This window comes from Achroia grisella, unplaced genomic scaffold (assembly GCF_030625045.1).
Source record: "Achroia grisella isolate CSIRO2021 unplaced genomic scaffold, CSIRO_AGI_Agris_v1 utg918, whole genome shotgun sequence".
Taxonomy (NCBI): Eukaryota; Metazoa; Arthropoda; class Insecta; order Lepidoptera; family Pyralidae; genus Achroia; species Achroia grisella.
The window spans coordinates 3,006,676-3,111,464 of record NW_026713067.1 but is presented as its reverse complement, the minus strand read 5'-3'; the positions used below and the strand labels follow the sequence as shown (position 1 = coordinate 3,111,464).

General features: G+C 34.7%; 4 protein-coding genes across 4 annotated transcripts; 1 reads left to right on the top strand and 3 right to left on the bottom strand.

Annotated features, from left to right (window-relative positions):
• Positions 1 to 776: 776 nt before the first annotated feature.
• On the bottom strand, positions 777 to 18,145 carry LOC131853953 (apoptosis-inducing factor 1, mitochondrial-like). The gene is made up of 16 exons (XM_059205042.1): positions 17,896 to 18,145; positions 16,695 to 16,906; positions 13,607 to 13,750; positions 12,774 to 12,834; positions 12,196 to 12,332; positions 11,248 to 11,375; positions 10,462 to 10,649; positions 9,791 to 9,976; positions 8,776 to 8,928; positions 7,844 to 7,926; positions 6,824 to 6,949; positions 5,837 to 6,013; positions 4,459 to 4,583; positions 2,691 to 2,814; positions 1,629 to 1,753; positions 777 to 913 (listed from the first exon to the last, which is right to left on the bottom strand). Exons 1-16 carry the CDS (start codon positions 17,996 to 17,998, stop codon positions 898 to 900), a joined length of 2,088 nt encoding a protein of 695 aa, XP_059061025.1. The 5' UTR covers positions 17,999 to 18,145; the 3' UTR covers positions 777 to 897.
• A 5,237-nt stretch (positions 18,146 to 23,382) lies between these two features.
• Positions 23,383 to 32,346, bottom strand: LOC131853962 (E3 ubiquitin ligase Rnf121). Its single transcript, XM_059205061.1, has 8 exons — positions 32,204 to 32,346; positions 32,085 to 32,119; positions 31,328 to 31,469; positions 29,495 to 29,649; positions 27,743 to 27,971; positions 26,146 to 26,248; positions 25,026 to 25,158; positions 23,383 to 24,284 (listed from the first exon to the last, which is right to left on the bottom strand). Exons 1-8 carry the CDS (start codon positions 32,234 to 32,236, stop codon positions 24,164 to 24,166), a joined length of 951 nt encoding a protein of 316 aa, XP_059061044.1. The 5' UTR covers positions 32,237 to 32,346; the 3' UTR covers positions 23,383 to 24,163.
• Positions 32,347 to 32,462: 116 nt separating this feature from the next.
• LOC131853999 (protein cramped) lies at positions 32,463 to 76,709 on the top strand. The gene is made up of 20 exons (XM_059205119.1): positions 32,463 to 32,641; positions 33,570 to 33,676; positions 57,193 to 57,388; positions 57,778 to 58,065; positions 61,280 to 61,483; positions 62,370 to 62,548; positions 63,027 to 63,195; positions 64,159 to 64,326; positions 64,769 to 65,172; positions 65,741 to 65,941; positions 66,227 to 66,497; positions 66,910 to 67,048; positions 67,479 to 67,620; positions 68,203 to 68,304; positions 68,572 to 68,698; positions 69,034 to 69,118; positions 69,526 to 69,644; positions 74,135 to 74,281; positions 75,506 to 75,648; positions 76,250 to 76,709. The coding sequence occupies exons 1-20, from the start codon at positions 32,629 to 32,631 to the stop codon at positions 76,364 to 76,366; spliced, it is 3,321 nt and encodes a 1,106-aa protein (XP_059061102.1). The 5' UTR covers positions 32,463 to 32,628; the 3' UTR covers positions 76,367 to 76,709.
• LOC131854000 (lipase 1-like) lies at positions 35,199 to 49,087 on the bottom strand. The gene is made up of 8 exons (XM_059205120.1): positions 48,977 to 49,087; positions 41,181 to 41,397; positions 40,196 to 40,307; positions 39,630 to 39,870; positions 38,905 to 39,063; positions 38,096 to 38,177; positions 36,232 to 36,350; positions 35,199 to 35,378 (listed from the first exon to the last, which is right to left on the bottom strand). Exons 1-8 carry the CDS (start codon positions 49,064 to 49,066, stop codon positions 35,199 to 35,201), a joined length of 1,200 nt encoding a protein of 399 aa, XP_059061103.1. The 5' UTR covers positions 49,067 to 49,087.
• Positions 76,710 to 104,789: the final 28,080 nt, after the last annotated feature.

Below are 104,789 nucleotides of genomic sequence, written 5' to 3'. Positions count from 1 at the left end.
CACCTAATCAACTTAATGCTACAGCAGTGAGGTGATACCTATTATGCTACAAACTTAATGTTTAGTTCTGTTAGTAAATAACAGTAAAAATGTCTAGTAATTCTTTGTGAACAATGTACCAGCACTGTTGAATTTGTACAAACCAGTAAACAAAAGTAACAAAATATCAGACTTGAGACATCAAAAGACCCTAACAGGCCAACCGACATGACATGTAGAGCCTCGTATGACGACGTATTCCTACATACATTAGCCCACTACTTAAGTACAGCTATGCCCTAAACACTTTCTTTCTATTCTTTAGCAAAATTCCACTCCTAAGCTCTTATACCCATTTACACTTTTTCCCCGATTTGTACAAAACATGATTTGTTATCCAAAATAATAGCTATGTACGATTGAAAGTCACTTAACCTCAATAATATTCTCATTTCCTCATTAACCTTTTGGAGTCTTTAAAAGAGGAATTGTAAGATAGTTGTTCAATTGTAAGGCAGAAAATATTTTTAACAATAAGTGTGAAACTTCGACCTCACGAATAACACAATAATTAACTAAATGAAAAGAAACTAAGAAAACAAATACCTATATGTAAAATAAAATGAAGAGTAAGGGATTTTTTTGGCCTGTCAGTAAAAATTTTCAAGCCCAACATAAATACGTCAGTTTAGTGACAGTTATCTGTCAGTCACTCTTTCAAGACCGTCGAGAAAATGGTATAAATAAAACGCAGTGATTATTTGCTTAATAAAAATGAAACACAATTATCTTTCACGGTTTTTATCTGTTATTTAAACAAATGTTTGGTCTGAATCAATTTTATACATGAACCTGCTTATGATATTATCAAACTCTCCAAGTTATCTTGAAATTTTCATATTTTATTGTATTGACACATCAAAAGACTTTCCAACTGTGAACCAAATTCAAAATTCCAGTTAATATTCACGAAACTTTTAAATTTCAGATATATAACATAATAATAAAGGAATTATGTAATTTAAAATTGAATAAGGTTGTGTAAACTAGACTTACGGAGAAAGTCCAGTATACACTGCAAGATATACCTATTAAAAAAATAAGATATTCAATAAACTCCTCACTTAAGAGCCTATTACATTATGTTCTCATTTTCACTTAGTCATGTTATTATATATATAGTGTGTTTACAGTGTTTCAACGGCCATGATCACGGGTAAAGTGAAGGGCAGCCGGGTAGAAGGTAAATAAATCTTTTATGGGCAGACATATTCATCTACCTTCACACGTCTTCGTCTGTTGCTAATATTGGAACTTGCCCGATATTCTCTGCAAGCTATACTCGCAATATCTTCACGTCTTAATACACTTTGTGATCGACTAATTATACTTATAAATAATTACCGCGTCAAACTTAAAACTGATATTACATGTACATCAATTATTGGTTTCAGTCACCATCATCAGCTTTTTCCTTATCCTATTTACTTAGGGTCGGCGTAATATGTTATTCTCATCCATTCATCCATGTTCGCAGTCATCTCGTTTTTTTACTCCCTTTCTTTCCATATCATCTTTCCCACAGGCCATTCATATCGATTATTATATTTAGTAAACTTCAGATTATATAGGTATATAATATAACTAACTTCTTAATGCAAGGCCCTGGATCTCTGAGCTCCTCTTCAGTCAAGTAGACGCATTGTGTTTCAGGGAATCCAAGCAGTTCGGATAATAAATTTATATCTTTATAGGTTGGTTTCGCACGCAGTAACTGTAAGTATATGTATAGTATTATTTCGTTTCATAATTGTACAACATCATCATCATCATCATCTCAGCCCGGAAGACGTCCACTGCTGAACAAAGGCCTCCTAAAGATCTCCACGACGATCGGTCCTGCTCTTCTCGCATTGTACAACAAACAACCTAAAATTAAAAACCTTAAAAAGTATAATAACTAAAATATATTATTAAAAGAAGTAAGTCCCTTTAGGCAATTAGGCAAGGTTCCGAAGATAGCTGGCAGCGGGGAACGCTGGCAATATCTTTGAATGACTAGACTAATTCTTTGTCCGAGGTAGCTGCCAGCTCTTCGGTCTTCTGTGATGTCGACTAATCTTTTTGTTATTTCCTTAAAAAGTCTTATAGAGCTAGGACTCCACGGACCAAGGATCTCGAAATTATATAGGTAGGTAACCAGTTGGTACCAAATATTTTCTACGTGGCAGACCCACGTGTCAGCTATTTCTGCCGTAAAATTTACTTTACTTCTTGTACTGTACTTACGTGTTTCAGTTTGAAAAGTGAGATGTAGCAGTAATATAATTCAACAGTCATTATAGCAATTATTGATGGTGGTCCAGCGGTTAAACATAGATTTATTTCATACTAGCTGTACCCGCGACTTCGGCCGCGTGGAATTTAACTTTATTTTTCTAAAATAAAAGTAGCCTAAGTTACTCCTTATTACATCAGCTACCTGCCAGTAAAAGTCCCCGTCCCGTGGCCGTGGTCCAGCCATTTCAGAGATTAGCCGGAACAAACAGACAGACAGACAAAAATTGAAAAAAATGTTATTTTGGTGTATGTACCGTATTTATATTCATATGCAAGTTAGTAATGTGGACTAAAAGCACGATTGTTAGTAATGTGTCGGCGTTTCAATTTTATTTACCATTATCGTTAGGTATATAATAAAAAATATAAACCTCAGTGGCTACTTCTTTGCGATCCTCAATCGGTGGCATATTCCAAAACACGAATCCCACGACCGTCTCATCACGCAAATAGAAGATCAGACCTCGTTTGTATCTGTTCTGATACTCCTCACTCCTGTAAACATATAATCCATACTTCACCATTATTACATAGTATAAAACAAAGTCGCTGTCTGTCCGTCCCTATGTCTGCTTACATCTTTAAAACTACGCAACGGATTTTGAGGCGGTTTTAATAGATAGAGTGATTCAAGATGAAGGTTTATAAACTAAAAATAGGAAAAGGAAAAATTATATAATTTTTCGGACATATTTATTAATTTATTATTAGTACCCAGGAATTAAAAATAAAGGAAAATAAATAAGTACAGCAGTATTTAAGTTTTATTCGATATAATCAATTCAAATCTATAGTTTACGAATATACATTAGGTCGGTAATTACGTAGAACCTTACTCCTACACTTTTCTTTGGTACCATGACTTCAGGTGAGGCCCATAGCGGTTTCACACTCTTCTATCACTCCTTCTTTTAACATCTTTTCTATTTTTGCTGCCATTATTTCCCTGTTCAATGTAAACCTATAGCCGGCGGCACGCCAATGTGCGGATGATTATCTGTTAATATACGGTGCCCTTCATAAGGTGTGGAGGCTTCTCCTACATTACAGTTATACAGAGAATCATCCGTTAGCACATTACAGTTATGAATCGAACCACCGTTGTCATGAAGGTGCAACATTGAACTCTTAACTAATCTTAATATTTCGGCGGATGATGCGGATGGCTATGTGCAAACGACAGACATGGCTGCTCAAATTTTAGCGGCAAAATATTGTAGATGCATATTTCCATGTAGCAGGTTCAGAAGTCAACATTCATATCTATTACCACAATAAAATCAGTACCACCGTATCAGAATTAACAGCATCCGGGAAAAATAGTAAATGCAGTGTCCGGGCCGTCCGTGACACTATGTGAATAAAAATACAATTAACTAATCAAACAGCCTTTTTATATTTCTTAAAAAAAAACGCAAATTAAATTGTTTTACAAACCCACTTAATAATATAATTAACCAACAATAAAATTAACATCGTTCTACCATAGATTACTAGAAACTAATAAATAATAGTGCAGATGGCACTCCAACCCGTGGTAGGACTGATGGAGCGGCTGAAGGCCAACTCCCTGGCCAGGCCTGATGAATACGATACTTTAGTTCGAACCTCGGCTCAAGCCCTCGTAATTTCGATCCCCGTTTGAGTTGGACGGATGGATCGCGGGGGACGATGCAAAATGTATATGTCAAGTAAAACCCGATTGGCATGAGACATTTTCAAATATACATGTACACAACTATATATATATATATATATACCTATAAATATATAAAAACACTATACTGATATAACTATTACATGTACAATAAAATATATTTTATTAACTGTATATACGTAATACATGTATAATCATATTTATTGAAGACATTAAAATAATACGAAGTACCTTAATCATATATTCCAGATACCACTGTGTGTATCGAATCGTAACAACTACAGCTGCACATTACAGGGTTTCATTTACACAGATGTAGTCGATAAACAAAAGTTTCTGTGACAACCCCATGATGGTATATTTCATTACAAAAAAAAATATCTATGTACTTGTATCAGTTATCTAGTACCCATAACACAAGCTTTAGTTAGCTCATCTTGGTTCTAGATAGCAATGTGTGAAAAAAAAATTGTATAACTAACTTCTTGTAACACGGTCTGTCACCGTCGCCAACTTCTGCTTCGTTCTTCTTTGCTGGCGTGTCGTCTTCGTTGCACTGCTTGAACAGGCCTACGGTGGGCATACACGCGCCTATCTCTCCTACCACCTACGGAAAGTAACGTAATAAAACATTTACAATAAATAAATAAACAAGTCGGTGTATCTTCATTAACGTAGGTCTCATTTCGGATACTTATAAATTCAATCTATTGCCAGATCTTTTAGTAGTTCCAACAAGAACAAGTAACTAGAAACTCTAAAAGGCTACAAATTTCACGAGAGACTCGCATGAAATTGGTAGCCTAATAAACCTGTACCCTTTTAGAGTTTCTAGTTACTTATTACAGCTAGTTTTATTATAATAACCAAAATATATAATATGATATTATTCTGTTCTATTCTATTCTATTCTATTCTACTAGCTACTCGCCCCGGCTTCGCATGGGTGTACATGTATTATATACATAAACCTTCCTCTTGAATCACTCTATTAAAAAAACCGCTTCAAAATCCTTTGCGTAGTTTTAAAGATTTAAGCATATATGGCGACGGACAGACAGCGACAGCAACTTTGTTTTATACTATGTAAATTATACACATAATGTAATGATATGCATATCGAATTGTAATGTTTAATAACACATTAAGATATTCTACAGGTAAGGAAGTTCAGGTTGTTCAAATTATCAGAAATCATAATTAAGTACAGCAGCTTGTTTCCTATTTTAATAATTAGATGGCGCTAGCAGCTATTAGGGATGCAAGTGAAGATAGCTTCAACATGGCTGTACTCAATTGTGGAAGCGTATGCACGTTTTCAAGGCCATTTGTATTGGGCGCTGCCACCCTCAAGGATATAGATTATATATATTTAAGTTTGTTATTGTCCAATATTATTAGTTTGTAATCTTGTTACTGTAAATTTTTATGTTTACTTTGTTAGTTGTGGTTTAGAACTTAACTTAAAATGCTATCGTCGTCGTCGATGTCATATTGTATTATTTTACTGATAAAGGCTATAACAGAATAGTAGAGGGTGGACTCATTGCCCTCACTGAGTTATAGACCTTTTTGTCTCATTCATTAGTTTTAAATTATATTATTGTATGGACAAGAGTTGTATTGTGTGAAAAGTAACAATCCAGACGGCACCCAATAGGTCATGTTGGCTCCACCACGTATCCCTGCCCTCACTGAGTTATAGACCGTTTTGTCTCATTCATTAGTTTTAAATTATATTATTGTATGGGCAACAGTTGTATTGTGTGAAAAGTTTTGTTTGAGACCAATAAAGATTATTATTATTATTATATCACCCCTCGCGACGCCGACTATACATTACACCAATACATTATTCACCTCCATTTCAATGGCATTCCCGAGTTGCAACCAGTAATGTGGCTCCATGTTGCACGGCACCCAATACCCGGTCATGTTGGCTCCAGCCACGTATCCCTGCTCCTCAGCGTTGGTGTAGTGCTCCAGGCGTAACCGTGTATTCTTCCATTTAGAATAAAAGCTAGCTGCATCACCGGCCTGTATGTGTGTATAATCATATTCAAAATCTTCACGATTCTCTTTAAATGTAAAGCGAAAACTGCAATTAACTAAAACCTTAAAAATATTTGAGGATGGTCTAGCGTTTTACTTCCACGCACGTTAGGTACAATCCGTTATGTGCATAAGTGTAATTATTTGTATCTGGACATCACCTATATATATTATGTATGTATTTAGTTATTATATAAGTTGTCTAGCCATAATAGAAGCTCGCTTAGTATGAGACTAGATGGCGCTGTGTACCTAAATTGAGTAAAGGTTAGAAAAATAAAATTTGATTTCAAACTGGACTTTCAGACAGAGCGGTCTCATTTGTGGTGAGATTCAGAAAACTTAGGAAATTCGTGAATTTTATGTAAGAATGAATAGACAATAAATATAATCAGATGCGGAATAATATAATACGATATTTCGGTTGAAATGATTTACATTAATAGATGAGACTGACGCAATGTATACATACATATAATACTGATCATATGTACTAAATAACGCGCGCCCTCCTGCAAGATGGACCGATGACATTATAAAGGTAGCCGGGAGTGGGTGGATGCGGAAGGTGGAAGAGCGCACATGGTGGAAGTCTTTGGGAAAGTCCTATGTCCAACAGTGGACAGACAGACTGATGGTGATGTACTAAATAACAATAGAAAATGTACAGTAGTGTAACACGGTTTGTGCAGTGCTTAATAGACAATATGCAATTTGTGTTACTGGCCTTAATTCATTGCAAATATTGTTGATACGACTTCATTGAAGTATAACTATTTCCATTGTAAGACTTACCACATATAGATGCGTTCTGGCCTCCAACTCAGTATTGACTTTAAATCCTCCATTAATGAAGTCTTGCTCTAAAAATGATGGTTCAGCCAATTCCACGCGGGGCTCCGCGCCTATTGCCACCAGTACCTAAGTAAGTTAAGTTCTAAAATTTTGTATACATATAAATAAAATAGGACTGTCTGTTTGTGATATTAAAATAACCGTTTTACACTACATGCACATGAATATAAATACGGTACATGCTTGGTGCATAACATTTTTAAAATTTTTTGTCTGTCGGTCTGTCTGTTTGTTCCGGCTAATCTCTGAAATGGCTGGACCGATTTTGACGGGACTTTTTTTAGCAGGTAGCTGATGTAATAAGGAATAACTGAGGCTACTTTTAGTTTAGAAGAATAATGTTAAATTTCAAGCGAACGAAGTCGCGGGAACCGCTAGTTGTATAAAAATTCTGCAAAAACTGCATCATCTGCCTGCTTCTTTATCACCCCATACATTTGGGGTGGAGCCTCAAAAGTCTCAAAAATATAAGTGAAAAAATGACCCAGATTAATATTAATGCAAATATAATAAATATACGTATAAGTAATTTATATGAAGGGAACACCTGGTGTCTAAGGTACACGCTATGGCTTAGTTTGGGCTCCAGATTTCCCACAAATTATATTTGTAACTAGCTGTACCCGCGACTTCGTCCGCCTGGAATTTAACTTTATTTTTCTAAAATAAAAGTAGCCTAAGTTACTCCCTATTACATCAGCTACCTGCCAAAAAAAGTCCCGTTAAAATCGGCTCAGCCGTTTCAGAGATTAGCCGGAACAAACAGAACGACAGACAGCAGACAAAAATTTTAAAAAGTGGTTTTTTGGAGTATATTCCTTATTTATATTCATATGCATGCAGTAAAAAACGGTTATTTCAATATTACAAACAGACACTCCAATTTTATTTGTATGTATAGATTTATATAAAACTGGAATCATTTAATTTGTGGAGATGAAATACAATTTATTTACTTACGTAGTCCGTGATTAGTGAGGTACCGTTCGACAGCGTCAGCTCCAGACGTCCGTCGGGCGTCTCAAACGCGTCGTATATTTGAGCTGCAAATTAATACTTTTATGGAAGTGTCAAAGATGCTGACGGCCCCTTGATGGTAAATGGTAACCGCCATCTTATATAGATGAACAGCACCACGGACATAATGTTATCATGTGACGCTCGTAAAACCTCTCATCTCACTTAGATGGCATGTCATATAAGGATTTTATTTTGTTCTTTTTTCACACGTTGGGTTATATTAACGTCTAATATATCAGAGACAATAGAGAGTTATAATAGTAAAACAAACGTTCATATCAGTACAGTAGTTTCGGAGTCTATTCAGCACTTAGAAACAATAAAATCTTCCCTCTTATAATATTAGTCTATACTAGCTGTTCCCGCGACTTCGTCCGCGTGGAATTTACTGTATTTTTCTAAAATAAAGGTAACCTAAGTTACTCCTTATTACATCAGCTACCTACCAAAAAAAGTCCCGTCAAAATCGGTCCAGCCATTTCAGAGATTAGCCGGAACAAACAGAGCGACAGAAAGACAGACAAAAATTCTAAAAAATGTTATTTTGGTATATGTACCGTATATACATTCATGTACATGTAGTAAAAAACGGTTATTTCAATATTACAAACAGACACTCCAATTTTATTTATATGTATTGATTATGGAAATGTTTCCATGTAATTTATTAATAATACAAATTTCGTTTTTGCTCAGGTATATTCGATTTAGAACCCACTGTCATACAACGTCACACTTTCTGGACACCCTTTGTCATTTAATTTCTAGGCGTGTCGTACTATCTCTACCGATGGTCGCGGGTTCTAATCCGGCGATCCCTTGCAATAATATAAAAACAATGGTAGATGTCCCATAACCAGTAATCGTCTTACTTGAATGCATCATCGTAACTCCTTCGGATTTGATTTTCTCAGCTGCCCATTCGCCAAGATACTCCGGCAGTATACTCGACAGTATGCCTTTGTCCTTGAACATGTGTACGAACTCTGTAGCCTCTTGATCATCAGGTCGTTCTACATCTTTATCTATACATAACATTATATAAATCAGAATAGAATAGCAGATAACCTTATTTGAATAAACTAGAATAACTGATTTACGATAGACTCTAACTTTAATCTTCGAACAATAATCTTCTTATATACAAAAATGAAATAACGTTTGTTAGTCACGCCAAAACTCGAGAGTGGCTGTTGGTTTTGAAATATTCGTAAAACTCCAAGTAATTTAAGTGATAAGAAAATATGAAGAAATTGCATGGAAAATAGTAACCAACAATACTTTTATTTTCTCATACAAATTGTTCGAACTGTCAAAAAACCTTCAAAAAACGGAACGAAGTTAGCAGGATCATGTGGTATATAATAATTTTAATATGTATAATGATGATATCTAGAATAGTTACATCATTCTGGATAATTATTCACAGAAGCATAATCTTTCATATAAAATTTGCATGTCTTCTGTCAGAAATCGCAATGTGCAGAACTATATGTACCTATTCCATAATCATTGTGCAAAACCACATTCTTCGCAAATAAACGTTTCGTTAAATTTTCATTAATTTTATTTCCTAACAGAAATCAAGATCCTTGGTGGCTGAAATACGTGAGACAGACAAAGTTTAAAGTCATCTGTATCTTGGTATTTACAAAGAAAAGGCAGATTTTAGATTACGTTATTTTTTTAATACGTTATTGTTTAGTCATTTTTCTGTAAATGACAAATGATTCCGGGCAACAAGGATCAATGATTGCTACCAGGAAAACAAATAAACAACAATTTACACATGAGTTTTTGTTAGTTCTCCTCTACAGAAGTAACTTAACACAGTTATAAAGAATTTAGACGTTTACAACGACGAGACATGATGTTCTGTCTACTTACTCATACGGCCGAGATGCCAAGCCAATTCACAACCCAGACAGCCTCCTCCAAGTATCACCACGTGCTTGGCATCTTTCACCTTCCGGTAAGCGATCTCCAAGTCCCTGATGGTACGAAACGTGCACACGCGGTCGCGGACTGCTTTCGGTGCCGATTTGAATATTCCAAGGGTCTTGGCTTTGGAACCTGTTAGAATAAAATAGTTTTTTTCTTTATGTAATTCTAATTGTATCTACGGCATTATCCGCTCGGTATGTCTTTCTGCCCGAAATGTCGAAATGTCAGTCAAAAATATAAGTGAATAATAAATGTCGGAAAATCATTTTTTTTTGCTGTGGGCTAAAATCAAATGAAATGTATCGATCTTATTTCTGTTAGTAAATCTCTAGGCTATTGGCTAGTTTATGCCCATATTGCTACTCAATTACAGTCGGTTACAATTTGATCACTATTAGAGAAGGTAGTAACGTTAGTCTAGGTACCGCTCTGAATATTTGTGGTCTCACACATAATTGTAGCGGAATTATAATAAAATAATATAAATGCAATAAGGTAATGAAATGAACTTCCTCATCATCATACACCTAATGCGAGAAAATGTGCTAGGCTATATCTAGCTATATCTCTTTGTTTAACATTTCTTGTCTATGCAATTATGACAGAACACTTACCAGGGGCGAGAAGACAGCGTTCATAATACATCGGTTGTTCGCCGCACATCGTCTTTATATACACCACGTGCTCGCTAGCATCCACCCGCAGCACGCACCAACCGGTTGCTATAGACAAGGCCGGGCCCACCTTTTTCCGGTAGAACTTTATCGGATCCATAAACTTGTGGCATTCGGATAAATACATGCTGTATGCAAAAAAATCCGCATTAAATATACAACATTGTTAACTAGAGGAAGTATGAAGATCATTGTTAACTAGAGGAAGTATGGAGTTCTCGCCCACCCAGAGCATCTTGTATACACTGTCTCTATACACTCACTATATCACCAATTTGGCTCACTTTACGAAATGCATTTCGGTGTGACTGGAAAGCAAAATGTACTATTTATATTTAATTCAGATACTGCGTCATACATATTTTAGCGAAGTAGACTTTATAAAAGTCGGAACTTAGTAAGACTGAAATATGTGAACTAGAACTAGGTACCCATGCAGACATGGGTACCTAGTTCACCTATTTTTGTCACTAAGCAACTTGCTTTCTAAACTATGTTTAAGTAGAGGAAATAGACCAGTGAAATAGCAGAATTGTGACATCTTAGTTTTTCAAAATGGCACCGAGTGCTGTGGACGGTCGAAGGTTCGATTCCACGCACAATCCTAAAAAAGTATTTCTATCTGTTGCCAATAACCTGAGCTTTGCTACACAGAGCACTGGCTCTGTGTGAATTGTCCACAATTATTATTGTCATGTTGTAAATGTAACAATTTTATTGACATACGTGTATCTCTTGCCCTCCTCAATATAATTCAGGTTCTTAATATCAGGTGGCTCCGGGTTCCACCACATGTGCTTGGACATTGGCGGGCGTCGATACGGCAAGACATCTTCTTTCGTTATGAAGAAGACCTGTTATGTATTGAAATTTTGTTGATAATCGTAGTAATACTTACGCTGCTTCCACCTACGATTCTGACGCCAGTATCGTGGCTATTTTTGATGGATTAACATGGAATGGTGCATACGCATGAGCTAACGGTATACACTGCCGGAACACCAGTGAAGAATGGTAGGATGAACTTGAAATCAGATCAAAACCCGTGACGTTTCATGAGGAGATAACAATGGGATCAATAGTCCTCCATCACTAAAAATCTAAAAGAATTAGACTCTTCTGTAAAACCCAAATAGACGATACAAGTAGACTATAACACCTCAGCGAAATCTCTCTTAAATGGTAGACCCCTTTTCAAATATGAAGTATGGCCAGCCCATGTAGCTAAGGGTAAGGGTAAGGTAACAGTTGAGTCTAAGAATGTGGCAGACTAAATCGTCTAGACTATATTTGGACAAGAAAACAAAATATCAACACCTGCACTGCATTCTCCTCGCAGGATGACGTATGACCTGTACTTGGTCATCAGAGGTACATTGTAATAAGTTGTTTGCGTGGATATCTCAGTCAAACCTCTTTCAACCGGCAAGGGGCTTGCTTTGTAAGCTGTGTTTCGGATGACAGTTTTGGCAGTGAAATTATAGGATAAGGAGCATGACATCTTAATCTTCTGAAATGGCAACACAAGAGTGGTTTCACATGATATCGTGATGTACGCGTAGTGCTGTTCATGTATATAAGCGACGGTTATCGCTTAACGTAAGTAAGAAAAATAGGTAATCTTTTATTTCAAATTACCCTAGCAGAGAACTGATGCTAACAACTAAACTAAACCTTAGCTGTTTTATCGTGTTCCATGATGGCTCTGTAGGCGGCCCAGCCCGCTGCACCAGCACCTACAATCAGGTATTGGACGCACGCAGGCAGATCTTTGTCATGATACGGCCGCTTGATCTTACGACGTGGTCGCCCTGCAGTTCGAAATGTTTTCCCTCAATGACATACAAAAAAATTACCAGTCCTTATTTAAATGTAAGAAAAGCAAAGCTTGCGTCGCCGTAATATAGCGACATATACCATAAACAGCACTATGACCGTCGTCAGATAACGCCCGTAATATCCCCTATCCGCTGCAATGTCAAAGGACTATGGTATCACTATGGTACTTTCATACTCTGTAATTTAATTACTATGTCTCATCCTTCAATCTCAAATACAGCTTGCAAAGCAAACTGGCTGAAGGCAGAATTATACGAGATAGAAGTATATACGCACACAACATTGTATATTGATTTCACCTAGTACCTAAATCTAATCTCGAAGTCGATTTTCTCTAAATCTTCCTTCCACTAATTTGTCAGAAAGATTTAGGATCATTCGTGTATGTTCATATTACTATTTCATGTACTCACATATTGGTACATTTTCTCCCAGTTTATCTTGTTCTTCCTTCCAAATGTATATTCTGTAAATCTGAAAAGTATTAAGACATATAGAAAGGGATAAAGAGATAAATATGCGAAAAAATAAGCATAAGGTTGTCACGTTGTGAATGTTCTGAAATAACATACGAGTTTTTTAAGAGTTGTTAGTGTCCGTCAGCTTTGAACTCTGGTGTGATATAGTTGTACCAGAAAATACCTATAAATGTCTACCGAATAGGAAACTGTATTATAAAACGTATATAAATGAAATCGAATATCTAAATATGTTAGTAGATTTTAAGGTTTTTCTTCGAGCTTTGAAAGATTTTAATTAGAGAAAAATTTGAATGAAAAAATGTATATACTTCTCTATTATTTTTCTCATACAAACTATTCCTAGCTATCAACATTTCGTTGCCGTTTAATCAAAATGTCCGATCATCTACATATTACTTTGAATGAGTATAGCACATATAAGCAAGAGCCCACGACGGCCAGACATATGTCTTATTAGTAAACGTGAAAGTTCTTGTATGTGTGTCCCCAACACAGGTAAGAACGATCCCCAAACATGAAACCTGCATCGTGATCCCTTTGACAGGTAACAGGTAACAAAGGTGTAAAAATTTTCATATCAAATTCGTTATTTTAAAAAACCCCTTTTTTTTCATATATTGTTCGTAGCAGTATTACCTATAATTTGTGCTAATACTTTAGAGACATAACATCTTCCTTTGGTGTAGCAACGTACCCGTACCGTTTACCATTAGGTCAAACCGTCAAATAGTTTTCCATTCCAATTACATAAAAAAAATACTTACCACTCCCATTGTGGTGAAGAAAGATGCCACCACCCAGACGTATATCCAGGGGAACGGCCTTGGCGGTGGAGGCGGACATGGTGGCGCATCAGGAACTATCTTCAGGGAGCACGGACCTTTCGTCTTGGCACATTCTAACATTGGCTGCGAAGGTGGTATGAGTAATGAATGTGGTATGTGTTTACTTTTACGTATGGGCGATGCACATACACTTCATTCATACATTGTTTGTATCCTTATTGACGACCTCGGTGGTCTAGCGGTCAAGCACACCGCTTTACGACCGATGGTCGCGGGTTCGATTCCTCGCACGGCACAAACATTTGTATTCATGAGTATGATTGTTTGTAACGGTCTGGGTGTTTTCTATGTATAATATGTATTTAAAAAAAATCTATGTATATGTATCAGTTATCTAGTACCCATAACACAAGCTCTAGCTAGCTTAACTTGGGTCTAGATGGCGCTGTGTGAATTGTCCTGAGATTATTATTATTATTATTATTATTATTGTAAATTGTTAATTGACCAATGTGGTTTTTGTATTCACTTTGCAATTTTTTCTTTATATTACTGTATCTACCGTGTCGTATATTGCAAATAAAAGTTTTGTCTAGCTATATATATCCTCCCCCAACTTAGTATTAATAATTATAATTCTCTCTCGACTGTTACCACAGAGATATTCTCAACTCTCAACAACATAACTTCACAAAACTCGACTTGGTGGGGGGAAGGGGATTGTTAGTAATGTGGACTGATGATCCCATTGCTAGCAATGTACCATGTCAGATCGACCTCCACGCGGTTCCCCCTGGAAACCATCGTGATACATTCCCGGTGAATTTGTCACGTTGGGCTAACTGATACTATCATCCTCCACTGGTGCCCCGCCAGCGTAAACCGTTAGCGCAGGCGGGAGCACCATTCCATTATCATCATTTTAAAAAAAACTCGACTTGGTGTGAATATTGGCTTTTAACAGTCACGCTGTTTTAGGTTGATTGAAAGAGATCTCTTTTTGAGATAAGTCCTCCTTTGTTAATAAAATTTCTAATATAAAATCGTATATATTTCAAAGTGCAATAAATACATACTTCTTTGTAGAGATTATTTTATTTTTGTGTAGCAACAAATCCGGCAGCTTTAGGATTACATTTTAATTTGGTTTGTTACTATTGGACATGCCCACGTATAGCTGAATTATATTTGGATCCAACGTGACATGGGCGAGCCTACCATTGTCTCTCCAATTCATTTAAATTATTAGGCAAGAAACAATATAACAATTAGTATTTTAATTTAACAGTATATCCAAATCGTGCAAATCGTTTTGAAACCGGTCAGTGTCCGAATATTATGAAAAAAGTATGTACCTTTACATTATGTTCTATACTATCTATATATATATATAATATCGATATTATGTTTTGGTACATCTACAGTATTTACTTTGTGGTATTTATGTAATATAAATGCGTAACATGACCACTACCTACCCTTATTTTTGAAAAAAATACTCAATTTTCCCTCTTATTTGTCATCAACGTATTCCACTACTGGTACAAACGAAAACTAAACTTATTATTAAAACATTTATTCCAGACACCAAGCGACATTATATAAAGCATTATAAAACAATTTCCATCTTTTTTATATGAAATCAGAACCCCAATCGTTATCTAAGTTGCTTTTTGCTTTTCTCTATTGCGGCCTCGTCAACCTGTTCAGAATCTTCCCTTTCAGCTTGCTCTAATAAAGCCATACGATCTAGAGGCTTCCAGGGTTCGTGGAATGCATACTTGTACTTATTTTTCCCATGGTAACCAAGTTTCGGCAAAGTCTCCTTTACAAACTCCTTAATTTTTCTTTCAGGTTTATTCTTCCAATAATCTGGATGTATGATGGGAGAATTATGGAACAGATCATGCACATCACAAGGATACTGCCTCTGATAGCCAAGCGCCGCATTCCTGAACAGCTCCCTCGTGTCTTCATTAGGTACTTCCTGTCAAAAAATGTTAATGAACAGTTTATATCGTGCCGGTGTTTTAGTGCGTTGGACGAAAATCAGTCCCTCAGGTAAGTGAATTCTTTCTACTGTAGCACTGATCCTCAGTGTAATCATAAATAATTGGTCCGATAATGGCTAGCTCCCACCATCATGTCGCTCTCACTTTTTTCTTTTTTCTTTCCTCTTTTAAAGATACCTTTGAGGATACCAAGAAAGCTCTCCTCTTTGGGCTCTTCTTTTGGAGCGTCTTCTTGCTGATAACCCTCTTGCTGGTAGCCATACCCTTGCTGTTGATTGCAACCCTCTTGTTTACCGCTCTGGCCAGTGGTGAAGACGAATCCCGTCCGCTGATGAAGAAAGTACAAGCTGGATTTCATTAGATTCTATTTTCACGACGTGGGGGCTCTGATTTCGTCAAACGCACTAATAGAATACATAAAATATATATAGTATCGCAAGGTAAAGAAATAAATGGGAAAAAAAGTATCTACATCTGTATTTGCTAAAAATTGCTTAAAAAATATCGAGTGTAGGTCATTTATACGCGAGACGATACACTCACAGCAGTTACTGGGAGTAGTGTTACTGTGACTTACGGGATACGGGAAAGCATCGTATTTTTTACCAATTGCCAAAAATTATAAATAAGGAAGTTTTTACTGTTTTTCCTGCCCAAAACTAATGAATGTAAGAAATGTATTTATAATAATAATATAAATGTCATTGCCTCATCTACATCACCTCCATAATATGCCACATTTTTACGCCATAAAGGTAGTCATCCGATACACATACATCCGTTAGTTATAGAAAAGGTAAAAATTGGCGATAATTAAGTATATAATGTACATATGTTCATATACATATATGTACATTACTTTTACAACTATAATTACCCTATATATATCTTAATATTATATGTATATAATTATTGTTTAGTTATTTATATAATATAATATTATTATCACAGTTTTCTGCCCTACAACATATTAGTCGGCTTGTAGAGAATGCCCTATAGCATCAAGCTCGCCTTCTGTCCGCGTGATGTTATTACATTAAATTGTCTTAAATTACCTTTGCATTACTGACAGGAAGAGGTGGAACTACAACGTCTGGCACTTTAATCCTGTAAGGGTCGTAGTTAGAAGGCTGAGGTTCTTTGGGACATTCATATCTCCACGCTGGAGGTGGAGAGTCAGCCTTCGGCCATGGTTCCACTTGCCTACCCTCGGTCTGAGCTATATCCTTGCAGCATGAGCCCTTATCTTGGGAGTAGTTCTTGAAACCTGCCATATGCAATTTGAAAACAGCAATTTTTTAATATTAGACATCAACAATTATGTTACTTTCGTAATAGTGACCATAATTAATTGTGATATAAAGCCAACCTCTTCTCTATCACAAATATACTAAACATGCTCAAATTTTGTGATAACTGGTCGAGCCATTGAAACGTAAACAACAGAGTTTCACGTTTATTATATTAGGCTTTAGGTATATTTTTAAACACCAGATTTGGCCAATATGGTATGGTCCCACATCATCCTTACTAATGTTATTAAGTAACGCGAAAATATCGGTCTGTCTGTTTGTTACCTTTTACGACAATACGAATTTGTCTTAAAATGGTTGCACAAAAAAAGCAGGTAAAGTAGGTGTTAACATCTAGTTAACTATGCACAAGAACAATGCCGTGTTTAAATTAATTTCTTACGTTACACCCAAAGGATCTTCATGTAGAAACTTATGTAGATTAACAATAGTATAATAATATCCCTGAACGATTCACACAGCGCCATCTATTTCCAAGCTAAGCAGAGCTTGTGTTATGAATACTACAACTGATATACACTTAGATACGTTCTTTTATAAGTACATACATAATATACATAGAAAACACCCTCATCAACAACATCATACTAGAATAAAATAGAAATAATCTTTATACAAATAAACTTAATATAAGCACTTTTGAATAGTATTTTTTTTATTTTACCACTCATTCGGAACGCAGATTCATCACAAGAAGACTGAGCAAGTAACTTGCGTGTTTCAAGCATGTTGCTCTTTCTAATAAATGTTGTTCTAAGTAACACATGAATACAACCGTACGAGGAATCGAACCTGTGACCATCGGAAGTAAAGCGGTATACTAAACCGGTATACCACCAAGGCCGTCAAGATTGTCAAGATTGCCTGTTGCTATTAAAGACTAATTGCTATAAAGTAGGTAGTAAATGAATATCTTAATAATTACTTTTTTAAAACAACTCACCCAACCCTGCTACGATTTGTCCAAAATTAGTGTTACTGATTGCAAACATGCCATGGTTCCTATGTTTCACGAGACCACAGCATCTGAATGGGTTACTTATCATTTTGTTACCTACACACAAATTGATTTAAAATACAACACGAAAATTTTTAATATAATTTCTATTTTATTGTGGATTACATTATTTTTTCATATAGGTACGGATAATTTATTCTTCATTTTGAAAGAAACAATAAAGGTATGACACACGTTTAGAATATGGAATGAAAGTCAATTTGTATTATAACGACAGCATATAAAACAGAAAAGAGGTACCTATCTATATATAAGAAACATAGAATATTAAACTTCCCGATTATTATATTATGCTACGTTTACATTCAGCCGCTGCCCTGCCACTCGCACTGCCGGAAATATTGCCGTGCGACAACTGAGCGAGAGGGCTGAATGTAAACACACGCTGCCAGTCCTTTGCCTCGCGCCTGAATAACCGACAATCGAGGGAGTGCCGGGCAGCGCGAGTGGCAGCGCCAATGGCATGGGAAGTATCGTGTTTACACTCTCGCGCTACTTCCGTGCTCACTTCCCTGCGCACTCGGGCTGAGAATAAATTGGGCTTTTAGATGGCGTATCTATTAAACTGACGAAGTAGAGAACGATGACGACCTTGTATTATGTTCTCTATTTCACTGTGTATTTTTGAATCTAAGGTGGCAAAGGGCGAGACTATAGTCCAATAAGAAATAAATCTGGCGGTAAACAGTTACAGACGCTCGAGAAGGGTTTTTAAGAAGGCAACAGCAAGGTTTAACCGTCTCAAATAACGACCGTCTCAAATAACCCCATGTTGTAGTCTTCGAGAAACATCGGCAGTTATCTTTCCACAATCTAAGTATACGCTGGTGGATGTTCCTCAGAAAGATTTCTGCATATAGGTATATGTTTTTTTATATAAAATGTACTTACGTAAATTCATTGTTCATTGAATATTCAATTGAGGTTTTATAGATGATAATAGAATGTTGCATCTGCCTGCGCTAACTGTTTACGCTGGCGGAGCTCCAGTGGACGATGATAACCTGAGCATAAGCTAACCTCATGCTCATGTTATCATCATCCACTGGAGCTGTTCATAAGTTAGGTTAGAAATGAGTTTTTTTTCTGTGGATGATTGTGGAATGGTGCACCTGCCTGCGCTAACGGTTTACGCTGGCGGGGCACCAGTGGAGGACAAGATGAGCATGAGGTCAGGTCAGTTAGCCCATTGTGGTAAATTCACGATGAATTTATTACGATGGTTTCCAGGGGGAACCACGTGGAGGACAACCTGACATGGTACATTGCTTGCAATGGGGTTAGTAGTCCACATTACTAACGATCCACTTCCCCACACAAATAGTCATACGAGCGTGTTATATGAGAAAACGCGTACTATGCATTTTAATATAACGCGGAATTCATATTTTGTTTTTCAGTTTGTTATAAGGATTACTGTATTTACATAATATATTGGTAATGTCACTCTAGAACAAGGTCCGAACTGTAAATTTCTAGTTGCAGGATTTATTTTCCTCTTTTTAATATGAAATTTGAACGCCAAGCTGATAGCTGGCGTTCAAATTTCAAAGTTCACAGCACGCGTATCACGTTATCATGTGACGCACGTCAATCATGGGATGCCATTCCGGAAGATATATTCCTGTAATTTACTACCTTATATCGCGGTATAGCTAAACATTCTTACAAAAGAAACTTCTCGGTGTCGACTACTTTTTAGTCTACCTCTGGTGTCCTCATATGAATATCGGCTTTCTCTATTTGTTTATAACTAGCTACCCGCCTAAGGCTTTGCACAGGTGTACATGTATTATCCATATAAACCTTCCTCTTAAATCACTCTATCTGTAAAAACTGTAATAAAATCCGTTGCATAGATCTGAAAGACAGCGAAAGTGATCTACAGTAGACTGTAGTAATAATAAAATAAAATAACGGTTTAATAGGCAAGTATTTAATCATTATTAACATAAATATAAAGTGAAAAATTCTTTGTATTTACAAAGTTGGCAGCAAGTAATGCCATGTTATAAAAAAATGACATTACAAAGAAAAAAATATATAAATTTATTATGTTTACAAAAGACACTTGTGCTATCCAGTGTCATTACACACGCTAAATAATAAAACGAATTAGGTAAGTAAAAGAAAACATTTGAAAAATCGACTTTAAGCTAAAGATTTAAAGGCGATTTTTCAAAACTTGTAATTTTGAATTAATACTGTTTATAATATAGCGTGTAATATATATATATAAATATATATATTGATATATCATACACCATGAAGTTATCAACATATATATACCACGAAAATAGAAAATGGAACAATCTTGTGATAAAAAAATTGTGGAAGTTTATAAAAGGTAAGACATACTTTTATAAAAATTATAAAAAAATTGAATATAGTATATTCACGACTGCAATTAACTGCAATGGGACAGACAGAGACATACACCATGTGATTACCATCATGAGCACACTTATTTTCACATTTAACCAAAGTAAACTAATTGCAATCAAGTAAGCTCTCGAGCTCGTTTGTCCGTATGCTAAAAAAAATATACGTGGACTAGGTTCTGTCGAAAATTGTATAATATACAACGATCTGCATACAAAATAACTCAATCATTGCATTAATACTTACTATTACGCCATTAGGTTATATTCCTTTTTTAGTAAATATCTTTATTCATGCAGGTATATAGGTTCTTCTGATATGTCAAATATACCGTCAGTTCGGAGTGCTTTCAAGCTAAGAATTGACAAGAAGCTCAGCTCTTATTCAAATGACAAATACAGTCGAATGACAAGCACTATATTAGGGAGCCCAAGCATATTTATTTAATTACTAGCTGTCCCGGCAAACGTTGTTTTGCCATATAAATTAATAATGCTATAAAAAAATAGGGGTTGGTTATAGAAGGGTCAACATTTAGGGTTATATGTATTTTTTAATGACATTAATAAAAAAATACAAAAACAAAATTTTGCCAAAAAATAAAAAAATAGGGGTGGACAACCCATATCAGTTAGGGATATGAAAAATAGATAGCCGATTCTCAGACCTACTGAATATGCATATAAAATTTCATAAAAATCGAACAAGCCGTTTGGGAGGAGTATAGTAGCTAACATTGTGACACGAGAATTTTATATATAAGAAGATATAACTTGAACGCACAACAACCAAGGTAAAATTACATATGGCGGATTTGTTGAGAAAAGAAAAATTGTAGGCAAAAACAATATGACATTTATGAAATCTGCTGTATATTATATAATCTTCATATTTTTTATTCCAACAAGGATACTAATGAACATTGACTAAACAAGTAATAGACCTGACATCAAGAGTATAGAACGTCATTTCATAAAATTTACTCTTAAAATTGACCATACATTGATATAAAAATAGTCATTTTTTTTAATCCCCACGAAAAAATAGGGGTGTCATAAATTTAACTAGTCCATATATCTGTACAATTGAATTTTCTATATCTAGGAGACAAAACTTATAAGAAAGAAATGGATTTTTTTTTATTATTTTTAATGCTACGTTTACATTCAGCCGCTTCTCCAGCCACTCGCGTTGCCGGAAATAATGCCGGTCGAAAACTGAGCGAGAGGGCTGAATGTAAACACACGCTGCCAGTCCTTTGACTTGCGCACGACAAACCGGCAATCGAGGAAGCGCCTGTCAGCACGACTGGCAGCGCTAATGGCATGGGAAGTATCGTGTTTATACTCTCGCGCTGCTCACAGTTGTTGCCCTTAATATTTCCGGCAGCGCGAGTGGCAGGGGAAGCGGCTGAATGTAAACGTAGCATAATATTTTACTTATTTCCCCTTCAAAGTCTGTTCATTTCTAATCTGTAACATTTGAATTAGTTCAATTAGATCCTTGAAGTACTGTACCACTATATAAAATATATCTCTACATACTTCGCACTGTACACAGCGCCATCTAGTCTCACTATAAATAAACTGAGCTTGTACTATGAGTCTATACAACTAACTTTCGATCATTGACCGAAAACGCTCTCTCACAGAAAAATAGACCATACCGCGTTGTGAACTTGTCCAACTGATAGAGACCTGGTGGATGGATGGACCTTAATCCATCAGTTGATTAGGTAACGATATTAAAAAAATTGTGATAAGTAATTAATTTAAGTTTTTGAATCGAACCCGCGACCTTCGGAAGTTAGGCAGTGTCTAAACCGCTAGACCACCGAGCCGTAAAGCAGGAGACATTTTATAAAGCTAGTTGCTTGGCGGCTGAAATAGGCGACACTAAATATTAGAGCTGTAACACGAATTTCGGAGGAGGGGATTGTTACTAATGTGAACTAAAAACCCCCTTGCTAGTACTGTACCATGCCAAACTAACCTTCACGCGGTTCTCTCTGGAAACCATCGTAATGAATTCCTGGTGAATGTCACGATATACTGACTGACCTGACCTCATTTTATCATCCTCCACTAGTGCCCCGCCAGCGTATACCGTTAGCACAAGCGGATACACCAGTCTATTATCACCCATAATGTCGAAATAATTTTACAGTGACTACAACGCGGTAGGGTCTATATTTCAGCTGAATTAACATACACACTTATAATACATAGGAAACTCCAAAACCAACACAAATTCACAAATACAGTATTACTACACAATGTATCATACATTGCGTAGTAAGTAAGCTGGGATCGAGGTGCGGGGGCATCGAGGTCGTCGCAGCGGCCGGTCGGCGATCACTCTTCAATGCCATCACGAGCGGTTTCAAGGACGCGTCGTCACTTCCTCTTATTCGATTAATTTATAAATTCGTAATACATTATATTTAAACATACAGTCCAATTTATTGAAGATCCCTTAGGGCCTTAACAACAGTATTACAATTACCAAAAGACGCACAGTATTCTCAGCTATGTACACAAGTAGAAAACATTCCACTTTATAAATACATTTATACTTATATATTATGTTCTTTGCCTATATTATAATTACATATATATTAACACGTTAAAGACCGCACGCCCACCGGTGGGTCACTCCGCAACGACAGTAAATTAACCCGTGGGCACTTTAAATTAAGAATTTAGATAGCATATTAATTGAAATAAATCTAGGGGTTAAATAATGTCCTCAAATTATTAAAAAATATCCGGTCGCTATATGAGAAATAATATTTTTCAATACGGTCGTCAACGTGTTAATGTACTCCGTTGGTTTACTCTCAATTTCTATCGAATGCTGTTTTTACCATATTTTTTCGAACACAATCAATAGTGTCGAAAATAAACCGATTTTTTTTAGATAAATAGCCTACGCTAACAATTTACGCTGGCGGGGCACCAGTATTGGATGATGTCTACTAGACTGTATGACTTTACTTCATAATTATATATAAAAAAAAAAACATTATTAACAACAGGCGAGTCCGCGAACCGTACAAATAAGCCGCCAACCCATGTAGCTCGTTTTGGACAGCTCTGTTAGGCTGGTGATATACAGTTGGTTGTGCCTCGAATGTGATAAAAGTTTGATGGAATCCAATAAGCACTAGTCTAGCCATATTGATAACCGTATGTGTATCAGCAGCCTTTTAGATCTTAACTGGCAGTAAAATAAATAATATAGTCATACTAATATATTACTAAGTAAAGTAAGGATCTGCTTTTAGATTATATAATAGCTGCTAACTTATTATATTTATGTTTCCTCTTTTTTGCCTATTATTTTTTATTAAATATTATTGTATGTTACACTAGTCATCATCTAATAAAATTATTTCAACTATTAAACAGGTACATCTTTATTATTTCTGCTTTTTCATTACTGTATAATGCAAATAAAGAATTCTACCTATCCTTTTCTTTCAAGAGATTTTCTTAATTTGGAAGAAAGTGATAACTATAACCCACTCTGAGGCACCAGCTGAATGGAGGCGTTTTTAGCTCATAGCACGATATTAGCTTCTAAGTTTTTCTATATTTTCATTCTGTATTATGCTATGCTGAATAAATGAATATTATTTTTATAATAGTTAAAATAAGTTTATAGATTTCCTTTTTATGAAAAAAGGGGCGTAAGGAATTTTAGAAAATGATCTATAGAACTTACAGTTATCACATCTCAGTCGTATGTTTGATCTACAAATCACTCGGTAACATATACAAAACACAACAATTCTCAAGTATAGCTATTCTCATTCTAGTCCGAAGAGCCAGTTGATACCTTGAGCGAGGAACAAGATGAGGGGTTGCCACGCAACCAACCATCGGATCCAGTCCAATAGCTGCCCGTACAAGATATGGGGTCGGTCCCAGCTGTTATGATGTTAAGGTGATAGAATAGAATAGAAGTAATTTTCATCAAATCAAATTAATATAAACACTTTTGAATAGTCTTTCTTTTATTCTACCACTCATTCGGAATGCAGATATATCACAAGAAGAATGATCTAGAAACGTGCGGGTTTCTCCTTAACTAATTGTTCTAAATAAATACACATTACCAAAGATTGTATAGAGAAACGTGTTTAAAATTGTTCAGTAACTAACGCCATTTAGCGTTTATTATAAAAACACAGCTAAAGTAAATAGTGCAGAATACCACTAAATAATGAACGAGCCCATAAAAATAAACTTTACCTACAACAAAATAGAACTCAAAATCGGATCAGTTTTGGGAAATATAAAGCATAACCATAGTCAAAAATATACAATCATATTGAGATTTTCTTTTGGATAAATTGTGTCTTTTTGTAATTTCAAATTGTCTGCTTTTCTCTCAATGCCAATGAAAGTATATACGGTTATTACATAAAAAAATCAATTTAAAATAATTTTGTGTCTTTCAGTTTGTTCGGGTGGACTGATTCTGATGAATTTTCCCTCGCAGATAACTAATGTTACAAGGAGTATTTACTACTATTTTTATATTAGAATTTTATTTATTTTAATAAAAAGAAGTTAAATTCCAGGACACAGTCACGGACAAGAGCTAGTTAGCAATAAAACTTACAATAAGAAATCGAAAAGAAAAATGTATGGTTTGTAAAAGGATACGGGTTAGTGAACATCCGTTTGAGATCAACTTTCTCTTTACAATACGGACACATCTGCTTCTTGCCGACGATGCACCAGCCGCGTATACAGTACTCGTGGAACACGTGACCACACGTCAATTTGTATGTATTCTCTGTAAAATATAATGTTAAAATATTATTATTCTATAACAACAGTGGGAAACATGTATACGGTTACTGTAGTCTACAAATGAATGTTCCCTTCCGATCGATCTCATCCAATTTAAACGGGAATCGAAATTACGACGGCCTGAGCCGAAGTTCGAATCCCTAGCGGTGCCCTCAGACTAAAGGTCGTATCCATCAGGCGGGTTGGCCTTCATCCGCTCTATAAGTCCTTCCGCGGTTTTGGAGTGCTATCTGCACTCGCCCCCTAACGTTCTGTGTTTATGTAAAGGCCAGCTGAAAAAACAGTGACGTATTTGATTCATTCGTCTTTTTTCGGACTACTCTAATGCTGTTGGCCGCACAGCTTCATCGAACGATAAGGGGCGAGTGCAGATGGCACTCCAAAACGCGGAAGGACTTATGGAGCAGCTGTAGTCCAACTCCCGCTTGTCAGATACGACTTATGTCTGAGGGCACCTTTCGGTACAGGCCGTCGCAATTTCCATCTCCGTTTGAATTGGACGGAGGATCGATCGGAGGCGCCAACTACGTCACGCGCGCGTTCCTACTTATTATACGCCTTTTACAATTGACAGTCTAAAAGACTTTTCTAGTAATGATCTTAGGTTGCTAATATACAGTCGGTCAGTTGTCAGGTTGCCCCGATATGACTGATGATCCGATAGGTTCCGATTGCTGTACCGGGAGGGCAGAGAGTACCAATTAATCCCAATAGTAGTCCAAAATAAGCTATTTTATTTCGTAATTACATATATAGAGAATACTCAGAGCCCCACTATACACAATCATACTTGTCACTGCAAATGTTTCTCTATCGAGAAAATTTAACTCGCGACTATTGCACGCAAAATCCCTAGATCACCGAAGCCATCATACTGACAGTAAAAAGTACGTAGACTCTGATATTTCCGAGACAGCGTCATAGGATTCCGTAATTGCAATTCTTGTTGCGTAAAAAGGACCAAAATTACCTAAAACACCTTCTTCATTAACGTCAACAAGTAATTTGTTGCCGCAGACTGCGCACACGTCGCTCTCGAGTTGCCGAGTCGGCATGCCTTCTTGAGTGTAGTACTGGAAAAACAATATATATTATTTTTTATTTTACAAATATGGGTAAATTTTATTATAACGTTATTATAGACGAGTTTTTTAGATTAGTAGTAATTTTTACTAATAGCCTCACAAGGTTCCCCCTGGAAACCATTGGAATAAGCTCCTGGTGAATTTTCCACGATGAACCTGACTTAATGCTCATCTTATCATCCTCCACTAAGGGCTAGCGTACCTAATGATAAAGCCAAATGACTGCATATAAAAGACTAAAGACATGGCTTACTTAAATATTACACGATTTTTATCACTCACCTAATTCAGCCGCCAAGCAACTTTATGTGATTTGATTGGGTGAGATAAGATAGTAAAATTAAAGGTACAGAGGAATGACGTCCGGAGGATTATGATCCTCCGAATGACAACTCACTAATGCTACAATGACGTGATGATGATGATGATGATGATGTGATATCTATGGTACTATTCATGCATAATAATAATAATAATAATCTCAGGACAATTCACACAGCGCCATCTAGTCCCAAGTTAAGCTAGCTAAAGCTTGTGTTATGGGTACTAGATAACTGATACTGAACTGAACTGAACTGAACTGAAGGACACAGATATTTTTTTCTCGTAAATACATACATATAATACATAGAAAACACCCAGACCGACACAAACAATCATACTCGTGAATACAAATGTTTGTGCCGTTCGAGGAATCGAACCCGCGACCATCGGACATAAGCGGTGTGCTAGACCGCTAGACCACCGATCAAATGCTTATTTCGTCGGTTTGATTTCCAATCCAATTTTATAAAGAAGGTAGGGATGATACATATAGAATTTATAACTGCACTTACCCCAATTGTAGCGGCCATTTTTATTTGCGAAATATTGGTACAGTAGATATAGATCAGGGATGTTATGGATATGAAATTTCGAATACGGCTTCGAATACGGCTTCGAATATTGGTTTCGGATATATGAATTATTATTATACCGGATACGGATACGGATATGAAATTATTTCGGATTATCCGTTAGTTTCGGATAATTTCGGTTACGGAAGATAATATTTTAAGGGATTTCAAAAGTAAAATACAAGTAGCTAATAAAATGGTTACATAACGAGTCTCCATTAGGCTCCGCCCCTATCCGATAATATCCGAAATCTTTATTTCGGATTCGGTTACGGTTACGGATCTCTTTAACATCCCTGATATAGATGTTATATGAAATATTATTGGTCAGCAATATTTGCCAAATGCCATGCCCATACATGCATATTATGTGAAAGTACATCATTACATAGTATAAAAGAAAGTCGCTGTCGCTGTCTGTTCCTAAGTATGCTTAAATCTTTAAAACTACGCGTTTTTTAATAGATAGAGTGATTCAAGAGGAAGGTTTATATATATATATATAATACATGTATACCCAAGCGAAGCCGGGGCGAGTAGCTAGTGATACCTATAGAATTTATAATCATTTATAATTGGCACTTACCCCAATCGTAGCGGCCATTTTGTCTGTACAATACTCGGCAACATCCCGGCCTAATACACCAAAGTACAACCCGTAGAAAAGCAACATGAGAGCTACGTCCATCCACTGTTGAGGTTTGTACCCTAAGAGTATGTTCAACCCGAGGAATGTTAGCATCATGAGCACATAACCGACCACGCCGAAGAAACAGCTCGCTTTGTATATGAGGTAGAACCATTTGTATACTAATCTGAAATGGACATTTTATCTAAAATGTTTGGTCACCAAACGTAAAAAAAACATGTAATAACTAGCTGTAGCCGCGACTTCGTCCGCGTAGAACTTAACTTTATTTCCTAAAATTAAATAATTTTGTAAAATAAAAGTAGCCTAAGTTACTACATCAGCTACCTGCCAATAAAAGTCCCGTCAAAATCGGTCCGGCCATTTCAGAAATTAGCCGGAACAAACAGACAGACAAAAATTTTAAATGTAATTGTTGTAAATGTAAATGTAAAAATGTAATTGTAAGGTAAATATTTATATTCATATGCATGCAGTAAAAAAAGGTTATTTCAATATTACAAACAGACACTCCAATTTTATTTCTATGTATAGATGTATACATAATAATATCTCTGGACACAACGGAATCTAGTCACAAGGTAAGTAGAGCTTTTGTTATAAGTACTAGACAAGTGGCAAGAAATTAACTAAAAGAAATAATTAAATATTTACCGTTATTTATATTGTTAACCGGATCTTAACACTTTCTTTGGACAATCTAGTAATAATAGTAGAATAAACTGCTGGCAACTACCGACACTGACATCGTTGTTATTCCAGTAATCGTGACCACGACTAGAGCAACCAAGTCGAATCATCGAGAGAGTAAATGCATTTTCTACCATAAATTTATTCGTGGTAAGACCCGATTAATAATATAGGTAAACTAGATGTCCCGGCAAACGTTATTTTGCCATATAAATTAATAACGCTATATAAAGGGTTTATGATAGAAAGGCGAATGTATTTTTTAATAACACATAAACAATAAAAATATAAATAAAAAATTTTGCCCAAAAAACAAAACAATAATGTTAGGAGTGGACAACCCTTATCACTTAGGGGTATGAAAAATAGATAGCAGATTCTCAGACCTACTGAGTATGCATATAAAATTTCATAAAAATAAGTCATGCCGTTTCAGAGAAGTATGGTAACATTGTGACACGAGAATTTTATATATATGATAAAGAGCAATAAACATGAGTTTAAAAGGATTTATTAATTTACTTTATTAATTTTTTACTGCATTTTTAATATCATATAGCTGAATTAGTGCATCTTTATTATGTAGAGTGGTGGTTATCCTCATCACTGTAGCGTTATATATGTTGTGATGAGTTGGCGCTACATAATATATTGTTTATAGTAGTATGTAGGTAGTGAGTATACAGGTAAAATGATTGTACTATTTATTGTACATTATTGAGTTTATTGGTAGTTGCCACATGGTTTATTAATAACGCGTACAGTCGACGCGGAGTCGGGACGTAGACTGATTTTATACTTAACTTAAATCTATGTTAGTGTCAATAGAAATATTACAAGTGTAGGGATAATTATTATATTCAGTTTTTTAGACTTCTGGATCTTTATAACCTAAAACAACAACCTAACCTAAGTATATATTTATAACCTAAGTCTAAGTATATATTTATAACCCATGTCTACAACATAAGAGAGCTAGTATGAAGAGAAACAACTGACCTTGGTGTCGTAACGGACATTGGTCTATGTGTCGATTTCCTAATAACAAGAGCAGTGAGAAGTGTAAATATAGACCATATGATAATAAACCTCCACCAGTGATTTCTGGCGCTCAGAACCACTGGTATTGACCACATTGCCATCATTGTGAAGAACTGGAAAAGAAAACGATTATTTATTTTTAGCTGACCCTGACATTTATCATTATATTTCACACAATGTACACAAGATCTCTTTAAATTATAGTATATTATTCTGATGTGTGAGCTATATTACTGTTAAGTTTAATCAAAATCAGTTCAGTAGTTTTTGCGTGAAAGAGTAATAAACATCCATCAATCCTCGTGAATATATGTATTCACGTTATTGAGTTTATAATAATAATATAGTAAGAAAAAAATAGAGATAGATAGAGTTTTTAGAAATCAATAAGTGTTTTGAATTGAAATTACTGAGCTTGTAACATAAACGCTGCCGTTTGTTTATTTCATGCTATACATCCTCAGCTAAATTTAGACTTCTATAGGGAATTTTTCATGATTCATATAAATAACAGGTCATAATGGTTTTTCTTATTACTGTTATAGGTCTACGATTTATTTTATATAGACTACGTGAGCAAGAAAGTATAACATTAACTTTTACGTTTAAAAAAATAGAATATCTTTCTCAGAAGCATTGCCTTGGCATGGCCCCGTATAAAAATTTGTTTGGGGAAGTATTAAGATTTCTCACAAAAGAAAAACAAATGTATAATATCAAAAGAAATATTTATTCAACATAAATGATCTGTCACTTTTCCCTAATTTGTTTACGAACAATTCAAATTAAATATACTATCTCCTTTTCTATACTATCTCATTTTTTATATTTACAACTTGTTTAGTAAATCATTTATAGATGATAAGTTTAGTTTTTCTAAAGTTTCTGTCTCTATAGACAAGCCCTATGAAGTAAATTACTTAAACGGGGAAATCCCGCAACCCGACATAACCGATGTAGGGTGTTGCCAACTTTTGAACTATGCGGGGAAAAAAGAAATTGCTTTTTTTTATTTTTAACAATTGTGAAATAAATACGCCAATAGCTATGCCCCTGATCTATCTATCGGTATATTTGCCTATCTTGGTGGATTAGCCGTCTAGCACACTGGTTTTACATATGTTATGTAGTTGTCAGTTCAATTCTCGCACATAATGATAAAGTTAATAACCACTCGGACAAAGTGGCGAGTATTAAGTAGTGTATGTATATGTATAATATGTATTAGTGAATAGGTTATGCTCATGAAATGTATGTTCATCTATACGTGTATATTAAATATAGCCCTTTTTTTTCATTGGGTTGTTTGGGCTGTTGTCAGATGTTTGTAGCACCTGTAGTACTGCAACCTACATAGATCTATTGTGCTCGCCCTTTTTCAAGGTTCGCTACCTAGACCCGTCAGGGACAAGAATTGAAGATATTCTTAGGAGCGATGGTTTTTATCTCCTCGGGAAAGAGTGTAAACTTTCCAAAGCAGATATTTCGTTTATGCATGAGTGGGCTACAACCACATAGAATGTGTAGCGGCATTTCCTCTTCAGTTTGGCAGACTCTGCAGATTGCATAAGCCTAGTTATAGCCAGCCATATGCTTGTTTAATGCTTGTTTTAAATATAGCCCTTTCTAAATTCTCTTTCCATGTAAATATTCTCTACCATGTCATCCATAAGAGACTTCTGAACCTTTTATAATACTTTTTGATGTACTTTTTTATTCTGCTTGTTATATGTGCAATAAAGAGGTATTTTTACTATATAATTTAATATAAGGGAGCAGTAAAATACTCACAGCATAAGACCTATAATGCCTCTTCTTCCATTCCACAACAATGACTTGAGCGAGGATGACTGTCGCAATCAGTATCAGTACCATTGTGGTGTGCATAGACTCATGGCCACGATGCATCTCGTGTAATCTCTGGTGGTCATACCTGAACACAGACATATTCTTTATCATCATTACATAGCATAAAACAAAATCACTCTCACTGCTTGTTTGCCCTATGTATGCTTAAATCTTTAAAACTATGCAACAGATTTTAATTCGTTTTTTTTTTAATAGATAGAGTAATTCAAGAGGAAAGTTTATATATACAATAATACATGTACACCTGTGCGAAGCCATGGCCAGTAGCTAGTATAGTATAAAACTAAGTAGCTGTCTGTTTGCTTATATCTTTTAAATTACGCAGTGCAGTTTTCAGCAATAGATAGAGTAATTCAAGAGTGGTTTATATATATAATACAGGCTGATAAATTTAAAGATTTGTAATGTTATAAGATATTGGGGGACTTTACCTTACTTCCAACTTGAGATATTATTATCATTTATCAACTGACCCAATATAATATATACAATTAGCACAGTGGCTAATTAACATAGAGATATACAGAGACACTTACTGTTCTGTTACTGTTTGATTTTTTTAGTACTGACACTATTTGTGAGAGGCATATATATTTAACCTAATAAAAATAAATTGTTTTAGATTGATAAGAAGTAATACGAATTTTTATGTATGTTTACACTCCGACCGGAATCTTACCTTAATTTCTCTTCTGATGTCATTTCTTCATACGTCTATGGAAAAACAATAATAATTTATTAAACAAATAATTCAGTAATACAACCTTATCAATAAGATACTTCAGGATAATAATTTACCTTATTAGGATCAACGGGGCGATGAAGATCCATATTTATTGTAACAAAGTTAAATTATCTACTAATTATTAACTATATTTACATTAATTACAACAAATTGTTTTATTAAATTAATAAAAGAAATGTACAACAATCTGCGAGAGTATATAACTATACCCAGAATTTCAGAAATTTGATTTCGTGCCTGCTCTGTACTTCTGTCATTTTTCAACAATGTTTCTTTCAAATGTCAAATTCAGGTGATTTATTTGTCAAACGAAGTGTTTATCTTATGATTTCAGTTTATGAAGTAATTATGTTTATAATGCAATTCTTTGAATTAATTTCAACTTATCTATAATTCTAAAAGTACAAAAACGATTAAAAATATATCAGCATTCTAATAACTACAATCAGTTTTCCCGTCATCGTTTTGAAATACTGCTATGCCTAATAGAGGTAACTCATGCTTGAGTTATAATTTTTATTTTTAATGATCATCATCATCTGCTTCTTCCTTATCCTATTTATTTGTGATCGGCGTATTATGTTTTTCTCTTCCATTCATCCCTGTTCGCAGTCATCTCGTTATTTACTTCCTTTCTTACCATATCATCTTTCACACTGTCCATCCATCTCTTTTTCGGCCTTCTTTTGTATTTAATGATCTGAGGACTATTAATAATCATTTAATTCGTTTGAATGTTTAGTTAACTGCCTTTATTGCCTTGGTAGGAATCGTAGTATTCAATTATTTTCTTGATTATTTTGTTTTATAAATAACTTTGTAGTACATACAAAGTACATACATACATATTTATACTAGATGGGTGGTTTACTAATATTGAACAAAATAACTGGTCTATTCAATATTGATAATTGTTAACAGAATTATGTTGACTTCCATAGTAGTACCATGTTTTTTTCGCTTTCTTATACTATAGATACAGACAACTCTACTTTCTCTATTTGTAATGTGACATTTCATTACTCAATTTATTATTGCTTACTAGCTGTTCTAGGACTTTGCACAAACTTTCATCCCCTATTTCACCCCCCTTCCAGATTCATTTTTATGATAAAAGGACTCCACCTTCACATCATAAAAATGAATCTGGAAGAATCTGGTCCATTATCATGGTGCAATCTTTATGTCAAATTTACTTAAGTTCTGCCATTTAGTTGTGTAAAGGTGACAAACCAACAGACAGAGAGCTTTACATTATTAATATTAGTTAGGATAAAATTATCACCTTATATTGTTCTATAATATATAACAAAAAGCTGTCTCTCATCAAATATAAAATGTGATATGGTATCTTGATGAGAATAAAGAAACAACACAGTACCAGAAAATGCAAGATTTAATATATTTTTTATTTTTTAGAAGCAAATCGCTCACAAGGACCTGAAATAAAACAGCCAGTGGTAGTTGCACAGAGTAATGTTGCTGCTAAGAATCCTGGGGCTCCAACTAAGGCTGGTGGTGGAAAGGTAAGACAAATACATTTATTTATATTTAGAAAGAAAGAAAGAAATTGTAATATATTGGCATATCAATATATAGTTCCAATTTGGAAAAAATAGAAGAAAGAAAAAATGTTACTGCTTATATCCACCAGTTTAACGGTGGAATGACAAATTTATCACAACACAATAATGCTTATTAACCATTGCATGCAATTGATTGAAATAATTCGACTACCACACAGCAGATGTCCATATTGATAATGTACAAAACATCAGCTCAATATCTCAGTTGATGTAGTTCATTTCTGAAGCAAAGAAATGTATTAAAATAAATGTATGAAATATTGGCTTTATACTTACTAACAAAACAATTGAATGTTTAGATTGATATACTAGCGTCTCTGAGATAGAGACTGCAGGTGTTAGGAGTTGTCCATGCCCTTCCACAGACTTCTCTGATAGTCTGTGGTTTAATTTTTTTTATTTATTTATACTCTTTATTGCAACAGATACAGAAAATAATTAAAATGATGATACAAAAGGTGGTCTTATTGAGGTCCTCTTCCAGACTACTTTTGGTTAGAGAACTGTTATATATATAATATTTTTAACATTGTATGTTGTTATAAGTAAGGTTACAATTTGGGATGCTGCTAAATTATCTGCATTAGTTATATGGTAATACATTTTGAGATTGTGGTAATGACATGTCTGGGTGGCATTAAAAATTTAAAAATATATTTTCTTCATTGCTACATGAAGAAAATATTTTTATTTCTTTATGTAGGCAAGTCTTTGTTAGGTAAGGCAGTTAATTAACCTCTTATAGTATTTACAAAGCAATCAGTGACCAAAGTGTATGTATTAATGGCTATGTTTAAGTCTAAATTATACTAAAATATATGTATTTCCACTTAGTTACTTTTAGGACTGATATTTTGTATGAGAATAAATTGATAACATCACTGACACAAACTTTCATTATTATCATAATGTATACATCTAGTTTAATATATACATCATTATAAATATATTAGTATAACATATGGTAAGAAAACCTTGGTGTTATACAATATATGTTTAGTTTGATTCGTAATTTATTTCCATTAATATATACATATATGTATATAATATGTATTCATCTATCATATATACATCTAGTCTAATGTATACATGATGACCTGTAGAAGGAAATGTAGAGAGTCTTAGAATTATATATATATATATATATAATATACAATATGGATGACTATGTGCACCATTGCATAAAAAGGGCCTAATAGGTACCTTTTTTTATGGATAATAATGAAATGTTGCACCCATGGGGATGATAAGATAAACATGAGGTCTGATCAGTTAGCCCATCGTGATAAATTCATGAAGAATTTATAACAATGGTTTTCAGGAAACCAAATGGCGGTCAACCTTACATGGTACATTGCTAGCAATAAGATTATCAATCCACATTACTAACAATCCCGTTTCCCCCAATAAGTACCTATTACATTAACGAAATTTAATTGATTTAATAAAAAAACGATGATAACTAATCAGTTCCATATTTATTATATAACTTCTGTACATATTTAGTTAATGGCCTATTTAATATATTACCAACATTCTTAGCTACTACAAAGTCTAAATGATTGAATGGCCATTTTCCTGATGGTTCCACGGACTCTAGGACTCCCATGTTTTTCAGTTCAGCAGCGAGCCTCATTACTTGCTGTAAGCAGAAATATGTAATTTCGTTATAGGTTTATGGGATTCAGTTACCTAGAAATAATAATTGCATTTAATAATGGCTAGTAAGACAAATCCAATATTGTCTACTAAGCTCTACTGTGTCTAAACTGTGTCACCCCACCTTACATTTTCCTATTGTCATTTAGTATATAAGATCAATATTTTTATGTACATATCGTCAGTCCATTATCATCTGTAATGTACATCGTCTCGACCAACAACATCATATTCATTTAGGTACCTGGAACAGTGCTGACCCCGAACTTTTTTTTAATATCTTAGGAAACTTCACATAGCGCCATCTAGTCCCAAGCTAAGCAGGGCTTGTGATATGGGAACAAAACAACTTATACTTTGATATATTATTTTTTTAAATACATACATGATATACTTAGAAAATACCCAGACCAATACAATCATACTAATGAATCCAAATGTTGATGCCATCGGATGTAATGCAGTGTACTAAACCGTTAGATAGCCGCGGCTGTCCGTTTTTATATATGGTTCTATATTATACATGGTGTATATTATACAGGGTATAAAAAGTAGAATATTCAAGAAACTGCACCATTTTTAATAAGAAATTAGAATGAATTACATATTATACTTATAGGTACAATTTGTATGTTGGTTTTAAAAAAATGTTGTAGATTTTTAATTTTACTTTGGATTTTTTTTCAGTTCACGAATATGGTCATTGGTCTTCCTTCCCTTTACAAGGTTTTCTTTTATAGACTTTTTATCGAGCATTTTGCTCTATTGTTTAATTTTGTTATGTTCTCGATGGTGATTGATGATGAATGGTTATGCACCGATTACATTATACTTACTGATTTTTCAGTTAACTGATCACTTTCTCCATAAAATAAAGACACAGGAGTAGCGACATTTGACAAGTTGTAAGATTTAACTGCTCCCCATAAACCGTCCTCCCATGATGTGAACACACCTGAAAAAATACGAAATCGCATAATTGATCTTACCTATCTATATACATAAAAATGAACTACTGTTAGTTAGTCTCGTGAAAACTCGAGAACGGCTGAACCGATTTGGCTAATTTTTGTCTTGAAATATTCGTGGAAGTCTAGGGAAGTTTTAAATGGTGATAAAATATGCCACTGTCGCGTTTGTTAATACTAAAAAAAAAAACAAATACGGCAAGTTGAGTTTATTGTAAAAAACATGTATTCATAGTTATTAAAAATAAAAGAATAGTAGTTTAAAACCAGGGTTGGGTAAGCCCAAAACATACAAGAAACATCGTCCGTTTCAGTTCTAGAAAAAACCCCACTCTCCTCGGTATTCTCGGTCTCCTCGGGTACTCCAGCAATCCTCTTTAGCAAGTCTAACTCTAGTAACTACTATTCTTATTACAATATTAATATGCACTTGAATAACTTCACATTCAAGTGCATATTAATATTGCTTATCTTTATATATATTGTATTAGTATCTGTATTTTGGACATTATATTTTTATGTTTAGTTTTAATTATTTATGACATTTTATTAAATTATTATTTGCACATTTCCACTCACTCAACACTTGCTATACCACGCTCTATTGGATTGACTGGAGTTGACTTGAGTACTTGGGGTCAACTAATTATTATATATATTTTATCGAATTAGCTATTATTTTGCGAAAGTCCATTTCATTACTTAATGGATTTGTATTATTTAACTCCGCTACTATTAGCATGTCTGTGACCACAAACATTCAGTTCGGAAATCTGACCATCGCTACCGGAAGCCTTAAGACCTTCCCCACTAGTGGTCAAACTTCGACAGTTATCGTAGCTGCACCCACATTGCGACGTGTTCCGTCTCTAAACGGCTATGAATAGATTTTGGATATAGTTTGGAAGCCTGTGTTGAATGTTCGGCGAACGTTCGTAGTATGGTTGTTGAACAGTTATCACTAGAGACTGGATTATATGCAACATAAAAAGCTTGTTATATGCATGAATAATGCTTGAAATATCCACGAAAATTGGCAGAATATGCAAACTTGAATGATAAATTTTAGGAATCCCAAAAAAAAATAGAGAATTTTTTTTATTTCAAAATCTGCATAAAATTAGTAAATTATTTTTTGATAGGCGATAATAGATACAGTAACATTATATGATATTAAAATTATTTAAAATTTGAACATGTAACAATTTATATGCGTAATAGGTAGAACGACTTTGTAGTAGGCGAGAACGTCGTACTGTCTCTTTCATTTTATTATCGTAACTGTCAAAACAAAAGACGCGCGCGGCTACTGACTGCGTTCCGAAATGTAGTCAAAAGTCACAATTATTACTCAATAGCGCTTATATTTTGTGACTGTTATTATATTAAATTTGGTCGCATTTCGGAACGCAAGGTGAGTGAAAAATATTGTAAATGTACCGATAATATGCATCATAACTAGATCGTAGGTAAAATATGCTATTACCTCTGACAATGGCTAAAATATGCGAATATGCAAATGCATATAATCCGGTCTATAGTTATCACTAAGGCTTTCAAACTATGTCTAAACTCTACTCATTGCCGTAACAGTTTTTCTTATAGCGATTATGACGATTAGGGCTTAAAGATAAAACTTACGAGAAAATGTTACATTGTTTGGTTTAAAATATAAGTTACTTAAAATATCTGTACGGCTTAATAATATACTGAATATATATTAAAGGTATACCTGTTATAGCAATCTTTCCAAAATGTTCTAATTGTCTCCATGATGCTGGCTGGAACCTCCTAAGAAAGATTGGCATGAGCTCCTGCATGTGACAAAGAAAATTGTTATTGTACCAAGGTATATAATATAACTGTAGCGAGATCACTATACAACTATTCAATGAAAGCAGTTTTAATTTACGTGTATATTTCCCAATAGGACTCAGGGAAATTAAAAGTTACTTTAGAGCTATCAAAAGAATACAATATTTATATAAATGGACATGCTGCCAGCAACATCCTTTACAATATCTTCTTCGTAGATACCTCAGTGTCATGTATTTAGGACGCCAAGAAGCTTGCTTTGTGAGTTGCGTTTCGGATGAAGTCTGGAGGCATAGTCTAATAAAATGGCAACGCATGAGTAGTGCCTTTTAAAGAAGACTATATTAAGATTCTTAAGGGTCGGCAACGCGCACGTGAGACCCCTGGAGTAACAAACGTCCATAGGCTTTTTCATCTAGCAATAATCTCACTTCGTATTAATTTGTATTGTATTGTATTATACGATATTGCCTCTGCGCAAAGTTAGGCGTCCATTGACTACGGTAACAATTTACCAACACAAGGGCAGTATGCTTGGTTAGTATATAAAAAGTACATCACAAATGTTATGTGCGTCTGTTCTTGTATATAGTCGACGATTACTACTTTCAATCAGGCGTGCCGTCAGCTTATTTGTCATTCCAATTACATAGAAGGAGCATTCCCTACCAATTCCTTTTATAGCCAGCACGGCGAAATACTAGTGAATGTATATTTATATCTTACCACATCAATTTGTTCATAATCTTCTCCAACTATTCCGGCTATGACCCTCATGCATATATCGTTCTCTAATTCTTTAATTCTACAGAAGCTATTCATAAAGAAGTCCAATGCGTTTGCATCGACTGTTGCCGAAAGAACACCTCTAGCACGCATCGTAGCCTGAAAAAATCACATACTTTTATAACAAATTTCTGAACCACAGTATCCACATTATATTTTTAGTTGTAAAATCTATTTTCCAAAGTAATTTTTTTTGTGATTGCACTTTCATGTGTTCAATCGTTATTCTGTTCTTCCTGGTTACCCTATTGTCCTAGTTAGTATTACCATTTTTTTATTTTATTTAAAGTAATATCTGTCGCGTTAACCGCGTCAACTAAATTGTGGAATTGACTACTTTCTCGAGAGACTAAAGCGTGAGGTTTTCAAGAAGGGTACATTAAAGTTTCTTAAGGGTTGGCAACGCGCACTTGACACTACTGGTGTTTCAGGCGTCTATATATTACAGTAACCGTTTACCGTCAGATGGGCCGTATGCTTCTTTTCACCATCGTAGTATTAAAAAAATATATATATAGTCCTCTGGAACGGCAACTCATGAGGTGTCTCGCGTGTGGTTCTCCACGGTGTCAATAACCAACGGCTACCATTTAGCATGAGATGGACCGCAAGCTAACTTCAGCTTGCGTACCGAACTAGCCCATAATATTTTCGTCAATACATACCGGTAGATTGACCGTTTTCAACAGCATGTTGGATAGAAATTTAGCATTATCCAAATAGACCGCAGGCGCTAATGCTATAAACGCAACCAGTTTTTCATTATACTCCGGTCTCTGGGACATCATGGTGAAGAATGTAGTGGTACCCATCGAGTAACCGATGTACAGGATCTTCTTCAGACCTGTTACTTCCAGGACTTTGTCGATCATAGCTGGCGCATCGAACTTTCCATGTTCCTCGAAACTGAAAAACAATATTAATAATAATAATATTTGAGTTTTAGTACAGGGATTGTTGTTTAAACATTTTCTCTGTATTTATCAATGTAAAAGTGTACAAATAAATAAAAAATATAACCATAGTCAATTCACACAGCGTCATCTAGTCTCAAGCTAAGCAGAGCTTGCGAAGCTAACTAGACCAAACCAATCCACCCAAAGGTAGTCTGGAAGAGATTGCTTAGCTATTAAGATTGCAGCTGTGGTAAGACTCCCTTCTGTATAAGTTAATGTGTATTTGCTTTTATTATTTTCTGCATTTGGTGCAATAAATAAATAAGTTCACGTACCTATAAGCCCAAAATTCTGTATTATTCCTGTGCAATGTCTGATGCGCTGTGTGCATGTTACCGCGTAGATTCCCCAGCCACACGTCGTAGCCCGCGTCCGCCAGGATGTATGCTGGAAAAAAGATTTGCCTTTTCTTTACTAAAATTACTTGAATGGTAATGATACTGTGATTGTGACGGCAGCGGTGGTATAAAATACTGCTGCTGATAGTCGTCGAGTCGGAATTTTGTATTCAAGGATATGATTGATTGTGTTGGTTTGGATGTTTTCTATGTACAATATATGTATTTAAAAAATATAGATCTATCTGTTGTCTAATACCCATAACGCAAGGGTAGCTTAGTTTTAGATTGCATTTGTTTTTTGGACACCAGTGGAACCCCGCTAGCCGTTAGCCGAGGCGGGTGCACAATTCCAATCCATAAAAATCCTTACACACATTACTTTTTGTAATATCTTCTTTCTTCTTATATATAAAATTCTCGTGTCACAATATTAGTTACCATACTACCTCCAAACGGCTTGATCGATTTTTATGAAATTTTATATGCATATTCAGTAGGTCTGCGAATCAGCTACTATCTATTCAGTAGGTCTGAGAATCGGCTACTATCTATTTTATATTTTCATACTGTTATATATGTATAGATTGATATATAGTACAACGGTGGCACCGCTACACGTCACGGCCTCACGGCCACTTGTATTTAATAAACAGTGTGCTTATAGCAGTCCTTGATTTCACTTGCCTCTCGTATACACAACACATACCTCTAAGTGATAATCCACCCCTAAATATGTTTTTTTAGTTTTTCGACATAATATTTTATTTTCATTTTGTTATTATTTAGGATTGAAAAATACATACAACCCTAAATTTTCACCCTTTTGGCATCAACCCCTATTTTTTAATAGCGATTTTAATTTATATGGCAAAACAACGTTTGCCGGGACAGCTAGTATTATTATTAAAATAGTATTTACCGAGACTTCTCTCTGGTCCCATTATGACAAAGTCTAAACTGCTGCCCAATAATCCGTGTATTATTAGAATAGCCTTCTTGCCCTTTGCATTCGGAGCGTCAGATCGTCTTGTGGCACGTCTCCCGGCTGGGATCCTATGCATCTGCAGGATGTAGCCATCAGAGGTCTTAGCTCTGTGCTTCTCATTAGGATAACCAGCAGATGTTATTAACTGAGGCTGAAAGATATAAAGTCAAAAACCGTTTATAAGTTATTGATAATTTATGACTGCAATATTTATTAAATATTCAAGTGTGACGGAGTAGTGCATTTTTACGTGGCGTAATTGGTAACAGAAAAGAGAATATCTGTTCTCTTATTTTATATAAATGTAGCTCATCTGTACCTACCCCACTACGTGGGTAGTAGTTATGTTTTAAATGTCTAGTTATGTTTTACATATGTAGTATAAAACCGCTTCGGGTTAAAACCGCTACTGTTAATTATTTCCTTTTGACAAAAATACAATAGCATATTTATTTAATCGATTTAGGTGTTATTTGGCGGAAGTCTATTAAACTATTGATGGATATATGTTATTTTGTTTAATTCAATTCAAGTAGTGAATAGCATATTTAATTAAAAATTTAAAAATATATCTTGATGGATATATATTTGTTTAATTCAATTCAAGTAGTGAATAGCATATTTAATTAAAAATCTTAAAAATGTATCCCTATTTTTGTGATCAAGTACAAGCTTATTTGAAAAGAAAAAGAGCTGTTTTTCTTGTCAGTTCTTCTTAGCTGGAAAGAACTTCGAACTGCCAGTAGAGTATATATCATAAGAGTCTGTAATAGACCTACAGGAATAAAGATATTTTGTTTGTTTTGCTTTTAAATAGCGCTACCTTATATACAGCGATGAGCTTGTACTACGGGCATTAGACAACTGATAAACATACTTAAATATACATTAAGGTTTTGAAACTTTGTTTTGACTATTTTTTATTAAATTACTGTCGACATCCAAACTTTCCGCTATTTAGTTGATTTAATTGAAATACTATATACTATGGAGGATATTAAATAAATACGTCAGCGGATGATCGACGTATAATAATATTTTAATGATCGATATATTCATCATCGTAATCATCCGTACCACTGATTGCTTTGTAACAACTATATCAACGCCTCTATGACTATATTTATACATGTTGCAACTAATTAACAGATCTATACTTCCCATTGACTTTTGAACTCTTTTACTTTAAAGCTGACACATGAAACTCGGCTATTTGTGGTAATTAATTATTAGTTACCGCTAAACATTCATTCTTAGACAATATTATCTGATTGCATTAAGAATCTGTTTAAATTTATTAATGTATTACTTTCTCGGAAATTGTAAACACATTAGCTATTACGTGAATCTCGAGCTATAATATTATTAATATAATATATTGTAAATAAATGTCAGAGAGGTTAAAGAGGAATCGTTCTATCGTGGTATGGGCATGTAATGCGTAGGAATGAAGATCATATCCTAAGGACGGTGTTACATATGAATGTGGATGGTTATAAGGGTAGAAGAAGACCGAAAAAGAGATGGACTGTGTGAAAGATGATATGGTGAGAAAGGGAGTAAATAACGGAATGACTGCGAACAGAGATGAATGGAAGAGAAAAACATATTACGCCGACCCCAAATAAATGGGATAAGGAAGAAGCAGATGATGATTTTAAATAAATAAACAATGTCTTCAAATTTGGCACGACCTTCTATTGAAATTTACATGAATGTATGGATATCAAGTTGATTGATTGAAATTATACTCACTAAACTATTTACTTCCTTACACCCAATTATAATACACTGTTGAATAATTATTCAAGGCTAAGACAGAATGGCCATAAAAACGTAAACAATGGAAGTGTACCATTCTGCGCACGTTTATCCTGATTATGTTACTGAGATGCGCACGCGCAGGGCCCAGTGCGAATTCCGATTTTAATTCATGGCTGGTTTTATTTGTATCGCTATTATTAGAGTTTTCGCTTCCTTTTATCACGTCATGAACTGACCCGGTAGTAGAATTAAGTAATCGCATATTTGATTTGATAGTATCATTATTACATAGTATAAAACAAAGTCGCTGTCCCTGTCTGTCCCTATGTATGCTTAAATCTTTAAAACTACGCAACGGATTTCGAAGCGGTTTCTTTTAATAGATAGAGTGATTCAAGAGGTAGGTTTTTATATATAATACATATACAACCGTGCGTAGCCGCGGCGAGTAGCTAGCACTATATAAAATTTATAATATATTACTTACTATTTATAAAGTGCTATTTATAGTAATACATATATGACCAATATTATAAACGTGAAAGTTTGTAAGTATGGGTCTGTCTTTCTGGGAATATCTGTTACTCTTTCACGCAAAAATTATGGATTTCAATGATGATTGAATTTTGTTATATGACATCCAAATTGTTGTATATTTTTAAATATATACGTTACTTCTTGTGTTATAAATATATGTATGCAAATCGTGTATGCATATACGACTTATAGAGAAAAAGGTAAAAGAGTAAGGAATCCTTCATTAACACTGCATGATATCAGATCGACGTCTTAACAGCTGGTGTTATGGATATACCTAAGGCAAGTTATAGAGGGAAGGGGATTGTTAGTAATGTGGACCATGACCCCATTACTAGCAATGTACCATGTCAGGTTGACCTCCACGCGGTTCCCCTGGAATCCATCGTGATAAATTTTTGGTAAATATGTCACGATGGGATAACTGACCTGACCTCATGTTCATCTTATCATCCTCCACTGGTGCCCCGCCAGCGTAAACTGTTAACGCAGGCGGGTGCACCATATCATTATCATCCATAAAAAAAGGCAATTGATAGAAATACCTAAATTTATATTTTTTGTAAATACATCTAACTAGTATTATAGTCGCGATTGTTTGTATGTATGTATGGAGTCTGTAGGGATGGATGGATGGATGTTTGTTACTCTTTCACGTAAAAACTCTGAATGGATCTTAAGGAAACTTTACAATAATATAGTGTATACATCAGAATAATACATAGGCTATAAATTTCATGCGGAAAGTGGATACTACTAGTAGATAAATTTGTTCACGGCTTCATTCGAAGATGTGGTAGGCATTGTTGACTACTATATGTGTAACTAGCTGTACCCGCGACTTCGTCCGCGTGGAATATAATAAAAAAATTAATTGGAGATTTTTTCTAAAATAAAAGCCTAAGTTACTCCTTATTAAGCTACATGTCAATAAAAGTCCCGTCAAAATCGGTCCAGCTATTTCAGAGATTAGCCGGAACAAATAAACAGACAGACAAACATTGTAAAAAATGATTTTTTAGTGTATGTATCGTATTTATATTTATATGCATGTATGCATTCAATATTACAAACAGACACTCGTATACAGGCTCGTTACAAGAGTTGACCTAACGCCATCTCGCGGATGAACTATGAATTCAGACCAAGTTTTGGTAAGTTCAACTTTATCTGTCAAATATTAAAAATAATATTCAATATTTCTGAACGATTAGAATATGGAATTAGAAAGTGGCTTTCTAAATAATCGTTCAGAATCATACTTGACATTGTTGCCCTAAAACATTAGTAATATGTTGCTAAAAATTTGCCAACGTTTTCTTGTCTTGCTTGTAAGTGTAGCGGTTAAACCAACTGCCTTACTTTATAGCGGTCACGGGTTCGATCTCCGCGTTTAGGTCACAAGTTAGTTCTCCGTATTTGTTTTTATAAGCATGTTTGTTAGTATGTCTTTGTATTCATTATATTTTAATGTCTAATGTATCAGATGTTATGCATACATAGCACAAACTCAGCTTAAATTATTGAGTTAATATGTACTCGTATATAATTATCATGATTGGTGGCAAACAAGCATAAGGCCAATCTGATGGTAAACGTAGTCTATGTAGGCCTCAAACACCAGGGGTGTCACGTGCACGTTACGACCCGATTTTTCCTATCTACGTTACTCGATATGGTATTTATAATAAGGGTCATTAAATAAATAAGGTATAGATATTTTACATACTGATTATAAATATCTCTTAGCTAAACCCTATCCATAACGGGCCTGAATGCATTTCCAATTACGCCATGGAAAGGGTATTGTTGTGTCAAGAGCAGTGTATTTTTTTATTGTCTTGGTTTGGTCCTACAAATGAACTTAATATTGCTAAAAAAACTTGTTTAAAAAAATCAGAAAAGCGTGTTTAGCGGCTAAGATGGGGCCGCTATTATTTATGATTATATGTTCATGTAGAAGCAGCATCAGGAAAGAGAGAGGTGAAGAGAAACCAGTCGTGACTATTTACATATTTATAATATAGAAGTATTTACAATTAGTATATGTACAAGAAGGCGATTCGGTCTCGAATGACAAGCTTGTTATTCTTCTTGCTCCATCGTAAGTAGATTCGCCACACGTGTAACGTAGGCAACGGTGTTTATCTTCTATTATTTTTATTCAATTAAATTTTGGTAACATTACCGCACGATGATAGTAGATTCGCCACACGTGTAACATAGATATTCATTGCCTTATCTTATGGACAAAATTTTATCGAAATTAATTCTTTAACTAGTTCTACTGTAGTAAAAAATTTCCATTAGTAACACGTTTAGTATGAACAGAGACCTGGAGATGCAGCCTTAAGTATAAAATTATAATGCCTTCGCTCATAGGCATACTATTGTAATAATTATATCATTGTGTGCGCCCGTCGTCTCGTGACAGTCACGATTGTGTCCATGTGATTAGAAATGATGATGACAATGATACGCTGCAATTACTTATCGCAGATAAATTAATCACTATAACTTCAACGCATTTTCATTTAATATACGATCTGAGATTATTGATTGACGTGGTATGGGCTTCTTAGGCGGAGGAACGAGGATCATGTCTTAAAGTATAGAATATGAACGTAGATGGCTGGAAAGAGAGAGGACGACTGAAAATAAGATGGATGGATTGTGTGAAAGATGATAGTATTAAAGAAAGGAGAGTATGCTCAGATATGATGGCCAATAGGGAGAAGAAGGTGATATACTGTGCCGACAAGTAATAGAATTAAGGCAAGGCAATGATCATGATCATCTGTGTTTATTATCTAACATTAAATTTGAACTACGGGGTATTTGGTCCCAAATATATACAACAATTTAGATGTGATGCAACAAACTTCTAATTTACTTGAGCAGTACTGAGAACAAATTTAAAAAAAAAACACTGTTTAGCTTTTTTTACATGTAATTAAACATTCATTTCATTTAATTGAATTTCATTACGCATGATAATGAAATAGCGCATCTGCCTGTGCTAACGGTTAGCGCTGGCGGGGCACCAGCGGAAGTTGAAAAGATCAACATGAGGTCACGTTAGTCAGCCCATCGTGCAAGAATTTATCACGATGGTTACCATGGGGAACCGAGTGGAGGTCGACAAGGACATGGTGCACTGCTAGCAGTAGCTCAGTCTACATTACTAACGGATTGTTAGACCTTTCACCCCAAGCTGATATAATAAAAAACGAATAGGTACTTACTAAATTATTGTTAAGTATGTGATTTATATGTATAGATGTAGATAAGTGAGTCTAAGTGGGTGGAAGGGGTTGTTAGTAATGTGGACTGTTGACCCCATTGCTAGCAATGTACCATGTCAGGTTGACCTCCACGCGGTTCCCCCTGGAAATCATCGTGATAAATTCCAGTTTAATTTACCACGATGGGCTAACTGACCTGACCTCATTCTCATCTTATAATCTTCTACTGATGCCCCGCCAGCGTAAACCGTTAGCGCAGGCGGGTGCACCATTTCATTATCATATACAAAAAAAAAAGAGTTTAAGTATTAATAAATATGAACTATATTTTGCGAACAAACTATTCTACAGTTTGGCGAGTTATATAATAATAATAATTGTAACCTATTTTTGATAAATAAAAAAAAACATTTTTCGCTCACTATCGCCTCCAATTTTGTTAGATCCGTCATACCAGGCACAAATCCGCGGAAGATTATCTCACGTACCCGCACTCATTACACTTATACACTTGTCGAAATGACGAGAAAATTATGGTCATTTCTATTATTTAGTAATGTGGCAATTATTATTATTAATTTCTCGCTTCACTGGAGTATGTCGTTATTATTTATATAGTAAATAATTACTTAAATATATAATAATAATAAGATTTCTTTATTGGAACTGAAAAATAATATTTCACAGAGTAGGATAGTGTAGCGGTAACTGCCACATCTTAATAATGTTATGAACGCGAATGTTTGTGAATATGGATGGGTGTTTGTTACTCTTTCACGCAAAAACTACTGTATTTTTATAAAACTTTACATTAATATATCTTATACATCAGAATACCACATAGGCTATAAATTTCAATTTGAGGGTGAAACCGCGGGCACTGCTAGTCTATAAATATAAATAAAATTGGAGTGTCTGTTTGTAATATTGAAGTAACCGTTTTTTACTACATGCATATGAATATAAATACGGTACATACACCAAAATAACATTTTTTACAATTTTTGTCTGTCTGTCTGTTTGTCCCGGCTAATCGCTGAAATGGCTGGACCGATTTTAACGGGACTTTTTTTGGCAGGTAGCTGATATAATAAGGAGTAACTTAGGCTACTTTTATTTTAGAATAATAAAGTTAAATTCCACGCGGACGAAGTCGCGTGCACAGCTAGTTAGTAATAATATTCCACGTCAAGTACCAAATTGTAACTACGTGTCCTCGCGATGCTTGAGATGAGAGTGGTGAAACAGAAAGTTTATATAAATTCAGTTCAAACTTAAGCGCTGCACAGATTACCTGGTAACATTAGACTGAGGAGAGTCTGTGTAGTAAGGTTCACTGATTCCGTTTATAATACAAGGAAGTGAGTTGATTTGGTTATAAATTCAATTCCCGTCAAGGTAGGGGCCGAAGACCCTTCAGGTCCTAAAAATTTTAATCTATAATATTTTAATGGAGTAATTATAAAAACTACCATTTTAGTGACTGTTAGAAATATAAAGTCAAATTCCGCGGACGAAGTCGGGCACAACTAGTTTAATATTTAGTCCACTTTATTTGAGGAACGCAACTTATTTTTCCTTCTTAATTAAGACTAGCTGTACCCGCGGCTTCGTCCGCATGGAATTTAACTTATTTTACTATTATAAAAGATTTTTTGCTAAAATAAATGTAGCCTAAATTACTCCTTATTACATCAGCTACCTGCCAATAAAAGTCCCTTCAAAATCGGTCCACCCATTTCAGAGATTAGCCGGAACAAACAGACAGACAAAAATTTTAAAAACTGTTACTTTGATCTATGTACCGTATTTACATGCATGTAGTAAAAAACGATTATTTCAATGTTACAAACAGACACTCCAATTTTATTTGTATGTATAGACTACTCCAGTGCTTAAAAAGAGCTGTATTGTCTACTTTTTTTTTTCTTTTTTTTGGCAAAAGGCTAGTGTTGTCTATGATGCCAGTGTTGTCTACTTATATACTTGGTGAAGACGTCTACACCACACATCTTTGTTATTACCGCGTTTATAAATTTAAATATCGAACACGCCAGCGATATCAATTTCAATACCAATCAAAAACGTAGTGATTACTTGCTAACTGTTCTAAATATAAATTAATGAAACCAATTTTAAAATCCTTGTTTTTCTGTGAGTACAAAATGAATTGTAGCAACTCACCACACTCATATATGCCTCCTTTTTCATCTGTGTCTCACTGTAGATAAAGCATGAGCACAACACAAAAACTGTTGGGATTATAAAGGCCATGCTTCATTCGCAAACAGCGACGTTCTGCTCCCTGACCGTGTGCAGATCGATGCGCGTTCGAAATACTCATCTCGCGAGTCCTGCGTGTGGTTTTATTTTATGCCAGTAATATTTGTCATATAACGTTAATGTACAGTCGGCTTCATAAATATATTATACTGCAATTAATAATAGACTAATATTATGCGATAATATGTCTGACTGTTTGTTACCTTTTCACGGTTATACAGCTGATTTAATTGAACTTTTATTTTGATATTAAATTAGATTATATAGATTATATCATGTCTCATAATCATATTCATGTTATCATCTATCAATTATCTCAAAAAAGGAGACAAAGTCGCGGATTAATTGTAGTTAAAGATAAATACAGATTATAAATGTTTTCAAATCAAAAGTAATTTCAAACACAAAAAAAATCTAAGTGATATATATGATGTAATTTCAGTCAGTATGATCATATACAAGGTTAATCTTCAATAATAGTTAATAATAGTTCGGTTTCATGAAGATTCTACCTGCATTTAATTTGTACTGTTTACGTTGTAACCATGTATATGATGCTGACTGTACTTTATGTGACGCATATCGTTTAGATATCGTGAATTAATTCTTACATTACAAATATATAACTATTTCTATGCATATATGTCTATCTCTTATAAACAACAAAAAAGTGGACAGACAAACAGACATTTATAGTTTTTTTACGTAACTGAATAGTAAACAAGCTTACGGCTCACCTGATGGTAAACAATAACCGTCTAGTATATACATGAACAACACCACAGATCACTTTAAATAAATTACCCTGGCCAATTAATACAACGCCATCTAGTCTCACGGTAAGCAGAGCTTGTATTATGGATACTAGACAACTGATATAAATACTTACATTAGGTTTTTTAAATACATACATGATATATATATATAAAACACCTAGATCAATACGAAGAATCATACTCATGAATAAAAATGTTGCACCATGCGAGGAATCGAACCTGCGATCATCGGAAGTAAAGCGGTATGCTAAACCGCTAGACCACCGAAGCAGTCAACATCGTCACACATTATCATGTGACATTCTAAATAAATATTATATATATAAATCTAAAATAAAAATATATATATATAATAAAATAAAAAATATGTAAAATATATCTAAATCTAAAATTGGAATGGTTAATGTTATGTCTCATTTTCAGTAATTTCACTGCCTTTTCTCGAGATAGAACTGAAATAAGTATTATTTCAGTTCTATCTCGAGAAAAGGCAAGGGGGCACGCTGAGGAAACCCGTGCTGGACAAAAAGGCCCTACTCCATGAGGACATAATTGTGTAGCAAAATGCTACACGGGTGGGACTATGTTGGAAACTATTTTTATACCTTTTTTATTATCTATGTTTTTTTATTATATTTTTTCTATATGACATAAGTCAATTTAATACAAAAATATTCTATCAACTACAACGGTGCCGTTTTACTTTTTGCTCGTGATCTTGATCTCCATCCTTCACATTTGGTCTTCGAGCCGACCTTCACAGTTTAGTCCTCTATCGCCGAAGTATTTACGAGGACAATCATGCAAACGGGATTGAAGACACAAAAATATACGCAAGCGAAGGATACTAGCGAAGTATGTTCGGAGTCTGATATGCTCGTCGCGGGTGGGTTCGGTCGGTCACCAGAAATTGACCACGTTTTAGCCGAACCCACGTTGATGCTCGCGACAAGCCACCCTGAACTTATTACGCCTATTCAGAGTCCTACGTTAAGCACCGAACGCAAGAAATATGGCTCCAGTTCTAAAGTGCATTTGTCGGGGTCGCTACAGTCATCGTCCACAGTTAGGGCACGTAGGTTGACTGCAGAGGCACAGTTAGCTCGACGGTGCATGGAACGGGAACGTGAGCAGTTTGAACGTGAGCAAGAGTTCGCCATGCAGCTGGCCCAGAAAAGGTTTGAACATGAACGTATCATTCAACAGGCTAAACAAGTAGAAGAACTTGAGATGGAAGCAAACCTAGCGGCTCAGGAATCAGAGCGCCGCTCCACTCGTTTGGTTAGTCCATCACATTCTCGTACTGCGTCCTGGATAAACGACGCACATAATACTTTTACCTGTCCACATATAGACATCAATGAGCCCGTACTGAATCCTAAACAAAAAGATAATGCTCATTTTTTACCAAGTTCAATTCCGGAGCCTAATTATGTCGATCGGAATTATGTGAGTAATTCATTTCATCATATTTCGGAACCTATCAACCGTAATATTCAGACTATATTTTCTTGTGATAATGCTAAAAAACATGAATATTTGCAATACGTTGACAACGAACCATTTTTGACATGTCAAATTACATCAAAATCGACTAATAATAATTTATTTCGGTCAACGTCAAATAATGTTCGTTTCTCTAGGCAACCTACATTGAACGATAACAAAGAGTTTTCAAATACGTTGCCTAAGAACTTAGAAAATAAAATGGATGTTTCAAAGACGGTCACATAGAATGTCACATTTTCGTTTATTCTTGTGCATGAAGACCTATGAAACATCTCTAGAAATCGTCGAAAATTCTTCAGCTGATTGCAGAATAAAAAATTTACGACGCTTTGTATTAGACAGAAGCATACCAAAATTGAGACAGTTCGATAGTGAAAGCCTGAAGTTAGCCGTGTTCCATTACCAGTTCGTGAGAGATTTCGCTGATGCTATGCACTATGACTGGAAATTTGTACCACCCGATTTACCGTTAAACATATGCCCTCATAGATACATAGAATGACATTGTTTACCCGGGCAACGATGAACTTGTGCGAGTAGCTGATGTGGCCTCAAAAGGGGCACGCTGAGGAAACCCGTGCTGGGAAAAAGGCCCTACTCCATGAGGACATAATTGTGTAGCAAAATGCTACACGGGTGGGACTATGTTGCAAACTATTTTTATACCTTTTTTATTATTTATGTTTTTTTATAATATTATATTGTTTTTATATGACATAAGTCAATTTAATACAAAAATATTCTATCAACTACAACGGTGCCGTTTTACTTTTTGCTCGTGATCTTGATCTCCATCCTTCACAATACTTATACATCTGCTTGGAGGCTGAAATAGGCGGGACTAAGGTACCCTCAGACGACTACTTAATAATCTATCTAGGTAAACATAGATGATGTTGTTAGTATAGAATTTAATCAAAGTCTATTGTTTTAGTTCTTCAACTTGTCTATTATCCTGACAAATTGAATGACATGGGGACACAATTTAGCTTAACCTGCGAGATCACTGGCAGGAAATGCCAGGATTGATACATTCAAAAGCCCTAATATCGGGCTACTCGAACAAATACTCCAATAGACTATTGCTATTGAGTAAAAACAACATATGCATGATGACTGGGGCCCTCACAGGACACTGCAAATTAAACAAGCATATGGCTTACCTAGGCCTATGCACAACAAAAATCTGCAGATTCTGCCAAACTGAAGAGGAAACGCCAGTACACATCCTATGTGATTGTAGCCCAGTCATGCATAAACGAAATATCTCCTTTGGAAAGTTTATACTCTTTCCCGAGGAGATAAAAACCATCGCTCCTAAGAATATCCTTCAATTCTTGTCCCTGACGGGTCTAGGTAGCGAACTTTGAAAAAGGGCGAGCACAATAGATCTATGTAGGTCGCAGTGCTACAGGTGATATCTGACAATAGCCCAAACAACCTAATAAAAAAATAAAAAAAACCTGCGAGTTTGTGTTTGTTGTGTGTAGGGACAATAATAGTCCTTCAATTTAGTTGTTAGTATAGAAATTGTATCAAGGTCTATTGCTTTAGTTCTTCAACTTGTCTATGGTCCTGGTAAGGTAAATAACATGTGAGATTAAACTAGCTTAGCCCACGAGTTCGTGCCCGTTATATTCGGAACAAGAACAGTTTGTAACTTTTTGTTTTATAAAACTATTGAAAACATACTATTACCACGATACATTAGTGTAAAATTAACCGAAATCGGTTTAGCCGTTTCAAAAATTGACGCACAGACTCAAACAAACAGTAAAAATCTAACAGTCGTTGTTTTAGGTATTGTTAAGTTGATAAAATCTAGGTCTCTATAGGCTACGCTAACCGTTTAATATCAGATGGGCCGTACACCCGTCGGCGCTAATGGTTTACCCTGGGAGGCGCCAGAAGAGGATGATAGAATGAACATGAGGTTGGTCAGATAACCCATCGTGACAAATTCACCAGGAAATTATCTCGATGGTTTCCATTCCACTAGGGGGTGCAGCCTTTACTCGGCAGCAACTTCCGGGGGACTGGATTTAAGCTCTATTGGGAGGAATATGCTTATCTGCTTATTTTATGTAAATTTATGGACTATATTATACCTATGTACATTATATCAGTTTATCCTAACTTAAAAAGTAGTACCATATTTGGTGATTTGAATTTTTGCGTTGCATGAATGTTTTGTTCTTTGGATTATCAATAGAGCCTGTCTAGAAATACTATATACACGCGATCGGAGTCGAGGGTATCACTAGTCCAACAAAAAGACCACTGCCACTTCAAACCTGACTATTTGGTTAACTGGATAAATGTCCCTTGAAAATCCAGTTCTAAAGGTTTTACTGTAATATAATGAGCGAATATTTTTTATTTTCTTTGTAAAGAACAAAGTGTTCAATGAGTTCACATACAAAAAGCTTCGTAAACAGGCTGTATGTATTCTCACTCCGATCGATCTACCGTCCAATTTAAACGAGAATCGAAATTACGACGGCCTGAGTCGAGGTTCGAACTCATACTAAAGTCGCATCCATCAGGCAGGAGCTGGACTACAGCCGCTCCAAAAGTCTTGCGGGTTTGCAATTCTATCAATATATAATAGTTTACAATTGAGAAATAGGCGTGTTGGCACTATCGGGGTATACTATTATCGCCACGATCAATTAGTATATCTACATATACTGATAGTACTGTTCATGTATATAGGCGTTTATTACCATTTACTATCAGGTGGTCCGACTTGTTTGCCATTACACTAAACTAATTTCTACCATCGCACCGCTCGGCATTGGTTTGGAATTCTTCCTCACTCTTGGGAACTTTATTAGCCAAGCGATAGTTCAATCCACAATATGCATATTGTGGATTGAACTAGCCTAATGGTGAGTGACCATTACAGGTTTCAGATTTTCTTCTCGTTTGTACTCATATTGTGGAATAGGCTACTTGACACTGCTGTTTGTCTAGGGTACTTCAGCATGGGGTTTTTCAAGAAGGGTATATTAATGTATTTTTAAAGGGACGGCAAACTTCACATATTTTACAGGTTTTTCAAGAAGGGTATATTATGGTTTCTTAAGAGACAGCAACGTGCACGTGATACTCTGGTATTTCAGGCGTCCTTTCATCAGACAGGCTTGATTGTCACCATGCGGTAAAAAAACAGCGGTTCCGGAAATTCTTGGATATCTATATCTTAATTATTTTACTAATTATTCTACATCCGTTAATTCATTGACCTGAGATTCACTGCGTGAACAATACATTAATACGTCAATATAATGGCGTTTTAAGTGTCCGATTCAGTAGTGTATATTAATATTAAAATGAGGATAGATTTGTTTGTTTGCATTGAATTGGCTATGGAACTACTGGACCGATTTGAAAAATTATTTTACCATTACAATTCTAGAAATACGAATCGGCTTGACAGATTTTTTTAAAATTTTATATGCATGTTGCCAGAATCGGCTACTATCTATTTTTCATACCCCTAAGCCTAAGTTATAAGGGTTGTACCCGTAAACATTATATTTTTTATTTATGATTAATTTTTTTTAATATATTTAAAAATATGTATTTTTTTTCACCCTAAATTTTTACCCTTCTAGCATCAACCCCTATTTTTTAATTTTTATTTATTTGACAAAAGAACATTTGCACGGTTCTCTAGTAGTATATATAAAATACGCTCAAATCAATCATCATGAATGTAAATGTTTATAGTTATTGTGTTAGGAATCGAACCCGCGACAATCGGAAGTAAAACAGTGTGATAAACAACTGCACCACCGAGGGTCTATTCTCATACAGAAGGAAGACGTTTGTTATTTAAATTTGCGTGACCAAGGTAGCGCAGTTCAGACGCATGTGACATACATAATTGGTAATTTAATTTACGTCCAGCAAGGAATTCGTCACATGCCAATGTCTAGGTATCTACATATATAAATATATATATGTTCATATGTAATCATGGAAATATCTGTGGAAGATCCCCAGTCTAAAACGATTTGCGTCAATTGCGTTCTAGTATGATGCACCCGTATATGCTAACAGTATACACCGATGGGGGTACTAGTGGTGGATGATAGGATGAGCATGAGAACAGGATAGTCTATTATGATCAATTCACCATTAATTAACAAAAACCAATTACAAACGCCCAGTGTGAAGCAATTTGCGTCAATTACGTTCTAGTATGATGCACCCGTCTATGCTAACAGCATACACCGACGGGTTACTAGTGGAGGATGATAGGATGAGCATGAGAACAGGATAGTCTATTATGATCAATTCACCAATAATTAACAAAAACAACCAATTGCAAACGCCCAGTGTGAAGCAATTTGCGTCAATTACGTTCTAGTATGATGCACCCGTCTATGCTAACAGCAAACACCGTTGGGGTACTAGTGGTGGATGATAGGACGAGTATAAGAACAGGATAACCCTTCGTGATCAGTTCACCAATAATTAACAAAAACAACCAATTGCAAACGCCCAGTGTGAAGCAATTTGCGTCAATTGCGTTTTAGTATGATGCACCCGCCTACGCCGACGAGGCACCAGTTGAAGATAATAAAATGAGTATAAGGTCAGGTCAGTTAGTTCATGCAAATCCAGGGGAACCGCGTGAAGGTCAACGTGACAGTCAAACAGACAGTACATTGCTAGCAATGGGGTTAGCCCACATTACTAACCACCCTCTGTACCCTAATTTATTACTATTGTTATATTGTATTCAGCAGAGCCGCTCCATTGATTCTTTCAAGAAAAGATTGCACACTATCTGCTGTTGAATTATTAGTTTAAACATTATTTTATATTATACTAGATACGCCAGCGGTTTCACCCGCGTTAAACTTCAATATAAAATATAGCCTATGTGTTATTCTGATGCGTAAGCTATATTACTGTAAAGTTTCAACAAAATCCGTTCAGTAGTTTTTGTGTGAAAGAATTACCAAGAAATAGAAAATCATTTATTCAAATAAACTTACATTGAAGCACTTTTGAATAGTCATAACATTTTTTTTTTTATCTACCGCTCATTCGGAATGCTGTCTCATCACAAGAAGAACAAGCAAGAAACTTGTGTGTTGCTCTTTAAATAATTTATTCTTACTTACAATTTAAGTTTAAGTGTGTGAATACAAACCACCGATTAGCACTAATTCAATTAAATACTCAAAAAGAAAAAAATATTGAATACATAACCAACTGGTTAAACAATTAATAAGAGGAAATCAGTCATGCCAAGATCCATCCATACTCACAAACTTTTGCGTTTATACCTAATATTATTATGATGTTTTATTATTTACGACCTCGCTGGTCTAGCGGTCTAGTACACCGCTTTACGACTGATGGTCGCGGGTTCGATTCCTCGCACGGCACAAACAATTGTATTCATGAGTATGATTGTTTGTATCGGTCTGGGTGTTTTCTATGTATAATATGTATGTATTTACAAAAAAAAAATCTATGTATATGTATCAGTTGTCTAGTACCCATAACACAAGTTTAAGCTAGGTTAACTTGGGTCTAGATGGCCTATTATTATATTATTATTATTCATCATCATCATCTGCTTCTTCCTTATCCCATTTATTTGGGGTCGGCGTAATATGTTTATTATTATAAATAATTATTATTATTATAAAAAAAATCTCGTTAATAAATAATAATAATAATAATAATAAACTTTATTCATAAATGCACGGTACAATTAAATATAGTTACAATTAAAATAATTATGATGTCAATCTATAAAAATGTATAATGATATACCACAGTACTAATTTAATAATTTTGTTACAGGCAATAACAAAAGACACACCAATGTCACCAACACCTCCCGCAGCGCCTGTCGCAGATACGGAGCGCACAGAGCTCCTCGGATCTCTAACGACGCAGCAGCAGCAAAGAACCAGCGCGAGGGTCATCAAGAAGTTAAGACTCGAGCCACCCACTGATAGGGAGAAGAAAGGGAAACGACCTGATGGGCAGACGGACGGTAAGATTTTTAGCTTTTAGATAATCTTTCTCTGCATTTATTGACTGAAATAACTTAGGACATGCCATATATGTAATAAAATTAAATTACACACACACACTAGAAGTAACTGATGGTTTGTTAAGTTAATACCTATTTTTCTTGTTTTCGGTCAATTGTAATTCCGATAATTGTAAATTGTAAGCGGAGTCTTACAATTTACAATTACTGGATACATTACACCTTTTGGAATTAGAACTGGTACCTAAAATGCAGGTTTCTACTTAATTCATGTACCAGGGAAAAATGTAAAATGTAAATATTCGATGGAAAATATATTCTTATTATTATTTATACCATAATTTATCTTATAAGGCCTCATATTACCAGTTTGCAAACATCTCTTACAGATATGACTGAATGCGAAACACCAAACAAAGTAGACGACAAAGATCCGCTAAAATTCCCAACTGCAGTGAAACAGCGGATGCCCAAAGCACTTTGGTCCACAGACGAGAAGAGCCTTTTCTTCGAAGCCTTGAACGAGTACGGGAAGGATTTCGATGCAATCACCGCATACATATGCGCCAAAATGAAAAAGAAGGGCATGTCGGAGAATCTCAAGACGAAGACTCAAGTCAGCCACTTCTATTACAGGACGTGGCATAAGCTGTCTAAACACGTACATTTTGACGAGAGTAAGTTATAGCTATATGCTAAATATATTTTTTACTTGCTGTTGCCGCGACTTCGTCCGCGTCGAATTTAACTTTATTATTCTAAAAAAAATTTTGTCTAAAATAAAATTTGCCTAAGTTACTCCTTATTACATCAGCTACCTACCAAAAAATCCCCATCAAAATCGGTCCAGCCATTTCAGAGATTAGCCGGAACAAACAGACCGACAGACAGACAGACAAAAATTGTAAAAAATGTTATTTTGGTATATGTACCGTATTTATATTCGTATGCATGTAGTAAAAAACGGTTATTTCAATATTACAAACAGACACTCCATTTTTATTTATATGTATAGATGGTGGGAAACAAGTATACGGCCCACCTGGTGTTAAACGGTTACCGTAGCCTATGGACGCCTGAAACACCAGGGCATGTGCGCGTTGCTTTACAGACCTTATATTCATACCTATGGTAAATGAATACACTTACACCACAATTATACTCCATCCACTAAACCGCTACTCTATCGAAGCCTTCAAATAAAAGAAAACCAAACTAAAAATTAAAGATAAAATAAGTAGTACATTATTTTACAATTATAGTCACCTGTTATTATCTGCTGTGGCCGCGTTTCACGCGGATGACATTATAGTTTACTAGCTGTCCTGCGCAACTTCATTTGCATCACACTTACTTGTCACCCCTCCGATCGATCCCCCGTCCAATTCAAACGGGGATCGATATTACGATGGCCTGAGCCGAGGTTCAAAACCCTAGCGGTGCCCTCAGACTAAAGTCGTATCCGTCAGGCAGGAGTTGGCCTTCAGCCGCTCCATAAGTCCTTCCGCGGGTTTGGAGTGCCATCTGCACTCGCCCCCTAACGTCCGGTGAAGCTGTAAAGGCCAGCTGCGGCCAACAGCATTAGAGTAGTCCTAAAAAAACTTACTTGACATTTACCATTATATTTAGCCCTATTTACATAATATAGTATTAAATTATAGTCTATGTATTATTCTGATATTTAAGCTATATTACTGTAGTTTCATCAACATTCGTTCAGTAGTTTATGCGTGAAAGAGTAACAAACATCCATCGATACTCACAAACTTTCGCGTTTATAATATTAGTAAGATGTGTTATTCTGATGTATGATCTATATTACCGTAATTTCATCAATAACCGTTCAGTAGCTTTTGCGTGAAAGAATAAAAAACATCCATCCATATTTTATAATTACATATAGTACATCCATGTTTAATATTATATCTGTGCTGATCATATAAATAAATCTTTTATCTATCTATATTAAGATATTATATTATATAATTATTATTAGATAACAACTTGTATAGTAATAGGAAAAGGCAACGCAATGATGATAAAAGTTGTATATGTGTAGCTAGTTAGATATACAAGTTGTATAGCTCCGGCTTCACATAGGTATACATATATTATATATATAAACCTTCCTCTTGAATCACTCGATCTATTGCTAAAACTGCATTAAAATCAGTTGCGTAATTTAAAAGATCTAATTTTATACTATGTAAACATAATAAATCGACCTTACGCTCAGCAACTGCAATACACGATTAATAATAATCACTGAACCATGGGTCATTTTAAAAATGATATTCATTAGGTAATGTATGGGTATCATTATATGAAATTTAATCTGTTATCTTGCCGTTATCAATTTAATGTAATTATTGCTTATATATGTACAATAATACTTGTACAGTAATGTTTGGTATTTCCTGTTGTATATATGCAATGAGACTGTAATTGATTGTTGAATGAACTACCTGCCGAGGTTTTGTTATGGGATTACAGCATGTGGTTTTTCAAAACGGGTATATTAGGGTTTCGTAATGATTGGCAACGCGCACGTATCACCCATGGTGTCTCAAGCGTTGATAGGTTACGATAACCATTAACCATCAGATGGGCCGTATGTTTGTTTGCCGTAGTAGTATAAAAAAATATTTCTTTAATTGAAAATAATGTTATTATGTAATATATATATTAAACCATTAAAACTGAAGGACCTTTCAATAACTGTCACTATACAAATAATAAAAACAGAATACAGATGAATATAGAAATTATATTCAAAAGTAAACGTATTCACCAGTGTTGTACTTGTTTATTCTCAGAGGATATACATATACGGCATTCCTATCTATGTACTAGATGTCCCAACAAACATAACGCTACAAAAAAATAGGGGCTGGTGATAGAAGGGTGAAAATTTTGGGTTGTATGTATTTTTTAATGACACATAATAAAATAATAGAAATAAAATTTTACCCAAAAATAAAAAAATAATGTTAGGGGTGGACAACCCTGATCACTTAAGAGTATGAAAATTAGTTAGTAGCCGATTCTCAGACTTACTGAATATGCATATAAAATTTCATAAAAATCGGTCAAGCCATTTCAGAGTATGGTAACTAACATTGTGACACGAAAATTTTATATATAAGATAAAACTTCAGAATTCAGAACTATAAGTATTCTGAATTTTTTCACATTCTAGCGCTACATAGTAAGTTTTGACTTATTTAACTTATAATATGAGTTTCAGTTCTGGATTTTTTCAAACAAATCTAACATTTTATAAATATCAAACTTTTATGTGAATAATGCAAACTGCACATTTTCAAGACGAATACAAAGTAAATCAGTAGTATTTCCATACAAAAAATATATTCGTTACACAGTAAATAATGTTAATATCTTAGGACAATTCACATAGCGCCATCTATAATAGTTCCAAGTCAAGCAGTGCTTGTGTTGTGGGTACTAGACAACTAATATACTAATAATAATCATACCCCTGGACAGTGGACACAACGCTATTTAGTCCGAACGTAAGCAGAGCTTGTGTTATGGGTACTAGATAACTGATATACATACTTAGATACATTATTTTTGTAAATACACAAATAATAAACACGCGGGGATGTATCAAAGCCAAGTTCAAGTAAGAGAACAAGCGAGCAGCACCGTGTGTAGTTTTACATATACATTTACAACACCCAGACCGATACAAACAATCATAAACTTGAATACAAATGTTTGTATCGTCCGAGGAATCGAATGTGCGATCATCGGAAGTATAGCGGTGTGTTAAGAAACACCACCGAGGCAGTCATAATAGTCAATGTTCCTGTAAACTTATAATTGTTTTCTTGGCATATGTATTCAGACTGTTGTGACGGCTTGCAGATGTGAAAAAAGTGGTGCAAGAGTTATACGCGCTGATCAACTACGGTGAACTACGAAAGAAGCTGGTATCGGTGAGCGAAAAGACATGCGCGCGTCTCGGCGAGATGGTGCGTACTGGCGGGCTCGCACTGCGCGTGCGCGGCCGCACGCTACGACTACGCACACCCATGTGTCGCGCGCTCCGACGGCTCAACCAGATCAATGGTCGGTGCAGCTTTTTTTTATAGCATACTAGCTACTCGCCTCGGCTTCGCCCGGGTGTACATGTATTATACATACAAACCTTCCTTTTGAATCACTCTATCTATTAAAAAAAACCGCATCAAAATTCGTTGCGTAGTTTTAAAGATTTAAGCATACATAGGGACGGATAGCGACAGCGACTTTATTTTATATTATGTAATGTTGATGATGGGACAAACGAACTTGATGGTAAGGGATTACCGCCGACTGAGTACCCGTAACACGAGGTTATATCATATTCCTTCTTAAAAGACCAACAATGCATTTGACTTTGACACATTGACACTATACACAAGAGCGTTGTCGCCCTTTTAGGAATGAATATTCAAACATTACAACGTAAAAATGTTTAACACGCACTTTTCTTGCTCGTTCTTTTTGTGATGAGACAGCTTTCCCAATAATTAAAACAAATAAAATGATTATTCTAAAGTACTTAAATTTAAGTTTATTAGAAAATTATTTTATAAGTAATATCTCGTAAGCTCTACTTGAAAGTTTCAATAACGTATCTGTTCGGAAATGCCGTTGCTGGAAGGTGATTCCTCAATGTGGATGGCAAATGTTAAATGGTCGTATGGTGACGTGCATGGTCCGCAGAGCGTGCGTGCGGTGCAAGACTGTACCCGCACCAATGTGGTTGCGAGTGTCTAAAAGTTTATTGAAAAACGCCATTCGTCCAGATGATCAGGATTGTGGTTGAGTGACGGACGGAAAGTGTCACGCTCATGAGTCTGTATGTGTATGAATGGGATGTTATTTGAGTGGTGAACAGACAGAACGTCTGTACCCGTGCTACGAGCTCCAAGACATGTAACTAGGTGAGAATGTTCCGTGTGGTCGGCAGAGCGAGCGTGTGGTGCGCGACTGTGTCCGCGCGTGGCGGCAGTGCTACGCGCGCGATCAGGTAGCGCGTGGGCGCGCGTGCAGGCTGCCGCACACAATCCTCGTGCTGCACTGGCCGCTCCCCCGCGCGCACGATTGCGGGCGTTGCTGCGCGCGCTCGAACTACGCTGGACGCCGCATGTATCCTTAACAACACTTTACGCAACTAGAACCACAAGCAGCATCTTATGAATTGACGACTGTAGTTCATCGCATCATTAGTCTTTATACAATGTTAGGATAACACTTTTTTTATGTAACTACAATCATAACATCACAAGCGACATGTTGTAACGAGACGCCAGTAGCTCAACGTGCATAGTGCTTTTTATGCAAGGCTCGGGTATCCCGACATGAAAAGGTAAACAGGGAGAGATATAAATATATATATTAAAATAATAAGGGAATTTCTAATCATAAGGAAATCCCTTTTGCGGCTAAACTGAAAAGAAACCATTCAAATAACCAAAAATCTCCTTCGAGAGAACCTCTCGAACATACCCAGACATACCCTAACCTACATTTCTATATTTCATTTATAAAATTATAATATTAAGTAAAGTTGGATATGACTCGCGTCAGATACATTACTATCTTTGTAATCTTAACTCGAGAACAGTCATATTACACACCTGTGAAGAATGCGGATGGAATAGACCTAAAATACCCAGAAGATATGAAAGATGATGAAGTTTGCGCAGAGTTACGGCACACGTGCGCGGATGATGACGATCGTCAGGACTTGGTAGATCATCTCAATTTGGAAACTGACAGAATGATAGTACAAGGTAACTATAGTTTACTCATGACGTGTCTGCACGATCTTTCATCCCCTATTTCACCCCTTCCAGATTCTTTTTTGAGATTGTATTAAGAGATATATTACGAGAATAAATAAAGGATACCTTTTACCTATGTTTATTCTCGTAATGTAATCTATAGATTTTCAATTGTTTTTAAAGAAACCGGAGAAATATCTAAAAATATTGAATATGGCAACACTGGCTAAAAAGTCACTCCTACTCACTAAGCTATTATGCTTAGTGATTAGGAGTGGCAACTGGTGAGGGCTATCTATTTTTAATTAATTAGTTTATTTATATTGAAGATATAATTGTATTTATCCTTATATAATCTTTATATGCGATGTATGTACATCGCATATAAAGTAACAATTTTCTATCCGGAGGGCCATCAGTTTGTTGTAATGTCTAGCATGTGGTATCTATATGGTAACCTGAAAAATATAGGATTAAAACTATTATTGGGGCATGTAATTTAATAAGTGGTCTGTGCGTTAGTGCGCCCTAATCATGGTGCACTTATCACTAATGTGTTTTTTTTTATTTTTATGGATGATAATGGAATGGTGCAATCGCCTGCGCTAACGGTTTACACTGGCATGGCACCAGTGGAGGATGATAAGATGAGCATGAGATCAGGTCAGTTAACCCATCGTGATATATTCACCAAGAATTTATCATGATGGTTTCTAGGGAGAACCGCGTGGAGGTCAACCTGACATGGTACATTGCTAGCAATGGGGTCAACAGCCCACATTACTAAGAACCCCTTCCCCACATCACTAATGTGTTAGGGTAGGTTAGGTAAATCTTCACTTAAAATTTTGTGTTTGTTTCATTTAAATCAGTTTACGAACAAGTAAGAAATTACAAGCTCAGCTACTTACAAATATTACTTTAAATTTAGTTTAGTTAAAAATGTTAGGTAAGATAGTGTAAATTTTACAGAACAAAAATTACCAAAAAAGCCAGTTTTACACTTGGGTCCCAGACCGGACGCAGAGATCCACTTGCCAGTAGTCAGTCCGAGTGTTCAGCTATCAAGCCAGAAGATTTGTTTCTCATCATACTTGGAACGGATGTGCAAGCAGCGACGCGATAAGGATGGAAATGGTGGTAAGTATAGATTTAGTTTCTTACTACTATATTTATAGTTATACTCTTTTCCAAAAAATGACTGGGACAGATTCCGTTTGCAATAAAACCCTTTTGGACTTCCTTTTATCTTCAACTTTTGTTTTTTTTTTCTATCTCCTTTGTTGTGTTGGCAATAAAGTACTATCAATAAATGTAATACACCCATATATCTGCCTAATTTCATTTTATACGTATAATTAGTAAAAATCACGGGATCTTACCACGTTTTATACCACCATGATTACGGGTAAACTGTTTACCCGTGATCATGGTGGTTGAAACTCTACCGAAATATCGGGAACTCAGCAAATAAATATAAAACGTGGTAAGATCCCGTGATTTTTACTAATTATACGTATAAATAATGACCGCGTCAAGCTTAAAACAGTACATAATTTCATTTTGTTTATAATTTAAACAGCAAAAATCAGAACATCTAAACGACAAAGGAAAGATAGTGCTACAGATAAAGAAGGGGATGTAAAGAAAATTAAAATTGAGGAGGAATCAAACAAACTCATGCATATTGATGAAACTGCTATCGACGGAATAGACCTTATGGCTAGTTATAAGAACATACAGGAGGAAGAAGAGAAGCCAAGTACAGAAGATGAGAAAGAACTCAAATCAGAGGAGACGGCAGAAGAAGAGGTGGAAGGGAGTAGAGAGTTGCCAGAAAAAGACAAATATATGTCTGAGAAAGAGAAAGATAGCTTTTCAGAGATGGAAGATGACGAGAAGTATAATAAGAGTGATACAGACAATGAGAGTGATCAGGGGAAAACTGAAAAGAGTAGGAAGGAGCAGAAATTTAAGAATTTGAAGGTGAGGTCTAATCATAGGTTTATTAACATGTTGAAGCTGATTCTTTATTTTAATTTCCTTCATATAGAAGAGAGTCAAATTTTTTCTAGTTATATTTGTGATAATCTTCGTTCGTCGTTAATGGGTTGTTAAAATTGCTAGCCCCGTTATATTGCAGGCGTGAATTCTGGTAAAAACATACTACATATTAATCAAGAATTTCATCTATCTTTGAACAAATTTCATTAAAATACGTCAAGTATACAAGCTCGTAATAAGTACTAAGTACTTATTTTAAAAATTATGTCTTTACTCCATAGGTAAGTGACGGGCTCGGTTGTCCAGCGGTTAGCACACCGCGTTACTTCCGATGGTCGCGGGTTCAATTCCTCGCACGGCATAAACATTTTGTATTCCTGAGTATGATTATTTGTATCGGTCTGGGTGTTTTATAAATATGTATTTACTGTAAAAAATATATTTATGTATTTGTATCAATTATCTAATACCCATAACGAGCTTTAGCTAACTTAACTTGAGTCAAGATGGCGTTGTGAGAATTGTCCTGAGATTATTATTATTATTGTAGGTAAAGTTCCGAATACGACCGAAAAAACGTGGTGGTACTATTTACACCCTTGTGGTGGATAAAGAAGATCAAGACCAAGCGCCCCCTAAGGATGAAGAGCCCAAGACGGATGTTGACGTGGACACAGCAATTCGCCAGATTAGGAAAGGCTGGAGTGTGTACGACGCTGGTGACCTTACCATAGGAGATTTGTACCTAATGGTAAGAGAATATCTCTGAGGTAGACTTTCTACTAGTCGTGCATGGATACCTCAGCTTTATCTGTTTCTGCCGCTGTGGAGCTTTTTTGTACGCTGTGGTTGTAGGGTGAATTGAGGCAGAGAAATTACAAGTTTCGTAGGCATGTTACCTTAGTTCTCCGAAATGGCAAAGCCAGTTGTACACCCACAGGCGATACATGACCACCTCGTTGCTGGTTTCGTAACGTCTTTTTATTCTCTCACTGTCTTATTGATTTGTTTGAGTCTGTGTGTTAACATCTTTCAGTTTGGTTCCCGTTCAAGACTAGAATTAGACTATTGGTGGGCGGAACCCACCCCGCCCCTGCCACAGCCGCTCCACAAGTCCAAGTCCGATCCGGTCCCTCCTGTCACTGAGAAAGAGAAACAAAAAGTGGAGAAAACTCCAGACAAAGGCACAGATAGCTCGGTGGAAGATGAAAGAGATAGAGCGAGGGAAAGTGACAACGATATATTGTCACCAAAAAATACTTTTAGTCAGGACAGTAATGACGGCATGTCTGGGGATGAAAGGAAAAGTGAGTATATAATTATTTTCTGTCAATCTATATTATAGCTAGTCGACCCCATAAACATTGTTTTACCATATAAATTAAAAGCACTATTAAAAAAAATAAGGTTTTTACTAGAAGTGTGAAAATTTAGGGTTGTATGTATTTTTAATACCACATTATGAAAAAATAAAAACAAATGTCCGGGGACCACCCTCATCACTTAGGACTATGGAAAATAGATAGTGGCCGATTCTCAGACCTATTGAATGTGCATGTTTCATAAAAATCGGTCAATCTGTTTAGGATGTTTATGGTAACTATCATTGTAAAATGACAATTTTATACTCGTATATGAGATAAACTTCCTAAGGTATTTTGTCTGTGCATAACAAAAATTTCTATGGGAGGAGATATATTTCTTGTATATTGTTATCAGGTGAACAGCTGGCGTCCCCAGAACACAAGTTATCATCGAGCGGATGTAGTAGCACTCTCAAGTTAGTCAGCAAATTGATCAATCGCCCACTGTCGGCGCAGCCGCCACCTAACAACGGCTTCTCACAACTTAGTGACAGGTACGAAGTCGTGACGCACAATAGCAGATACTATTAGTGTTGGTGTTAATAACCGATTTTAAAGGAAGTTATATGTTCCAAAACTATATTTATTCATTGGCTATAAGTGTCAGCTATATTATTAAGTTTATTATAGTCTGTTTTTATTAAATACTAGATGATCCCTAGGTCGTTTGTAATTAAAACACAATTACTTGACATTTATCATTATATTGCGCTCAAATTAGATCATAATTTATTATATCATAGCCTGTGTGTTATTCTGCTGTATAGGCTATATTACTGTAAAGTTTCTTCAAAATCCGTTCAGTAGTTTATGCGTGAAAGAGTAACAGAAGTCCATCTATATTCACAAACTTTCGCGTTTATCTCGTATTACTAAGTTTACATGTTTCTCTCCTTGTCCAGCCAAATATTATTTACTTGTCAGGTTGAAGCGGCTGTTGGCGCTGGCAGGTAACTCGATGGTGACTGCGGTGGGCGCGGGCGGGGCGGCGGCGGCGGCGGCGGGGGGCGCGGGGGCGGCGGGCCGGTGCACGTGCTCGCTGTCCTGCGCACTGCACCGTCGACAGGCCAGTACTCTCTTGTACTTGTATTACCTGCCTAAAAAAAGGCTTAAGCCCAGTTCTCGAGTGTTATTGTCGGCGCAAAGGGTTTGCCCCTGAGGGGCTCAAACCCCTCTCTTTTTTTGACTTGGAGAAAATCCCTCATGGAGACCAGTCCGCCCCGGGGGACTCGAGCGGGTAGCTCCTACTCACTAAAAACTCAAAGACGTCCCTCGTCCAGCGCTATGTGCCGAAGTCGCAGGATCGGAACAGTCCATCGCGACTCCGACGGTGATAGCCCACTCTTCTATCGGGCCCCATCTCTGCGTGTTCTTCCCTGAGGAAGACGCACGGGGACATGCGGAAGGCCAACCTCCCTATATAAGCACGGATGACTCGTGTCATATCAATACTCCCTTATTTACATAAATGACGAGGTTTTTTTCATTGAGGGGTTTGGAATATTATCAGGTGCTTAGACCTGTAGCGCTAATTTACGGGGTAATTTTTTTTAGTTCTATTTATTTATTTAATAATGCATATTATATTACCATTTATCATATATTTGAAATTAAATTTGAAAATATAAATGTATAAATAAACTTACAGAAACAACAGCCGTGGGCGCCGTCATCTCGTCTGGAAGAGACTACTCCAACTACAGCTGTGTTCAGGCATCCAACACCAATAGCGCCTCGGCAGGACAAGGAGGTAATAGTTATTTTTAAACTTTCATGTTTAATATGCATTATGTATGTGATTTATGAATTATCTTCTGCGTGGAATGCAGTCATAAATTAATTCAAGCAAATTTCAGTAGCATCAACAGTCAATAAGTGTACGGATACCGTGAGTGCTGTGTGTCGCGAACTTTCGTTGAACAATCTAGTGCTGGCACCTATCTATATTGACACCGCTGTTATTCCAGTCATCTCGTGACAACAGATAGTATTATTTTCTCTTGTTTATGTTTGTCAGATGTCAACATCCACATTGAACCTGGAGGGAGTGCCTCGATGGAGACGCGGACGGCCGCGACTTGCTGACCGTCGTGTGGTAGTTCAACGACTACTACCGCTGTTGCCTAAGTTGCCTCCACCCAGCAGTTAGTACTTTTTTTTTATTTAATTATAATGGCAAAGGAAAAGTTGTTACCGTCAAGTAAATATGTACACATCACGAACGAGGATTAAGGCGTCATGCCTCATTACCTTGTAATTTATCTGCCATATCTTTAAAAGAACGAAAGAAAATATTGTTTTATAAAGATAATAGTAATATAAATAAATAAAAATATACCTAAAACTTATTTGACCTGGGAACACTGTCTGTAAATTTTAAGTACTTTCTATTTTTATCTGTTGTGAAGATATGATGTTTTTGTATTATTTTATGTTCCTTATATATATATAATCATGGTGTTATATTTCTAATTTTTAGACCTGATACCAGTAAAAATTGTGCCCAATTCACCACCGGCGCCGCCTCGAATACTGCCGAAGCCGCCACCCACCTCAACTTCAGAGTAAGAAATGTTACAATACTTTCCTTTTGAATAGAATTAGAGATAGAAATAATTACTCAAATACACAACACGGTTATTTATTATTATACACATATTTGAAATTATATTGACAAATATCTTAAAACCGTAATTCTGAACTACATTCATTTAAACATTAATCAATTATTGGATAAATTCGAGATGAACGTAATAGCAGCGTGCCCAACGGTTGATTGCACAAATCAGACTACGTAATTACAAATTGTAATATCGCTAATAAACCTAACGTAGGTTATAAAAAGAGAAGTATTTACTACATTTACTTACTTCAGTGCTCCCCACAGTAAATACTTGACCCATTTTAAATTCTGAATTTCTGGTCTTTAAAGTTGATATTATTATAAATAGTAAGAATATTTTGTCCACAGTTTATCATTCTTCTACGTATTAAGTGAATCGAATGGTCAGTTCTATTTCCACGATGGTGACCGTCGGATACCAATAACACCACTGCAGGGTAACGGCGCTGACCAACACGGCGATGACGGTAAAGTATCATCATTACATAGTATAAAACAAAGTCGCTATCGCTGTCTGTCCGTCCCTATGTATGCTTAAATCTTTAAAACTACGCAACGGATTTTGATGCGGTTATTTTAATAGATAGAGTGATTCAAGAGGAAGGTTTATATATAATACATGTACTCCCGTGCGAAGCCGGGGCGAGAAGCTAGTATATAAATAAGTAAACGTGTAAGAGCGTCGTGGTCCAGTGGTTTACACTCAAATTTAGACCTAGAATAGAAAATCATTTATTCAAATAAACTTAATTTAAGCACTTTTGAATAGTCATAACAATTTGTTTATCCCACTATTTCGGGCTTCTCATCACAAGAAGAACGGCAAGAAATCAATATTGATATTAGTCTCTTTTAAATAATCCTTGTAAGCATTTAAAGTCGAAACGTGTGAATACAAACTACCAACAAGCACTAATTTTTGGATCAAATTAATCATCTCAATAAGAAAATCAGTCGTTATAAAGCAGATTAACAAGCAGCATATTTCACGATTTAAATACGTAATAGAATATTTTGTGATTGACCCGGCCCACCACGCCGCCATAATTGGACATTTTAGTGAGCATGACTACAACACGACCACGTCATTTATATTATTATACACATATTCGACTTTACAACATGCATGCGGCAATCAATATAAATACGCTATCATATATCAACAGTCATGCAGTATAAAATTAAAATTATAACGTTGTCCGGGTCAACTAAACTTATTCTTTATATATTGCTACATTAATCATCTATCTTATAATAGGCTTTTTTACATAACATTTGTTTAATATAAGATTTGAATTGCCTCTCTGTAAGATTTAGTAGCTCTGGCAGTTTATTATAAACATTTACGCAAACCGTATTACCATAAAATGAATTACTAACTTTGTACAACGTTATTTAGGTAATATTAAAGCTATTTTTATTTCATTTTAGATGAAAACGTGAACAGTCTTTAAAAAAACTATCTAAGTCAAGTTCCTACAGAAGACATAATACTTCATAAATGTACTGTGAGGCAACAGTGAGGATATTTGATTGTTTAAAGCATTGACGAATTCTCTAGATATACCATAAATAGAATTTCTCTTTTGTAAAATAAATATAGTATTTATATCGGCAGTTAGCATATGCCATATGACAAAATGCTATGGAAATAACTAAAATATATTTTGCCGTCCCACAGTCTGTTAATTGCATCCTTCTAATTGCATAAGCAGCAGAACTAAGTCTACTGGCTAATTTTGAAATATGGGGCCCCCATTGTAACTTCGAGTCCACTGTTATTCCCAAAAAAACTGTATCATTAACAAAATTTACTATTTCATCATTAAGCAATAGCTGCGTATTTACTTGTTTTACATTAGGCAGCGTGAATTTAATGCACTTATTATTGTTGAGTTCAATAACAGATATTTATTTGAAAATTTAGTATAGCAGAGATAGCATAATTTACATCGTCTAATTGATTACATTGGCGACCAATAAAACACTAACGAAGTATCATCCGTCCCTGCAATTTCTCTACCATGTAAAGGTCATTTATATAAATTAAAAAGAGAAATGGGCTATTGAACCTTGAGGAACGCCCATTTTTATATTAGTTCCCATGGTTTACGCCATTTATTACATTTGTATCCTAATAAGTTTTCATTTACTTATTCATTATTCTAATACCAAATATTTAAGTTTATATAAGTGTTTCATGATCTACGCAATCAAGCGCCTTCGACAAGTCAAAAAAAACGCCGAGAGCATCCTGTGAGTTTTCCCATGATTCGAATATATGTGTAATAAGCGCTACACCTGCATCAGTAGTAGACTTGCCGGCAGTGAAACCATATTGCTGACTGTGAAGCAGTCGTTATCCCTAGTATCCAACATTTGGTTAAACATAATCTTTTCAAATACTTTACTTAGAACTGGCAAAATAGAAATTGGTCTATAAATACCTAGAAAATATCTCCAGATTTAAAAACAGTCATTAATTTGCTAAATTTCATTAATTGAGGAAACACGCCATTATCAACACATTTATTGAAAATAGTAGCTAGATAAGGAGCAACAATATCTATGAATGAACTCGTAATTTAACTGACATGTCCCAGAGATCTTCCGTATTTTTTAAATTTAACTGTTTGAATTTTTTATGACATGAAAAGGGCTGACATGTGAAAATTTGATGTTAAAGAGCAAGGGCTAGACATTAGCCTCGCTGATAATGTTTTTGCTCGATTTGGAGATGAGTCTAGAGAATATTTAATATCAATCGGAATATTAGCAAAAAAATCTTGAATAATTTGAACTCTATCTTTTGTTGCTGTTATTAACTAATTGTTCATAATTTATGAGAATTGATTGCATCTTTTTCAGACCGTCCAGTTTCTTTGTTTATAATTCATGGTCTTAATTTATGTCGCAGACGACTGATTAATTTGTTTATTTAAAAATAGATTTAGTGCAATACAAACTTGTTTGAAAATTTTAGAGTAATTTCTCACATAAGTCGATTTGTCATGTCAATCTATATTTTTTTGCGTGATCATATAAATCAAATAAAATGTTTCTACTTTTTAGCAGTATTCCTACTGTTGCCATTCTGTAAATTTAGATTTAACACAATATTCTCTTTTCTTGAAAATAATCTGGTATTCTTTTGACAAAAGACTAATTAACTTGGTGTAAAGAATATCAAATTATTAAGACTACAGATTGTAACTCTAAGTCATTTATATTTTACTGTGCTTTTGTGTTTATTAATATTGTAAGCATTTATTTGTCTTTATCTTTTATTATTGGTATTTTTTTTATCTGATTACTAAACTTAACAACTTGACCACAGTGATCCGATTATGAAGTTTATTTATTATTAATTTTTCAATATACTCACAGTTAAAAAAAACATTGTCAAGACAAGTAGCAGTCGTATTTACACGAGTTTCCTTAAAGACATTACTCAAATGACTGAAATAAACTAATGTGTTTTTGTACATGTGGGTGTATCACAAAGAATATCAACGTTAAAATCAACACACAATGATTTTTTTACTGCTATTAAATACTTTTTTAAAATATATCCTCCATCACCTCTTCAAATACATTATAATCACTATTAGGAGGCCTACACATATAAGTATATAATTATCTAGTTCTATACATGAATTTCTGTACAACACTCAATAGAAAGTCTAACAATGTCAGCACGTTCCTTTACTTTAATATTATTTCTTGCAATTATCATAGACCCACCTCTGTTAACTGACTTTCTATTGAAGAGGTTACGACAACATTATAATTATTTAAACTAACATCATATTATTTCTTTATAATGTTCAGTGAAACAGATAATGTCAATCTTGTATTTTCCAAAAATAATTGTATAATTAATTCACTGCCGGCGAAAACTTTGTATGTTCTGATGAACAATTACCAATTCTAATTGCTTTCCCTTTGTCTTTGTTAGCAGTTTAAATCTGCAGTCAAATTACTTATATCACTATTTAAAAAAAATAACGAACCTAAGTTTAGACCTAATATGTATATCCTAATGGGTCAATTTACTGACTAACTATCTCTTAGAGTATCCAGTATTTTCCGGTTAAACTGAATTAGATTGAAATCAATATTGATATTAGTCTCTAGAGAATAACTGCCGGAAATCGCTAATAAACTCATATCGATTTATTTGTTACTGCTACGCGCTGTGATAATTGTCCAGGATTATGATTATTGTCTCTCAATAGAGAAACTCATTATAAATTTATTAACGACATATTGTAATTTAAATATTGTAATAGGTGAAAACTGTGATCGTGTGAACACATTGACCCGGCCCACCACACCGCCATAAGTTAGAACCATAAGTTATAACGAGCATGACTGTTTCAAGTAACTCTACTACGTCATTTATATTATTTACAGCATAGACTGTACATGTTGTAAATAATATAAATGACGTAGTAGAGTTACTTGAAACAGTAACAGTAAGTACTTGTAACAGTGACGTAGTAGAGGTACTTATATTATTTACAGCATAGACTGTATATGCTGTAAATAATATAAATGACGTAGTAGAGTTACTTGAAACAGTCATGCTCGTTATAAAGTTCTAACTTATGGCGGTATGGTGGGCCGGGTCAATGTGTTCCCTCTAATATGGTTGAGTACAATGATGGCTGGCTCATCCGTCATACTCGTAAACGGTACTGGTCTGTTAGGGTTACGAACACTGTTTCTACTATTTGCCTTTGAATAAATTTTTATAGCTAATGCTCTCCATTGTCCCATTTACTTTATTCTAAACATTTACTTTACTTTATTGTAAACCGTATTTGAAAAGAATACGAACTGAGTTTCAGTCAGTTCTTCTCATCTCGAAAGCATTCTGAACTGACGGTAGAATTGACATCATAAGAGTCCGTAATAGACCAACATGAATAAAGATATTTTGATTTGATTTTAGATGAAAACGTGAAAGATGAACAAGAATCAAAGGATAGTAAATCAAGTATCACTATAGAAGAACATGAACTACTATCACCTAAAGCGTCGGTCAAGGACAGCAGCGAGACAGTCGTGTCGACAAAGTCAGAGAATTCAGATATTGGACGTAAGTAGACATTTTTTTATGTAATCAAAATGGACCAACTATCTATAATGCCCCAGCTGATTAGCAATAGCATATGCTCGTGGTCACTCTGTTCTACCAAATTTGAATTTAAAAATGATCTGTATTATTGTAAACATACACAATATTTATTTGAAAAGAATACGGACTGAGTTCATGTCAATTCTTCTCATCTCGAAATAATTCCGAACTGAAGGTAGATTTGACATATCATAAGAGTCTGTAATAAATCTACATGAATAAAGATATTTTGAATTTTTAATTATAATAGTAGCTTACATTATGGCATAGCTGGTCTAGCAGTTTAGCACACTGCCTTACTTCCCATGGTCGCGGGTTTGATTAATTTGTATTAATAAGTATGATTATTTATTATTATATATTTAAAAACGGGTATGTAAGTTTTTATATCAGTTGTCTAGTACCCATAACACAAAGTTTCTCTTGCTTGAGACTAGATGGCGCTGTATGAATTGTCCTGGATCATTAATTGTGGTACCGAATATGTAGGTGGTGCTTATATGTATTGCTGAGAGGAGTCTCAGCAATACATATAATAATAATAATCTCAGGACAATTTACATTTATTCTAGATCCAAGTTAAGCTAGCTAAAGTTTGTGTTTTGCGTACTAGATAACTGATACAAATACATAGATTCTTTTTCGTAAATACATAGAAAATACCCAGAACGATACAAACAGTCATACTCATGAATACAAATGTTTGTGCCGTGCGAGGAATCGTACCCGCGACCATCGGACGTAAAGCGGTGAGCTAGACCGCTAGACCACCGAGGTCGTCAATATAGGATAATTTTTTTTGTCTTTCTCTTGTGAATTAGTGCTATTTGGTAGTTTGTATTTTTTATGTTGTTAATGAAATGGTGCACCCGCATGCGCTAACGGTTTGATGAGAATGAGGTCAGGTCAGTTAGCCCATCGTGATAAATTCATGTGGAATTTATCACGATGGTTTCCAGGGGGAATGTACCAAAATACCAATGTACCATGTCAGGTTGAACTCCACGCGGTTCCCCCTGGAAACCATCGTAGTAAATTCTTAGTGAATTTATCACGATGGGCTAACTGACCTGACCTTATGCTCATCTCATCATCCTCCATTGATGCACCGTTAGCGCAGACGAATGAATCATTCCATTATCATAAAAAAATACATAAACTTAATATTTATACGTTTTTGTTTAGATTTCTTACCCTCGGAGTCGATGTCACTGTCACCGTCCAGGTTGCTGCGTGATGCTGATGGCTGGCTTGAAGGTTCAGTTCAGGACTTCTCCCTTAGCAGTTTCCTTGGACATTTAGAAGGAAGACCGCAGCCCGACCTCGCTGTTAGTAATGCTTTCATTTAATTATTCAAACACCGCACAAATATGAATATTTATATTCATTTCTTTAACTAGATTTTTTTATACTACGTTGGTTGCAAACAAGCTTACGGCCCATCTGATGGTAAATGGTGCGTATGGACGCCTGAGATATCACACCTTGTTAACTAGATTCTGTTCCACAGTTCTGTGATTATGATAGTGATTGATTGATTGATTGATGTGGGGTTTTATTAAAAAAACCGCCTTGATTGAATGCTACTCGATTGACTGATTTTATTGTTAAAGAAATGTATTGAGGTGAAATTGCATGTGTCGGCGATTGTGTAAGCAAGGCATGTGCGGTTACCCGGTGGTGTATGTACATATTTACAAAAAAATCATATTTATTTATAAAATTTATTATTATTTTATAAATAAATATTGTATAAATTTATTTATTTATAAAATAAATAAATATGCCACATGTTACTAATGTTTAAGTACTTCTATCAGTTGTTTAGTACACATAGTACCTTATTACATAGTTTTTAAATTAAAACTAGATGGCACTATATGAATTGTCCTGTATTATTATTAAAAGCAAATGAAATAATGGTCGCAGGTGGATTCCCAGTTGCAGTCATTAATGGCTGAATCGAGCGTGGACTACGTGGCGAAGTTTGCGGACCTAGCGGCTGAGGTTACGGACGAGCCGTTGACTCCCGAAGATCTCACATAAATGTATTATTATTTTATAATTTAATACATACATCAGCTCGGTGTGCCACCTATGGGTCTTTTTTCGAACTATTCTAACCCGGCGAAAATAGGGGCAAGTGTAGGAGAGGAACCAAACCGAAGGACTTATGGATTGAGTGAATATCTGTGAAAATAGATTCACACGAGGACGGACGTAGGCTATCTTTTACAAAAAATGCAGACGAAGTCGCGGGTGACAGCTAGTGCGACGTAATTGCCAGTTTTACCGAAACTGATAATTCTTTATAATCGAAAGTATTATTCGGTTTTTGTACTTTATCTGAAGTTGATAACAGTAATAATATTGAAATTCATTATTGTTATTCTTATTAATTATGTAATTTTATATTGTATATGAATTAATAATGTACATCTATATATTATAAATAATAAATTATTACTATTGTAGTTTTATATAGTGATTTATTAATTTTAAGATTATACTGTATACTTATTTCACGATCTGTGATTCGAATTAAAGATAACTCTTGTTATTTTTCATTTCAATTACATCCTTTTTATGTATAATATTTGTGTAAATGAACTGCTGTACTTGGTTTGGAATTAAATAGCGCTATATTGATTTGATTATCGATCATCTAAACATATAAATCAAAATTGGAGTGTCTGTTTGTAATATTAAAATAACCATTTTTTACTACATGCATATGTATATATGAATATAAATACGATACATACACCAAAATAACATTTTTTACAATTTTTGTGTCTGTTTATTCCGGCTAATCTCTGAAATGGCTGGACCGATTTTGACATTAAAAGTTTAAAAAATACATTCTAATCTTCTAATATATAAAATTCTCGTATCATATTACTTGTAAAAAAAAGCATCATAAATAGCTTCACGGTTTCCTTTGAAATTTTGTGTGTATATTCAGTAGGTTTTAAAAATAGGACGTAAATTATTTTTACTCTTACTCCTAAGTCATAAGGTATGGATCGTTTTGAAATTTTGTGCGTAGGCATATTCAGTAGGTTTAAAGCCCAATTTACACTCAGCCCGAGTGGGCAGGGAAATGAGCAGCGCGATAGTGTAAACACCATAATTCCTATGCCATTGGCGCTGCCACTCGCGCTGCCCGGCACTCCCTCGATTGTCGGTTATTCAGTACGTGAGTCTAAGAACTGCTAGCGTGTGATTACATTCAGCCCTCTCGCTCAGTTGTCGCACGGCAATATAGCAGGCAGCGTGAGTGGCAGGGGAAGCGGCTGAATGTAAACGTAACAATTTTATGAATTTTTACCTTTTTAAGGAGACGTGGGACGTAAACTATTTTGCTAAGTGCTAAAGTTGGTCCACCCCTATTTTATTTATTAATTTTTTTTGGTCGAATTTGTTTATTTGGTTAAAATTTCAACGTTCTATCATCAACCCCTATTTCTAATAGCGATATTAGTACTTTAATAATTTTCTACAATCGGCAGTCGATAACCGATTAATTTGGCAAAACAATGTTTGCCGGGTCAGTTAATATTAATAGAATATAATTATGAGGTATATATGTAGGTATGTTATTTACCACTAGCTGTACACGAAACTTCGTCCGCGTGGTATTTAACTTTATTTTTCTAAAATAAAAGTAGCCTAAGTTACTCCTTATTACATAAGCTACCTGCCAATAAAAGCTCCGTCAAAATCGGTCCAGCCATTTCAGAGATTAGCCGCAACAAACAGACAGACAGATAGATAAACATTGTAAAAAATGTTAATTTGGTGTATGTGCCGTATTTACTCTATTAATATGCATGTAGTAAAAAACGGTTATTTCAGTATTACAAACAGACACCTGTTTGTAATATTGAAATAACAGTTTTTTTTCGCCCCAGTTATCTATATACATATAAATATATATATACATATAAATAAAATTGGTATGTTCCAATTTTATTTATATGTGTAGCTGTTCCCGCGACTTCGTCCGACTGGAATTTCTGCTTATTACATCAGCTACCTACCAATAAAAGTCCCGTCAAAATCGGTCCAACCATTTCAGAGATTAGCCGGAACAAACAGAGAGACAAACATTGTAAAAAAAAATATTTTGGTGTATGTGCCGTATTTATATTAACATGAATGGATTACTATTATGAAACACAATGAACGATTCAACGGAAGGGTCAGTGCGGTAAGTCCGTAATTGCGTGTTGATGGTAGATAATTATTAAAATTCTAACATGGTTATTAGAAATAGAGGTTGATGGTATAAGGGTGGAAGTTTAACCAAATAAAAAAGTTACAAAAACATAAAATGCGGTGAACCTACCTTACCACTTCGAAGTGTCTTCCATTTAACTTTGGAGAACCTAAGAAGAACAATGGTCATAGTAGGATAGAATAGAAGAGTATAAAAGTATCGCAAAGAATTCCAATTTTTGTTTGAAATTAATTGTCTGTATTAGTTACTAAAATTGTAGTATTTCATTGTGATTTTAAAGTGTGTGAAGTAAACTTAAGTCTACGTAGTGGTGATGCAAATACCGATACACAGTAATTAAAAGTAATGTTGTTGGATTCTGGTGATGTTTGAAGTTGTTACTTTGTTGTTTATGTAATACTCTGCGTTGAAAGTCTACGTGGTGGTGATGAAAATAATTAAAAGTAATGTTGTTGGATTCTGGTGATGTTTGAAGTTGTTACTTTGTTGTTTATGTAATACTCGGCGTTGAAAGTCTACGTAGTGGTGATGAAAATAATTAAAAGTAATGTTGTTGGATTCTGGCGATGTTTGAAGTTGTTACTTTGTTGTTTATGTAATACTCGGCGTTGAAAGTCTACGTAGTGGTGATGAAAATAATTAAAAGTAATGTTGTTGGATTCTGCTGATGTTGAAACAACAAAGTAAATACTTCCAGTATTTACTTGGTTGTTTATGTTAAAGTAGGCGTTAAAAGTCAAATGGTAGTGATGCAAATATCGATACAAAGTAATTAAAAGTAATGTTGCTGAATTCTAGTGTTGTTGGAAGTTGTTACTTTGTTGTTTATGTAATACTCTACGTTGAAAGTGTAAGTAGAAGTGATGAAAACATCTTCACAAAATAATTAAAAGTAATGTTGTTGGGTTCTGCTGATGTTGGAAGTATTTACTTTGTTGTTTATGTTAAAAAAGGCGTTAAAAATATAAATGGTAGTGACGCAAATACCGATACAAAGTAATTAAAAGTAATATTGTTGAATTCTAGTGATGTTGGAAGTTGTTTCTTTGTTGTTTATGTAATACTCTGCGTTGAAAGTGTAAGTAGAAGTGATGAATACATCAATACAAAATAAAAGTAATATTGTTGGATTCTGGTAATGTTGGAAGTTGTTACTTTGTTGTTTATGTAATACTCGGCGTTGAAAGTCTACGTAGTGGTGATGAAAATATTGATACAAAATAATTAAAAGTAATGTTGTTTGGATTCTGGTGATGTTGTAAGTTGTTACTTTGTTGTTTATGTAATACTCTGCGTTGAAAGTCTAGGTAGTGGTGATGAAAACATCGATACAAAATAATTAAAAGTAATGTTGTTGGATTCTGGTGATGTTGGAAGTTCTTTCTTTGTTGTTTAAGTAATACTCTGCGTTGAAAGTCTAGGTAGTGGTGATGAAAATATCTATACAAAATAGGTATTATTAGTAAGTGGTGAAACTTACTATACAGTTGTTATGTCACCTATCTATAGAATGTCAATATGAGAGTTCGCATTTCCCGCGTTATATATAGTTCAGTTGTGGCCTACTTATACATATATGTATAGATATATTACACTACATAAGTACATACATAAAGATACGATATGCATAAAATACTTTTAATAGCAATAATATATTTTATAATATAGCTTTCTAGTAGCGCATTGTATTGCGCTGGAGTCCCGCCGGCCGAGGCAGATTAATGTAAACAAATCAAATTTCAAATGTAAACAATACGACCGCAGCGACAAGCAAGTTAGTCGGTTTCAAAGGTTACGCGAAGCTCACGTCTTTCGATAATAAGCTCCTTGTTCTCTACATCTGCTTACGCGCCCGTGTATAAACCATATAATTCTGGACTTTTCATTTTTCCATATTGTTGGTCTCCTTCTGTTAATTGATAAATAAGTGTATTGTGCCTAAACTACAGGCGCACCCCACACAGTCATAAAAGACTACTTCAAAATGTAAAAGTGGAATAAAAAACAATTAAGTTTAAATACGGTTTTTATTTGTTAAATCTGCAAATTAATACAATAATATCGTCGGGAATAAGATACCCGACAGTTTTGGCGACGGATTTAATTCGAACCCACTGTTTGCTGAAAGAAAAAATAGTAAGAGAGGTAAAAAGAGATATGTAAAATATGTTATAGAAGACGGATCGAGTTCAGATAGTTCTGAAGAAAGTGTCAGTGAATGTGGAAAAGAAAGTGAGTAAATTCAATTTAAGAGAGTGAGATAATTGTAAGTATAACATACAAATTGGTGGCAAACTGTTGTGTGAATTCATAATAGACTCTGGTGCATCTATTAATATTGTTGATAAAAATATTTTTCATATGGTGGTAAAAAAATATCAAGTTTAGGAGTTTTTAATACTTCTCTATAAACACCAGACAGTAAATTAAAAATAAATGCAGACATCTTGGTCTTTGATGTCTGTGGGCAATCGCTGTTAGGTAGAAAGTTCAACAGAATTAGGCTTGTTAAGACTTGGCCCAGTTGAATGTAAAATATATAATGGTCAAATAAATTCTATTAAAACTGTGCCTTTAACAAAGCAATTAATTAAAAAGGTATTTCCAAAATTGTTTGATCGCATGGGAAAACTTAAGAATTTTAAATTAAATATCCCTATTGATCCAAAAGTAAAATTATTAGCACAACCGGTTAGGTGGCAACCTTTCAATACGAGAGCTGTAGAGGAGATGCTTGTTAAAGAGTTACTTGAACATGATATTATAGAAGGTGTAACTGGAACAACTTTCTGTGTGTCACCATCACACATGTGTGACAATTTTTACACGGAACTGAAACAAATATCAGATAAATGTGAATTTGGGAATCAGCAACAATCTTTACTTAGAGATGTCATGATTAAAAGTAAACGATAGATCTCTGCAAGAAAGGCTTTTAAGGAAATCTGACTTATCTTTAAAAAAAACTTTCAATATGCAGATCATTTGAAGAGAGCAAAAAAGAAATGAAGGAGATACATCCAGTAGTTGAACAAATAAAAATGCAAGTTACTCCACAGGATAATAGAATAAATTCGAAACGGATATCTTTGGATATTGAGCGTAAATTCAATTGCTTTAATTGTGGACTGCTACACAGTAAAAATAAATGTCCAGCATTTGGAAAACCATGTTATAACTGTAATAAATTGAACCATTTTGCTAAAAAATGTAGAAATTTAAAGAATAAAGTAAATGAAATTGTACAACAGTACATGGAGTCTTTTAAAGTTGATTCAGTTTATAATAATGATTATGATCAATGGTATCAGTCAATTAATATTAATGGTGTTGATATAAATTTTAAATTGGACACTGGAGCGATGTGAATATATTACCATGGAACATTTTTAAAGAATGTGGCAAAGACATGCAGCTACAAATTTATACTGGGCAAATTCAGGCATATGGTTTGGTTTTCCTTTAGAACTTTTAGGTAAAGTGGACTTATTTTGCCATCCTCGGGGTCGTGAAGCGACAATCATCACCTTTCTAGTAGTAAAAAATGGATCAGGCCCAATACTAGGAAGAAAGGACTGTAACAGGTTACATCTGGTGGCTCGAGTTCATGATGTTCAACATCAAGAGGAAAGTGGTGAGTTTTTAACAAGGTATAAAAGTGTATTTACAGGTTTAGGTAAATTTCCATTTCAGTATAAAATCAGATTGTCAGATAAGGCAATCCCAGTTGTGAAACCTAGTCGGAGGGTCCCAGAGATATTAAAACCTAGGTTAAAAGAAACTTTGAAGAGATTAGAGGAAATCTTCGCCATATTATCCTAAATCCAATGGTTTAGCTGAAAAGGCTGTAGGTATAGCCAAAAAGATCATTAAAAAATGTAAATCACAAAAAGAGATTTATGAAGCTTTATTAGAATATCGTGTAATTAGTGGCAGGGACAGATTACTCGCCAAGTCAGATGTTAATGAATAGGCTGTTAAGATCTAAATTACCCACTGTGAAAAAACATTTGGAACCACAGGTTATTATAAATAATGCACATGCTCAACAAATGTCAAGGAGGCAGAATATGAAAAAATATTATAATTATAACGCATCGCCAGTCAAAATGTTTAATCCCGGTGATAATGTTATGATATGGAACACGAACTCACGATTATGGGAACCTGGTCAAATTGTCGAGATATTAAATAGTCGTTCATATAAAGTGAAAAATACACAAACTGGAAATAGTTTTGTAAGAAATTCTATTCATGTAAGGCTGTCTCATAATAGTGATTTGAAAAGGCCTGAACCTGTGTATTTAAGTGATGAGTGTATAAACAATGATAAATTTGTTTGTGATGGAAGGGTTGTTACCCAGCAGTCATGTCCACATGTGGTATATCCAGAGTTTGATGATCAACAAATTCAAGTTCAATAAAGCACTAGTAATGTTGCAAAAGATATAGTTCAAATCGAAAGTAACAGTAATGATGAATAAATTAGAGATGATCATGAAACTCAGGGTAGCACACATTCCCATCCAAATAGCGAAGATAATTGTATTAATAATAGTGAACCTAATAGATTTGATAGTCCTAATAAGACAAAGGAAAAGGAGTAAAAGAATTGTAAAACCACCTAAGTGGTCTAAAGATTATTATTTTGATTTTGATTAGTAATATGGTATCTTTATAATTATATCAATAATTTTAATTAAGTAAATATTGTAAACAATTATGTTTTATAACATTAATTTTTATAAAAAAAAAAAAAAAATTAAAAGCCTAAAGGGAAGGATGTGTAATGTAATGTATTAGTGATAAACGACTTAAAAGAATATATGGATATAGTCTATGGCGACTCCTGACCCATAGAGCAGTGAGTGTGTACTAAAGATAGATTTAAGACAAGTTATAAAATCGTTTATTTTAGAGATAAGTTTTTCTAGAGATAACTGAGAAGTTTAAATTAAATTAATTAATACAAAACTACACAATGAGAAGGGCTAATGAAGCAGTAGATACTGAAAGAACCAGTACCGTTGCCTACATTTGAAGATCTCAAGTACTTTTCAACAATTAACATAAAATGGGGTTACTATCAGATAGAGCTAGATGAAGCGTCAAGGGTGATAACAGTATTCAGTTCCAGCATTGGTTTGTTTAGATACAAACGTCTTTTTGGTATACGATGTGCGTCTGAAATGTTCCAAAGAATAGTGGCACAACTTCTACAAGGAATTGATGAAGTTGCGAACAGCCAGGATGGCATAAGAATTGGTGGGTGTACTATTGAGGAACATGATTGTAAACTTAGAAAGGCGCTAAAAAGATTGCATAAAATCGATATAACTCTAAATGAAACTAAATGTTTGTTCGGTTCTACAGAAATAACTTTCTTGGCTCAACATCTGCCGGATAAGGGAATAAAACCAAAAACTACGTCTCAACAAGTAATTCAACAATTTAGAGCACCACATAATAAGGCAGAGTTAAGAAGCTTCCTTGGTTTGATCAATTTTTCAGCTCGATTCATACCCAATTGTAGTACAATAACAGAACCATTGCGTAAACTAATTAAACAGGACTCTGACTTTATATGGGCAAAACAACAAGAGGATGCCTTCTAACAGCTTAATCAGCTTATTGTTACTGCACCTGCTTTAGGCTATTTGACAAAAATGCTAAAACAACATTAATTGCTGATGCCAGTCCTGTGGGAGTAGCTGCAGTGCTGATTTAGGAATGAAATACATAGAATACAAATGGTAACCTGTTGTAATAAAGTACGTAAGTAAAGCATTATCGTCTCCATATCCATTTTATACTCTTTATTATTTGCGTAGGCGCAAATAATAAAGATTGCCATTGTAAAATTCTTTTGGCATTTACTACAAATTGTTAATTAGTGAAATATATTGTTTACTTAACAAAAACAAATGGATGAAACAAACATAGCTGTTGCCAGAGGCTACGTGAAGGGAACATGAAGTGAATGAATAACTATATCGGCACGGACGCATTCCGTGACGCAACATGTTCTGTGCTAACAGCCAAAAAACGAGCTCATTATGTCCGCATTCAAGGAATACGAAAGATTAAATGTGGAAATAATAAACTTATTCCCCGATGATACTGAAATAGTTTCCGCTTCGCCCCTGTCACAAACTAAATTAGATACAGACAACATAGAACTTAGTACCTTTACGGGAAATTATTGTGAGTACACATAGTTTATAAATATATTTAGGTGAGTACTACACAATAAACTACACTACACAAAATTACGTAAATAATAAAGTCATTGAACATTCAATTACTTTATTATTTCCGTAATTTTGTAAAGGTGAACCTTTAGAACTAATTAAGAACTTACCTTTATGTAGAGAAAGATATACAGAAGCTTTATGTATTTTGTAAAATAGATATGCAAATAACTCGCTTATTATGAACGATCATATTACACAATTACTCGATTTACCTAATATAAAAACACACACTACAAACACATTTAATGGATTTTGTGTCAAAAATTAAACAGCATATTGCTGCATTAAGAAATTTAGATTCCAATGTGGATCACTGAGATCCTATTTTAATGTGTATTTCGTTGCGTAAAGTAGATAGTTACAGTTAAGGCCTTTCAGTTAGATCGGGATGTCAAGAGTCAAGTAACATTGACACAATTTCTAGAATTTCTTCAAAACAGAGCGTTGGGTCTGGAACGTGTGGATAGACAACAGAAAATGAGCAACAATTTTCGCAATATTGATTTTGAGAAAAAAAAATTTAATTGAAATACTTTAGGCTTTGATTTTAATGTTAAAAACGACTGCTTCACAGTTAGCTGCTCTGAAAGGTTTGGGGTTTAGGATTTATGAAAAGGTCAGATAGTGGTATGATTCAGCTTCTGACTGTTTCTATAACATATGCTGGTAACATTTTGCCAAACTATGTAACATACGATTTCTGTAAATTTAAAGTTGGTCAATATATAAAACCAGTAATTCACAATGTTATACTCGTAAGTGCATGAAATTTAGACATACTACTACAAGTTCTGTAAAAGGCATTATTGACGACAGGCGACACGTATAAGCAGCGTCGTGACGCACCTATAGTATTTGTGTAGATTAGGTAGACAATAAGTGTTGAAATTGGACAATAACTTAGAAATATTAGTTTTTAAAAGTGCTGTTTTAGATTAAGACATCGATTCACTGTATAAAACTACGATAACGGTTCATCTGTTTGGATACCGGCGTTTATTTGGCGTTCATTGTATAGGACCAGCCATGAAGTTCACCCAAGCCGCAATTTTTTCCTTTGTCTTTCTCTTTTAATTTTGTGATGAAATTGTCAATGTCATTGTCACAATTCTACCATTGGAAATAGGATTGAAGCATACTTATCGTTTATTACTCCAAGAGTTCCAAGTGCTTACAGATGCGGTTGAAGTTTGTCATACAGTGCAGACAAGTCATTGGAATTGGATAACTGATTTTCATCTTGCATTAGTGATAATAAGCCCCTTACATAAGTATATATTCATACATCGTCTCTTGCGAATGTAGCCTTCAATACATCTATAGCATTTGGATAATTTGCAGCGCATGGTGTATAAATTTCGACTAGTAACGGAGTTATCGATCTCCTTATCATCATGCACTGTCCCCAAGATAACAAGCACGACTCTACGTTCCCGTCAAATTTGATTATTTCTAATTTCGGGATTAGCCTCTGTTTATTGTTGCATGAATTGTTATGTGACTTTACCATAGTTTCAGCTGAAACGATAGAATTGTTTGAACTATATTCTAGCAGGTTACTGGTGGTTAAGTACTTCGAGTATTTTGTCCTTACCCGTGACCGTTTTTCCCGATGTCAGAGTGCTCTTTCCTGGTATGTTTGAAATGTCAGTTCATCGAAGTCATCATCGAAAAAATTGGCTTGACGAATGTTATCCGGAATCTTCTCCGTCGAAAACAACTATTTGTCGATGGTTTGCTGATTTAAATTTTCAAATTTGTTCGTGTTAGTACAAATGATATTGAACGCAGTGGACGCCCAAAAGAGGTGGATAACGAAAAAATAAAAAAAGAAGTGTTCCATAAAGAAAATCAGTTCCTTCATCCCAATGAACCCGACAACAAGATCGGATAAAATAAAAAATTGAGTATAATGCCAGCGATTTCCTCGCCGACATTATACTCAATCCACCCACAACCGGTAAATACCAAGCATTGAAGGAGAAGACTTATATCCACGTACCAGGAGTCCGACGATCGTCAACTGTAAAAATTACTATACAGTTTGGAGCTCGGTGACCACAAGCCAAGCCAATTACTAAAAAAAAATGCGCAACCTCAATGATCGGTTACTCACTGACGAAGCACTAAGAGTAATGTGGCTCAACCAATTACCAACGCAAGTTCGAGCCGTCCTCTCAGTCAACACCGAATCCTCACTAGAAATACTGACAGCCATGGCTAACAAAATGATGGTGCACTTCGAAGCATCATCAGTGGCACCATCACCGCCACAAATCCATCACCAAATCTCACTTAACACAACACAGCCGTTGCGTCTCTTCAAAACTGTCACTAGAGATCGCCGAACTACGCAAATCATCCCAACATCAAGAGTACCGCCGGCACCGATTTCCTACTCACTCACTCCTACGCAACCGCTTAAGCTCACACTCTCGAGCATGATCGCCTCACAATTCTGATCAGCTGTGTTGGTATCATTATCGCTACGAGAAAGAAGCACGCAAATGTCAAAAGGAAAAATTAGACACGAAAGCGAAATACAAAATTATTTTATTAGTGAATTCCATGATAAATGTTCATGTACAAGACTATGAGAATGCGAGTAAAAATATAGCTAATACTTACACATGCACAGATGATGTTTTTAGTGAATAGCAAAATGCACCACTAACCTATGATGAAGCAATTTCTTCTGATAATATAAATAATGAGAAATGGAAAGAGTCCATTAAGATGAGGTAAAGTCCCATGAATGAAACAAAATTTGGCAATTAATAGAGAAACCTCAGGGTGTAACAGTAATTGGCTGTAAGTGGATTTTTGGAGTGAAAAATGGACCATCTGAGCCTATATATAAGTCATTAGATTATGTGCAAAATAATGTGAACAAAGACAAGGTATTGACTACACTGAATTATTAATAAAAATATTACCTCCCATCTGGCCAGACCGACCAGCATTGTGGTTTGTACAAGTGGAGGCGCAGTTGGATTTAAATGGAATATCCACAGATTCTACTAAACATAACTATATTATTGGTCAACTTACTCAGAACTTGACTGCTGAAATGGAAGACATTATCATTGACCCACCTAAAGAAGATATTCATACCTTATGACGGAGATCATACGGCGACTATCTGCCCCTGAAGAAAAAAGGGTCAGGCCGTACTGTGCGCCGGCACCGATTTCCTACTCATTTACTCCTATTCGTTTCGCAACCGTTCGCGTTCATAATCTCGAGCGCGATCGCCTCACAATTCTGATCATCTGCGTCTGTTAATTTGCCTCCTCAAGCACTGTTAGTATTGGATAATTGTTCTGGGCATCCATCAGCAGGTGAACTTGTCTTTGAAGACGGCAACATTTTTGCAATGTTCCTGCCGCCTAACGTCGCGTATACAACCGATGGATCAGAATGTTATACAAAATTTGAAGTTAAATTACCGCAAATTACTGTTGGTTAACTGTCTTGCATTATGTTCTGAGAACTTCATGGACTCATTAAAATCCATATCTTTAAAAGACAGTTTTTCTTTTGCTTAATTGCTGGGCTAAGGCATCTCTAATTAACGAATCAAGGAAGAATTATCACCCTGATTTTCTTATAAATAATGACGACTCAGAAGATGATGTGATGTAGTAGTAAGATATAATATATAATGTACTCTTTAACGTAATTAAAGACAGTATTTTACTCAATCTCGGTGCTTTCCGTCGTCACCCCAAATCCCGTTTCCGAAATCCGTTCGCGGTAGCGATTCTTTGAATGCGGAAACGTTCGTCATCTCAAGTTAAATATTACAATAAACCGTAGTATAATTCAAATTTTACCTTCGGACAGTACACTAGTGAATAAATTGATAAAATGAGAGGAGCGCAATCAAAGCGCAAAGAAGAAGTAATTATAGCTCAAAATGCGGCTGCGGTTAATAACAATAATAGCCTAGAGCAGCTAAGGTACTCAGTGAGTACAACTAATTGTATATTAGCTGTAATATGCATTTTAATTATTATTGGAGCCCTTATAATCATACATCGAGCCTACAAAAAATGTCATAAGAAGATGGTGCAGCAGCAAATCAACGAGGTTGAGCTGAATAATATGCAAGTATTTTTTGCCCGGCAGCGCCAGGTCAGTCCGAATAAATATATAGCACAGTGTAATCAAAGTGAATGTGCGGCAAAGTTTTGAAGATAATTTTTTTTATAATCATTCATCCTTTGGTAGACATGGACATGTGGACAGAAAAAAATATAGTTTGTGTAAGTAAGGCTAAGAGTAACATATAATCAGAATTTTATGGTATGACTAATGAACAGAATAAGTTCATTTATAGTATAAATAATTTAATTTATTCGATGACATATCATTGTAATGATATATTTTATTTTGAATGTAACAAATTTGTTACAAATTATTATATGACGGGAGGTAATTTTTATCTTCCTAAAAAACAAAAAAAGACTATTGCTAGTTTACTAGCGTATAACATTTATGATCCCATTATAAGTAGTATAACGGATTTAATTAGTAATATTAGTAATTATACTAATAATGTGACATGTGTTAATTTAAACTAACATCTACGACATTGGTTAAGCCACAGGATATGGTCATTATTCATCAAAATATTCGTGGCTTCTCCAGCAAAGAATTAGAATTAAGTCTTTTCTTAGAATCTAACAATGTACGGGTGTTATGTCTGACAGAACATTGGCTTAAACAATATGAAATAATTTGTCCTTTTGAACATTATAATATAGCTAGTTTTTTTGCTAGGAACAATGCCATTCATGGCGGGTCAATTATTATTTTAAAAAATGATGTAGAATATAAAAACCGTCAAGACATTGTAAATATTTCTATTGAGCAAACAATTGAACTATCTTGCGTAGAATTAGTTACTTGTATAATAATTTGCGTTTATCGTCCGCCATCGGCTTGTTTTGATTCTTTTGAACTGGCTATGGAGGAAGCATTGAGACGAGTCGCACGGAGGAATAAAACATTATTTGTATGTGGCGATTTTAATGTTGATTTATTATCGGAATGCTCAATAAGCTTAAGATTGATTAACTTATTTAAATCATTTAATTTGCACAATCTTTTTTTAGAACCCACTAGGGTCGCAGGAAATTCTGCCACTTGTATAGATAATGTTTTTTGTAATTGTGAAGTAAAGGTGAAAATGAATTTCGACTGTCTTGGATCTGATCATTATGGACAAAAAGTTATAATTGAAACTAAGGGATCCAAAGGGACTCAAACAATTACATGCAGACAAATAACACAAACGAATTTGGCACGTTTTAAAAATAAAATTGAACAGAAAATACCTAGTGTCGTAGTACCTCAATATGACCCGGACATTGTATGTGAACATATTTTTAATTTAATTGAACATGAAGCTAGCAGTGAATTTAAAACAAAAACATTTTCAACTAGTGTAAAATCAAAGTTTTGTGACTGGGCCACGTTTGGTGTTTATAAGTCTAGGGCTAATCTTTACGAACTTTACGAAAAACGAAGCTATATATCCGATCCCTTATTTCGTATGAACATGACCTCATGAAATGTAAAATCTTATTCGAAAATATTTAAAAAGGTTCGTCATACAGCTAAGTCTCTCTATTTAGGTAAAATAATAACTAAATCTAAAGATAAAATAAAAGCCACTTGGAAAGTAATAAATAGCGAAACTGGAAAAGTTAAGTTAAAAAATCGCAAAATAGCTTTAAATATTAATAACAAATTGGTAAATTCCGACACAGAGGTCGCGGATACATTCGAATCTTATTTTACTAATATTCCATTAATTACGACACAGGCTCTAAAATCTTCCCCGTCTGCTGCTGAAACTTTACTAACAGACAATGTTAGGAAGTCATCAGCTGTATTTAACTTTAGACAATGTATGTCTATCAGTAGAAATAATGAAAATATTCAAACAGCTTAATAATAAAAAAACAGAGGATCTATGGGGTATATCTGTTAAAATACTGGATAGTATAATGGAAATTATTGCGCCCTCTCTTGCTTTTATTTTCAATAAATGTATAGATGACGGTAAATTTCCTAACATAATGAAAACTAGTAAAATCATACCGCTTTTTAAATCTGGAGATAGGAGTGACCCAATAAATTATAGACCTATATCTATACTCCCAGCACTCAGTAAAATTTTTGAAAAAATAATCCTTATGCAACTTGTCAGTTATTTCAATTTAAATAATTTAATCCACAATAGTCAATTCGGTTTTTCCAAAGGTCGTTCAACTACAGACGCAGGTGCAGAGTTGCTTAGACACGTATTTGCTGCATGGGGAACTAAAATGGATGCGATAGGTGTTTTTTGTGACCTTTCTAAGGCTTTTGATTGCGTTGATCATAATACATTGCTAAAAAAACTTGCTTTTTATGGCGTCAAAGACAATGCTTTAAATTTAATAAAATCTTATCTATCTGATAGAATACAGAAAGTGAAGGTTAGCAACGCTACGTCTGACGGGTCACTTGTGCAAATGGGTGTACCTCAAGGATCTATTCTCGGTCCATTTTTATTCCTAGTTTACATTAATGATCTCCCATATGCCATGCAGGATAGATGCGGCATAGTATTATTTGCAGACGATACTTCATTGATTTTTAAAGTTAATAGAATGACTAATAATTATGACGATGTAAATAGTGCTTTGCGGCGTCTCCTGCACTGGTTTACAACTAACAATCTTATGTTAAACGCTAAAAAAACAAAATGTGTTAATTTCTCTCTGTCTAAAAGTTTTAATACTAATTGCAATATTAAATTAAATGACGAATCTCTCGAATTTATAGAATCTACTGTCTTTCTAAGAATCACACTAGATAATAAAACACAATGGGGTGCACAAATTCAAAGCCTTGCAGCGAAACTAAGTTCAGCAGCTTTTGCCGTGCGTAAGGTTAGACAGTACACTGATACTGATACTGCTAGATTAGTCTATTTTAGTTATTTTCATAGTTTACTCTCTTATGGAATATTACTATGGGGAAAAGCGGCAGCTATTAAAAATATATTCATATTACAAAAACGTGCCGTTCGAGCGATCTACTGTATGAAGAGTCGTGACTCATTAAGACAGAAATTCAAAGAGGCAATATTTTCTCACCGTTGCTTCTCAATTTATATATTCAAATATCCTATATGTTCATAAAAGTCTTGACTTATTTCCAAAAAACAGCAACATTCATAATATTAATACTAGATTTAAAGACAAACTTGCTGTCCCCAAGTATCGTTTAGAAAAAGTTAATAGGTCTTTTATGGGAATAGGTATAAAAATTTACAATAAGATACCAAAGGATATGTTGGAATTACCCTTAAATAAATTCAAAACATCTGTTAAATCATATTTACTGAGCAAAGCCTATTACTCACTAAACGATTACTTGAATGACGAGTGTGCATGGCAATAGTTGTTCATGCACTGAATTTTCATTTAATGTTAGACATAGACACCTATATAAATAAATATACATTGTAAATAAACTGACTTTAAAAAAAAAAGTAATTCAATTGAGTTTCTTGCCAGTTCTTCTCAATTGGATCTATATACCGAACTGGACGGTAGGGAAAAAATAAAATTATAATGTAAAAATTTGACGTTCATAAGCGGCTAAAAATTTGAGGTTCATAAATGTCCTACATGAATAAATGATTTTTGAATTTTGAATGTATTTAAATATGGTTATGAAAATTTTTATTATATTATGTTTTGTTGCCTGTTTAACTATGATTATTATATAATAATAATAATAATAATAATAATAAAGACATTTATTCAGCATTACAGTATTCTTAGATGCTATCTATCTTATATACTATACAATTTAAAAGCTAAAAGCTAAAACATACTAGTAACGCTGAATGTGACTCCCACTCAGCATTTATACTGCAGTATATATATACCACAGCGCTGATTTTCAGTGGGGCCACCACACACGAGAGAGCGTACGTAAAGATTACTAAAGAAAATAAAACGTTAAAATTAAGACCATTTTATAAATAGATATGAAAATGTATGTAAAGATAAATGCAATTTTAATTAATGTATGTATTTAGTATATTCTGTATATTATTTAAGTAGGTATATTGCTATGTAATGAGATATTTATTATAATAAAATTTATTAATAATATTTAAATATATAACGTACATAAATGGTGTAGTTGGTACATGTTTTAGATGCTTATTATATTATATGTGTTCCCTGCTACAATGATTTTTGTTCTTTAAAGAGGTGAGTGAATAATTTATGTTTGAAAGAACTAACTGTCACTGAATTAAGGATAGGAGGAGGCAGATTATTCCAGCACTTAGTGGCAGAGTATTTAAAACTACCACGAAATGCTGTGGTGTTAAATTGGGGATATATTAATCGAGAACAAGTTTGACCAAAATTACGATTAGAAAATCGAAGCTTATCAAATAAGTAAGAAGGCTTTTGATGTTTAATTATTCCAAATAACAACGTAGCGAAGTGTAGCTTGTTCCGTCTATCCATTTTTAACCAATTAGTTTGATTTATAAATAGAGTAACATGTCCTCGAAATGGTATGGAAAAACAAAACCTAGCACAAGCATTCTGTACTCTCTGTATCAGGTTTTTAGTACGGACCAATGTACATTGTCCATAAACAGCATCAGCGTAATTGAATTTGGATAATATCAAAGAATCACAGAGTGTCTTACGCAGATCTTCACAAACAAAGTTACGTACACGATATAGCACTTTTAATCTATAAAAACAATTACGCACTGTCTGCAATATATGATTTTCAAAACGAAGGGTTCCATCGAAAATTACACCTAGATTACGAGCTTCATTCGTTTGTTGTAGAGGAATCCCTCCTATCGATACTGTGGGCTTATAAGACGTGATCTGCTTAATTTGATTTTTACTGCCTAGCAACATAAATTTTGATTTAGCTGGATTTAATGTAAGATTATTGAGTTTCGCCCATTCAATTATTCTATTCAGATCTTCATTTAACTTATACGTAGCTGAATGTGTTTCTGTAGGTTTAAATGTAATGTATAACTGCAGATCGTCTGCGTATAAGTGATAACTGCAATGTTTAATACAATTAATTATGTCGGCGGAGTATAATATAAATAATATAGGTCCTAAAATTGACCCCTGGGGAACCCCTCTTCTCACGGGGGAAGCCGATGATGTTACTGGTAAACCTACTACACTACGCAGCTCTATCACTTGAAACCTGTCACTTAGATAACTTGAAATCCATTTTACAGCTTTGCTATCAAAGCCGTAAAATGATAACTTTGCTAATAATAAGGAAATATTTATTGTATCAAAAGCACGGGAAAAATCCAACAAAGTTAAAATAGAACCCATACCCTTATCTTGCCCTGTCAATATATCATCCACCACATGTACAAGAGCTGTTGTAGTGCTACGACCCTTCCTGAATCCGGACTGTAATGCAGGTAATATGTGGTTAGCTTCCAAATAGTCTCTTATTTGTAAGCATATCGCTTTTTCTACTATTTTCGATAAGCAAGCTAAGATACTAATCGGTCTTAAGTCGTTTACATCAAGAGGGTTTGTAATCTTGGGTATAGGCTTAATCAACGCGGTCTTCCATGCATCAGGAAAGGTACAAGTTTCAATAGATAAATTAACTATTGTGGTAATAAAATAAAGTGTGCGTGGTAGTGTTAACAAAATCATATCCAATGAAATATTATCACTCCCAGTAGCATTAGTTTTGAGTAATTTGATAATGTTTATTACAGTGTTTTGATCAACTGTTTTGAATTTAAAATTTGAAGAGTTATATTTATTAGAAGAATAATATAATAAATTAGATAAATTGGCGTGTTCTTCTCCTGGCAAATCAAGAAAATGTTTATTTATTAGATTCGGATCATTTATATGAGATGGAATATCTAATTGTTTTTTATTAAAGTTAGCAACCGTTTTTTTTATGCTTGAGTTACTAAAGTCGTATATACTATACGACGATTTAAAAGAAATAAGGACGTATTCAATTAAAATTGTCCGAAACGGCGACAAGGAAATCTATGTGTCATAAAACTTCAACTCATCATCAACAAGAAATTCTCACCCGCAATTATTCTCACCGACAGCAAATCATCATTGATGGAACTCTCCAATCACAACCGAACCAATCATCTCTACAACAACATATTCAAATCACTACATCAAGTCAAACTTCATAATATTAACATATCATTCATCTGGATTCATTTTCATATTGGGATATCTGGCAATGAGGAGGCCGATCTTGCGGCCAAATCAGCAGGCAACTCCCACTCATCCCCCTTATTCTCCAAATTCCCCTTCAGTTTCGTAAAACATCACTTTCTACAGTTAACCAACGGCGAACTCGAGGATGTTTATAACACCGCAGGTAACTGCAAATATATCAAGCAGTGGCGGAGCAGTTATGCTGAGCTGCTGCTTGTGACACAGGCCTTCTCCCCAAATTTCTTCACAGGTCACTCATACATTAAATCATATCTCAAATGGTTTGGGATCACCTTGGACGATAAATGCCTCCGCAAACTATGGAGCATCTCGTTAAGGAGTGTCCGAGGTGGTGGTGGTGCCACGGGACTCGACCATGAGACTGCCTATCGAATGGTTCGGCTCTCTGAACCATTCCATCTTCCATCTATTATAAAAAATCAATCCAGCATCGGACACCTTCACATCACACATCTCAACAACAAAACATTCAACCAAACATAATCATCATCGTCATCATTACTAAATCCAACACATCATTATTGTTAAATTTTCGTTAGTTCGTTTAGTTTTGTTTCTTCTCTCTGTTTCATTCCTTTTGTTTTGTTTTCTCTTGTCTTCTCTATAGAGCAAGAGCCCACGACTGCCAGACATACGTCATTTTAATAAACGTGAAAGTTCTTGTATGTGTGTCCCCAACACAGGTAAGAACGATCCCCAAATATGAAACCTGGATCGTGGTTCCTTTGGCAGGTACCAGGTAACAAAGGTGTAAAAAAAATCATGCCAAATTCGTTATTTTAAGAAACTCCATATTTTCATATATTGTTCGTAGGACTATTATAACTTGCGCTGCTCATTGCCAGACACGTAGTGTGGTTCCAACCCCCCGCCGGACCCCCCTAAACTATACTATTTTAGAAATAAACTTACGTCATTTTAATAAAGCTGAAATTTATATATATTATTGAGAGTTCTCTCAAACTGAGTTTCCTAAATTGCCAGACAGTTTTCTTGGTTCCTTATCATACCAGACTCATTGAAACCGTATATTGGGTAACAACGGTGTATACAATTTCATATCAAATTCGTTATTTTAAGATTCTCCATTTTTTCACATATTGCTCGTAACAGTATTATAACTTGCTCTGCTCATTGCCAGACCCTTAGTGTGGTTCCAACCCCCCGCCGGACCTCCCTAAACTATACTATTTTGTAAATAAACTTACGTCATTTTAATAAAGCTGAAATTTATATATATTATTGAGAGTTCTCTCAAACTGAGTTTCCTAAATTGCCAGACAGTTTTCTTGGTTCCTTATCATACCAGACTCATTGAAACCGTATATTGGGTAACAACGGTGTATACAATTTCATATCAAATTCGTTATTTTAAGATGCTCCATTTTTTCACATATTGCTCGTAACAGTATTATAACTTGCTCTGCTCATTGCCAGACCCTTAGTGTGGTTCCAACCCCCGCCGGACCCCCCTAAACTATACTATTTTGTAAATAAACTTACGTCATTTTAATAAAGCTGAAATTTATATATATTATTGAGAGTTCTCTCAAACTGAGTTTCCTAAATTGCCAGACAGTTTTCTTGGTTCCTTATTCCACCAGAATCATTGAAACCGTACATATATTGGATAACAACGGTGTATACAATTTCATGTCAAATTCATTATTTTAAGATGCTCCATTTTTTCACATATTGTTCGTAGCATTATTATAACTTGCGCTGCTCATTGCCAGACACGTAGTATGGTTCCAACCCCCCGCCGGACCCCCCTAAACTATACTATTTTAGAAATAAACTTACGTCATTTTAATAAAGCTGAAATTTATATATATTATTGAGAGTTCTCTCAAACTGAGTTTCCTAAATTGCCAGACAGTTTTCTTGGTTCCTTATCATACCAGACTCATTGAAACCGTATATTGGGTAACAACGGTGTATACAATTTCATATCAAATTCGTTATTTTAAGATGCTCCATTTTTACACATATTGCTCGTAACAGTATTATAACTTGCTCTGCTCATTGCCAGACCCTTCGTGTGGTTCCAACCCCCCGCCGGACAACCCTAAACTATACTATTTTATAAATAAACTTACGTCATTTTAATAAAGCTGAACTTTATATATATTATTGAGAGAACTATTAAACTGAGTTTCCTAAATTGCCAGACAGTTTTCTTGATTCCTTATCCTACCAAACTCATTGAAACCGTATATTGGGTAACAACGGTGTATACAATTTCATATCAAATTCGTTATTGTAAGATGCTCCATTTTTTCACATATTGCTCGTAACAGTATTATAACTTGCTCTGCTCATTGCCAGACCCTTAGTGTGGTTCCAACCCCCCGCCGGACCCCCCTAAACTATACTATTTTGTAAATAAACTTACGTCATTTTAATAAAGCTGAAATTTATATATATTATTGAGAGTTCTCTCAAACTGAGTTTCCTAAATTGCCAGAGAGTTTTCTTGGTTCTTTATTCCACCAGAATCATTGAAACCGTATATTGGATAACAACGGTGTATACAATTTCATGTCAAATTCATTATTTTAAGATGCTCCATTTTTTCACATATTGTTCGTAGCATTATTATAACTTGCGCTGCTCATTGCCAGACACGTAGTGTGGTTCCAACCCCCCGCCGGACCCCCCTATACTATACTATTTTAGAAATAAACTTACGTCATTTTAATAAAGCTGAAATTTATATATATTATTGAGAGTTCTCTCAAACTGAGTTTCCTAAATTGCCAGACAGTTTTCTTGGTTTCTTATCATACCAGACTCATTGAAACCGTATATTGGGTAACAACGGTGTATACAATTTCATATCAAATTCGTTATTTTAAGATGCTCCATTTTTACACATATTGCTCGTAACAGTATTATAACTTGCTCTGCTCATTGCCAGACCCTTCGTGTGGTTCCAACCCCCCGCCGGACAACCCTAAACTATACTATTTTATAAATAAACTTACGTCATTTTAATAAAGCTGAACTTTATATATATTATTGAGAGAACTATTAAACTGAGTTTCCTAAATTGCCAGACAGTTTTCTTGATTCCTTATCCTACCAAACTCATTGAAACCGTATATTGGGTAACAACGGTGTATACAATTTCATATCAAATTCGTTATTGTAAGATGCTCCATTTTTTCACATATTGCTCGTAACAGTATTATAACTTGCTCTGCTCATTGCCAGACCCTTAGTGTGGTTCCAACCCCCGCCGGACCCCCAAACTATACTATTTTATAAATAAACTTACGTCATTTTAATAAAGCTGAAATTTATATATATTATTGAGAGTTCTCTCAAACTGAGTTTCCTAAATTGCCAGAGAGTTTTCTTGGTTCTTTATTCCACCAGAATCATTGAAACCGTATATTGGATAACAACGGTGTATACAATTTCATGTCAAATTCATTATTTTAAGATGCTCCATTTTTTCACATATTGTTCGTAGCATTATTATAACTTGCGCTGCTCATTGCCAGACACGTAGTGTGGTTCCAACCCCCCGCCGGACCCCCCGAAACTATACTATTTTAGAAATAAACTTACGTCATTTTAATAAAGCTGAAATTTATATATATTATTGAGAGTTCTCTCAAACTGAGTTTCCTAAATTGCCAGACAGTTTTCTTGGTTCCTTATCATACCAGACTCATTGAAACCGTATATTGGGTAACAACGGTGTATACAATTTCATATCAAATTCGTTATTTTAAGATGCTCCATTTTTACACATATTGCTCGTAACAGTATTATAACTTGCTCTGCTCATTGCCAGACCCTTAGTGTGGTTCCAACCCCCGCCGGACAACCCTAAACTATACTATTTTATAAATAAACTTACGTCATTTTAATAAAGCTGAACTTTATATATATTATTGAGAGAACTATTAAACTGAGTTTCCTAAATTGCCAGACAGTTTTCTTGATTCCTTATCCTACCAAACTCATTGAAACCGTATATTGGGTAACAACGGTGTATACAATTTCATATCAAATTCGTTATTGTAAGATGCTCCATTTTTTCACATATTGCTCGTAACAGTATTATAACTTGCTCTGCTCATTGCCAGACCCTTAGTGTGGTTCCAAACCCCCGCCGGACCCCCCTAAACTATACTATTTTATAAATAAACTTACGTCATTTTAATAAAGCTGAAATTTATATATATTATTGAGAGTTCTCTCAAACTGAGTTTCCTAAATTGCCAGACAGTTTTCTTGGTTTTTTATCCTACCAGACTCATTGAAACCGTATATTGGGTAACAACGGTGTATACAATTTCATATCAAATTCGTTATTTTAAGATGCTCCATTTTTTCACATATTGCTCGTAACAGTATTATAACTTGCTCTGCTCGTTGCCAGACCCTTAGTGTGGTTCCAACCCCCCGCCGAACCCCCCAAAACTATACTATTTTATAAATAAACTTACGTCATTTTAATAAAGCTGAACCTTATATATATTATTGAGAGAACTATTAAACTGAGTTTCCTAAATTGCCAGACAGTTTTCTTGGTTCCTTAAAATACCCCAGACTCATTGAAACCGTATATTGGGTAACAACGGTGTATACAATTTCATACCGAATTCGTTATTTTAAGATGCTCCATTTTTTCACATATTGCTCGTAACAGTATTATAACTTGCTCTGATCGTTGTCGAACCAAGAAAACTGTCTGGCAATTTAGGAAACTCAGTTTAATAGTTCTCTCAATAACATATATAAAGTTCAGCTTTATTAAAATAACGTAAATTTATTTATAAAATAGTATAGTTTGGGGGGTCCGGCGGGGGGTTGGAACCACACTAAGGGTCTGGCAACGAGCAGAGCAAGTTATAATACTGTTACGAGCAATATGTGAAAAAATGAAGCATCTTAAAATAACGAATTTGATATGAAATTGTATACACCGTTGTTACATAAGCAATATAAATTTCAATAAATGTTTGGTGAGGATAAATGAACCAAGAAAACTTGTCTGTATTTAAATATCAGTTTAATAGTTCTCTCAATAATATATATAAGGTTCAGCTTTTAAAATGACTAAGTTTATTTATAAAATAGTATAGTTTATGCTTGAGGTCTGGCAATGAGCAGAGCAAGTTATAATACTGTTACGAGCAATATGTGAAAAAATGGAGCATCTTACAATAACGAATTTGATATGAAATTGACCGTTGTTACCCAATATACGGTTTCAATGAGTTTGTCATAAGGAACCAAGAAAACTGTCTGGCAACAAGGAAAGTTTAATAGTTCTCTCAATAATATATATAAGGTTCAGCTTTATTAAAATGACGTAAGTTTATTTATAAAATAGTATAGTTTAGGGGGTCCGGCGGGGGTTGGAACCACATAAGGGTACAACAGAGCAAGTTATAATACTGTTACGAGCAATATGTGAAAAAATGGAGCATCTTACAATAACGAATTTGATATGAAATTGTATACACCGTTGTTACCCAATATACGGTTTCAATGAGTCTGGTATTATAAGGAACCAAGAAAACTGTCTGGCAATTTAGGAAACTCAGTTTGAGAGAACTCTCAATAATATATATAAATTTCAGCTTTATTAAAATGACGTAAGTTTATTTACAAAATAGTATAGTTTAGGGGGGTCTCGAGGGGGTTTATGGAACCACACTAAGGGTCTGGCAATAGCAGAGCAAGTTATAATACTGTTACGAGCAATATGTGAAAAAATGGAGCATCTTAAAATAACGAATTTGATATGAAATTGTATACACCGTTGTTACCCAATATACGGTTTCAATGAGTCTGGTATGATAAGGAACCAAGAAAACTGTCTGGCAATTTAGGAAACTCAGTTTGAGAGAACTCTCAATAATATATATAAATTTCAGCTTTATTAAAATGACGTAAGTTTATTTCTAAAATAGTATAGTTTAGGGGGTCCGGCGGGGGTTGGAACCACACTACGTGTCTGGCAATGAGCAGCGCAAGTTATAATAGTGCTACGAACAATATATGAAAATATGGAGTTTCTTAAAATAACGAATTTGGTATGATTTTTTTACACCTTTGTTACCTGGTACCTGCCAAAGGAACCACGATCCAGGTTTCATATTTGGGGATCGTTCTTACCTGTGTTGGGGACACACATACAAGAACTTTCACGTTTATTAAAATGACGTATGTCTGGCAGTCGTGGGCTCTTGGGCTACTATATTTAAATATATATAACAATTTTTTAAATCCACATCAGCTAGTATAATGTAAAAAATCATATTAATTGCTAATTCAGTTTAATTTCAAAAGAGACCGCTTCATAATTTTAAAAAACCCTAACATTCTTTGCTGGAGTGGGCGTACACCGGAGGCGCGCGCGAAAGCTTAAGGAGATAATAAATTATTCTCATTATTATAAAAAAACTTCAGCCATCTGCTCCAAGTGGCATGGCGGTGCGAGCGTTTAGCGGGATTTTATTAAAAAAAATTAAAAAGCGTGGCTCTTATTTAAGGTTAGTCTGTTTTTGAACTTTCATTACTTTTTACATGTACGTGTTTATTAATAGCAGTTAACTAATGTTTAAGCAATGTCTTATTCATAAAAGAATCATATAATACAGTTGTAATCTTATTAACAACGTACACGAAATTGGTAATGAGGATAAAGAAAGTCTGCAACATGAGAAGTAAGTAAAAAAATTGTATCATTAGTCAAGATGTCTGAAAAAGAGTCGAAATTTTTACTGGATCGGTCCAACCGTTCGATGAAGATAAATTATCTTGTAGCATTTGGTTCAATATATTCGAACAATATTGAATTTTAAATTACATTAAAAACGATACCACCAAGAAAGCACTTCTGTCTTCCTTTGCTCAATTAGAACACATATTAGTAACTTAATATGATACTATGGGATTAGAGTCTACAAATAGATTTCTGTTCCATAAAAGTATGCAAAAAAAAGGTGAAACGTGTGTCGAATATATCACAAGTTTAATCAAAATGTAATTTTGGGTCGTATCAGGAGCAGGCTTGTCAACAAGAACAATTATGTCATTTTCATATATTCCTTGAACATTATTAAGTACATATGTTAAATTGTAAGAATAATCCTGTATTAGTTAACAATTATCTACATACAAGGTTTTAAAGAAAATGTCACTGTTCTTGTTAGGATTGGAAAAATGTATTCTACAAAAGGCATAATTGTTAAAGTTTTAAGTCTTGTTCTATTTATTGTATCCATAAATGGTGTAACACCTCCAGTTTTGACAATTCAGTCGGTTCCCGCGAGGAGACAAAAAATTATGTCGGTCGAGTTGTTTGAGTTACAAAAGTTATACCTCACCGAAATGAATTCCATTTCAGTGAGGTTTCTGGGGCTGACCATGATAGCAGAGCGTGGTCTATAGAGTTGAAAATAGAAATGGCCGACAAAGAAGACTTCAATCTTGTAAATTTCGATGACACCTGTTATGATAAGTGGAGGAATATATTAAAATTGTATTTGGACTTAAAAGGATGCCGTCAGGCTATAGAACAAGATTCAAAACCAGTAGATATTGCAGAGTGTGAATGGAAAAGAATGTAACTTCGTGCAAAGAATTATATAGTTAACGGCGTGAATAATAATCAGTTGAAAATGATTATATCGGAAGATAGCGCAAGGAAAATGATATAGAAATTCGATTCTATTTACTTAACGAAGTCAAGTTCAAACAAATTATTATCCAAAAGAAAATCGTTATAATTAAAATTATGAGAAGCGGATAATGATAATTCCGCAGAATTTTTAGACACATTTGAGAAAAATATTAATGAATTACGAAATGCAGGTGAAAATATCTCAGAAGACATGTTAAACTAATACTTATTATTATGTTTACTTGAAAATTTTGCACGGAATGGAAAAGAATGTAACTTCGTGCAAAGAATTATATAGTTAACGGCGTGAATAATAATCAGTTGGAAATGATTATATCGGAAGATAGCGCAAGGAAAATGATATAGAAATTCGATTCTATTTACTTAACGAAGTCAAGTTCAAACAAATTATTATCCAAAAGAAAATCGTTATAATTAAAAATTATGAGAAGCGGATAATGAGAATTCCGCAGAATTTTTAGACACATTTGAGAAAAATATTCATGAATTACGAAATGCAGGTGAAAATATCTCAGAAGACATGTTAAACTAACACTTATTATTATATTTACTTGAAAATTTTGCACGTGTAGTGGATATAGTAGATGCACTGGCGGAAAAAGAATAACCGTAGAAGAGCTAGTGATGTTCTTGAATATGTGCACAGCTGTGTAAATATAGTAGTCCCTTATATTAATATAACGGTTATAACGGTGAACGTTATTTTGTCAGACATGAGTGCTATGTTAAATGTCATATATATGTAATGTAAGTTTATTAGTTTCAATAAAGTGGCGTTTCTTATAACAACAACAATTATAAAATATTGACGAGCCTGTCCATGTCTTGCTCGCCTTGGCCACATACATTATGTTTACATTAAGTTTTATAACTCTAACATCTTAAGACATTTTATTTGTAGTGTAGTGAAACCAAAATATAGATATGGATGCCTAGGAACCTTTGCTACTAGGTATACTTGTTAGAAAGCTGGATTTTCTTACTGGGCGAGAGCTTATCAGTTTGCAAAGAAATAAGGAACAGGATGCTACCGTAGCATAATTTCTCACCTGAAAAAGCGGGCACTTGCGTTAGAAAATTCTAATCAGCATGGTGAACAATACATACATGACTAAGGTAGTTTATCCAACAAGCAAGGTTTTGACATACTGTAAGTACTTAAACCACATGTTTTCATGTCCAGGATTCAAATTGTTAACACCCAAAGACAGATTTGTAAAAGAAAATAGTTTATGCAATTTTTGTTTAAATGCACATAAAAGTAAATATAGATACCAGTTTAGGTGTGTACAGTGTAAGAAAAGTCATAATACACTACTACAGACTGGTTTATATCACAAATTGGATTTGTCAGTAATTGGCAAAGCAAAGAATCCCAGAGCTTTCAAGAACATTTGTCTGCCAGTCAACTACAAATACCAAATTAGAACTTGGGTCACGAATCAAGAAGTTTATGAAACGATCCAACTTGCCCATAGAAGCTTTACTCGTACTTGACAATGCTCCAGGCCAACCAAATGAACAAAAATTTAAATAAAGGGATGGGAACATCTAAATCATCTTCCTACCACGAAACTGCACACCTTTAATGCAGTCGATAGATTAAAATGTTATGCAAAAAATTAAGTCTTTGCACAAAAATAAATTCCAGATCCATATATTATATATAGAAATAATAATAATGTTTACTTAAAGACTTTCATTTTGTTTAATTATAATAATCTACGAATTAAATATGTCAGATAGCATGGACAAGAATAACGAAAGTGACGTCAGAGTATATCTAAAAATTTTGTGATATGTCAAAGACTATATTGCGGTGTGACACCTATCGTGAGTGTTGCCTAGCAATAGTTGTTGACTGTCGTTAATTATAAAATGATTCAATATACCAACACTTAAAAAGCATCCAGCTATTCAAGATACCAGGTACGAATATCCTTAAGTGGTTATGGACTCAGATTGCTGAAGATGGATCTTGCGAAGATACAGATTGCCA

Coding starts and splice junctions, on each gene's coding strand:
- LOC131853953 (XM_059205042.1), bottom strand. CDS start 17,998: ATGATAAGTAACCCATTCAGATGCTGTGGTCTCGTGAAACATAGGAAC. Junction 9,977..10,461: donor ACGCTGTCTTCTCGCCCCTG/GTAAGTGTTCTG, acceptor TTATTCTAACAG/GTTCCAAAGCCAAGACCCTT. Junction 2,815..4,458: donor GACAGACCGTGTTACAAGAA/GTTAGTTATACA, acceptor ATATGTTTACAG/GAGTGAGGAGTATCAGAACA.
- LOC131854000 (XM_059205120.1), bottom strand. CDS start 49,066: ATGGCCTTTATAATCCCAACAGTTTTTGTGTTGTGCTCATGCTTTATC. Junction 39,064..39,629: donor TGAAAACGGTCAATCTACCG/GTATGTATTGAC, acceptor TGATTTTTTCAG/GCTACGATGCGTGCTAGAGG. Junction 36,351..38,095: donor TGGAAAGATTGCTATAACAG/GTATACCTTTAA, acceptor GTATTTTTTCAG/GTGTGTTCACATCATGGGAG.
- LOC131853999 (XM_059205119.1), top strand. Junction 66,498..66,909: donor GTCTGGGGATGAAAGGAAAA/GTGAGTATATAA, acceptor TATTGTTATCAG/GTGAACAGCTGGCGTCCCCA. Junction 69,645..74,134: donor TGACCAACACGGCGATGACG/GTAAAGTATCAT, acceptor ATTTGATTTTAG/ATGAAAACGTGAAAGATGAA.
- LOC131853962 (XM_059205061.1), bottom strand. CDS start 32,236: ATGGATCTTCATCGCCCCGTTGATCCTAATAAG. Junction 31,470..32,084: donor ACATCAGAAGAGAAATTAAG/GTAAGATTCCGG, acceptor GTCTGTGTTCAG/GTATGACCACCAGAGATTAC. Junction 27,972..29,494: donor ATGTCCGTTACGACACCAAG/GTCAGTTGTTTC, acceptor TGTCCATTTCAG/ATTAGTATACAAATGGTTCT.